Source organism: Chiloscyllium punctatum, chromosome 15 (assembly GCF_047496795.1).
Source record: "Chiloscyllium punctatum isolate Juve2018m chromosome 15, sChiPun1.3, whole genome shotgun sequence".
NCBI classification, from domain to species: Eukaryota; Metazoa; Chordata; class Chondrichthyes; order Orectolobiformes; family Hemiscylliidae; genus Chiloscyllium; species Chiloscyllium punctatum.
Genome location: NC_092753.1, coordinates 26,361,739 through 26,505,917, shown reverse-complemented (window position 1 = coordinate 26,505,917; position 144,179 = coordinate 26,361,739). Strand labels below are relative to the sequence as shown.

The 144,179-nt window shown below is 42.5% G+C and overlaps 2 protein-coding genes across 5 annotated transcripts; one reads left to right on the top strand and one right to left on the bottom strand.

Moving 5' to 3' along the window:
• Positions 1 to 44,078: 44,078 nt before the first annotated feature.
• On the top strand, positions 44,079 to 86,885 carry ap1s2 (adaptor related protein complex 1 subunit sigma 2). Of its 4 annotated transcripts, XM_072584812.1 has the most exons (6): positions 44,079 to 44,163; positions 48,892 to 49,070; positions 54,016 to 54,124; positions 56,350 to 56,487; positions 69,058 to 69,157; positions 85,347 to 86,885. In XM_072584812.1, the coding sequence occupies exons 2-5, from the start codon at positions 48,892 to 48,894 to the stop codon at positions 69,103 to 69,105; spliced, it is 474 nt and encodes a 157-aa protein (XP_072440913.1). In that variant the 5' UTR covers positions 44,079 to 44,163; the 3' UTR covers positions 69,106 to 69,157; positions 85,347 to 86,885. The 4 variants fall into 4 exon arrangements, with proteins under 4 accessions (XP_072440913.1, XP_072440912.1, XP_072440911.1 ...); XM_072584811.1 differs by lacking the exon at positions 69,058 to 69,157; XM_072584810.1 differs by lacking the exons at positions 69,058 to 69,157; positions 85,347 to 86,885 and adding an exon at positions 80,088 to 81,873.
• A 7,318-nt stretch (positions 86,886 to 94,203) lies between these two features.
• Positions 94,204 to 137,995, bottom strand: zrsr2 (zinc finger (CCCH type), RNA-binding motif and serine/arginine rich 2). Its single transcript, XM_072584809.1, has 12 exons — positions 137,931 to 137,995; positions 134,633 to 134,712; positions 123,593 to 123,665; positions 121,520 to 121,628; positions 120,457 to 120,543; positions 118,253 to 118,291; positions 111,503 to 111,618; positions 108,710 to 108,923; positions 106,871 to 106,926; positions 105,935 to 106,044; positions 98,937 to 99,834; positions 94,204 to 94,597 (listed from the first exon to the last, which is right to left on the bottom strand). Exons 1-11 carry the CDS (start codon positions 137,960 to 137,962, stop codon positions 98,939 to 98,941), a joined length of 1,812 nt encoding a protein of 603 aa, XP_072440910.1. The 5' UTR covers positions 137,963 to 137,995; the 3' UTR covers positions 94,204 to 94,597; positions 98,937 to 98,938.
• Positions 137,996 to 144,179: the final 6,184 nt, after the last annotated feature.

Below are 144,179 nucleotides of genomic sequence, written 5' to 3'. Positions count from 1 at the left end.
AGGTGGCCTTTGTGACTGTCTGGGCTGAGTTCATCACTCCCTGTAACCATCTTTGATCTTAAATGGTACAGTTGCCATACCAGGTATTTGTATCATCGATAGTCACAGGTGAGGTGCCAGAAGACTGGAGGCTGGCTAACGTGGTGACACTGTTTAAGAAGGGTGGTAAGGACAATTATAGACCAGTGAGCCTGACGTCAGTGGTGGGCAAGTTGTTGGAGGGAATCCTGAGGGACAGGATGTACATGCATTTGGAAAGGCAAGGACTGATTAGGGATAGTCAATACGGCTTTGTGCGTGGGAAATCATGTCTTGAAGAAGTAACAAAGAGAATTGATGAGGGCAGAGCGGTAGACGTGATCTATATGGACTTCGTTTAGGAGTTTAACAAGGTTCCCCATTGGAGACTGATTAGCAAGGTTAGATCTCATGGACATAAGGAGAACTAGCCATTTGGATATAGAATGTTGGTGGAGGGTTGTTTTTCAGACTGGAGGCCTGTGACCAGTGGAGTGCCGTAAAGATCGGTGCTGGGTCCATTACATTTCATCATTTATATAAATGAGTTGGATGTGAGTATAAGAGGTATTGTTAATAAGTTTGCAAATGACACTAAAATTAGAGGTGTAGTGGTCAGCGAAGAAGGTTACTTCAGATTACAACGGGATTTTGATCAGATGGCCAATGGACTGAGAAGTGGCAGATGGAGTTTAATTTAGATAAAATGTAACGTGCTACATTTTAGGGAATCAAATCTTAGCAGGACTTATACACTTAATAATAAGGTCCTAGGGAGTGTTGCTGAACAAAGAGATCTTGGAGTGCAGGTTCATGACTCCTTGAAAGTGGAGTCGCAGGTCGATAGGAGAGTGAAGAAGGTGTTTGGTATGCTTTCCTTTATTGGTCAGAGTATTGAGTACAGGAGTTGAGAGGTCATGTTGCAGCTGTACAAGATATTGGTTATGCTACTTTTGGAATATAGGAAGGATGTTGCAAAACTTGAAAGGGTTCAGAAAAGATTTACAAGGATGTTGCCAGGTTTGGAGGATTTGAGCTATAGGGAGATGCTGAACAGGCTAGGGTTGTTTTTCCTGAATGTTGGAGGCTGAGGGGTGAACCTTATAGAAATTTATAAAATCATGAGGGTCATGAATGGGATAAATAGACAAAGTCTCTTCCCTGGGGTGGGGGAATCCAGAACTAGAGAACATAGGTTAAAGGTAAGGGGGCATGATATAAAAGAGACCTAAGGGGCAACATTTTCATGCAGAGGGTGATGCCTGTATGGAATGAGCTGCGTAGGTGGTGGAGGCTGGTACAATTGCAACATTTAAAAGGCATCTGGATGGTTATATGAATAGGAAGGATTTGGAGGGATATGGGGTGGGTGCTGACTAGGTTGGGTTGGGATATCTGATCGGCATGGACAAGTTGTACCGAAAGGTCTGTTTCCGTGCTGTACATTTCTATGACTCTATGACAAGGGAAGCAGATGTATAGGGACACCACCATCCTCAAGTTCACTCATCATCTTGACTTGGAAATATACCACCATTCCTCAGGTTGTTGTAGGTTGCAGAGCTGGGCTGAGATGTGTCAGATGGAGTTCAACCTGTAAAAGTGTGAAGTCATTCACTTTGGAAGGTCAAATTTGAATGCAGATTACAGGATTAAAGGGAGGATTCTTGGCAGTGCGGAGGAATAGAGGGATCTTGGGGTCCACGTCTCTCAAAGTTGCCACCCAAGTTGATAGGGTTGTTCAGAAAGCGTATGGTGTGTTGACTTTCATTAGCCGTGAGATTATGCTGCAGCTCCAGAGAGCCCTGGTTAGACTACACTTGGAATATTGTGTGCAGTTTTAGTTGCCTTATTATAGGAAGGATGTGGAAGCTTTAGAGACAATGCAGAGGAGATTTTCCAGGATGCTACCTGGACTGAAGGGCATGTCTCATGAAGAAAGGTTGAGGGAGCAAGGGTTTTCTCATTGGAGCCAGGAAGGATGAGAGGTGAGGTTATAGAAGTGTACAAGATGATGAGAGGCATAAATAGAGTGGATAGCCAAACATTTTCCCAGGGCGGAAATGGCTATCATGAAGTGACATAATTTTAAGGTAATCGGAGGAAGGTTTGGGGGAGATGTCAGAGGTAGGTTCTTTACACAGAGAATGGTGGGTGTGTGGAATACACTGCTTGCAGCGGTAGTAGAGTCAGATAAAATAGGGATATTGAAGCGACTTTTGGATAGGCACACGGATGGTAGTAACATTTGGGGTATGTAGATTAGTTTGATCTTAGAGCAGGATAAAAGGCACAACATCGAGGGCCAAAGGGCCTGTAATGTGCTGTACTGTTCTATGTTGTATTTCTTCACAGTCGCTGGGTCAAAATCCTGGAATTCCCTCCCTCATGGCATTGTGGGTCAACACACAGCAGGTGGACTACAGCAGTTCAAGAAGACAGGTCACCACCATCCTCTCAAGGACAAATGGGGACAGGCAACAAATGCTGATCAGTCAGCAATGCACATATCCCAGAAGAAAATAATTTTCTTTTTAAATGGCTTTAAGTGTGTAAAGATCCAGCCAAAGGAAGTACAATATGGATAAATGTGAAATTGTCCATTTTGGCAGAAAGATTAAAAAAGAAACTATATTATCTAAATGGTGAGTGGTTGCAGAGCTCAGAAATGCAGAATGTGCTAGTGGATAATCACTGAAGATTAGTGTGCAGTAATCAGGAAAACTAATAGACTGTTATGTTTTATTCTGAGGAGAACTGAATTCAAGAGTGGGAGTTCTGCTTCAATTATACAAGGTATTGATGAGACTTCATCTAGAGTACAGTGAACGATACTGGTCAGATACTTACGGAAAGATGCTAACACATTGGAAACAGTTCAGAGGAAGTTTACTGGACTGATACCCAGAGTGAGTAGAATGCCTTATGAGGAAAGATTGGACACACCTAATCTGCATATCTTTATACTGTGATTATGAGTAGGCAGATGAGGTGGTAATTGGCCGGGTTGGATTTGTCCTGTTTTTTTGTGTACAGGACAGACCTGAGCAATTATCCACATTGTCGGGTAGATGCCAGTGTACTGGAATACTTTGGCTGGACAGCTGCAAGTTCAGTACTATTGCCGGAATGTTGTCAGAGCCTGTAGCCTTTGCTGTACCCAGTGTCTCCAACCATTCCTTGATAACATGTAGAGCGATTCTAATTGGCTGAAGACTGGTATGTGTAATGCTGGATACCACTGGGCAAGGCAGAGATGGATCATCCACTCGGCATTTCTGGCTGAAGATTGCTGCGAATTCTTGAGCCTTATCTTTTGCACTGATATGTTGGGCCCTTCCATTATTGAGGATGGGTATATTTGTGGAGCCTCCTCCTCTAGTGAGGTTGGTTAATCTGCCACATCAGTCCTGCCACCATTCATGATTGATGTGACAGGACTGCAGAGTTTAGATCCAATCTGTTGGTTGTGGGACCGCTTTGCTCTGTCTATCACTTGCTGCTTATGCTGGTATGTAAGTAGTCCTGTTTGACACCTTATCTTCAGGAATGTCTGGTCCTGCTCTCGGCATGCCCTCCTGCACTCTCTGCTGAACCAGGGTTGATCTCCTGGCTTAATGGTAATGGTTGAGTGTGGGATATGCCGGGCTATGAGGTTACAATTGTGCTGGAGTACAATTCCACTGCTCTTAATGACCCATAGCATCTCATAGATGCCCAGGCTTGTTTTGCTAGATATGTTTAAAGTCTGTTCCATTTAACACATTGAGAGTGCCACACAATACAATAGAGGTTATTCTCAATGCGAAGGTGGGACTTCATCTCTGCAAGGACTGTGCGGTGGTCACTCATACCAATACTGTCATGGACAGATGCATTTGTAGCTGGCAGCTTGGTAAGGATGAGGTCAAGTATGTTTTTCCCTCTTATTGGTTCCACCTCTACTTGCCTTAGATCCTGTCTAGCAGCTATATCCTTTAGGACCTGACCAACATGATCAGTAATGTTGCTGCCATGCCACTCCAAGTGGTGGACATTGAAATCCCCCACCTGGAGTACATTTTGCACCTTTGCACTCAGTGCTTCCTCCAAGTGTTCAACATGGAGGAATTGTGATTTATCAGCGAGGAACGACGGTATGTGGTATTCAGCAGAAAGTTTCCTTGCCCATCTTTGACCTGTAGCCATGAGACGTTATGGGGTCCGGAGTCAATGTTGAGGACACCCATGTCAACTCCCTCCCAATTGTATACCACTGGGCCGTTACCTATGCTGGGTCTGTCCTGCCAGTGGGACAGGACATTTCCAGGGATGATGATGGTGATAGTGATGGCTGGGCCATTGTCTGTGAGGTGTTTCTGCCAGTGTGACTATATCAGGCTGTTGCTTGACTAGTCTATGAGACAGCTCTCCCAATTTGGCAAGAGCCACTAGATGTTAGCAAGGAGGACTTTGCAAGGTCGACCTGTTTCTGTCATTGTCTGTTCTGATGCCTATGTTGATGCCAGGTGGTCCTTCCAGTTTCATTTCTTTCTTTACGATGGAAAAATTCTAGCAAGGAATATAGGTTGATTGTTTTACATCAGATATAGAAAGTTGGCAGCATGATGGGGTAGTGGCTAGCCCTGCTCTCTCATAACATCATGGAACCCGGTTCAATTCCACCCTCAGGTAACTGTCGCAGTTGAGTTTGTACATTCTCCCTGTTAATGTGTGGGTTTCCTGTGGGTGATCTGGTTTCCATCCACAGTCCAAAGATATGCACGTTGGGAGGATTTGTCATGAGTAAATGTGGGATGCCTTTCAGAGGATTGGTGTGGGCTGATTAGCTTGCTTCCACACTGTAGGGAGTCTATGATTAGTATTGCATCATCTTACAAACACCCCGTTAAAATCCTAGCGATTATGATATTATTCCTGATCAGAACCACAAAATCAGTTTTACCACCGTACTTATGATTGTTGTGCCATCATGCTCTTACAGGCAATCATTCATTTCCTGTACCTTTTCACACTGTGACTCCTTTTGAGGGTTGAAAATTGTTCCACCTATTTACTGAGAAGCAGCCGTGGGTGTGCATGGAAGTTTCAAAAGTTGGAAGGTGGAGGAGGGCAATGTTGTGTTTGGGGCCCCTGTGTTAGAGCGAGATCCACACCAGCCATGGCTGCTTGGGAGACCATGATGCCTAATTTTCAGCTTGTGACCCTCATTATAGAACTGGGGATCCCCTAGTTGTGAGAAAAGCAAATAATGGAGCAGGCATAAAAGACTGCACCAAGTGCTATATCCAGTTACATGTACATCAGTTTGTAAGTAAGGAGTGTTACAGGATTGAAGAGTGTAAGTGCCTTACTCCAGGGTAAGAACAAACTAGGAATGCTCAGGACAGTAGCAATCTTGGATAGGGCAGTCTCTATATATCTGTATGTAGTCACCTAATACCTTTTAAGTCCCAGACAGTGTAGAATCCATGAAGGAACAAACAGCCAAGGCATGGCAATCACAACATGCACATAAAGCACACTGGCAACAATGTTCTCTTAATCTAGTATCATTGGGCAAACAGCTTAAGGAAACCTAGGTGAAAGTGAGGACTGCAGGTGCTGGAGATCAGAGTCGAGAGGGTAATGCTGGAAAAGCACAGCAGGTCAGGCAGCATCCGAGGAGAATCGATGTTTCAGGCAAAAGCCCTTCACCAGGAATGAGGCTGTTAGCCAAGGGGGTGGAGAGATAAATGGGAGGGGATGGGGCTGGGGGAAAGGTGGCTGAAAGTGCGATAGGTGGATGGAAATGGTGGTAATGGTGATAGGTCAGAGTAGAGGGTGGAGCAGATAGGTGGGAAGGAAAATGAACGGGTATGACAGGTCAGGAGGGCAGAGCCGAGTTGGAAGGTGAGAAGTGGGATAAGGTGGGGGAAGGGCAAATGAGAAAACTGGTGCAGGCACTGAGGAAGGAGATGTGGCTATGGTAGCGAGTCTCTTTCAGGATGTGGCTGAAGAGATTCAGGGCAGAGGAGACAACCTGGGGGTTGCAGTGAGACAGAGACTCACTGAGATCCTTGCAGAGAGAGAAGGAGATCTTCTTCAAGGTAGGCATCCTTGGAAGAGGCTTCCCAGTGAGAGGAAACCTGTTGAGGAAATTATTTAGTCTGAGACTTAAAGTATTGTTTCAAGAAGCTTTATTTTCATGAATTCACAGAGAGGCAGCTACAGTCATCACTGTCTCATAGCACTCTCTCAAAACAATCAGTCTATATTTATACAATGATACAAACAACTTTGCTTACATTCTGCACTCAAGTAGCGTTAAATACAATAATTCAAGATAAAGATAAGCATTGTGCAGCTATTCCATTTGTTCTTTGATGTTGCTCAAGGACAGAGAAACTAATGAGCTTAAGATACACTCCCTATATTTTGTCAAACTTTAATTACACAACCTCAGTCTTTATCTCCAGCAGTAGTTTGCCACAAAAGCTGCAAACCTGAAAGTCAAGATACCTTTTACCTTGGTCAAGTATCCCATCATGCAGCAGTATGCCAAATTCTTACTACTTCCGCAAAACCAAACATGCTTACAACATCTAATAAGTATATCTTACATGGTGTGTGAAACTGGTAGATGTATTGCTGGAGAGTAGCTATGGGGAGGGGAGAAATTGAATGGAACAGTGATCAAGTGTATTATGGTTGGTAGCACAGTCATAGAGCTTGCATCACTTAATGAATAAAGCCTTGATATCTCTTGTGGGTTCAAATTTTCTGCAAGATTTTTAAGGCCTCCTTGTTTTGTCAAAAGTCATTTTCTTAAAGCCTTGTTCCTATATTACAAAATTAACTTCTGATGTTTGGTTATATCAAGAGAACTTCCTTCTTAAATCAGTGAAGCATAGATCAAGGAAACCTCTGCAGAGACTAATTTTCAATCAGTCTGTTTGAATGTTATAAAACACCTCTGGAACAGGCAGGGACTTCAACCCAGACCTTTTCTCCAAGCAGCTGGGACTCAAAACCCAGCCCCTGCCACAAAACCTGCTTTCACAAGTTGTTACAGACCAGACCAAGTCCCCTCAAAATATATTAAGAGGATAGCCTATACCCTAATTTTTTCTTATTTTAAAGGTGTTACGTTCCAAATGCAATTTGACTGGTCAAACTACTCGACTTTAAGCAAAGCACACTTTATTTATACACTAAACATACCCATAAACATACCCTTGGTAAAGGCAAATTTGGTAAAATAGATTGTTTCACATGCAATACTAGCAGCAGGAAGAGAACCCTAGCTTTTGCCTGTAACAGAGACAGGAATAAAAGCTTCCACATCCAGCTTAAAGACCGAAGCAACTACAGAAAGCTAAAATTAAAAGTCTTGGTTCTGTCGGAGCTTGACCCCACACGTTCAGGCTTCTTCTACTGTTCCAACTTTAAAAAAGTACCAAGGGCCTCACAAGTTGTTTATTTTATTGGCTTTGAGCACACCGCCCTGTACTTTTCTTCATTAAAAAATAAACAAGATGGAAATTCTAGATGGCGGCAGTCTGAACTGTCTGCTGTATTGAGCTCTGTGCCATACCCCAGGCAAAATGGGCTCATAACTCCCCCATCCCCACCCCGATATTAGACACCCCTAAGGAAAGTTTGTAATGTAAAGTCGGTAGAGTACTCGCAATGATAGACTTTGGCCAAGAGGGAAAGAGGAAAAGATGCGCGTGGACAATAATTTTTTTTATCTTCCTTTTCTTTGCTCTTTTCACTTTTGGGGTCTTGGGCCTTATAGGCTTGGTATTGCTTTGGTGTAAAATCCGGTATGTTTTATATTATATTTGTTTGGTAGCTATTAGTTATTTTATTTGTCTGTTTTGCTGGGTGAAGAGATCTTTGGTGTAAAGATGGGTGGGGTTGAGATGTGGAGGGGGAGGGGTGGGCATCCATTTTTAACTTGCAAGAGTGTAAATAATATGTTTATTTTTCCCTTTGCTTGGGTTTGGGGCTCGGCCTTAACTGGAAGGTGCTAGGATGGCTGTGAGATTGGGAGTGAATGCCCCCTATGGGAAAGGGAAAAATCTCTGGAGCTTTGTGTTTTTTGTGTTTATTTGTTTAAGTTAGGAGTAGAGGTTAGCTTTTTTAGTTTTAGTAGGGTTTGTAGGAATAGTCTTTAGATTTGATAAAGTCTGTATTTTTTCCACTCAACGCACATTGAATGGGTTTCTTCCTGTCGGGGTGGGAGGGATGTTGTGGGCTGTAGTGTGTGGTCATGGCAAGTGATCTGTTCAGGTGGTGCACCTGGAATATAAAGGGGAGCCATTCCTGCATTAAAAGGAAAAAGGTGCGCTCAAATCTTAGGAAGGAAAGGGTTGACATTGCGCTGTTGCAAGAGACTCATTTGACTGATGGGGAACACCTAAAGTTACAGCAGGTTTGATATGATAGGGTGTCCTTCACCTCATTTAACTGCAAAAGCAGATAAATGACCATACTGGTATGAAAGAACGTCGCATTTCAGGTGACAGATCAAATCAAGGATGTGTATGGATGGTCCATCATTCTCAAGGCTCTGATACACAGAGATGAGTATGGCATCCTGAACGTTTACTGTCCCCCGGCACATCCTGTCAAACGTTTAGTTGACACAGTCTCTAAATTAACGGCTCTTGGGGTGGAGGAGACTTTAATCGTCTCATGGACCCTGGGGTAGACAGAATGCCAAGAGGACCGTTGGGTACACCTCGACAATCTAAACAGTTAGTGGTCTTGTGTGAGGAGTTGGGGCGAGTGAATGCGTGAAGGTGTCTCCACCTGAATGGAAGGGACTTTACCTTTTACTCCAACCTGCACAAATACCACACAAAGAATTGATATGTTCTTTGTCTTGTCGGTTTGTTTGGACTTGGTGTTGGCCTGCAGGATTGGGAGCATAACTATTTTGGACCATGCGGCAGTGTATTTAGATGTTAAGACCAAAGGTAGTGGAGTAGGCACCTTGCACTGGCGTATGGATCCGTTTCTGTTGAAGGATGACAACTTTGTGCCGTATATTACAATGGAGTTCAGGGCTTTTTGGGGCATCAATCAGGCTTGTAATCCTGCTTGTTATCCACCAGTGCTCTGGGAGACCACCAAAGCATTCTTAAGGGGAATGATTATTTCATGGGAAGGAGATGGAAAGGGGAGCAGCAGCGGATGCTTGAGGCCCGGCTGAAGGCAGCCGAATCGGCAAATTATACCAAACTATCCGTGGTCAAATTGCAATGGTTCATGGCTCTCCAGGCTGCTTTGGACTCAGTGCTCACACAAGTAGTAAAGAGAGGGGTCTCCTACCTGGCTTACCTGGCTAGGAAGAAAAGTACTCCACAGTCTACTGTGTCTATCAGGGAGAGAACTGGCAATGTCACTCGTGAATCAATGCCAGATTCTGGGAGTTCTATGCTGAGTTATACCAGTCAGAGGGCTGTGGGGATGGAGTAGCGAGAATGGAATCCTTTTTTGAAAGCCTGGACCTCACTGGCAGATAAGGCCTCCCTTTTAAATGCACCTCTGACAGTACAGAAGGTTCAAGAGGTGGTAAGGCAGCTCCAAGGTGGTAAGGCACCCGGTCCAGACAGGTTCCCGAGTGAATTTTACAGGGAGTTCATACACAACTGAACCGCTGCTGGAGATGTATGGTCATTCATACAGCTAGGACTGCCTTCTGTCCTCTCTTAGGGAAGTTAATATCTCTCTTATTTTAAAGAAAGGCAAGGACCCTGAGGATTGCGTGTCGTATAGACCCATCTCATTGTTGAATATGGATTTTAACATCCTATAAAAGGTGTTGGCTCTGAGACTGGAGAAGGTGCTGCCCGTTATTATAAACGAGGACCAGATGGGTTTTACCAAGGGCCGTAGCTCCTCCAACAATATCAGGTGGGTATTGAATATAGTGCAAAATATGTCAACAAAGACTGATTCTGGGTTTGGTGGTCACCCTGGATGCAGAAAAGGCTTTAGATCGGGTGGAATAGTCGTATCCCTTTGCTGTTCTAGATGGTTTTGGTCTGGGAGGGGCCTTTGCCAGACGGTTGGCAGCGTTATATAAACACCCCCAGGTGGCGGTTATCACAAATGGGGTTAAATCGAGTAATTTTGGTGTGGGGAGGGGCAGCTGACAGGGATGTCCCCTGTCACCGTCGATGTTTACCTTGGTACTTGAACTACTGGCGGGAGCTCATCTCAAGGGCCCTGAAATAACTGCACCAAAGGTGGGAATTGGGGAACACCAAAACACACTGTATGCGGACCATGTCCTTCTGTTTTTGGCTAACCCCGAAAAGTCCATACCCCGGCTAATACAAAAAATTAAATTATTCAGCAGCTTTTCGGGATACAGGGTAAATTTTACAAAATCGGAAGTCATGCCCGTGAGGGAATTGGTGGAAGTACAGAATGGAGTTTCCTTTTAGATGGACCTATCTGGGAATTTTTATTACCCCTCGCATCAAGCAGCTGTACACAGCTAACTTTGTGCAGCTATTTGAGAGAATAAAGCAGGACTTGCTGTGATGGGAGGGATTACCCGTATCATGGCTCGGCCATATAGCCTTGATTAAAATGAATGTTCTTCCTCAGTTGTTATATCCAATGAGGATGCTCCCATTGTTATTACCCAATTTGGTGCTGCGGAGGTTTGCGGGATAGTTTGGATCATTTATTTGGGGCCAAAGGTGCCTCCAAATTAAATTTACCAAGTTGCAATTTCTGCAGGATATGGGGCTGGTGGACCTCCCAGATCTGAAGAGATACCAAACAGGCACCCTGCTGTCAAATGGAGGCGAATGGGTGTGGAAGGACTCGAAGTCAATATGGCTTGATGTTGAAGCCTCGCAGGCGAGATGTCCCCTCATAAACTTATTGTTTATGGATAAGATGAGCTCTGTGGCTGAGCACTGTGAGAGTCCAATTATCATAAAGACAGTGAAAACACGGAGGATAATGTGGCAGGGTGAAGGCAATTTGCTTAAGATTTTGCCATTCACCCCGTTAGTGGGACCCCCAGGATTTATAACAGGGTCAATGGACTCCAGCTTCAGAGCATGGGAGGGTAAAAGAATCTTCTGACTGGGAGATTTATTTGAGGGAGAGGTCTTGATGTCTTTCAGCCAATTAGGTCAGAAACATGGAATCCCTACTAAGGATCTTTTCCAATATTTCCAGGTTAGGGATTACATACAGAAGAAGACCACGCTCTTGACCTAGTCTTACAAGTCGGATATAGAAAGAGGAATGCTCCAATGTGGGGGCGCTCTCTCAGTTCTGCAGAGAGGAAATGCCTTGGGGGATATGGAGAGACTCCAGTAGATTTGGAATCAGGAGTTAGGGGAAGAAATCTCATCGGAAACATGGGAGGATATATGGGGGAATGTAAAGAAAATTTCAATATGCAATTAGGCACAAGCGATGCAATTGAAGATCCTTTACAGGGCCCATATGGTGCCAGAGAGGTTAGTGAAGATTAAGAAAGGATCTTCTCCAAAATGTCCCAACTGTAAAATCAGTATTGGCACCCTTACACATTCCTTTTAGTCCTGTCACAAGATCTGCAGATACTGGGGGGCCATAGTAAATTAGCTGGAGAGGATCCTGGGAATGGAAGTTCGGGAGGATCTAGTATCCCTCCTTTTGGGACTACCGAATCTTCCCTCTTTGGATGAGCACAGGAAGAGATTATTCAATGTTCTTACACACTGTGTGAGGCAGAACATCCTAATGAACTGGATATCAGAAAAACCTCCAGGTCTTGCAGGGTGGCACAGGCTTATGATGAAGTATGTCCCTCAAGTTTATCTGACAAGTATGGTGAGCCACGGAACAGAGCAATTTTATTTTTTTATTTTTTTTTCTCTTCTTTTTTTTTGCGGTAGTGCTTATTTTTTCCCCAGCACCCATGGTGTGTGTGTGCAGGTGTGAGACACAGTGAAAGACACAAAGTGCACGAATCTTTATTCAATTTCCACCACCAGGAAGATATGAAAAACACCCGAGTGGCCAGTGACAAGCACTGTCCTTCACATCAAAGGGCAATGCTGTGTGATCAAAACAGTGAAGGGGAGGGTAGGGACTAAATCAAAATAGAGTTGGAAACAGAGCAATTTTATAAGACATGGCAGCTGATTAGGTACTGATTAGGCCTTTATATAGCCATGAGGGCCGTATATGGTGGTCTGGGGGCCCCAGTGGGGGGTGAGGCCTAGTAAATACAGGCATAATAACTATTGCTTCCATGGATGGGAGCCTTGATGGAGATGTGGCAAGTGGAGTAATGTAATATATTACAATGTAGTGTAATTTAGTTCTAGCGGATCATGATCTAATTTCATGTTATTTTATTTAATTTGAGTTTATTTGGGTTAAATTAAGTAAATATGAACATAGAACATAGAACATAGAAGAATACAGCGCAGTACAGGCCCTTTGGCCCTCGATGTTGCACCGATCCAAGCCCACCTAACCTACACTAGCCCACTATCCTCCATATGCCTATCCAATGCCCGCTTAAATGCCCATAAAGAGGGAGAGCCAACACTGCTACTGGCAGGGCATTCCATGAACTCACGACTCGCTGAGTAAAGAACCTACCCCTAACATCTGTCCTATACCTACCACCCCTTAATTTAAAGCTATGCCCCCTCGTAATAGCTGACTCCATACGTGGAAAAAGGTTCTCACGGTCAACCCTATCTAAACCCCTAATCATCTTGTACACCTCTATCAAGTCACCCCTAAACCTTCTTTTCTCCAATGAAAACAACCCCAAGTGCCTCAGCCTTTCCTCATACGATCTTCCTACCATACCAGGCAACATCCTGGTAAACCTCCTCTGCACCCGTTCCAGTGCCTCCACATCCTTCCTATAGTATGGCGACCAAAACTGCACACAATACTCCAGATGCAGCCGCACCAGAGTCTTATACAACTGCAACAGGACCTCAGGACTCCGGAACTCAATTCCTCTACTAATAAAAGCCAGTACACCATATGCCTTCTTCACTGCACTATTTACCTGGGTGGCAACTTTCAAAGATCTGTGTACATGGACACCAAGATCCCTCTGCTCATCCACACTACCAAGTATCCGACCATTAGCCCAGTACCCCATCTTTTTGTTACTCTTACCAAAGTGAATCACCTCACACTTAGCTACATTGAACTCCATTTGCCACCTTTCTGCCCAGCTCTGCAGCTTCTCTATATCCCGCTGTAACCTGCCACATCCTTCCTCACTGTCAACAACTCCTCTGACTTTTGTATCATCCGCAAACTTGCTCACCCAACCTTCTAACCCCTCCTCCAGGTCATTTATAAAAATGACAAACAGCAATGGTCCCAAAACAGATCCTTGCAGAACACCGCTAGTGACGGCACTCCAAGATGAACCTATACCATCAACTACTACCCTCTGTATCTTATTGTATCTTGAAGAGTAGGCAGTTTATTGTCAACATTATTATATAATATAATATAATAATACAAGATATCTACTTTTCTGTACTTTTAAAACATTTTTGTTTTCTTGACATAAAAAAAGAATTAAGCAGGACAAAATACACCTCTTAAAGCCATAGTATCATCCCAAAGCAATCAGTGGTGTTAATTGTTAATGATTAGAAACCAGTTAGACCTAAACACAGAATATTTACTGGGATCTTTAGAATTAATACAATATATGAGGCTGACTCAGAACAAACATTAAATTCAAGATTAGAGTGGTGCTGGAACAGCACTGCAGGTCAGGCAGCAGGGAAAAAAAAATCAATATTTTGGGCAGGAGCCCTTCATCAGAAATCCTGCCCTACACATTGATTTTCCTGCTCCTTGGATGCTGCCTGACCTTCTGTGCCTTTTCAGCACCACTCTAATCTTGACTCTAATCTCCAGCATCTGCAGTCCTCACTTTCACCTACAAACATTAATTTGTTCATTGATCACAGGGAGATGAAGCAACTAACTATAACCTCTGAGGCACCACCACATGTAGCCTGAGTGGCCTAATGGATAAGGTACTGGCCTCCAGAACCAGGGCTTGTGAGCTCAAGTCCCACCTGGGGTGAATTAGGTTTTGGACCACAATTGAATCTTCACATTCCTCACCACAACATTGCCATGTGCTACTCACATTAGTGAGTTCAGAAGTTGGTAAGTAGACAGATAAATGCATGGTGCAAAACAGAGGGTTTTAGATTCTTAGATCACTGGGATTGCTTTTGGGCAAATTTGGCAGGAGGAGGGGGACACAGAATATTGATGAGACACAGACACATCATGCTAAATCAAAGGAAGCAAGTCACAGTGGATTCAGCTATGTCGAATGCCAAGAGGGTAAGGCAAGGCTGGTTGGTCTTTAATACTAGGAGTGTAATAGGTAAGTTAATGGCGTGAATTGACACATGGAAGTGTGATAGTGTTACCATGGTTGAGGGACAGGCTGGACTAGCATTCCACGTTATAGGATCTTTAGGTGAGATGGAGAATGGCGTGAAAAGGGTGGTGGCACAATTAATTAGGGTGTCAATTACTGCAATAAGAAGAGATGATATCTTGGAAGGGTCTTCAAACAAGACTTTATGGGTCGAACTTATGAATGTTAAGGGGGCAGCTATTTTGCACTTGGAGTGTATTGTATGCCCCAAAGAGTCAGCAGGAAAAAAAGGAACAAATATGTGGGTAGTTCACAGAGTTGTGTAAGTGTAATAATTGGGTGATTATACTCGGGGATTTCAACTTTCCCAACATAAATTGAAATTGTCATAATGTTAAGGGTTTAGAGGAGTCAAATTTCTTAAAATGCATCCGGGGAGTTCTTTGCATCAATACGCCAAAGGCCCAACAAGGAGCGGCACAGTGCTGGATCTGGTTCTGGGGAAAGAAGCCAGACAAGCATTCGGCGTGGCAGTGGGGGAACCTTTAGGTGATAACAGCTACATCACGGTGCATTTAAAATTTGTTCTGGACAAGGAAAATGATAGCCTGCAAAATGCAGCTTTGGATTGGGGGAAGGCAAATTTTATTAAAATAAAGCAGGATCTGGCCACAGTGGACAGGGAACAGCTCCTTACGGGTAAGCCAACAGTAGAGTAATGGAGGGGTGGGGGGGCCTTCAAAAAGGAGCTGAGGTGAGTACAGGTCCAACAGGTACACTTTAGAGGGAAATGTAGGAGCAATAAATTCAGAGAACCCTGGATATCTAGGACAGTTCAGGACTGGATGAAGAAGAAGAGTAGGGCTTTTAGCAAGTCCAAAGGCAGCAAATCACCTGCAGCCTTAGAGCACTACAGGAAGTGCAGGAGGGAACTTATGAAAGCAATTCGAAGAGCAAAAACGGGACATGAGAAAGGAGAACCAAAAGAACTGTGGATGCTGTAAATCAGAGACAAAAATTGTGGAGAGAAATCAGAATTAACATTTTGGGTCGAGTTACCCTTCCTCAGCACTCGACCCAAAACATTAATTATGATTTCTCTCCACAGATGCTGCCAGACCTGCTGAACTTTTCCAGCAAATTCTACTTTTGACAAGAAAGAGGACTTGCAAACACGACTGGGGAGAATCTGGAGATATGTTGTAAATACAGTGAAGGGAAGAGGTTAACTAGGAAAGAGTGGGTCCATTCGGGACCAAGGCGGCAACTTGTGTGTGAAGCCACAGGATATTGTGGACTGAATATATCTCTTTAGTCTTCACTTTGGAAAAGGAGAACATAGATATGGAATTCAGGAAAAGGGATTGTGAGGAACTTGCACAGTTTGACATAGAAAATGGGGAAGTATTGAAGGCTCTGTCAGTCTTAAAAACAGAAACATTCCTTGGCCTGGATGAATTGCATCCCAGGCTGCTGACACAAATTTAACACAATTTTTTTAATTCCTCTCTGGTCATGGGGGAAGAGCCAGAGCATGGCAAATATGGTTGCACTTTTTAAGTGGGGTGATAGAGATGAACCAGGAAGTTACAGATCAGTGAGTCTCACATCAGTGGTAGGGAAACTATTGGCGAAAGTTCTGAAGGAGTGAATTAATTCCCACTTGAACAGGCATTGGTTAATTCGGGATGATCGATATGGCTTTGTCCGAGAAACCTTTTGAAAAATGTGATCAAGCGTATGGGGATGAGGTAAGTTCAGCTGATGTAGTTTATATGGATTTTAGCAAAGCTTTGACAAGGTCCCATATGAGAGACTGATTGAGAAGATTAAAGATTAAAATTTGGTGAGGTAGATCAGAAACTGGCAGAGTATAAGGACACAAAGGGTCTTAATTCACACAAACAGTTTGAGTTACTGGAGGCTGATGTCTAGCAGTGTACCACAAAGATCAGTATTGGGACTTTTATTGTTTGCTATATGCATAAATGATACAGATGTAAATGTAGGGGCAATGCCACTAAGATTGGTAGAGTGGTTAATAGTGAAGATGGTTGTAGGTTACAGGAAGATATTGATGGGTTGGTCAGATGGGCAGACCAGCAGCAGATGGTATTTGACCATGGTAAGTGAAGGTGATGCTCTGTGGAAGAGAAACAAGATGAGAAAGTATTTAATGAATGGCAGTACACTGGGTTGCTTAGAGGAACAGAGGGATCTTGGAGTAATTATTCAAATTGGCAAAGCACGTGATTAAGATAGTTAAGAAGGCATTTGGGGCACTTGTTTTCAGCAGTCGTGGCGTGGAGTACATGTGTGTTGTACAGTGTTGTACAGAGTGTTGGCCAGGCCATAACTGGACTCCTATGTACAGTTCAGATCATCTCACTACAGGAAAGATGTGATAGCACTAGAGGGGGTACAGAAGAGGTTCACTAGGATGTTGCCTAGGATGGAGAAAATGAGCTGTAAGGAGAGAATAGACAGGTTTGGATTGTTTTCCTTAGACCAGAGAAGACCGACAGGGCACGTGATTGAGGTGTGTAAGATTATGAGGGCTACGGACAGGGTGAATAGAGAACAGCTGTTCGCCTTGTTTGAGGGGTCAATCACGAGAGGGCACAGTTTTAAGGTAAGAGGCAGGTGATTCAGTGGGGGATTTGGGGAAAAACTTTTTCACTCAGTGGGTGGTGGGAATTCAGAATGGGAAGGTAGTTGAAGGTACTGGAAACCTTACAACTTATTTAAAAAATTTGGATGAGCACTTCAAATATCTTAACATTCAAGGAATGTGGGACAAGTGCAGGAAATTGGGATTATCGCATGTTTAGTAGTAGTTATGTTGGTGCAGACTTGATGGGCCGAAGGACCTTTTCTGCACTGTATGAATCTGTGAAGTTGCGTTCCTTGCAACTGAGTGACTGTAAAATTTTCTGGTTTGCAAAAATTCAAAGTAATCTCACTCATTGACATGACTTCCTTGGCTTCATCATGTATATCCCTTCACAGCTGGTAGACTGATAAACGCGTACACTTCATTGATTACAATGTAGCAGCCTGTGATACATTAATTGGTTGCTTTCTCATTACAAATAGGATAACATTTCCAGCTTTATTTTAAAAATGTGCCTCTACAATCAATATAGCTGTCTCATTCACAGAGAAGTACAGCACAGGAACAAACCCTTCAACCTCCTCCCCCCCCCCAGCCTGATCTGATCAACATGCCCTAACTAAACTAAAAAACAAATTTTCTGCCCTTATTTGCTATGCATCCCTCTATTCCCTTCTTATTCATGTAACCATCCAGATGCTTCTTAGATGTCACCAATGTGCCTGCTTCCACCATCTCATCTAGCAGTGTGTTCCAGGCTGCTACTACTCTCTGTGTGAAAACTTCCCTTGTATATCTCCCATATTACGGTGAGTGAGGAAGATGTCAGACAGCCTGCCTGCCCTTAGACTTAATGAGGTCAATTCATGCTCACTATGGGGCCTTAGTTCTGCACCTGTCACTATTTTCTGTGTGGCACAGAAGATGAAGCCAAAAAGCCCAATAGCTTTCATTGCCCAGAGTTGAACTCATAAATAAAAAGGTGACGATGACCTTGATGGGCTTGTAGTATACGTCCCCCAATAGTGACTGAAGTGTTAATGGTGGACCACACTGGGACCTGTGATCATAATTCTATTAGTTTTAAAATTGTTATTGAAAAGGATAGGCTTTGTGCAAAAATTAAAGTTCTAAACTGGAGTAAGGCCAACTTTGACAGTATGAGACAGGAATTTTAAAAACATTGATTGAGTAGAGTGTTCACAGGTAAAAGAACAGCTAGAATAGCTAGGCTTTCAAAAGTGGGATAATGAGATGTTCCTATCAAATGAAGGGTAGGGGTGGTAGGAGTAGGAGTCAATGGAGGAATAAAAATTTTGAGGCTCTGTTCAAGAAGAAAAGGAGGCATATGTTAGGTATAGACAACTGGGATCAAGTAAATTGCTTCAAGTGTATAGGCATGTAAGGGCATTCTTAAGATGGAAATCAGGAGGGCAAACATGAGTGTGGGAGGTTTAGAGGCGACTTGATAGACATTTATGAAATAATGAGAGGTATGGATAGAGTTGATGGTAGTTGTCTTTTCCCTAAGATGAAGAATTTCAAGACTAGAGGCAGATTTTTAGAGTGAGAGGAGAGAGATCCAAAAAAGACATGAGGCAAATCCTCTACACAGTGGGTGATCTGCACGTGGAATGAACTCTCTCACGAAGTATTGGATGTTGGTACAATTACAATGTTTAAAAGACATTTGGATAGATATATGAATAGGAAAAGTTGGAGGCACATGGATCAGGAACACGCAGGTGGGACCAGTTTAGTTTCGGCTTATGTTCAGCATGGACTGGTTGGACCGAAGGGTCTGTTTCTGTGCTGTATGACTATATGACTGTATATTACGTAGCCTTGGCAGATAAGGATAATTTAAAGAGATTTAACACATTCTTTAGGAGCAAAAGAGCAATTAGGGAGAGAATAGGGCCCCTTAAAGATCAACGAGGCCATTTCCATGTGGAACTACAGGAAATGGAAGAGCTACTAAATGAATATTTTGCATCAGCATTTACTGTGAAGTCTAAGGAACTCAGGGGAATAAATACAGATGTTTTGAAAGCAGTCAACATAACAGAAGAGGAGTATCGGAGTGCTTAAAAAAAAATTAAATGGAGATAAATCTCAGGGACCTGAATGAAGCATATCCCAAGACATTGTAGGAAGCTAGGGAAAAAATTCTGGGGCCCCTAGCAGAGATATTTGTATCATCTATGGTCACAGGTGAGGTGCTGGAGAACTGGAGGGTGGCTAATGTTGTGCCAGAAAGGCTATAAGTAGAAACCGGGCAACTATAGAAGCCTGAGGCTGATATCAGTCTTGGGCAATCTGTTGGAGGGGATTTTGAGAAACAGGATCTACGTGCAATTGGAGAGGCAAGGATTGATTAGGGATGGTTAGCATGGCTTTGCACATAGGAAATCCTGGGGGCTGCTGCATCCACACCTCCCCCTCACCTCCTTCTAAGGCCCCAAAGGAGCCTTCCACGTCTGTCAGAGATTTACCTACACTTCCACACATGTCATTTACTGTAGCCATTAGAACATAGAACATAGAAAAATACAGCACAGTACAGGCCCTTCAGCCCTTGATGTTGCGCCGACCGAAGCCTACCTAACCTACACTAGCCCAATAACCTCCATATGCTTATCCAATGCCCGTTTGAATGACCATAAAGAGGGAGAGTCCACCACTGATACTGGTAGGGCATTCCATGAACTCACAACCCGCTGAGTAAAGAATCTACCCCTAACATCTGTCCTATACCAACCTCCCCTTAATTTAAAGCTGTGTCCCCTAGTAACAGCTGACTCCATACGTGGAAAAAGGTTCTCACTGTCAACCCTATCTAAACCCCTAATCATCTTGTACACCTCTATCAAATCTCCCCTAAACCTTCTTTTCTCCAATGAACACAGCCCCAAGTGCCTCAGCCTTTCCTCATACGATCTTCCTACCATGCCAGGCAACATCCTGGTAAACCTCCTCTGTACCTGTTCCAGTGCCTCCACATCCTTCCTATAGTATGGCGACCAGAACTGTACACAATACTCCAGATGAGGCCGCACCAGAGACTCCGGAACTCAATTCCTCTACCAATAAAGCCCAGTACACCATATGCCTTCTTCACAGCACTATTTACCTGGGTGGCAACTTTCAAAGATCTGTGTACGTGGACACCAAGATCCCTCTGGTCATCCACACGACCAAGTAGTCTACCATTAGCCCAGTAATCCATCATCTTGTTGCTCCTACCAAAGTGAATGACTTCACACTTAGCTACATTGAATTCCATTTGCCACCTTACTGCCCAGCTCTGCAACTTATCTATATCCCGCTGTAACCTGCCACATCCTTCTTCGCTGTCCACAACTCCACCGACTTTCATGTCATCCGCAAACTTGCTCACCCAGCCTTCAAGCCCCTCCTCCAGGTCATTTATAAAAATGACAAACAGCAATGGTCCCAAAACAGATCCTTGTGGAACACCGCTAGTAACTGCACTCCAAGGTGAACCTTTACCATCAACTACTACCCTCTGTCTCCTTCCAGCCAGCTAATTCCTAACCCAAACCTCTAATGCACCTTCAATGCCATACCTCCGTAATTTTTGCAGTAGCCTACCATGGGGTACCTTATCAAACGCCTTGCTAAAATCCATATACACCACATCTACTGCTTTACCCTCGTCCACTTCCTTGGTCACCTTCTCGAAGAACTCAATAAGGTTTGTGAGGCACGACCTGCCCTTCACAAAACCATGCTGACTATCCTTGATCACATTATTCCTATTCAGATGTTCATAAATCTTATCCCTTACAATTCTCTCTAAGACTTTGCCCACAACAGAAGTGAGACTCACTGACCTATAGTTACTAGGATTATCCCTACTCCCCTTCTTGAACAAGGGGACCACATTCGCTATCCTTCAGTCTCCTGGCACTATTCCTGTAGACAACGACGACATAAAAATCAAGGCCAATGGCTCCGCTATCTCCTCCCTAGCTTCCCAGAGGATCCTAGGATAAATGCCATCAGGCCCAGGGGACTTATCTATTTTCACCCTTTCCAGTATTCCCCGGACCTCTTCCCTACATACCTCAAAGCCATCCATTCTAATCACTTGTGACTCAATATTCACATCAGCAACAATGTTCTGTTCCTGAGTGAATACTGACGAAAAGTATTGATTTAGTGTCTCTCCAATCTCCTCTGCCTCCACGCACAACTTCCCACTACTATCCTTGACTGGACCGATACCTACCCTAGTCATCCTTTTCTTCCTGACATACCTATAGAAAGCCTTAGGGTTTTCCCTAATCCTACCAACCAAGGACTTTTCATGTCCCCTTCTCGCTGCTCTTAGCTCTCTCTTTAGATCCTTCCTGGCTACCTTATAACTCTCAATCGCCCCAACTGAACCTTCACGCCTCATCTTTACATAGGCCGCCCTCTTCCCTTTTACAAGGGATTCCAATTCCTTATTAAACCACGGCTCCCTCACAAGACCCTTTCCTCCCTGCCTGACTGGTACATACTTATCAAGGACACCCAATAGCTGGTCCTTGAACAAGCCCCACATATCATTTGTGTCCTTCCCTTGAAGCCTATTTTTCCAATCCACACATCCTAAGTCATGACTCACCGCATCATAATTTCCCTGCCCCCAGCTATAACTCCTGCCCTGCAGTGCACACTTATCCCTCTCCATCACTAGAGTAAAAGTCACCGAGTTGTGGTCACTATCCCCGAAGTGCTCACCTACCTCCAAGTCTAACACCTGGTCTGGTTCATTACCTAGAACCAAATCCAGTATGGCCTCACGTCTTGTTGGCCTGTCTACATATTGTGTCAGGAAACCCTCCTGCACACATTGGACAAACACCGACCCATCTAACGAACTCGAGCTATAGCTTTCCCAGTCAATATCTGGGAAGTTAAAGTCCCCCATAACAACCACCCTACTACTTTCACTCTTCTCCTGAATCATCCTTGCAATACTTTCCTTACGTCTCTCGGACTATTAGGAGGCCTGTAGAAAACTCCTAACAGGGTGACCTCACCTTTCCTATTTCTAACCTCAGCCCAAACTACCTCAGATGGCAAATCTTCCTCCATCGTCCTTTCCACCATTGTAATACTATCCTTGACAAGCAATGCCACACCTCCCCCTCTTTTACCCCCACCCCTGACCCTACTAAAACATTTAAACCCTGGAACCTGCAATAGCCATTCCTGTCCCTGTTCTACCCACGTCTCTGTAATGGCCACAACGTCGAAGTCCCAGGTACCAACCCACACTGCAAATTCACCTACCTTATTTCTTATACTTCTGGCATTGAAGTATACACACTTCAAGCCACCATCCTGATTACCGGCACCCTCCGTCGAGATCGATGCCTTGTTCCTAACCTCCCCACACTCAAGGTCCTGTACCCTATTGCTCCTGATGTGATCTCCTCTGTCACTGGGGAGACAGGGCGCCTACTTGTGAAACGCTTTGGAGAACATCTCCAAGACACACGCATGAAGCAGCCACTGCCCCGTGGCTGAATGCTTTAACTCCCCCTCCCACTCCCTCAAGGACATGCAGCTCCTGGGCCTCCTCCATCGCCAAACCCTTACTACCCGCCATCTGGAGGAAGAACACCTCATCTTCCGCATGGGGACCTTCCAACCACATGGGATCAATGTGAATTTCACCAGTTTCCTCATTTCCCCTCCCCCCACCTTATCACAGATCGAACGTTTCAACTTGACACCACCCTCTTGACCTATCCCACCTGTCCATCTTCCTTCCCACCTATGTGCTCCACCATCCTCTCTGACCTATCACCATCACACCTTCATCTACCTATTGTACTCTTAGCTACCTTCCCCACAGCCCCACACCCATCCCATTTATCTCTCAGCCCTCTTGGCCCACAAGCCTCATCCCTGATGAAAGGCTCATGCCCGCAATGTCGATTCTCCTGCTCCACGGATGTTGCCTGACCTGTTGTGCTTTTCCAGCACTATGCTCTCGATGTGGGAAATCCTGCCACACAACTTGATTGAGTTTTTTGAGAATGTAATCAAAAAGATAGTTGAGGGCAGAGTGGTAGATGTTGTGTATATGAACTTTAGTAAAGTCTTTGACAAGATTCCGCATGTTAGACAGGTTAATAAAGTTAGGTCACATGGATTCTGGGTAATCCAAGATGGGAAAAATTTCTGGCTGTAATAGCTGCTCCTTTTTTGAGGTATTTTAGGTGCTGGAGGTGATTTCCTCAAATTCCAGGAGCAGCAATTATTGTTTTATATGCTGTTGCATTGTTTTGGAACTTTGGAAAAAGAAAGTCAAAACAACAGCAGTTTTAAAAGGGAGAAGACAGACAAAGGAAGCACATGCTGAGGTTGGTGCAGAAGGGAGGAAGGGAGAAAGAAACTGACACCACAGTGTACCTGCATAGTACTGCCTTTGCTGTTTGAATTCATGTATTGCTGGACATCGGAGTGCGTCTGGGAAAATTAACAAACAGTGAAATTCACAACTGATCTTGGAGGAACTGTTTGGGCGAAGTTCACAGCACAGAATCAGATAAGTTAATTGTTTTAAGTGGCCTACAGAAAGTCTGTAGTACTGAGTAGAGTGGGTTCTTTCTTGATTATATGTTTTTTGAGATATGTCTCTTGATTAAACTTAAAATATAAGCCGATAACTAGTAATCTAACCTTGGGCAGTGTTTTGTAGAGGAATAAGATGGTGTTATTTTCTGGGTCTGTAGATTGTGAAGGAGCAAAAATGACCTTTAGTAGAGTGACATGCACTTCTTGTCAGATGTGGGAGTTTAAAGAGAGTTTAAGGGTTACTGCAAATTATATCTGCAATAAATGCTGTTTGTTGCAAATCTTATCAGATTGAATGGATCAGTAGGAGGGACAGAAGCAATGAGGAATTTGCAACAGCAACAGTATGTGATGGATGCCAGTTATAGGAAGGGGGAAAGTCTCAGATATAGTCATATAAGTGGGTTAACTCCAGGAAAGGTAAGAGAGGTAGGCACCTAGTGCAGGTGTGTTCTGTGGCTATACCCATTTCAAACAAGTAAGTTTGGAAAATGTAGGGGGTGATGGATACTCAGGGGAACGTAGCACGAACAGCCAAGTTTCGGGTATTGTGACTGGCCCTAATGCAATGAGGGGTACGTCGGATTCCAAGAGATCAATTGTATTAGGGGATTCTCTAGTCTGAGTTACAGACAGATGATTCTGTGGCCAGCAGCAAAAAATCAGAATGGTGTGTTGCTTCCCTGCTGCCAGGATCAAGAGAGGGTGCAGAACGTTCTCAAGGGGGAGAAGGGCCAGCAAGAGGTCATTGTCCACTTTGGAACCAACGACACAGGAAGGGAAAAGGTTGAGATTCTGAAGGGTGATTACAGAGAGTTAGGCAGGAATTTAAAAAGGAGATCGTCGTGAGTAGTAATATCTGGAATGCTCCCGGTGCTTCAAGCTAGTGAGGGCAGAAATAGGAAGATAGAGCAGATGAATGCATGGCTGAGGAGCTGGTATATGGGAGAAGGATTCACATTTTTGGATTATTGGAATCTCTTTTGGGGTAGAAGTGACCTGAACAAGAGGGACGGATTGCACCTAAATTGGAAGGGGATTTAAACTTGTAAGGTTGAGATGGTACACAATGGCATGTAGCTAGCTGGCATTTAGGAATGGGATGGTTTTCTGTCTTGTCAAGTAAGAGTAGTGATTGCAGGATTTTTGTTTTAAAATTGTAATTTGATTCTCTTCCATAGAATGCTGATATAATATTGCATGGGAGTTTTGTTGGAGAGGATATTCCTCAGGTGTTTGGGCAACCCAGTGTCATAGAGTCATAAAGTTATACAGCACAGAAACAGACCCTTCGGTTTAACTAGATATCCTAAACTGATCTTGTCCCATCCTTTCTATTCATGTAGCAGATGCCTTTTAAATATTGTAATTGTACTCACCTCCACCACCTCCTCAGGTAGCCCATTCCACACAAGCACCACCTTCTGCCCCTTAGATCCCCCTAAATCTCTCCCCACTCATCACAAACATCTGCCCTGTAGTTTAGGACTCCCCTACCCTGGGAAAAGGATCTTGGCTATTCACCCAATACATGCCTCTCATGATTTTTCAACCCCGACAAGGTCACCTCCTCCCCTTCCCCAGCCTCTGACACCCAAGCCCACCCACCCCTTGCCCACGGTCCAAACCCTCCAATCCCAGTAATGTCCCCACAAATCCTCTCTAAACATCAAGTCTAACATCCTTCCCACAGCAGGGAGACCAGAACTGAACACAACACCCCAAAAGCAGCCTCACCAATGCTTTGCACAGCTGCAACACAATGTCCCAACTCTCACATAACGCACTGACCCCCAATGAAGGGAGCACCGGTCTGCTCCACTAATAGGACAGATTACATCACATGCATGCTCAATGCCACATGCGGCCACCTCCTCCATGAAAACCAAAGAACAAACCTCTCGCTCAATAGGAACCCCTACATCCCAGGACACTCCAACCTGAAGTACAGTCACTGTTACAATGCAGAAAACACAAAAGCAACCCTGCTCAAAGCAACAAGACAATCCGTCTCCCTACCGGTGTTGGCCAAGGGATAAATATTTGCTTGGGTGTTTCACATATTGATTAACCAATACTGGGGAGTGAGGTACAGACTGGAATCTAATTGAGGAGTTTGGGATGTTTATAAATAAAATCACAGGGCACAGCTTTAGAGTAAAAGGAAACTTTTTAGAATGGAGATAAGGAGAAACTTTTCCAGCCAGAGTAGTGAATCTATGGCATTCATTGCCACAGAAGGCTGTGGAGTATATTGAAGATAGAGATAGGTAGATTCTTGAGTATCAAGGGGGTCAAGGGTTATGGGGAGAAAGCAGGAGAATGGGGTTGAGAAACTTATTAGGCATGGTTGAATGGCGGAGCAGACTCTTTGGGATGAATGGTTTAATTTCTGTTCCTATATCTTGTGGCCCAATTCAAAAATGAGCCTAACCACATGGGATTCAACTGCTGTGCATGGAGATTTACATTTGTTCTGAAAGATGGGTGAAACAGGGAGGCACTCACATAGTGACCAACACTCAGGAAAGGACAGAAGGATTTGTGGAGTTCCAAATGGCACCAGATCAAGGCAGTCTTAGATTTAAACAGAGACTCAGCAGGGATAGCTTGGAAAATAAAATGGAAAGAGGATAAATCACAGGAAGTTAACCTGCTCATTCAGGCAGCATTTAGGAGGACAAATGCTGAATTCCAGATTTTACCAAATTAAAAATCACTCAACGCCAGGTTATAGTCCAACTGGTTTATTTGGAAGTACTAGTTTTCAGAGTACTCCTGTTGGACTATAACTTGGTGTTGTGTGATTTTTAACTTTGTCCACCCCAGTCCAACACTGGTACCTCCACATCACAGATTTTACCAAGTATTAATGTGGGATAGTGAGGAAAAGCTGTCAGATTACCGAAAGTCTGCACTGACAAGTTAAAACTGACCTGCAATTAATTTCTGTTTGCTCAAAGCAATGCCAAACTTGTATAGTCCTTTATGATGAATTGAAGCGTGGGTTGGTACCTGGGACTTCGATGTTGTGGCTATTACGGAGACGTGGCTAGATCAGGGACAGGATTGGCTGTTGCAGGTTCCAGGGTTTAAATGTTTTAGTAGGGTCAGAGGTGGGGGCAAAAGAGGGGGGGGTGTGGCTTTGCTTGTCAAAGATAGTATTACAGCGGTGGAAAGGAAGATGGACGAAGATTTGCCATCTGAGGTAGTTTGGGTTGAGGTTAGGAATAGGAGAGGTGAGGTCACCCAGTTAGGAGTCTTTTACAGGCCTCCTAATAGTCCTAGAATCGTTGAAGAAAGGATTGCGAAGATGATTCAGGAGAAGAGTGACAGTAATAGGGTGATTGTTATGGGAGACTTTAACTTTCCTGATATTGATTGGGAAAGCTATAGCTCAAGTTCGTTAGATGGGTCAGTGTTTGTGCAATGTGTGCAGGAGAGTTTCCTGACACAATATGTAGATAAGCCAACAAGAGGTGAGGCCATACTGGATTTGGTTCTGGGTAACGAACCAGGCCAGGTATTAGAACTAGGGGTAGGTGAGCACTTTGGGGACAGTGACCACAATTCGGTGATTTTTACTCTAGTGATGGAGAGGGATAAGTGTGTACTACAGGGCAAGAGTTATAGCTGGGGGCAGGGAAATTATGATGCGTTGAGGCATGACTTAGGATGTGTGGATTGGAAAAGTAGATTCCAAGGCAAGAGCGTTATTGATATGTGGAACTTGTTCAAGGAGCAACTATTGAGTGTCGTTGATAAGTACGTACCTATCAGGCAGGGAGGAAAGGGTCGTGTGAGGGAGCCGTGGTTTAATAAGGAGTTGGAATCCCTTGTTAAATGGAAGAGGGCGGCCTTTGTAAAGATGAGGCGTGAAGGTTCAATAGGGGCAATTGAGAGTTATAAGGTAGCCCGGAAGGACCTGAAGAGAGAGCTAAGAGCAGCAAGGAGGGGACATGAAAGGTGCTTAGTTGGTAGGATTAGGGAAAACCCTAAGGCTTTCTATAGGTATGTTAGGAATAAAAGAATGACTAGGGAAGGAATAGGTCCAATCAAGGATAGTAATGGGAAGTTGCGTGTGGAGGCTGAAGAGATTGGGGAGGCGCTGAATGAATACTTTTCGTCAGTATTCACTCAGGAACAGGACATTGTTGTCGATATGAATACTGAGGCACGAATAAGTAGAATGGATGGCTTTGAGATATGTAGAGAAGAGGTGTTGGAAATTCTGGCAAGGGTGAAAATAGATAAGTCCCCTGGGCCTGATGGCATTTATCCCAGGATTCTCTGGGAAGCAAGGGAGGAGATTGCAGAGCCATTGGCCTTGATTTTTGTGTCCTCTTTGTCGACAGGAGTAGTGCCAGAGGACTGGAGGCTAGCAAACGTGGTTCCCTTGTTCAAGAAGGGGAGTAGGGATAATCCTAGTAACTATAGGCCAGTGAGTCTCACTTCTGTTGTGGGCAAAGTCTTAGAGAGAATTGTAAGGGATAGGATTTATGCACATCTGGATAAGAATGATGTGATCAAGGATAGTCAGCATGGTTTTGTGAAGGGCAGGTCGTGCCTCACAAACCTTATTGAATTCTTTGAGAAGGTGACTAAGGAGGTAGATGAGGGGAAAGCGGTAGATGTGGTATATATGGATTTTAGTAAGGCGTTTGATAAGGTCCCCCATGGTAGGCTACTGCAGAAAATACAGAGATATGGCATTGAGGGTGAGTTGGAGGTTTGGATTAGGAATTGGCTCTCTGGAAGAAGACAGAGGGTAGTAGTTGATGGCAAAGGTTCATCTTGGAGTGCCGTCACTAGCGGTGTTCCGCAAGGATCTGTTTTGGGACCATTGCTGTTTGTCATTTTTATAAATGACCTGGAGGAAGGGTTAGAAGGTTGGGTGAGCAAGTTTGCGGATGATACGAAAGTCGGAGGAGTTGTAGACAGTGAGGAAGGATATGGCAGGTTACAGCGGGATATAGAGAAGCTGCAGAGCTGGGCAGAAAGGTGGCAAATGGAGTTCAATGTAGCTAAGTGTGAAGTGATTCACTTTGGTAAGAGTAATAAAAAGATGGATTACTGTGCTAATGGTAGACTACTTGGTAGTGTGGAAGAGCAGAGGGATCTTGGTGTCCATGTACACAGATCTCTGAAAGTTGCCACCCAGGTAAATAGTGCAGTGAAGAAGGCATATGGCGTACTGGCTTTTATTGGTAGAGGAATTGAGTTCCGGAGTCCTGAGGTCATGCTGCAGTTGTATAAGACTCTGGTGCGGCCGCATCTGGAATATTGTGTGCAGTTTTGGTCGCCATACTATAGGAAGGATGTGGAGGCACTGGAACGGGTGCAGAGGAAGTTTACCAGGATGTTGCCTGGTATGGTAGGAAAATCCTATGAGGAAAGGCTGAGGCACTTGGGGTTGTTTTCATTGGAGAAAAGAAGGTTTAGGGGTGATTTGATAGAGGTGTACAAGATGATTAGGGGGTTAGATAGGGTTGACAGTGAGAACCTTTTTCCACGTATGGAGTCAGCTATTACAAGGGGGCATAGCTTTAAATTAAGGGGGGGTAGATATAGGACTGATGTTAGGGGTAGGTTCTTCACTCAGCGAGTCGTAAGTTCATGGAATGCCCTGCCAGTAGCAGTAGTGGACTCTCCCTCTTTATGGGTATTTAAGCGGGCATTGGATAGGTATATGGAGGATAGTGGGTTAGTGTAGGTTAGGTGGGCTTTGATCGGCGCAACATCGAGGGCTGAAGGGCCTGTACTGCGCTGTATTCTTCTATGTTCTATGTTCTATGTACCTGCAGACTTTGAACATTGTCCCCCTCTTGTTGTCCCCTTTCACTGAATATATTAATTTGAATAATTTGAACCCACAGTAGATCAGTGTGGAATTCGATAAACATCAAATTTTAGCATGAGGCCTAGCCACACACATTCACATTGTGCAACAGATTTTGATTTTGAACAAAGCGTTGTGTTTACATTATTCAAATCTTTCAGATGTTTGAAGCTTGCAAAGGTAAGTCATGATTTGGAGACACCGGTGTTGGACTGGGGTGTACAAAGTTAAAAATCACACAACACCAGGTTATAGTCTAAGGTTTATTTGGAAGCACTAGCTTTCGGTGCATTGCTCCTTCATCAGGTGATTGTGGAGTATAAGATTGTTTGACACAGAATTTATAGCAAAGGTTTACAGTGTGATGTAACTGAAATTATATATTGAAGAAGACCCAGATTGTTTGTTAAGTCTTTCATCTTTTAGAATGGCCATGTTGGTTTCAGTTCTTACATGTGTAAATCACAAAACCTTTTTTAAAAGTTACATTCTCAAGTGCACTTTAACAATTAGATATTGAAGATAGTAGCTCCCTGTGAGGTTGTCTGTGTCACAATGGTCAGACTGATTCTAATCTAAAAAATGGATTTACAGAATTTTACATGGATTCATGCAGTTTTTGGGCAAAGTAAAATGTAATTCTGTAAGTACAAATTCACCCCACAAACTTATGTGTATGTCTGCATGTGGGTGTGTGTGTGTGTGTGGGGGGGGGGGGGTGGGGTGGGTATGAGTGTCTGTGAGACGGTGTGTGTGGAAGTGTATGTGTGAGTGTACAAGAAAGGGTGTGTGTGTGTGTGTAGTGCAATGGGGTCACCTGTAGTGTGAGATGAACCCAAGGTCCACGTTGAGACCATCCCTATGGGTACCGAACTTGGCTATCAGCCTCTGCTTGGCCACTTTTCATTGTGGTAAAAACAATGACTGCAGATGCTGGAAACCAGATTCTGGATTAGTGGTGCTGGAAGAGCACAACAGTTCAGGCAGCATCCAAGTAGCTTTGAAATCGACGTTTCGGGCAAAAGCTCTTCCTGTCATGAAGTCTGCCTTGGAGGTCAGTCACCTGAAGGTCTGAGGCTGAAATCCTGGACCGCTAAAGTGTGCTCCGTCTGGGAGGGAACACTCCTGTCTGTTGATTGTTCTGCAGTGTCCATTCATCCGTTGCTGTAGCCTCTGTTTGGTCTCGCCAATGTACCATGCCTCAGGGCAACCTTGCCTGCAGCATATGAGATGGATTACGTTGGTTGAGTTGTATGAGTACCTACCACATTGGAGGAAGCAAATGACCTACTCCTGTTTATATTCTTATGGTTTTTATGATCTTCTCTTTTGTGTTATGCAACTACACAAAACCTTCTTTTGACATGTTTGATCCTCTGTCTATCCCCTTTTCAGAGTCATTGTCATCTTCCACATTACGAATGTTTTGGTTTCTTTTCCTTCTTATTCGCCCTATTGATTGGTCTCTATGGCTTAGTCTTCAAATTTTGATCAGCACATTTTTACCCAATGATTTGGCTTTTCACAAGATATTTAGTTTGATCCAACTTCGAGGCACTTACCTCTGTCTGTGAACTCATATCCACACCTCTTGCACATCTTCCTCTCGAGCCGGTCTCCATTCTTTGGTTGCTGCTTCACTGCATCAATTCTGTGACTTTTCTCTTCACTTCAATGAAGGCGAGACACTTGGGTAGTTGGTGTCTTCATCTGTTGATAATGTGGCTTTGTATGCTATGTGATAGAACATAGACATAGAACATAGAACATAGAACAATACAGCACAGAACAGGCCCTTCGGCCCACGATGTTGTGCCGAACATTTGTCCTGGCTTAAGCACCCATCCATGTACCTATCCAATTGCCGCTTTAAGGTCACCAATGACTCTGACTCTGCCACTCCCACAGGCAGCGCATTCCATGCCCCCACCACTCTCTGGGTAAAGAACCCACCCCTGACATCCCCCCTATACCTTCCACCCTTCACCTTAAATTTATGTCCCCTTGTACCCGGGGAAAAAGTTTCTGACTGTCTACTCTATCTATTCCTCTGATCATCTTATAAACCTCTATCAAGTCACCCCTCATCTTTCGCCATTCCAATGAGAAAAGGCCTAGCACTCTCAACCTATCCTCGTACGACCTATTCTCCATTCCAGGCAACATCCTGGTAAATCTCCTCTGCACACTCTCCAAAGCTTCCACATCTTTCCTAAAGTGAGGCGACTAGAACTGCACACAGTACTCCAAATGTGGCCTAACCAAGGTTCTGTACAGCTGCAACATCACTTCACGACTCTTGAATTCAATCCCTCTGCTCATGAACGGTAATACACCATAGGCCTTCTTACAAGCTCTATCCACCTGAGTGGCAACTTTCAAAGATCTATGAACATAGACCCCAAGATCCCTCTGCTCCTCCACCTTACTAAGAACCCTACCATTAACTCTGTATTCCGCATTCGTATTTGTCCTTCCAAAATGGACAACCTCACACTTGACAGGGTTGAACTCCATCTGCCACTCCTCAGCCCAGCTCTGCATCATATCTAAGTCCCTTTCCAGCCGACGACAGCCCTCCTCACTATCCACAACTCCACCAATCTTCGTATCATCTGCAAATTTACTGACCCACCCTTCAACTCCCTCTTCCAAGTCATTAATAAAAATTACAAACAGCAGAGGACCCAGAACTGATTCTTGCAGAACTCCACTTGTAACTGGGCTCCAGGCTGAATATTTACCATCTACCACCACTCTCTGACTTCGACCGGTGAGCCAGTTTTCTATCCAACTGGCCAAATTTCCCTCTATCCCATGCCTCCTGACTTTCCGCATAAGCCTACCATGGGGAACCTTATCAAATGCCTTACTAAAATCCATGTACACTACATCCACTGCTCTACCCTCATCCACATGCTTGGTCACCTCCTCAAAGAATTCGATAAGACTTGTAAGGCAAGACCTACCCTTCACAAATCCATGCTGGCTGTCCCTAATCAAGCAGTGTCTTTCCAGATACTCATAAATCCTATCCCTCAGTACCCTTTCCATTACTTTGCCTACCACCGAAGTAAGACTAACTGGCCTGTAATTCCTGGGGTTATCCCTTTTTTGAACAGGGGCACAACATTTGCCACTCTCCAGTCCCCTGGTACCACCCCCATTGACAGTGAAGACGAAAATATCATTGCCAACGGCTCTGCAATTTCCTCTCTTGCTTCCCACATAATCCTAGGATATATCCCGTCAGGCCCGGGGGACTTGTCTATCCTCAAGTTGTTCAAAATGCCCAACACATCTTGCTTCTTAACAAGTATCTCTTCTAGCTTACCAGTCCGTTTCACACTCTCCTCTTCAACAATACGGTCCCTCTCGTTTGTAAATACTGAAGAAAAGTACTCATTCAAGACCTCTCTTATCTCTTCCGACTCAATACACAGTCTCCCACTACTGTCCTTGATCGGACCTATCCTCGTTCTCGTCATTCTCATGTTTCTCACATACGCAAAAATGCCTTGGGGTTATCCTTGATCCTATCCGCCAAAGATTTTTCATGCCCTCTCTTAGCTCTCCTAATCCCTTTCTTCAGTTCCCTTCTGGCTATCCTGTATCCCTCCAACGCTCTGTCTGAACCTTGTTTCCTCAACCTTATGTAAGCCTCCTTCTTCCTCTTTACAAGACATTCAACCTCCCTCAAGGTAAAAACAATGACTGCAGATGCTGAAAACCAAATACTGGATTAGTGGTGCTGGAAGAGCACAGCAGTTCAGGCAGCATCCAACGAGCAGCGAAATCGACGTTTCAGGCAACCTCCCTCGTCAACCAAGGTTCCCTCACACGACCATCTCTTTCCTGGCTGACAGATACATACATATCAAGGACATGTCGTATCTGTTCCTTGAAAAAGTTCCACATTTCCACAACATCCTTCCCTGACAGCCTATGCTCCCAACTTATGCTCCTCAGATCCTGTCCTACAGCATCGTATTTACCCTTCCCCCAATTTTAAAACCTACCCTGTTGCATGCACCTATCTCTCTCCATAACCAAGGTGAAAGTCACAGAATTGTGGTCACCATCACCAAAATGTTCACCCACTAACAAGCTCATCACTTGTCCCGGTTCGTTACCAAGTACCAAATCTGATATGGCCTCCCCTCTGGTCGGACAATCTACATACTGAGTTAGTAAAGCTTCCTGGACACACTGCACAAACACTGCCCTATCCAATCTACTTGATCTAAAGAATTTCCAATCAATATTTGGGAAGTTGAAATCACCCATGACTGAAGGTGGCTTCTGCATCTTTCCAAAATCTGTTTCCCAATCTGTTTCTCCACATCTCTGCTGCTATTGGGGGGGCCTATAGTAAACACCCAACAAGGTGACTGCTCCTTTCCTATTTCTGACTTCAGCCCATACTACCTCCAAAGGCAGATCCCCCTCAAACTGCCTTTCTTCAGCCGTTATACCATTTCTAATTAGCAACGCCACCCCCCCTCCTTTTTTACCACCCTCCCTAATCTTACTGAAACATCTGTAACCATGAACCTCCAACAACCATTCCTGTCCCTCTTCTATCCACGTTTCCGTGATGGCCACAACATCGTAGTCCCAAGTACCGATCCACGCCTTAAGTTCACCCACCTTATTTCTGATACTCCTTGTGTAGAAGTATACACACTTGTGATCTTGTCAGCTTGTCCTTCTCAGTCAAATCCTTTATTCTTCAGAGCATGCCCTGACTCAGATGAGCAAATCTATTATCCATTCATCTGTTTCTGTAATTTATATTTTCTGGCTGTCTTTTCTGATCAGTACACATGACATGGGTGAAGTAACTGAGCCAGAACTGCCAAATTAATGATCCAGTTCAGCCTTCTCCTGGGTCCCCAGAATCTAGCAGGACTTATACACTTAATGGTAAGATCCGAGGGTGTGTTGTTGAACAAAGAGATCTTGGAATGCAGGTTCGTAGCTCCTTGAAAGTAGAGTCACAGGTAGATAGGATAGTGAAGAAGGCATTTGGTATGCTTTCCTTTATTGGTCAGACTATTGAGTACAGGAGTTGGGAGGTCATGTTGTGGCTATACAGGACATTGGTTAGGCTACTGTTGGAATATTGAGTGCAATTCTGGTCTCCTTCCTATTGGTAAGATGTTGTGAAACTTGAAAGGGTTCAGAAAAGATTTACAAGGATGTTGCCAGGGTTGGAGGATTTGAGCTAGAGGGAGAGGTTGAATAGGTTAGGGCTGTTTTCCCTGGAGCGTCAGAGGCTGAGGGGTGGACCTTATAGAGGTTTACAAAATCATGAGGGGCATGGATAGGATAAATAGACAAAGTATTTTCCCTGGGGTGGGAGAGTCCAGAACTAGAGGGCATTGGTTTAGGGTGAGAGGGGAAATAAATAAAAGAGACTGAAGAGGAAACTTTTTCACGCAGAGGGTGGTCCGTGTATGGAATGAGCTGCCAGAGGAAATGGTGGAGGCTGGTACAATTACAGCATTTAAAAAGCATCTGGATGGGTATATGAATAGGAAGGGTTTGGAGGGATATGGGCCAGGTGCCCATATCTGGTCAGCATGGACAGGTTGGACCAAAGGGTCTGTTTCCGTGCTGTACATCTCTATGACTCTATGACTAAATTCAAACAAATCCCGTTGATAACAAAACAAGTGAAGGCACTGAAAAATTCAAAGAACCAATGTGTCCTAGAAGAAGTAGACCATTTAGCCTATTGGGCATGCCCTGCCTCACACCATCTCCATAATCCTGTACGCCATTGGTAGTCAGAAATCTAACCATCTCTTCCTTAAACATGCTCAAAGATTGAGCTTCCACAGCCAACTGTGGCAGAGAATTCTGATGAAATGAATTCCTCATCTCAGTTCTAAGGATCTTTGGTGAACATTTTTTGCACTCCCTCTATGGTAATAATATCTTTCCTGACATAAGGAGACCAAGTGTGCACACAGTATTCCAGGTACAGTCTGACCAAACTCCTATACAATTGAAGCAAGACTTCATTATTCCTGCACTCCAACTCTCTTCCAATAAAGGCTAATATTCCATTCGGCTTCCTAATAGCTTGTTGCACCTGTATGTTAGCCTTCACTGATGTATCAGCAAGGATACCCAGACTCTTTTGTACATTGACACTTTCCAACCTCTTACTACTCATACTTCTGTTTCTCTGACTAAATTGGATAACTTCACATTTTTCAACATTCTTGTCTGTTTACTAAGCCTGTCGAAATCTGAAACTGCTTTACATCTTCCTCACAACACACTCCCATTTAGCTTTGTACCACCTACAAATTTGGAAATACCGAATTTGGTCCAAATCGTTGATATATATTGTGAACATCTGGGACCCCAATACCTGATCTGTGCAATACCCCACTAATCACAGTCTACTGATGCTAGAATAACTCATTTATTCGTACTCTGTTTTCTGTCTGTTAGATGACCATTAACCCAAGCTAGTACATTACCTCCTACCACATGTGGTTTAACTGTTCTAACCTGCATCCTGTGGGCTAGTTCTGAGGAAAGGTCACCGGACCCGAAACGTTAACTTTGATTTCTCTCCACAGATGCTGCCTGACCCACTGAGCTTTTCCAGCAATTTTGTTTTTGTTTCTGATTTACAGTATTCATATTTCTTGGGATGAATGTTCTGGAGACCTAGGTTCAAATCACACCATGGTAGATGGTTGAATTTGAATTCAACAAAGAATCTGGAATAAAAGGTCTAGTGATGCCCATAAAGTCATTATTGACTGTCATCGGGAAAAACCCATCTGGTTCACTAATGTCCTTTTAGACCTTTGATAAGGACTTGGTCTGACCTACATGTGACTCCAGACCCACAGCAAGCGGTGACCTTATAGAGGTTTATAAAATTATGAGGAGAATGGATAGGATAAATTGACAAAGTATTTTCCCTGGGGTGGGGAAGTCCAGAACTACAGGGCATAGGTTTAGAGTGAGAGGGGAAAGATATAAAAGAGACCTAAGGGACACAGAGGGTGGTATGTGTATGTAATGAGCTGCCAGAAGAAGTGGTGGAGTCTAGTACAATTGCAACATTTAAAAGACATCTGGTTGGGTATATGAATAGGAAGGGTTTGGAGGGATATGGGCCAGGTGCTGGCAGGTGGGACTAGATTAGGTTGGGATATCTGGTTGGCATGGACAAGTTGGACGGAAGGGTCTGTTTCCATGCTGTACATCTCTATGACGCTATGACTCTATGCTCTCTGAGCAATTAAGGACTGACAATAAATGCTAGCCTGGTCAGAGACGCCCACATTCCATGACTGAATTAAAAACAAAATCAGGTAGGTAAAAACAATGACTGCAGATGCTGGAAAACAGATTTTGGATTAGTGGTGCTGGAAGAGCACAGCAGTTCAGGCAGCATCCAAGGAGCAGCAAAATCGACGTTTCGGGCAAAAGCCCTTCATCAGGAATAAAGGCAGTGAGCCTGAAGCGTGGAGAGATAAGCTAGAGGAGGGTGGGGGTGGGGAGAAAGTAGCATAGAGTACAATGGGTGAGTGGGGGAGGGGATGAAGGTGATAGGTCAGGGAGGAGAGGGTGGAGTGGATAGGTGGAAAAGGAGATAGGCAGGTAGGACAAGTCCGGACAAGTTATGGGGACAGTGCTGAGCTGGAAGTTTGGAACTAGGGTGAGGTGGGGGAAGGGGAAATGATGCCCTGGGGTTGAAGTGTTCCCAGGCGGAAGATGAGGCGTTCTTCCTCCAGGCGTCTGGTGGTGAGGGAGCGGCGGTGAAAGAGGCCCAGGACCTCCATGTCCTCGGCAGAGTGGGGGCGGGGGGGGGGCGGGGGGGAGTTGAAATGTTGGGCCACGGGGCGTGTGGTTGATTGGTGTGGGTGTCCCGGAGATGTTCCCTAATGCGCTCTGCTAGAAGGCGCCCAGTCTCCCCAATGTAGAGGAGACCGCATCGGGAGCGACGTATGCAATAAATGATATTAGTGGATGTGCAGGTAAAACTTTGATGGATGTGGAAGGCTCCTTTAGGGTCTTGGATAGAGGTGAGGGAGGAGGTGTGGGCGCAGGTTTTACAGTTCCTGCGGTGGCAGGGGAAGGTGCCAGAATGGGAGGGTGGGTTGTAGAGGGGCGTGGACCTGACCAGGTAGTCACGGAGGAACGGTCTTTGTGGAAGGCGGAAAGGGGTGGGGAGGGAAATTTATCCCTGGTGGTGGGGTCTTTTTGGAGGTGGCAGAAATGTCGGCAGATGATTTGGTTTATGCGAAGGTTGGTAGGGTGGAAGGTGAGCACCAGGGGCGTTCTGACCTTGTTATGGTTGGAGGGGTGGGGTCTGAAGGCGGAGGTACGGGATGTGGACGAGATGTGTTGGAGGGCATCTTTAACCACGTGGGAAGGGAAATTGCAGTCTCTCAAGAAGGAGGCCATCTGGTGTGTTCTGTGGTGGAACTCCTCTGTCTAAGGCCCTAAAGGAGCCTTCCACATCCATCAAAGTTTTACCTGCACATCCACTAATATCATTTATTGTATCCGTTGCTCCCGATGCGGTCTCCTTTACATTGGGGAGACTGGGCGCCTCCTAGCAGAGCGCTTTAGGGAACATCTCCAGGAAACCCGCACCAATCAACTATTTTGGTGTCATCTGCAAACTTACTAGGAATTCTAATTCTAATTCCTACTACATTCATAGAACATAGAACATAGAAGAATACAGCGCAGTACAGGCCCTTCGGCCCTCGATGTTGCGCCGATCAAAGCCCACCTAACCTACACTAACCCACTATCCTCCATATACCTATCCAATGCCCGCTTAAATACCCATAAAGAGGGAGAGTCCACCACTGCTACTGGCGGGGCATTCACATCCAAATCATTTATAAAAATGCTAAAAATGCTAAAAATCAATGAACCCAGCACTGATCCTTGTGGCACACAGCTAGTCACAGGTCTCCAGTCCATAAAACAACCCTGCACCAACAACCTCTGTCTCCTACCTTCAAACCAATTCAAGTCACCCATTTCCTCTCTGCCTACATGCTTCTAATCTGCAATATGACCATCTCCCTTTATAGGGTGTCCACATAGTCATCTGTCTTGTGAATGCACAACAGTGAGTGTTCAAGGTTGCGTAGCTGGCAACACTCCTGAAGATGTGTTTGTTTGGGACAGATGGCATGTCCATGACTCAAACGTACAGCAGGACATACACACCTTTTAGTCCTTCAAATCTTCTATTGCATAATTCGAAAACTATTTGTTACCCTTAGAATAAAAATGAACTTTCTGTGAAAACTTAATAAGTTATTTCTTAGAAAAATAGAGAAAAAAGACTGAGACTTAAAACAAGTTAAAAATCAACATTGAAAATACTGACCAAACGTACTCAGCAATCAACTCCTTTTACTGCTCTTGTGACATCAGGAACAGGGTTCGTGGGGTCTTAATCTAGTCTGCCAAAGCTAACTAATCGATAAATGGAAGTATGCGTTCAATGATATCAGCTGCAATACGAAAGAAGTAGAAAACCTTTATTTGTAACCAAATCAGGGAGAAAATGCCCCAGCATGATAGATGTGTGTTGTCCCCACATATGCTTGAATAAACCAGTGCAATAATTCAGGGATCGGATCTTGAATTTCTTCTCTTCACTACATGTTATGCTCACGGTTTCCTGGATGATCTTTCATTTTGACATCATTTATTAAACCTGTCTCATTACACATCACTAGGTCCAAACAGATTGATCCCTAACTGGATCCACAATATATTGTTCCAGGAAACTATCCCAAATACACTATGAATTCTTCCTCATGCCAATCTGACTATTCCAACCAACATGAAGATTAAAGTTGGCCGTGATAATGAGTGCCCTCATTATCTACTGAAGAATTCTCCATCCCACTTAATAACTACTATTAGAAGGTCTATGGATCACCCCTTCCTGTATCCTCCCCTCTTTTATTTCTCACTTCCAACCAGATGGATTCTATATTTTCTGATCCAAGTTCATTTCTTGCGATCGTACTTATTCCTTCCTGCTTTTCCTTTTGGCTGGCAAACAGAAGACAGCAAGTGGTAGTAGAAAGAAAATATTCTGCCTGGAAGTCTGTGGTGAGTGGTGTTCCACAGGTCTCTGTCCTTGGGCCTCTATTGTTTGTAATTTTTATTAATGGCTTGGATGAGGGGATTGAAGGATGGGTCAGCAAGTTTGCAGATGACACAAAGATTGGAGGTGTCGTTGACCGTATAGAGGGCTGTTGTAGGCTGCAGCGGGACATTGACAGGATGCACAGATGGGCTGAGAGGTGGCAGATGGAGTTCAACCTGGATAAATGCGAGGTGATGCATTTTGGAAGGTCAAATTTGAAAGCTGAGTACAGGATTAAGGATAGGATTCTTGGCAGTGTGGAGGAACAGAGGGATCTTGGGATGCAGGTACATAGATCCCTTAAAATGGCCACCCAAGTGGACAGGGTTGTTAAGAAAGCATATGGTGTTTTGGCTTTCATTAACAGGGGGACTGAGTTTAAGAGTCGTGAGATCTTGTTGCAGCTCTATAAAACTTTGGTTAGACCACACTTGGAATACTGCATCCAGTTCTGGTCGCCCTATTATAGGAAAGATGTGGATGCTTTGGAGAGGGTTCAGAGGAGGTTTACCAGGATGCTGCCTGGACTGGAGGGCTTATCTTATGAGGAGAGGTTGACTGAGCTCGGACTTTTTTCATTGGAGAAAAGGAGGAGAAGAGGGGACCTAATTGAGGTATACAAGATAATGAGAGGCATAGATAGAGTCGATAGCCAGAGACTATTTCCCAGGGCAGAAATGACTAACACGAGGGGTCATAGTTTTAAGCTGGTTGGAGGAAAGTATAGAAGGGATGTCAGAGGCAGGTTCTTTACACAGAGAGTTGTGAGAGCATGGAATGCATTGCCAGCAGCAGTTGTGGAGGCAGGGTCATTGGGGACATTTAAGAGACTCCTGGACATGCATATGGTCACAGAAATTTGAGGGTTCATACATGAGGATCAATGGTTGGCACAACATCATGGGCTGAAGGGCCTGTTCTGTGCTGTACTGTTCTATGTTCTATGTTCTAAAAGTCACATCCCCGTTCATATTTAGTTCTCAGCTTTGATCTCATTGTAACCGTATCTCTGTAATGCCTATAACATCACACCCAATAACCTCTACCTGTGCCACCAATTCATTTATTTTATTTGGAATACTATGTGCATTCAAATATAGAGCGTAAGGGCTGTGTTTTTATCAGTTTTGCCCCATTTGACCCTATTTATTGTTGTTCTTCTATGTTTACACAATCTATCCCCTTGTGTCCCAGTCTGGGTATCATAATCCAGAAAGCTGCCTCTAATACCATTTTCCTTTATAAGCCTATATTCCCCCTCTTCTGAACCCTTCCCTCTCAAGTAAATTTAAATGCTGCCTTAGCCATGCCACCACATGCTATGAATGAATTAAAAAAAAAGTTTTGGGGGAGGTATGCTCAATCAGGTCAGATACATTTAAGAGTGTGTTGATCAGTTAGCTTAGGTTAGGTGGACGCTCCTATGGAATGGCTGGGCTGAATAGATTGTGTCTTTGTAGCAGATTTTATATTTGTTATTTAACCACTGTTGCCACTGAATCTATTTCTCTGAGGGCTTAGACAGTTAACAGCCATAATCACATATTTTCATTTTTGTTTGTATCACTTTGCTGTACTGAAAATGGTTATAATTGTTTATTATTAATGATGCCTTGGGGCACATGTTTTTGTCACTCAAGTCCCTAATTGGAAACACTGGGGAATCTAATACTGTACTCTTGAGGTACAGGAACATGTATTTAAACAGCAATTTTAATACAGTATAGTGAAATATCCTTAAGGCATTGTTGTCATTACACCTCATAAACAATCAATGAGACTCACAAGCAAAACCTTGAAGAAAAAGTTAGATTTTAAATGATGTTTTAAAGGAGGAAGAACAGATGGAGAAACAGTGAGGTTTAGTGAGGGAATATTCCAAAGCTTATGGATGAGGCAGCTGATGGCATGATTGTCAATGTCAGGTATTCAAACCAAGGAATCAACATCAAATGCTCCAGAGGACAACATTAGTTAAACATTAAGACACAGACAGAGAGTTTTGGATGACTTCAAGTTTATGAACAATTGAAAGTGGCAGGCCAGACAGAATATTGTGGGAATAGGCAGGTATAGAGATGACAAAGCAATAGATGAGTCGAGGGTGTGGTGCTGGAAAAGCACAGCAAGACAGGCAGCATCCGAGGAGCAGAGGAATCAACAATTCGGGCAAAAGTCCTTCATCAGGAATGAGGCTGGGAGCCTTGGGGTGGAGAGATAAATGGCAGGGAGGTGGGGTTGAGGGCAATGTAGCTGAGAGTGCAATAGGTGGATGGAGGTGGGGGTAACGGTGATAGGTCGGAGGGAAGGGTGGACTGGACAGGTAGGAAGGAAGATGGACAGGTAGAACAGGTCATGAGGGTGGTGCTTAGCTGGAAGGTGGGAACTGGAATAAGGTGGGATGGAGGAAACTGGTGAAATCCACATTGATGCCATGAGGTTGGAGGGGTTTTCAGCAGGGTCAGGGGTGAGTCTGTGAGAGCTGCTCTTCAAAGCACTGATGGGCTGAATGGCCTGCTTCCACACCGTAGCAATCTTGGAGATGATGTAAATATGTAGACACATATATTACATTTAGCATATCTTAATTCTAGGTGTTAGAAATACATTGTATATACTGTAGATTGTATTACTATTTAAACATCCTACAGTTTATTGTTTATTGTTTGTTCAAACCTGTGGAACCTTGTCTCTTTATTCTCTTAATAACTCACTTGGATCTCACCTTTTGTTTACTTTAAAAATTAAGATTACTTAATCAGACTATTACATTCTTGGTCTGGATTCATAATAAGATAGAAATTATATGGGGAAGTGGAGAATTTCAGTGAGGGAACGGAGTTGATGGTGAGGGAGTGGAGTTTTTGATGACAAACTGGATGTTTTTGGTGAGGATGAGGAAATTGTGATGAGGGCCAGAGGTTTTTGTGGTAGATTGGCTAGGCCACTTTTGGAATATCATGTGCAATTGGGTTTCCCTCCTATTGGAAGGATATTCTGAAACTTGAAAGGGTTCAGAAAAGACTTACAAGGATGTTGCCAGGGTTTGAGCTATAGGGAGAGGCTGAATAGTCTGGGGCTGTTTTCCCTGGAGAGTCAGAGGCTGAGGGGGAACCTTATAAAGGTTTATAAAAGCATGAGGGGCATGGACAAGGTCTTTTCCCTGGGGTAGGGGAGTCCAGAAGTTTAGGGTGAGAGGGGCAAAAATTTAAAAGGGACCCAAGGGCAATTTTCTCACGCAGAGGGTGCTACGTATATGGAATGCAAAATACATGGATATGGAATGAGCTGCCAGAGGAAGTGGTGGAGGTTGGTACGATTACAGCATTTAATAGCACCTGAATGGGTATATGAATAGGAAGCTTTTGGAGGGATATGGGCCAAGTGCTGTCAAATGGGACTAGATTAGGTTACAATATATGGTCAGCATGGGCGAATTGGACCGAAGGGTCTGTTTCCGTGCTGTAATCTCTATGCCTCTAAGAGATTTTGGTAAGGGAATGGATGCTCTGGTGAGAGAGTGGGGTTGATTGCGAGGGAGAGAGTGTTTTGACAAAGGGGTGAAGGGGTGAGATTTGATGAGGGATGTAATTTTTGATGACGATATGGACATTTTTGATTATAGGGTGGACATTTAGAACATAGAACATAGAACATAGAAGAATACAGTGCAGTACAGGCCCTTCGGCCCTCGATGTTGCGCCGATCAAAGCCCACCTAACCTACACTAACCCACTATCCTCCATATACCTATCCAATGCCCGCTTAAATACCCATAAAGAGGGAGAGTCCACCACTGCTACTGGCAGGGCATTCCATGAACTTACGACTCGCTGAGTGAAGAACCTACCCCTAACATCAGTCCTATATCTACACCCCCTTAATTTAAAGCTATGCCCCCTTGTAATAGCTGAAAATTTCTGATGTGGGGATGGAGAATTTGCACAGTGAGCAAGGGATTTGCTGAGTGAGTTGAGGTTTTGCTGAGTTAAGTGGAGTTTTTGTTGAGGGAGTGTGCGTTTTAGACTCTGGTTTCCAGTATTTGCAGTCCTTGTTTTTACCTGGAGTGTGCGTTTTGTCGAATGATGGATAGTTTTACAGAACAAGAATGAAGGGTTTTCTTGGGGAGTGGAGCGTTTGCTGAGGGATTGGAGAAGTGACTGAGAAAGCTGAGGGTTTTGCTCGTGGTTTCTACAGCCCACACGACGTGAACTCACCACTCCCTCCTGCTAGGGCAGAACCAGCGGCTGATGGACACCCGCTTAGCCAATCACTGCTCGTGATCGCAGCCAATCGATGTGTTAGGAACCAGGGACGGTAGGAGATGGACGTGGAAGGCGTCCAATAATAACGAACATCAGTGTCACGTGCGCTGATTGACGTACAGCGCAGCCAGTCACAACGCAGGGTTTTGCGCAACCCTCCGCCCCGTTCCAATGACGAGCGAGGAGGCGGTGCTTGAGGCGGGTCTCATGCAGTGGGCGGAGCGCGAGCGGAGAGCGGGTGCCGGGCGGTAACGGCCGGAGAGAGGAAAGGTAAGGGGCGGAGGTGAAGCCGGGAAACCGGCAAGGGAGGAAGTGGGGGGGATTGGGGAGCCGGGAAACCGGGAAACCGGCATGGCGAGGGTAGTGTTGTTTCCCGGTCTCTGTGGGCATGCTGCGGTCTCGGGGCCCAGGCTGTTGTTGGACGGTGGGTGCGAAACATCTGGAGCCCGGGGAGCCGAGGCCTGACCGAGAGAGAGCGAGCATCATTGCCCAGCACCCCCCCCCCTCCCTCCCTCCCGTCACAGCCTCCAAACCCCACATCATGCCCACCGAGTCACTCCGCCTCATCCCTGTTCCCCTGATTCCCCCCTCATCCTTGTCTTCCACCCCCCGCTGTATTCCCACTCATTCCTATCACTCCTGCTACTCCTACATCCCCCCCCACAGCAAACCCCCTCCAACATCCCAGTCGAAAGATGTGCGGGTTAGGTGGATTGGCCCTTCTATATTGCCTTGCAGTGTCCAGGGATGTGCATGCAGATGTACGGGGGTTTAGAATGAGGGTCTAGGCCTGGTTGGGATGCCCTTTACAGGGTTGGGAGCACACTCGATGGGCCAAATGGGGATTCTGAGATTCCCTGCCCAATCCCCCTCTCTCCTCCTCTCTCCCTGCATTCGGTCTTGAAAATTTTAAAACTGACATTATAACGCTTGGCAGGTGCTTTGAATTCAGAAAGTCGATAAATTTAAATTGATTCATCATCCTCAGCAGTTTGTTTTCCAACTTTTCTGTTTTGCTCGAAGCTTGTGACCAGTTCGTACGACTGCCAGACTTGCAAAAGTTTTGTTGGCCAATTGTAATAATTGTTTTGCCACTAAATGGGTAGAAATCTATGACCTGATTGAGCCAGAGGTCATTCAAAACAGCAATACGGAGGATTTTTTAAAAAATTGAGCATGTCACCAGATCTAGGTTAAATTAAATATTGGCACTTGCTTACAGTACTGTTTCTTTGATTTATTTAAAGTTTGGGTTGATTTATTTAAAAAGTTTGGTTTTATGGATGAATCATTCAGCGTTTAATTCCAGAACTAAAGCTTACTGTTTTAGGAAGTGAATTCCTTTTCAGTTAGGCAAGATTAAGAAATAATCTTGAATTTGCAAAATAGTTCATGTTGACAGTGTGCATTAATGGCTTTGGACATCATTAAGGTGAGATGCTGGAAAAGGGACATTTGCCATATTCTGGGAACCTCTTTGTGGAAGGGATTCGGTGATGAAATGTGTCATCATCTCCTGTGTGCCTGCTCAATTGACTGGAACCAGGATCTCAAACCTAGGAATAAGATCTCATCTAGCCATTAAGTGGTTCTTGGTATTTCACGTAAGAAAATGCAGTTATAAAGTCCAAAAGATGTACAGCACGGAAACAGACCCTTCAGTCCAACCCATCCATGCCGACCAGATATCTTAACCCAATCTAGTCCCACCTTCTGGCACTTGGTCAATATCCTTCTAAACCCTTCCTGTTCATATACCCTCCACCACTTCCTCTGGCAGCTCATTTCATACTGCGTGAAAAAGTTTCCTCTTCAGTCTTTTTTAATATCTTTCCTCTCTCACCCTAAACCAATGCCCTCTAGTTCTGGACTCCCCCACACTATGGAAAAAACTTTATCTATTTATCCTATCCAAGCCCCTCATGATTTTGTAAACCTCTATAAGGTCACCCCTCAGCCTCTGACGCTCCAGGGAAAACAGCCTATTCAACCTCCAAATCCTCCAACCCTGGCAACATCCTTGTAAATTTTTTCTGAACCCTTTCAACTTTCACATCTTTCTGATAGGAAGGAGACCACAATTGCACGCAATATTTCAACAGTGGTCTAACCAATGTCCTGTACAGCCGCATCATGACCTCCCAACTCCTGTACTCAGTGCTCTGACTGATAAATGAAAGCATACCAAATGCCTTTTTCATGATCCAATCTACCTGTGACTCCACTTTCAAGGAGCTATGAACCTGCACTCCAAGGTCTCTTTATTCAGCAACACTCCCTAGGACCTTACCATGAAGTGAATAAGTCCTGCTAAGATTTGCTTTCTAAAAATGCAGGACCTCGCATTTATCTGAATTAAACTCCATCTGCCACTTCTCAGCCCATTGGCCCATCTGATCAAGATCCTGTTGTAATCTGAGGTAACCTTCTTCGCTGTCCACTACACCTCCAATTTTGGTGTCATCTGCAAACTTACTAACTATACTGCTTATGCTCTCATACAAATCATTTATGTAATTGACGAAAAGTAGTGGACCCAGCACCGATCCTTGTGGCACTCCACTGGTCACAGGCCTCCAGTCTGAAAAACAACCCTCCACCACCACCCTCTGTCTTCTACCTTTGAGCCAGTTCTGTATTCAAATGGTGAGTTCTCCCTGTATTCTGTGAGATCTAACCTTGCTAACCAGTCTCCCATGGCGAACCTCATCGAACACCTTACTGAAGTCCATATAGATCACATCTACCGCTTTGCCCTCATCAATCCTCTTTGTTACTTCTTCAAAAAACTCAATCAAGTTCGTGAGGCATGATTTCCCATGCACAAAGCCATGTTGACTATCCCTAATCAGTTCTTGCCTTTCTGAATATATGTACATCCGGCTGCTCAGGATTCCCTCCAACAACTTGCCCACCACTGACGTCAGGCTCACTGGTCTGTAGTTCCCTGGCTTTTCCTAACCACTTTTCTTGAACAGTGGCACCACGTTAGCCATCCTCCAGTCTTCCGGCACCTCACCTGTGACTATTGATGATACAAATGTCTCAGCAAGAGGCCCAGCAATCAATTCTCTTGCTTCCCAAAGAGTTCTAGGATACACCTGATCAGGTCCTGGGGATTTATCCACCTCTACGCATTTCAAGACATCCAGCACTTCCTCCTCTGTAATATGATTCGGAGATGCTGGTGTTGGACTGGGGTGTACAAAGTTAAAAATCACACAACACCAGGTTATAGTCCAACAGGTTTAATTGGAAGCACACTAGCTTTCAGACGACGCTCCTTCATCAGGTGATTGTGGAGGGCTCGATCGTAACACAGAATTTATAACATCCTCTGTAATATGGACATTTTTCAAGATGTCACCATCTATTTCCCTACATTCTATATCTTCCATGTCTTTTCCCACAGTAAATACTGATGCAAAATACTCATTTAGTATCTCCCCCATTTTCTGCGGCTCCACACAAAGGCCACCTTGCTGATTTTTGAGGGGCCCTATTCTCTCCCTAGTTACCCTTTTGTCCTTAATTATTTGTAAAAACCCTTTGAATTCTCCTTCATTCTATTTGCCAAAGCTATCTCAGGTCCCCTTTTTGCCCTCCTGATTTCCCTCTTAAGTATACTCCTACTGCCTTTATACTCTTCTAAGGATTCACGCGATCTATCCTGTCCATACCTTACATATGGTTCCTTCTTTTTCTTAACCAAATCCTCAATTTCTTTAGTCATCTAACATTCCCTATACCTACTAGCCTTTCCTTTCACCCTGACAGGAATATACTTTCGCTGGATTCTCGTTATCTCATTTCTGAAGGCTTCCCATTTTCCAGCCGTCCCTTTACCTACAAACATCTGCCCCTAATCAGCTTTTGAAAGTTCCTGCCTAATACCGTCAAAATTGGCCTTCAATTTAGAACCTCAACTTTTAGATCTGGTCTATCCTTTTCCATCACTATTTTAAATCTAATAGAATTATGGTTGCTGGCCCCAAAGTGCTCCCCCACTGACACCTCAGTCACCTGCCCTGCCTTATTTCCCAAGAGTAGGTCAAGTTCTGTACCTTCTCCAGTAGGTACATTCTAAAATTAGTTTTAAGTAACCTTCTCAGACCTCCATGACAGGCGGAACATGAACCGGAACGTCTTGCCTGTGGATAGGGACACTGTGTCGCAAGAAAATCTTAGTCATTAGTCTGACGTGCAGCAGGCCAGATAGTTGCAAATGGTTAATTTTTTTTGTAGCAGCAAGTGCATAAACTGGAGCATTGCACAAAAATTTAGATTTGTTAAGCTCCAGTGTCAGCCAGAGCTGAGTGACAATCCGCTGGTTCTGAATCAGAAGGCCACAAGTTCAAATGTCCCATTTGACCTCTTGGGTATGCATTAGAGATCCCGTGCCACTATTTTGAAGATCAGGTGAGTACTGGCTAGTATTTACCCCACCACACCAAAAGGTACGAGTTGCCATCATGTTGCTTAGACGCATGGCATTCTAACTAGAACTCCATCAGTAAGTACATCGATTTAGACCCTATCTATCTTCCCTTGAAAAAAATGAACCAGAAATGACATTACCCACCTTAAGAAACCAAGATCTAGAGAGGTGGACATACCACCAGCACTTCACCAGAGACTCTCGCTGATGATGTTACTTCGTATGGTGATGAAATATCTGAAAACAAATCTTCCAGCTCAGCTAACTTACATACTTAGCATCAACCTGAGCTACAAATAGCCAAATCTTCTCAAAAATCGCTAAATATAAAAATGTAGACTGCTGTAGCAAATGGGATAGATGCCTTGTAAGAGTAAGCCATGTAAACCTAAGAGAGCAAGGAATCTAAGGATGTAAAGTAGAAAGTGGTTCACATGGGTCAAAACATGAGACTTGGCCTACTGATTTGTTTCCCTTCTGTGCACTCAATATTACTAATGATAGAGTGGAAAAAAATCAAAGCAATGCTATCTGCTAACGCTTCACCTTTCTTCTAACAGATGCAGTTTATGCTGCTTTTTAGTCGTCAGGGGAAACTTCGATTGCAAAAATGGTATGTCCCCCTCTCAGACAAAGAGAAGAAAAAAATTACAAGAGAGCTTGTCCAGACTGTCCTGGCTCGCAAACCTAAGATGTGCAGCTTTCTGGAGTGGAGAGACCTGAAGATTGTATATAAAAGGTTGGCATTCAGGCATTAACTTTTATCCCTGGATTGCATAGTCCATTATCAAATTAATGAGTTGCTGGGGGTTGGTTTGCAATACAGAGAGACACCAACAGTGTGGATCTTGGACTGACAGAAGTTTGTGTGAAGGATTCTTCTTCTGAGCCTCTCCCCTCACGGGACATGGAAGAGGTTCGAGTGGATTGGAAAAATGCTAATGTAACCCCACTTAATCAAAAAGGGAGCGAGACAATATGTAGGAAATTACAGACCAGTTTGATTAACATCTGTTGTTGGGAAAGTATTAGATTCAATTATCAAGGAAGCAACATCAGGACAGTTGGAAAGTCAGAACGATATCTGTCAGAGTCAGCAAGGTTTTATGAAGGGCAAATCATATTTGACTAATTTGCGAGAGTTCTTCGAAGATGTAACAAACAAAGTGGATAATAGGGTTTCCGTCAATGTAATATATCTGGACTTCTGGAAGGCATATAATAAGATGCTGCAGAAAAGGTTAATTCACAAGGTTGGGTAATTTATTAGCTTGGATGGGTGGTGGACAGAAGACAGAGAATCCAGATAAATGTTTTATTTTCTGAATGGCACAACATAACCAGTGGGATGCCACAGGGTTAGGTCGTTGGACCCCAGCTATTTACATTCTGCATTAACAACTTGGATCCAAGGATAGAAGGCTTGACAGCCAAATTTGTAGAGGACACAAAAATAGGCGGGTTGGTAAATTGCAATAAGGAAATAAGAACCTGATAAGATTAGGTTAGGAGAGTGGGCCAAAATGTGGCAGATGGAGTTTAATGTGGATAAGCATGAAGGCATGCATTTTGTCTGAAAAATGTGAGGGTGACCTATAGCCTAAATAGGGAGAGACTTTGAGGTGCTCTGGTGCAGAGGGATCTGTTTGTCCTTGTTCATGACTTGCAGAAAACTAGCTCACAGATAATAAAGAAAGTGAATGGAATATTGGCTTTTATAGCTAAAGGAATAGATTATAAAGGTAAGGAAATATTGTTGCAACTATACAAGGCATTGGTGAGACTGCACCTGGAGTCTTGTGCACAGTTTTTGGTCCCCTTATTTGAGGAATGATGTAGTTGCATTGGAGGCGGTTCAGGGGAGCTTCACGAGATTGATCTCAGAGTTGAGGGGTTTACTGTATGAAAAGAGATTGAACAATTAAGGCTTATACACTCTGGAATTTAGGAGAATGATAGGAGATCAAATTGAGGTATTCAAGATGATAAAAGGTATGGATAAAATAAATGTGGAGCGGATGCTTCCTCTTGTGGGGCATTCTAGGACGAGAGGTCATAGTCTTAGGATAAGGGGGAGCACATTTAAAACAGAGTTGAGGGGAAACTCATTTCTCCCAAAGGATTGTGAATCTGTAGAATTTGCTCCCCTCAAGTGCTGGGACAATGAGAATATTTAAGGAGGAATCAGACAGATTTTTATTGGTACGGGGTTGAAGAGTTATGGGGAGAGAGCAGGAAAATGGGGGTAAGGTGCATATCAGCCATGATCAAATGGTAGAACAGACTTGATGGGCTGAATGGCCTAATTCTGCTCCTATATCTTATGAACCTATGAACATACGAACTCACCTGAGGCATGATGACCCTCTGGTTTTTTAATAAATATTTTTATTTAAAAAATTTTCAAATCTTTTACAAAGCAACTATATATAAAAAAAGTACCAAAATACAGAAAGATAGAGGTAGTACAACGATATCATATCATAATACTATTAATAATAAACTACCTACTATTCTACCAGAACAAATGTATCTACTTAAACTAAACTGCAATCAAATAAAAATTAAATTAAACTGAATTCAAATTAACTTAAATAGAATTATATCACATTACTTTATTATATTTCAATCACCACACCTCCACTTAAGCTTCCACACCGGGAACACCAGTCATTGTACCCGTATTTGTTTCTCCCCCCAACTTTCCCCTCCCCAGGCCCCCCAGGCAGCCAAACTGATTCACACGGCTCTATCATGGCCCTAATTAATATTGCTGATATGTCTACATCAATATAATTTAGAATGGGTCACCACGTCTTATAAAACTGCTCCGTTTTGTGGTGCACCATACTTGTAAGGTGATCTTGTAAGGAGATGCTCTATCACTAGCCTGTGCCACCCCATAAGGCCTGGAGTTTTTCCAACGTTCAGTTCATTAAAATGTTCTTCCTCGCACAGTGGGTTAGAATGTTACAGTCTCTTCTCATGTTCCCCCAGAGAGGGCAAATTTGGCAACCCCAGAAGAAGAAATACTGGGTCCACTTCAACTTCAATTCCCAGGATTTCCTTTGGCTACCTTACTGTAGCACTCCAGTATCTCCGGATCTTGCAACATGACTAAAAGAAGCGTTTAAGAGTGCCTATACTTATTTTACATTTGGGACAATCTGGAGACGCTCCTCTGGTGCCATATGAGCCCTGTGTAAAATCTTCAACTGCATAGCCTGCACCTTGCTATATATTGAGATTTTCTTTACATTTTCTCACATATCTTGTCATGTTTCTTATAAATATCCCAATTCCAAGTCCTACAGAGTCTCTCCACATCTCCTAAGGTACACCCTTTCTGTAAATGATGCAACTACTAATTGAAAGAGTGTCTGTGTACCGGAGCACTCTTCTTCACATCTGACTTGTAAGGCTGGGCCAGGAGCGTGGTCTTTCTCTGTATATAATCCCTTATCTGAAAGTACTGGAATAGGTCCATAACTCTCTGGTTTAATCACCACCAATTGTCTTTCTAATAAAAGAGCAATCCTATGGTCTGATACAGTGATTTTACCATACTTTTAATGAGATACTGCATCACTTCCTCAGTGCAAAGTATTCCTTTGTTGAACTTGCTTAATTTCACTTATATTCTTATATGTCAGCATAATGGTGTGGGGGATGGAGGGGAGTGTTGCTGGGTAGGGAGAGGGTTGTCAGCAGAAGGGAGTGAATTGATGGTTTTCTTTCCTTGATGCTTTCCCCCTCTTGTCAATTTCAAAACCAGAAGTTTGCAGATGGTTTAATACAGTTCATGAGAATCATGAAGATTTTTAATAGATTAGACAATGGATTTTCACTTGTGGGTGAGACTCAATCTATATGTCACATATATAAGATAATAAAACAATGGAACAAGATACAGAGAAGAATCTTTGTCCAAGAATGTGCATATTACTACCAAAGAAATGTTTTTGAAATTAATAGTATTTGGGGCAGTGCGGTGGCTCGGTGGTTAGCACTGCTGCCTCAGTGCCAGCGAGCTGTGTTTGATTCCCACCTCGGGTGACTGTCTGAGTGGAGTTTGCACATTCTCCCTGTGTCTGCATGGGTTTCCTCCAGGTGCTCCGGTTTCCTCCCAAAATCCAAAAGATGTGCAGGTCAAGTGAATTGGCCATGCAAAATTGCCCATAGTGTTAGGTGCATTAGTCAGGGGTAAATATAGGGAAATAAGTCCAAGTGGGTTACTCTTCAGAGGGTCGGTGTGAACTTGTTGGGCAGAAGGGCCTGTTTTCACACTGTATGGAATCTCCAATCAATGTATTTAATGAGTGTTTGTGTATGTCTGAGAGAGAGAGAGAGAGAGAGAGAGAGAGAGGTTTTTTGCTAGTAAAGTTAGATATGGTAGTTTGAGAGGGGACATAAGTGGAGAATAAACAATGATGTGGACCGGCTAGACCAAATATCTTGAATGTGTGTTGCTTATTCTATCGTGTCTCCATTTGTTCATGTGGAGAGTGTATAGCAGCTATATTGTTTGCAGGAAGTGAGATTTACTTGCATTTTGATGTCCCTTTGATCACTGTCAATGATCTAATAAAATCAAAAGAATATTTTAGCCACTTGTGAACTGAGTCATTGTGTGTGTCAGTACTTTTTTAATCTGCAGTCGTAACCATGAAGATGTGTTCATTTAGTCTTTTTTTAATAAATTGTTGCAGGACCCCTGATGTTCATTCTGCTCCTTGTTACCTTACCCTGAAGCAGTGATGGCCCATTTCTTAAGATATAGTGTACAAAATTAAATGAATAAAATGTACAAAAGATGAAGGATGGCTTGGAGATTGTATTGACAAATCTTTATTAGTTTTAAGCTTGTATTTTTCATTCTGTGCTGCTTTATTCATCCAGCTTTTAGCAAGAATATAATGTGCCTTCATAAGATCACTTTTATTTTGCCGTTACAGCAGGTTTCATTGTATATTCTTTCAGCCCTGACATTGCTCTGTAATTTCTGGGTAATTTGTAGCTCTATATTTTGGATGGTGTTATAGTACACCTAAACCAAAGCTGCTTGATAGAGGAGTTGTCTTTACTTGCAGCAAAACAATACATGGGCACCTGTTACACAAAAAATGCTGCTTTTATAAAGCTATTGAGATATTCCAAAAATGCTTAGTAAATGTGTTATGTAACTGATTTTGTTTTTACGTAGTTGGTGAATCAGCAACAATAGTTATGAGTTGAAATGCGTGGCGCTGGAAAAGCACAGCAAGGCCGGGCAGCCTCCGAGAAGTAGAGGAGTCAAAGTTTCGGGCATAAGCCCTTCATCAGCTTATGCCCGAAACATTGACTCCTCAGATGCTGCCTGACCTGCTATGCTTTTCCAGTATCACACATTTTGACTCTGACTGTCCAGCATCTGCAGTCCTCACTTTCACCTACCAATAGTTATGAGTTTAGTGTTAATTTGTTCATTAGTGTGATTTAATTTCAGTATCTAAAAATCCATATTAATATCTGATGCATGCATTACTTCAATTCAGCAACACTCAACATTTATCTTGAGGTTATCGTTTAGGAGTGTAAATTTGTATTTTTTTCTTTAAAGCTGTTTTAGTCCTCTGAACAATATATTTTAGGTAGATTTCCATGGTTTTAATAACTTATGTCACTGAAACATTATGTTTGTGCAGGTATGCAAGTCTTTATTTCTGCTGTGCTATTGAAGACCAGGACAATGAACTCATAACCCTTGAGATTATTCATCGTTATGTTGAACTCCTAGACAAGTATTTTGGAAGTGTGAGTTTAATAAGAAACTTTAATTCATTGCTCAGATAATACCAATTCTTGCATTTGGCAAAAGGGCTGACCTTAAAATTGGAAGTGTGATTGAAAGCTACATTATTGAGTTCATGTATTTTGCATTTCATACTTAATTGAATGATTATTCCCTTGCAAGTAAGTTTTTTAAAATGCAGTTTATATTTGTATTATCTGCAAATATGCAAAAAGGTATATTATTTAGAGAAAATTTTAGAGCCAAAACCAAACTTAATCCAAATTGGGATGGACTAATGATCAGCCCATTTTAATTATGTGAATTTATTTCTTGCAGGTTGAATCGTGTTGTTGTTTTGTTTAACTTGGCGAGTTTTTTTTTCTTTTAGTTTGCTGATTTATGAACTCCCAAAACAAAATCCTTCTGAGTAAATACAGGCAGAAAACTATCTTCTGTTATATTCTCAATGAAAGCTGTTCCTTGTCATTTGGTCATTCTTGCTCTTTGCTAATGTTATCTCACATTGGGGCCTGAGTCCACAATGCTGACAGTCCAGTCAATCTCCATTAATGTGTGATCTAATGATTGCACGTGCACATTCTATGAGCAGTCGGCAATGGCAGCTAGGAGATGAAAACCTGACTGGTTTAATTTTCACATCTCTTTTGGTAACATTCAGAACTTATAACTGGATGATTTCAAGCATTTATTGTGTTTTGACCTGACCACCTGAATTATGTACATTCATTAATCTATCTCTGGAATAGTAAACTTAACTTCTTTAAGCAAAGATGGGATATATGTTTATTAGAAGCAGGTCACAGAAGGTTCACTCATCCGATTCCTGAGATGAAGAGGTTTGTCTTATGAGCAGGTTGGGCCGATACTCCAAGTTTAGACGAATGAAAGGTGAACTTACTCAATTCTGAGGGAGCTTTGCAGGATAGTATTGAGAGATTGTGTTCTCCTTTTGGGGAAATTTAGAACTCTGGGGAGCAGTTTTCAAACTAAATGGTTTTCCATTTGACAATGTCCTCTGTTAGCCATTGGTCTCTCCAATTCTCTTCCATGTGGAGCAGTCATGCTCAGGGGGACAATGGTCTAGTGATGGTATCACTGGACAATTAATCTACTAAAATTTGTTAACTCGGGTAATGTTCTGGGGACCTGGGTTCAACTACTGATGGTGAAATTTAAATTCAGTTAAAAGAAAATCTGGAATTAAGAGCCAAATGCTGCCCATGAATCTATTGTCGATTATCAGAAAAGCACATCTGATTCACTAATGTCCTTTAGAGAGGGAAACTGCCATCCTTACCTGGTCTGGCCTGCACGTGACTTCAGACTCTCAGTAATGTGGTTGATTCTTAACGGCTTTGTTGGGCAGCGCCAGCGACATCCTTATCCGATAAGTGTATTTTTTTAAAAGTCACAGCTGGGTCATTGAACTATATTCAAGTCATCCTTTTGATATAGGAGGGAGTTGAAGATTTTGGGCAGGTAGGTAGAGTTAAGGCTGATCTTATTTTAGCCCTGATCTTGTTGAGTTGTAGATCAGGATGAAATCATCTGATGGGCTACTTGTGCATCTGATCCTTATGTCCCTTTGTGTGATGTTGAGCACATGATACAACTATTTGGGGGGAAAAAAGTCATAAACCAAAATTCTGTAAAATTGACTTTCATGACTTTAAACCCTTTTACTTTTTACAAGATGACATGAAAAACTACAATTATTCTTGCCGTATAACAACTCAACTTTTAATTTGGAACAGATGCAAATTATTGCAGTAATTGAATCTGAAGTTGCATGGTATTGGGAATGGTAAAAGGGAGATGGATCAAATAGCAACCTATAACACCTGTGGTCTCTTGTTCTTGTATCTAATGTTGACCGGAACCTATCAGTGTAGCATCTTGTACAATTACTTAATGCTACACACATTTCTAAACTTGTGAAATTCCTTGACATGGTATATTTTATTGCACCAGCTGTATGGTGATCCATTGTACATACAAGTTCCGCTTGCTAAACTTAGCATCTGTTTGTGAAGTCAAATGACATGAAACTGCTCACTTCTGTTGGTTGAAATTGTACATATCTTGTGCCAAATAAAATTCTAATCTGTAGATACATGTCTGAGAAGCTTGTAGTTATTCAAGTTATAAAGTATTGCCCCGTGGATATTTTTTAAGATCTAAACCAAGTGTGATGACCATGTTTTTCTTAACCCCTCTCTTGAAGGTGTGCGAACTTGACATTATCTTCAATTTTGAGAAGGCTTATTTTATCCTGGATGAGTTCTTGTTAGGAGGGGAGGTGCAGGAGACTTCAAAGAAGAATGTGCTGAAAGCAATTGAACAAGCTGATCTGCTGCAGGAGGTATGAATTAAGAAGCGTACTTGCATGAGCATGTTATGTTGTGCCAGAAGGAACTACTTTCCTTGTACCAATCTTAACTGGGAAGTACGGCTTAGATTGCAAAATTTGGACTCTTAGAATTTCCTTCAGTTTGTGTTTGTCATACATCATGTGTACTTTGCAATTGCATGTCTCTTGCCAAAACTGAAATGTATTAACACTGCTTGCATTGATGTAAATATGTGTGTGTGTGTGTGTGTGTGTCTCTTAAATAGTTTTTCTGGATTAAAGCCACAATATGGTTTTTTCCTTGACACTTGCCTAGATGTGATCATTAAGGCAGCCATGATCTCTCAAATATATCCTTTCTTTTATAAGCACATTCTCCAGTTTATCCTTTGTTCGACATCGTACTACTGTCTCCCTCTTCTGTCATAAGTTATCCTTTGTTTTAAGAGCTTGGTTTCTCGTTTAGGTTTGACAGAAGTTTTAAATGACTTCCATCCCCTTTTACACATTTGTGCTTCTCTACTGCTCTATTTCTGAATCCCAGAAGCATAACTAATATCTGCGATGTTTTTCAGGTATATTACATAAAGGCACATGTACAATATGGTGCAAAACTTAATAGAGTTTTCTGCAGCAGAGAGAACCTGGTGGTTGACTATTATTGTGTATTTTTTTCAGAAAAGTGCATTACAGACTCTTCAGAACTGCTGTATCTCACTAAACCATAATTGTTAACTGGAGGTCTTTGCATGGAAATGTTAGATGAATCGATTAAAATCTCTTGTCGTTCCTCACTGTCTGCTTTCTTGGCTTGAATTTGATCTCTCTAAACCCCTCCCTGTCCTGTTTCAGCCTCGCCTGAGTTTTATACTCCATCTGTCATTACTTGTTCTATCTCTGCAACAATTTGTCTACCTTAGTACCATTGAAGCCTTAATAAATTATTTTGGATTTGATCATTTTTCTCTCCAATCTGTTTAATTTTTTCCTTGGTTCTGTCCTATGTAAAGTCCAACTTGTTCAAAGCTTCACAGATGTTATTATAGAGTCAGAGAGATGGACAGCATGGAAACAGACCCTTCGGTCCAACCTGTCCATACTGACCAGATAGCCCAACCCAATCTAGTCCCACCTGCCAGCACCTGGCCTATATCCCTCCAAACCCTTCCTATTCATATACCCATCCAAATGCCTCTTAAATGTTGCAATTGTACCAGCCTCCACCACTTCCTCTGGCAGCTCATTCCATACACGTATCACCCTCTGCATGAAAAAGTTGCCCCTTAGGTCTCTTTTATATCTTTCCCCTCTCACCCTAAACCTATGCCCTCTAGTTCTCCCCCCACCTCAGGGAAAAGACTTTGTCTATTTAACCTATCCATGCCCTTCATAATTTTGTAAACCTCTATAAGGTCCACCCCTCAGCCTCCGACGCTCCAGGGAAAACAGCCCCAGCCTGTTCAGCCTCTCCCTATAGCTCAAATCCTCCAACCCTGGCAACATCCTTGTAAATCATTTCTGAACCCTTTCAAGTTTCACAACATCTTACCGATAGGAAGGAGACCAGAATTACGCGCAATATTTCACTGTGGCCTAACCAATGTCCTGTACAGCCGCAACATGATCTCCCAGCTCCTGTACTCAATACTCTGACCAATAAAGGAAAGCATACCAGGCGCCTCCTTCACTATCCTATCTACCTGTGACTCTACTTTCAAGGAGCTACGAACCTGCACTCCAAGGTCTCTGTTCAGCAACACTTCCTTACAACCTTACCTTTAATTGTATAAGTCTGAATTAAACTCCATCTGCCACTTCTCAGCCCAATGGCCCATCTGGTCCAGATCCTGTTGTAATCTGAGGTAACCCTGTTCACTGTCCATCTGCCCTTTGTCCCTCATCCTTACTGATCCTGTCCTGTGACACTGTGCAAAATAACAACTGAGGAGTCATGACATGCTTGCCACATTTTAGCCCTAAACTCCTATTCCTTTTACAATTTAAAAAAAAAATCCATTGGTGTCACATGGTGCTGTTTGTGGGATCCTGTTGTGCTTAAAGACTGTTTGTTTTGTTTGGCCACATCACATCAGTGGCTACACATCAAATGAATTAGCTGGCACATGATTTAGGGTCCGAGAGTGTCCCGAGGATGTAAAAGGTGATAGAGAAATTCTTTTATTTGCATTATCTGAAGAGCGTAGTTTGTAAAATTTTATCAAAGGAATGAGCTGCTTAGGAGGTGGTTAATCAAATAAGATAATTAATTACATGCCACTATCCCACCAGAGAAAACATGGCAAAGGTTTCAGGAAACAACCATGATTGAGTACTGTTCCAGTACATTACACAAACTGTTATCCATTTGTTGATTTGGCTTCAAAGCATGTAACATTCTTGTAACATTCTCAATCTCTTGAAGTCATAAATGGGAAATTTTGCTACTAGCTGCCATCAAGATATTTCAAGCTATTATCAAGGTAATGAAATTGCTAAGAAGCTTGTTAAGCTGAACTCCTGTTGGCAAGTGTTGACATGGATTCACAACTTTCTCTGAGCACACATGCTATCATGATAAGTTGATGTTCCTTATAACTGCAGCACCTTCTTGCTGGTGCCTGAGACAACTGCTAACTTGGCTTTATTAACTTTACACGTAACAATAACGATGTTGTTATCTCTGCCTGTGATGCACTTTCTAAACCTTATTCTCACAGGGGGGACTTGAGCAACAAATCTTGGCTTATATTTCTGATGTGATACCGATGCTGTACTGTTGGAAGTGCTACTTTTTTCAGATCGGTATTAAACCAAGACCTTAACGATCCATAAAGCACCCCATAGCACAACTTAGAAGAAGAGCAGAGGAATTATCCAAGGTGTCAACCTCTTGACCAATGTAGCTAGAAGGATTAGCTGGTCATCATCACACTGGGAGCTTTCCATGCATAAGATTGACTCTGATCTTTCCGGCGTTGATTTCGGATGATACTTAATTGGATTTAATGCTTTGGGTTGTTCTGAGATCATGCAAGACATGATATCAATATATGTCAATGATATGAGATAGCTTTGGCAAACAGGGTTAAGGAGAATCCAAAGGGTTTTTATAAATACACTGAGGACAAAAGGGTAACAAGGAAGATAATGGGGCCCCTCAGAGATCAGAAAGGCAGCTTATGTGTGGAACCGCAGAAAATGGGGGAGATACTAAACGAGTACTTTGCATCAGTATTTACTGTGGAAAAGGATATGGAAGATATAACTGGGAATTAGCTGGTGCCACCTTGCAAAATGTCAGTATTACAGAGGAGGAAGCTGGATGTCTTGAAACGAATAAAGGTGGCTGAATCCCCAGGACCTAATCAAGTTTACCTTAGAACTCTGTGTGGGAAGCTAGGGAAGTGATTACTAGGCCCCATGCTGAGATGTTTGTATCATCGATAATCACAGGTGAGGTACCGGAATACTGGAGGTTGGGTAACGTGGTGCCACTGTTTAAGAATGGTGGTAAGAAAAAGCCAGGGAGCAATAGACGAGTGAGCCTGACATCAGTTGTGGGTAGTTTGTTAGAGGGAATCCTGAGGGACAGGATGTAAATGTATTTGGAAAGGCAAGGACTGATTAGGAATAGTCAACATGGCTTTGTGAGTGGGAAATCATGCTTCACAAACTTGATTGGGTTTTTTGAAGAAGTAACAAAGAGGCTTGATGAGGGCAGAATGACGGATGTGACCTATATGACCTTCAGTAAGGCGTTTGACAGGGTTCCCCATGGGAGACTAGTTAGCAAGGTTAGATCTCACGGAATACAGGGAGAACTAGCCATTTGGATGTAGAACTGGCTCGAATGTAGAAGATGAAGGGTTGCTCTTCAGACTGGAGGCCTGTGACCAGTGGAGTGCCGTAAGGATTGGTGCTGGATCCACTACTTTTCATCATTTATATAAATGATTTGGATGAGAACATAGGAGGTATACTTACTAAGTTCACAGATGGCACACAATTGGAGGTGTAGTGGACAGCAAAGGTTACCTCAGAGTACAATGGGATCTTGATCAGATGGGCCAATGGGCTGAGGAGTGGCAGATGGAGTTTAATTTAAATAAATGTGAGGAGCTGCATTTTGGAAAAGCAAATCTTAGCAGGACTTGTATACTTAATGGGAAGGTCCTAGGGAGAGACCTTGGAGTGCAGCTTCATAGTTCCTTGAAAGTAGTCACAGGTAGATAGGATAGTGAAGAAGGTGTTTGGTATGCTTGCCTTTATTGGTCAGTACATTGAGTTTAGGAGTTGGAAAGTCATGTTGCAGTTGTACTGCTTATTTCGTTGGTTAGGCCACTTTTGGAATACTGCATTCATTCCTGGTCCCTCTGCTCTGGGGAGGATGCTGTGAAACCTGACAGGGTTCAGAAAAGATTTACAAGGATGTTGCCAGGGTTGGACGATTTGAGATACAGGGAGAGGCTGAATAGGTTGGGGCTGTTTTCCCTGGAGTATCAGAGGCTGAGGGGTGATCTTATCAAGGTTTATAAAATCATGGACATGGGTAGGATAAATAAACAAAGTATTTTTCCCTGAAGTGTTGGAGTCCAGAACTAGAGAGAAAACGTTAGGGTGAGAGGAGAAGGATGTAAAAGGGACCTAAGAGACAGTTTTTTCATACAGAGGATGGGTATATGAATACGAAGTGTTTGGAGGGATATGGGCCAAGTGCTGGCCAATGGGGCTATATTAGGTTAGGATATCTGGTCGGCATGGAGAAGTTGTACCGAAGGGTCTGTTTCCATGCTGTACTTCTGTGTGACTCTGACAAAACTGTGTTGTTTGGTCTGCATTGAGGTAACTGGTGACCATTATTTAAGAAAGGCTGTAAGGAAACGCTAAGGAACTATAGACTGGTTAGCCTTATATCAGTGATGGGTAAGATGTTGGAAGGGATTCTGAGGATCAGGATTTACATGCATTTGGAATGCAAGAACTGATTAGCGATAGTCAGTGTGGTTTTGTGCATGGAACATCATGTCTCACTAACTTAAGTATTTTTGAAGAGGTGAGAAAGAAAATTGATGAAGGTAAAGCGATAGACATTGTCTATATGGACGTCAGCAAAGCATTTGACAAGGTTCCGCATCATAGACTGGTTAAAAATCTTAGATCACATAAGATCCAGAGGGAATAGCCAATTGGATGCAAAATTGGCTTGAAGGTAGGAGAAGGTAGGGTGGTGGTGGAAGGTTGTTTTTGGACTGGAGGCCTGTGACTGGAGGCCTGTGACCAGTGGTGTGTCACAAAAATCACTGCTGGGTCCACTGCTTTTCATCTTCTGTATAATGATTTGGATGTGTATGGAGGAGGAATGGTTAGTAAGTTTGCAGCTGACACCAAAATAGGTGGTTTAGTGGACAGTGAAGAAGATTATCTCCGTAGAAAGCAACCTTGATCAGATGGGCCAATGGGCTGCGATATGGCAGATGGAGTTTAATTTAGATAAATGTGAGGTGCTGCATTTTTGGTAAGGCAAACCGGGGCATGACTTATACACTTAATGATAAGGTCCTGGGGAGTGTTGCCGAACAAAGAGACCTAGTGGTGCAGGTGCATTGTTCTCTGAAAGTGGAGCCGCAGGTAGACAGGATGGTGAAGAAGGTGTTTGGCACATTTGCTTTCATTGGTCAGAGTATAGGCGTTCGGATGTCATGTTGCGGCTGTACAGGACATTGGTGAGGCAACTTTTGGAATACTGTGTACAATTCTGGTGACCCTTCTATATGAGAAATATTGCTAAACTTGAAAGGGTGCAGAAAAGACTTGCAGGGATGTGGCCAGGATTGGAAAGTTTGAGCTGTAGGGATAGGTTGAATAGGCTGGGACTATTTTCCCTGGAGTATCACAGGCTGACGAGTTACCTTATGGAGGCTTATGAAATGATGAGGTTATTCAATGTGAGTAGCTAACGTATTTTTGCTAGGGTAGGGGAGTCCAAAACTAGAGAGTATAGGTTTAAGGTGGAGGGGAAAGATTTAAAAGGGATCTAAGGGGCAACATTTTCACACAGGGTGGTGTCTGTATTGAATGAGCTGCCAGAGAGAGTGGTAGAGGTTGCTACAATTATAGCATTTAAAATGCTTCTGGATGGGTATATGAACAGGAAAGATTTCTAGTGATTTGGCAAATGGGACGAGGTTAGTTTGGGACGGCAGATGAGTTGGATTGAAGGATCTGTTTCGGTGCTCTGCCTTTATGACTCTATAAAGTGGCTTGGAAATCTGACTGGCATCTGAATGGCAATCCTTGTATAAGGTGCTGAACCAGACGGCATGAGGAATCGCACGATTAAAACAGATGTGATAAATTTCTTGTCTCAGAGGGTGGTGACTCTGTGGAATTCTTTACTTCAGAGGGTTATCAAGGCTGGGTCATTAAGTATGTTCAAGGCTGAGATACAGATTTTTAATCAGTAAGGGAATGAAGGGAAAAGATAGAAAAAGTGGTGTTGAAGATCACATTGAATGGTGGAGCAGACCTAATGGGCTGAATGGACTGTTTCTGTTCCTGCATCTTTATGGTCTCATATGCAGTAAAGAATATTGGAATCTACTCCTGGATTTGTGCATCCATTCATCCATTGTCTTTGTAGAGCTAGTCTTGAGGGCAGTCCAGAGGCCAAATTGTGACACAATTGAAAGCATTTGGTAAAGCAATCGTTTGTCAACAGGACCCCATGTTGTTATGTTTGATTTAAACAACGTAAAAGTAACAGAATACTGAACAAAAGCAAAAAAGGATATCAAGCAAGAGTAGAAGCTGATGGCTAAAAGAACAATGATTCTAGATTATCTGCGCAAAGTAGCTTCAGTGGTCACTCATGCAACAAGTTGTCCCTAATAACAGAAACAAGATGAAGATAAGACAAGTTGGATCGAAGGGTCTGTTTCTATGCTGTATGAGTTTGGATGCTGGAAATCAAAAACAGCAACAAAAATTGCTGGGAAAACTCAGCAGGTCTGGCAGCATCTGTGGAGAGAAAGCTGAGTTAACATTTTGCGTCCACTGACTGTCCTGAAGAGAGGTTAAGTTGGTTTCTAGATCAAAATTATTGGTCACTTTAGAGGTTGAGGTGTTTAAGATAATTTAAAAATCCAGAGTAAGCAGAGATGAATTATTTCTTCTTGTGGGGAAAGTTCAGAACAAAGGGCTGCACCATTAAAGTTACAACTATGCCATGCAAGCATTGTGTTAGGTTTGCCATCCTAAAAAGCTCCCCCATTATCCTAACTCTGTCTTCTATTAGGTAGCCAATCCTCTATCCATGCTGATACACTATCTGCAACACATGAGTTCTTGTCTTATTATGTGGCCTAATGTGTGGCTCTATACAGATGCCAGTCAGATTTCCAAGCCACCTTATGGAGTAATAATGTCAGAGCATGGAAACAGATCCTTCAATCCAACTCATCTTAGAAAGCACTTCTTTTTATAAATGTTCAAGGAAATCTGCCTCTTATTCTCCTGAAATGCTGTTGAGGTAGTGGATCACTTGAAAGCTTTAAAACTTACAATGGAGACATTTTGGGAAGACTATTAAGGGACAGATAAGTGGTGTTCTAATTGAATAGTGAAACAAGATAGAGAGGGTGGGTAAGCCTCCTTTTGTAAAGATCATTGAGAAGAAAGTGAAATAACCCTCTGATGAATTTCAATGCCAGACTGCCACAGTTCAAGATGGTCCATCTGCGCCTTCTCAACAGCAATTAGAGATGGACAAGATATATTAGCTTTGCCAGGAATGCCCACATCCCCTGCATTTTTTAATATTAAGTCACTTTTATGGGTTTCTGTTGGAGCCTCAGCGATATCTATTACAGTACAGCTGCCTCTTGGCTTTCTTGACACATTCACACACTCTAGTTTGTTTCTGCAAAACTATTCTCGTGTATCTGGACTGCTTGGAACAGTCTATTTATCAGAAGTTCATTTATTTTGTTTCTACTCAAATATTAATCTGAGTCTTCCATTTTGGTAACTTTTCTTGAGTGCTTTAAATGGAATTTATCCTGAATAGGAATTTGAGATTTCTAATGTTACATGTTATCTCTACTGTTACATGTCTTCTGTAATAGAATATTTTAATGTAAGTTTGGTGATTGCTCACTTCTGGAGAGTCTGATCTATGTGGAAAACCATGAGTGTCTCTGCTGTCTATTTCTGTATGTTTGGCTAATGTGCAGTAAAAACAATCAAAAGTTATTTTTTGTGTCTTTGGATCAATGTTATAGTACTCGGGGATCCCAATTTCTGCACCTGTCCTCCCCTATGCCATTACTGTTCAAGAAGTGAGGCAGGTGACCTGCATTGTGCCTCCAATCAGTGTGCTGGTGTGATAAAACTGGGTGTTGTCCAAGAATGACCTTGGCCTGTGTAGGGTTGCTTTCTTTGGCTTCCTGAAGAAGGGCTTATGCCCGAAACATCGATTCTCCTGTTCCTTGGATGCTGCCTGACCTGCTGCGCTTGTCCAGCAACACATTTTCAGCTCTGATCTCCAGCATCTGCAGTCCTCACTTTCTCCTTGGGCTATGTAAATGAGTTTATCTGACTTTTCATATTGTGTACTGTGTGTATCTGTACAGTAGTGTGCTGCCCCTGCTTTACTTTCACTGTCACTTTCACTTTGTATATTTTGACAATACTCTGGGCATTCTAATATTCATGTCTATTGCAAAGTACTTCATCCATACAGCCATTTATTTTCAGATTTCTGTTACAAGTTACATTTATGCAGATTAGCAATGATTTATAAATTTGTGAGCTGCTTTAATTCAAGGCAGTTTTCAATAATGAATGAGGCACTATATATGTATGAGCTTTCAATCTGATGTTAGTATGTATACAGATGGGTAAGAAAGTGCATGAGCACTCTGAATCTGATAATGCCATTAATGCTGTAGTATGTAAAAATTAAGATGTTTAGGCGATGGAGGTAAGTGTGAACTTATGGGCATTTTGCACTTCAGATGTCCAACAGTCGGCAATTTTAATATGTCTTTGTAGGATTTTTGATATAAAAAGTTGAGAGAATTCCTGTTTCAGGGAAGAGTTTGGGCAGTGAGATGAATATTGAAATTTACCTTTTGAGGTATCTTATCCTGTCGTCATTTGCTGATTTCATATTACTGGGCAAGGTCAGTGCATCTTGTGTAATCAATTTCTGAGTTTTAGCATCAATTATCTAACTAAGTATTACTTTAACATTTCAAAATGTTGGTCCCCTCTTCTAACAATTATCAAATTTAGTATGAAGTTTTGAATCTCTCACTCTCTGAAAATCATCATTCGCTTTCCCTAGAATAGATGAATAATTATGCTTTTAATACAGATCTAACTGAATGTACTGTTCACTATAAATTTTAGGGCTCGAAAAAATGTAATCAGGGACCAATTTCAATGAATTAAAAATTTGTGCTGTGCACGTGACAAATGGTTTACTGCCATCTTGCAGTCTACCCTTGCATTGATAAAATTTGATGATGGTTGGCTATCAATCAAAAGGATGAATTGTATCAGTTGAATAGCACCCACTGTCGATAATTCCAAGGACAGCTCAGAGGTGAAAGAAAATGAATGCTTAAAAAAACTCAATGTGTACTTTAAGAACAGCACAGTGGATTAACACATTTTCTGGTTTGCAGTGAGTGATCCACTCCGAAGGTCGTGGGTTATGTTGCTGATTTCTCTCAAATTCTTGCTTGAGCTCTTTGAAATGATAGTTCTGTGTCTTGGATGGTCATGCAATTTGATGGTCAGCACCTTTTCTAACTGTCTGGTTTCTGAACCAAATGTATTTCTCTGTTCACTTGAACTGGTTCAGTCAATAACCTTATGAAAGTCATTCTCCAAGCTATACTCTATTCAGATTGGTTCCTGATTATTTGTTTTTGAGATGAATAAATTGAGATGGGCTTTGTCAGTTTTTATAATACCACACTTCTGTTAACTCAACCATGAGCATTTGAACAGTGCATGAATAGTTTCTAGGCTGTGGTTGAGAGGAGGTGAGAAAGGAAAGCAAGGGAATGCTTTAGTCTTGAATATGCTTAACGATAGAGCTTCCACAGCTTTCTAGGGTAGAAACTTGCCAAGATTCAGTCCAGTGTCTTTGTTTCCTCCTTCAGAGTGTGAAGTTATCCACTTATTCACATTCTATCAGCCCTGTTCCTCCTCTCTCACTCAGCCTGTCCAAATCTCTGAAAATCCTTTGCATCCTCCTTGCAACTTGCATTCTTCTCCAGTTTTGTCATCTGCATATTTGGGAATTATATTTGGTCCCCACACCTGGATCACTTCTACAGATATTGAACAGCTATGGCCCTAGCACTGATCCTTGCAGTACCTCACTAATTATAATCGGCCCTTTGATGCCTATTCTTTTTTTTCCATCTGAAAGCAAGTTCTCAATCCATATGAGTATATTGCCCCAGATATCAAGTGCTTTGATTGCTAACCTGTGTGAGAAATTAACTCCTGCAAGGATTTTCAGAAGGCTTTTGTTGTGGGCTCTGTCAGCTTTGACCATAATTGCCTTGCTTCCTGTGAGCTGCATGGTGACACTGGGAACTTCTGTGCTTGGAACTCTTGGCTCTTTAATCTTCACAGGCTACCTATGCAGCACAGGCTGCTTTGTGGTTGGTTCAGTTACTTCGGTGAAACAATGGCATTACTAGTGTGGAAACAGGCCCTTCGGCCCAACAAGTCCACACCAACCCAACGAAGTGCAACCCACCCAGAACCATTACCCTACATTTACCCCTTCACCTAACACTACGGACAATTTAGCGTGGCCAATTCACCTAACCTGCACATTTTTGGATTGTGGAAGGAAGCCGGAGCACCCAGAGGAAACCCACGCATACGCGGAGAGAATGTGCAAACTCCACACAGTCGCCTGAGGAGGGAATTGAACCCAGGTCTCTGGCCCTGTGAGGCAGCAGTGCTAACCACTGTGCCACCATGCCGCATTCTTGATTCAATTAAGAAATAGCCCAAAAATATCAAAGTTCTAGAAATGGAAATCTGCAGAAGGGCCTCACTGTTGCTCACAACAGCTCCATTAGCTATATTGGAGGAAGATAACGTATGTAGCAATTGACAGGTGATGTGCCAGGCCAGCCTGCCAAGACTATCACGATAGGAAAGCTAAAGTTGTATTCACAGTAATTGAGTCTTGGACAAATGTGAAGTAATTCCATTTTACCTTGGGTATAGATTTTTAACTTGAGGCTAGTTACAGTTTTTAATCTGATTTGAATCCTGTTGCTGCTCCAAAAAGATAAACTTTGCTATTTGCATAGTTGGCTAAATACAGAATGAAAATCTGAAGCTCTGTTTCAATGCAGAGCATTACTCCTGTTACTGAGTAAATTTTCCTACCTCCCACATTCACCTTGTGCCATCTCTAATTGAACCACCTATTTCATCACTCTGAGGTCTCTTTTGTTCTTAAAATTTGCAGTATTTTGTTATGGCTGTTGTTTCTCTACTCAGTTTCTCAAAGAGTTAGAGGATGTTATCATGGCGTGAGCTGGCTGAAACTGTTTCACATGTTCTAGCTTGAAATATTAGTTGCAAAAACTAGAACCAATACAGTTTGAAAACTGATGTTGTCTGGATGGCATTCTTCTCAATTCAAAACGGAGTGCCATTTTCCTTTTTTGTTAGATGTTCAAGATGATTAAACTGATATTTCTAACTATGTTTGATAGGTGCATGTAGTTCTTATGGGCATCTATTTGCATATTTTTCTTTTTCCCAACAGAATGAAATGTTCAAAACCAATAACATTAAGTTTCTGGTGCTCGGCAAGATAATGCCATGTCCTGTTTAGGTGAAGTATTTAGTAGCATGTATTATGCCAGTTTCAGACATGGGTCTGTATACTAATGGCAGAACTTTTTAGTTATAACTTGTACTTTCTGATTATGTGGTGACGACTACATAGGATCGAATTGATGAAACAGACAATTTTAATCCTTTTATCTTTCTTTTCCTTACTTACTTTTCCAGCTTGCAGACTGTAAATAAATATGTGACTGTGGATCCTGTCCCAGTCATGCCTTGATCATTTGTGCACTTCCTGTTGTCCACAAATAATTAATTGGAGTGTTTGCACTCAGAGCTGCCATGCGTTTTTTTCGAGCCCAGACTTTAATTCAGACTTTTGCTATAACATATGCAGGTCATGAACTAAGAATCTGTCTTCTACAAACTAACAGTTTTGAAGTACTTTGCACCAATTCAGAAAAAAGTGCACTTTCAGCAATAGTTTACAATTGTGGGCCAATATTTTCATTTGAATAAAGCAATTGCTTAATAGTTTTATATCGTAGAACTTCAGCTGTTATTGTTGCATTCTTCAACTTACTTCATGTCCTGCTCTTACTTCCTTGCACTAATGTGAAATAATGTGTCTGCATGATGTATAATTGTATGAGTTTGTTCTGTCATGTTGATAACTTTGCTTCTGTTCCGAAGGAATACTAGAAGAAAATCATTAATTCTCACATGCTGCTTAATTTTGTGTTTTAGAACCAAAATGAAGACTGGGGAAGTTTGTCAGCAGACGATATCTTATGATTGAGAGAAATCTTAGGCTATTGGCCTGTTTTGGCCCCCATCCAGATCATTGGTAACTATTTTCCCATTTGAGTGGCATGGGTATATAATTGGGAGCATAATGAATGATGCACGTTTGCAAAATTTCCGTGGCATTAATTGCTCAATTGCCTGATGTGGTAGGAACAGATTCAAAACAAAACCACACATACTTTGAAACAAAGTAGGTTGGTGATGGTGTTGGTCCTAACTGGAATCTGCATGATGGCAATGACTTGGTGCCTTGTCGCTGCTCTTGTTATTTACAGCTAACGTTGTGAAAAGGCAGTGCTTAATTTGCAGCAGGCTATTTTTTTAACAAGACTCTTCTGTTTAAGTTCTGATAAAGTAACATTGCATTAATATTGAGGATCTGAAACAGCTACACGCTACTCTAGATGGTTTTTGATCTCTTTGAATCTTGGTACTTCAAGGTGAAACTCCAGTTGTGATTTTAAAATATGATTATAAACTTAATTGGTGTTTTGTCCAAGTTTTGAGGGGAGAAAATGCAACATTACATGAAGGGTTGGAGAGTGAGCTCCAACCCTGTGGATTTATGATATTGCAATGCTGATGATACAAGGCAAGTATTTTCTCAGATAATTGTTTATTTTGTCAATTTCCTGTTTTACTTAAAAGTAATACTGCTGAGAAACATGTTGTTTTCCCTTTTTTAATTAGTGTACATAGGCTGAAAATATGAAACCAGTTACAACTATATTCCATAGTTAGCCTGCTATTTATATTGAAAAGGTGCATTTCTATTTAATGATTACGTTAAAGAGGATATACTGCAATTGATTTTGTTAATGAACTGGTCTACAGTTCCTCACCTTTATCTGAGCAAATAATCCATTTAATTTGCATTCAGCTGTAACATGATGGAACATTGACTGCATAAATCATAAAATAAACCCTATAAGGGCAAAGTCCAGTAGTCTGAGCAGTAGAGCAGTTTCTGTCGTAGAACCCTCCTAGATCTTTGTTTTCTATCTTCTCCAGTTGTTCTATTTCCATTTTGTAATATTGAGATTAGAGCAGCCTGTGGTTATTCAAGCTTTACCCAAGATTATCTATTTGTTTAACTTAACTGCTCTGCTTCTCAATTCAGTTCCTCCAGATGTTTACTATTCTTTCATAACTGCCTGCCCTTCCTAAATGGCACATACTCAATATTTAGATTCCAGTCTAGGTCATTCTGCACCCACGTCTCAGTAATGGCCACTAGAACATCAAACATTACAGCGCAACACAGGCCCTTCAGGCCTCTATGTTGCACCAACCTGTGGAACCAATCTGAAGCCCATCTAACGTACACTATTCCATTATCATCCATATGCCTATCCTATAACCATTTAAATGCCCTTAAACTTGGCGAGTCTACTACTGTTGCAGGCAGTGCATTCCATGCCCCTACTACTCTGAGTAAAGAAACTACCTCTGACATCTGTCCTATCACCCATCAATTTAAAGCTGTCTCCCCTCATGCTAGCCATTGCTATCCAAGGAAAAAGGCTCTCACTATCCAAGCTATCTAACCCTCTGATTATCTTATATGTCTCAATTAAGTCACCTCTCAACTTCTCTCTCACAAATACAGTCTCAAATCCCTCAGTCTTTCCTCATAAGACCTTCCCTCCATACCAGGCAACATCCTAGTAAATCTCATCCGAACCTTTTCCAAAGCTTCCACATCCTTCCTATAATGCGGTGACCAGAACTGTATACAATATTCCAAGTGCGGCTGCACCAGAGCTTTGTACAGCTGCAGCATGATCTCGTGGTTCCGAAACTCAATCCCTCTACCAATAAACGCTAAAACATGGTATGCCTTCTTAACAGCCCTATCAACCTGGATGGCAACTTTCAGGGATCTGTGTATCTGGACACCAAGATCTCTCTGCTCATCTACACTACCAAGAATCTTACCATTAGCTCCATACTCTGCATTCCTGTTACCCCTTCCAAAGTGAACCACCTCATACTTTCCTGCATTAAACTCCATTTGCCACCTCTCAGCCCAGTTCTGCAGTTTATCTATGTCCCTCTGTAACCTACAGCATCTATCATCACTATCCACAACTTTACCGACCTTTGTGTCATCCACAAATTTACTAACCCATCCTTCTATACCCTCATCCAGATCATTTATATAAGTGACAAACAACATTGGAACAAAAACAGATCCTTGCAGTACTCCACTAGTAACTGAGCTCCAGAATGAATATTTCCCATCAACCACCACCATTCTTTCAGCTAGCCAATTTCTGATCCAAACCGCTAAATCACACTCAATCCCTTGCCCCCGTATTTTGTGCAATAGCCTACCATGGAGAACCTTATCAAACACCTTACTGAAATCCATATACACCACATGCACCTGTTTGGTCACCATCTCAAAAGAGCTTAATAAAGTTTGTGAGGCACAACCTACCCTTTGTAAAACTGTTTTGACTATCCCGAACCAAATAGATTGCACCCATTTATCTCAATTTATGCAACTAGATGATCTGTTTTGTTTCAAATGCTATGTACATTCAAATATAATGCCTTCGGTTTTGTCCTTGTATTGGAACATGGAACATTACAGTGCAGTACAGGCCCTTCGGCCCTTAATGTTGCGCCGACCTGTGAAACCAATCTGAAGCCCATCTAACCTACACTATTCCATTTTCATCCATACATTTATCCAGTGACTATTTAAATGCCTTTAAAGTTGGCGATGCTACTATTGATATTATTCTTATAACCTCCTAGTCTTATCTGCTGGTTTGCTCTTAAGTCTGAGTTCTCTGTCCATTCTTATCATTGTTTGTTTATTATTTCCCACATTAATTCCCCTCTGTTTAATTTACCGCATTCTGCCAAATTTGGGTCCTTGTCCCAGTATTTAGTTTACATCTCATTGAACGCCCCTAGTTATGTAGTTCACAATGACATTACTTCCTGTATAGTTCAGGTGTAGACATGTCAGAATGGTTCAGATCCCACCAGCTGAAACAAAGATGGTGCCGGCACAGTGTTTGGGCTCACCAGAGCGCATTTGCTCCCGGCTGATGGCATCGTTTTCTCCATGTTCTTTTCATCTTGTTTTCTTCTCTTTCTTTCTTTCTTTCTTCCTTCCTTCATCTTCAAGGCTGGAATAGTGTCGGTGGGGTAGTGGCTGCAGCTTCGATGATGTGGACCAGGACTCCTAGCAGCAGTTGTGGTGCCTGGAGTCTGGACTCTTGGTGGTGGCAGTGAGGCACCGACTGCAGCAGAGTCCAGGTCTGCTGGGGTACCAGTTTCGTTGTTGTCTTTGAAGCCAGACTTCTTGAGGATTGGAACACCTTGCAGAAGCCCTAAACCCGTGTTTGAGACCCCAAATTGCACAGAAGATGAATTCTTATTTTAGTGATCGCTTTTTATACTTATTGTAGCTTAAAATGGCACCAGATTGTGGCGACAGAACACTTTTCATTGCATCTTGAAGATATATGTGACAAATCTTTCTTTCACTTGCTCCAGTATCAGTGCTGGTATCCCATGAGCCAGAACCCACTTCGCTCCTACCTGTTTTTCAGCCACATTTATCTCTCAACCTTGTCTACCCTATATCAATAGGTTCAGGTAATAGTCAGAGATTATTACCTTTGAAGTTTCTGCTTATTTTGGTGCAGTGTTCCTCATACTAGCTATGCAGGACTCTTTGCTGGTTGTGCCTATTTCATCGGTGCCCTCAAGGACCATGACAACTGGATCCTCCACCACCTACTGCAAGTTTTTCTCCAAGCCAGAGCAGGAATCCTGAACCTTGGCATCGAGTGTACTCTGGACTTGGACTCTTTGCAGAGTTCAGTGTCAATCCCCCTCACTATGGGAGGCACGGTGGCACAGTGATTAGCACTGCTGCCTCACAGCGCCCGAGACCCGCTTCTGGCAACTGTCTGTGTGGAGTTTGCACATTCTCCCTGTGTCTACGTGAGTTTCCTCTGGGTGCTCCGGTTTCCTCCCACAGTCCAAAGATGTGCAGGTTAGGTGAATTGGCCATGCTAAATTGCCCGTAGTGTTAGGTGTAGGGGAATGGGTCTGGGTGGGTTGCTCTTCGGAGGGTCGGTGTGGACTTGTTGGGCCGAAAGACCTGTTTCCACACTAAGTAATCTAATCTCATCCATAATGTCCCCTACCACCATTACATTCCTTTTGACTCCCCCTTTGAGTGACTCCTGTATAGGCATACCATGGTTATTTTGCTCATCAATCCCACAGACCCTGCTGTCATCCTAACAATCTGAGAGAACTTCAGACCTGTTGGACAATTGTAGATGCTAACACTCCTGTCTTCTTAATCCCTTGCCTGGCTCACTTGCGATCACACCCTGCTGTGTGTGACACTAACACCCTATCGTCCTACAAGAGCACTCTATCTTAAGAGGTGTGACAGCCTCTTGATACAAAGAATCCAGGTAGCTTGCTCCATCGCTAATGTTTTGCAACGTCTGGAGTTCAGCCTTCAGCTCAAGATCCGAACTGAGGCTGCTACAACTTTAAAGAGTTACCGCAGATGTTTTTGCCTTGGATCACATTGATGTCCATGAGCTCCCATGTACTGCAGCTTTGAAACATCACCCATTCTTAATGTGTTTTTGACTCATTAATTGTATTCACTTGCATTTTATGGTATTACGTTAACACGAATGTGTATACTCTGCCCAGACTTGAGACTAGAACGTACTGTAACCAATTAACAGATAACCAAACATCTGGCTTCTTTGCCTGCAGTGGAGCAAGAACCAGTTCCTATCAATCAGTTCTTTGCTTTGTGCTGACGTCACTTTTGTTGGTGTTTTTGAATTTTGGGGTAGTCGATGACTCTATTTGTGACATGCGAGTGTGGTTGTCTTCACTCTTGGAAGGCCTTGTTATTCACAGAGGCATGCAATGGAGAAAAGAAGCCAGAGCTCACATTTGTCATTCCGGTATGATTTGGAGCAGTTTTAGCAGCACTTGATAATGTGCGTTGATAACGTGAGATGGGAGGGGACATGTATTGCTTATAATCAGGAACAGAGCACCGAAAGTGGAGCAGATCAGGAGCTGCAGAAGTTTAGAGAATGAGTGCCAAGGGCCCATGTACGTTTGGGACATTTGTGGTATTTTGTGGAGAGATTTTGCTAAGTGAATGGACAGAAGTGGATGGTATCATGAATAGGAAGGTCAGGAATAGATGGACAGCAAGCAAGAAAATTATCCAGATTATTTATAATTGGCACACCAGGAGTACTGCGGTTAAATGCCATGGCAAAAATCCAAACCTGAAATATCCCTCAAGCCACTCACTATCCTGATTTGGAATCTCAAAGCTTCCTTTCCTTCACTATCTCTGGGTCAAATTCCTGGAGATGTTTTCCCGACAGTGTTGTGGGTAGACCTGACATCTCATGGACCTCAGCGTTTCGAGAGGTTGGCTGACCACTACCTTCTCCTGTGAGTGAATTAAAAAGAATACTTGGGAGGCATGTACAGAGAGAGATTACTTTTGAGAATTGAGAGGGTTCAGACAAGGTGAGGTGTGCAAAGGAGAAGAAAGTGCAGGAGGACTAAGCATCAGATCAGGGATAAGTATCTAGGTAGACGAAAGTGAGGACTGCAGATGCTGGAGATCAGAGTAGAGAGTGTGGTGCTAGAAAAGTTCAGCAGGTCAGGCAGCATCTGAGGAGCAGGAGAATTGATGTTTTGGGCATAAGACTCATTCCTGATGAAGGGCTTATGTCCAAAACATCAATTCTCCTGCTCCTCTGATGCTGCCTGACCACCTGTGCTGTTCCAGCACCACCCCAGGTAGGAGGCTTCTTCGAGTAGGAAGGTGTTATCAGTCCTGAGTTAGACGCTCATTAAAGCCCATAAATGTTGGTCTAGTCATCCAGAGTAAACTCACAATAGCAATCATCTTGCTCACAGTGCACAGATATTCTGGAGGGTGATGGGGAGAAGGGCAGTGAGAGCTGATCTGTTGACAGCTCTGTTGATCTGTTTAAATGAGGAAGAAGGTTGGTAAGACTTGGTGCTCAGCAGGTGCACTAGACGGGAAGGTCAATGAGACAGTGAAATTGGGCACTTGAAGTCCCTGACCATATGGCGACAGAGCCAAGTGCCTCAATGAGTCAGTTAGAAGGAAGCTGTGGACTTACCTAAAAGCAAACCATGTATGACGTAGCTGGAAGAGAAATATGAAGGGATGGAATGTGGAGAGTAAAGAAGAGGGGGCTTTGGTGACAGTCAACAGTGAAGTTGTAGCTTTCCATTTAAATTCTTTTTTTAAAAGAATTTCTGGCTTCTCTCTTACTTCTGTGAAAACTCGCCACTCCTCTTACATTTTCGTGAAATTAATTTTCCATTTGCGCAACAATCTGAGAGGTTAATATGTTCTTTTATTTTGTCAAAAGTCTATAGTATTTGTGTACTGCTTGATGCAGTGATGATGTTTTGAAGGCATGCCAACCAAAGCTACAAAGCAGTATACCATATGTTACCTTATCAGAGAGCTGTCTGGAATTAAACAAAAGTGGTGACTGCAGTTATTGGCCTGGCTTGAATCTTGATGTCTTAATCAAATTTGTTCGCAATATTTTCAAACTGACTCAAAGTCTTCTGTGAACACCTTCTAAACCCTGTTTCAGCAATAGCTTTGGCTTAAAGAATTCCAGGTTCACATCAAACTGGCAGCTCTGAAGAAGGGTCACTCGACCCAAAATGTTAACTCTGATTTCTCTCCAGAAATGCTGCTGGACCTGCTGAGACTTTCAAGCAATTTCTGTTTTTGTTTCTGATTTCCAGCATCCGCAGTTCTTTCGCAGTTTTTTTTTAATTGAAACACAAAATTGGCGCAGACATAAGTGTATGACACGGAAAACAGTGAAACAAATTTCTATACATTTTGATACAAAGAGGAATATTGTATGTTTGTAAAATAATTGTCTTTTTAATAAGATTGCATCAATAATATTTTTAACCAAGCAATACGTACACATTGGAACCTTCTTAAGCCTATGTTTTTTTTCTCCAGTGGTTTATTTCAAATCACAAACTTGTGGAACACTACTCCTTCATTGGGTTAAGCCTGATGAAGGAAACTTCACCTGACAAAGGAGCGGCACTCTGAAAGCTTGAGAGTTGGAATAAATCTGTCAGACTGTAAACTGTTTGTGTGATTTTGTCCACCCCAATCCAACATGGGTATGTCCACATTGTATAGCTTTTTCATTCCCACAAGTGTCTCTGCAACATTCACCCTCTGCTCTCCCAGCGCCAAACCTAATCACCCTCTGCTCTCCCGGCGCCAAACCTAATCACCCTCTGCTCTCCCGGCGCCAAACCTATCAACCCAGCTGCTTGCTTACCACTGTCTTTGCTCCACCTTCATCTGCTCCTGCCTTTTTGAGCACCATCCCCTCTTTTGGACCACATCCTTCTGTTTCTGAGGGAGTGGTTTCCCTCCCACTCTCTCAGGGGACTGGGACGTACATTTTTATTTATGAAACCCAAATTTTCACATGCTTCGCTAGCTGTTCTGCCACCTTCCAAAATTGATTCATAGGTGCTCCCCAGCCTTTCTGTCCCTGCAGTCTTTAAAACTGTGCCACTAAGTCTTTATTGCCTGCTCCATCATTTCTCATGGCAAGTGCACCATCTCACATTTCTGTTGCTTGTCTGTCTATTCAGCTAGCCTGTCTATGTCCAGTTGCAATTGATTTGTTTTGTTCTCACTGTTTACAGCTTTTTCAAGCTTGTTACAATGAACAAATTTTAAAATATTGCTGATATTCAATATTCAAGCCATTTTTTATATATATTCCATATCCAAAATATGTAAAAAACTGATGATCCTAATGTTGATCTTTGGGGAACATCGCTGCCTAACATCTTCCACTCAACAGCCATGTGCCATGATGTTTTCAATCCTTGAGTATTTTTAGCTAAGCTCAGACTGCCTCTCTCTTATTCCATGACACTCCGTTAACCAGCTTATTTCTTGAGCCTTTGTCAGACACTTCCTTAAAATTCATATAAATAGCATCAATAGAAAAGAGTATATTGAGGGATGAAAATCTTGTTGGGAATTTTCATGTAAAGATTTTGTAGAATGTAATCATTAAATTTTGAAACAGATGAAAAGAAACTCCTCAGGATGAGTTGACAAAAGTGGGGTAGTGGGAGACTGCGCCATGGAGTAAAGAATGAGAAATATACAGACTTCAGAAAGTTCTATATATATATTACTGATGCAGTGTGGGAAATGTATATTTCAAAAATCTGTCCTGAATGCTAGAACTGACTTCTCAATTTTTAGCTGTAATTAAAGCTTCTTTATTTGAAGTTGGGTTTCATACCTATTTATCTGTTAGTTGCAATAGGTCCAAAGTGTAAAAACAAGATTTGTATACACCTGCATTTTGTAGAGAGGTAAGATGGGGCTAGTGTTTTTATTCATTGTACATTTCTCTTTGGATAATGATGTCTGTACGTTTTGTGTTTTCAGAGTGTTCCCTTTTATGTGTCGGGAGAATAGATGGGGTAATGTGTTGACTTTAGAGAGATTCTGAGATCAGTACCTAATTTGTGTCTCCAGACACTCAATTGGAACAGCTTTCTGTCTGCTGTTTTATTAAGTTGATTTTTCTTTTCTCTGGGAAGTTAGCATTTAGTTTCTCCTTATCCTGCATTGACAAGTGGGTGGTAACTCAAATTGAGATGAAACTATTTACTGCTGCCTTGCCATGGTGAAGGACATTAAGATATCGTTTCTCCTTCCTCCCCAGTCTTCCTTTTGCCATTCAAATACATTGTACGTTTTCATCAATGTTTTTGATATGTGAGTGTAGCCATTAACTGCTTAAACAATCCTATCTGCTGGTAATTTGCAACTCATTAACAAATGTAATCTGTGTCTGCAGAATATATTTTTAAGAAGTGTCTTAATTAAGCAGGGCCCTTGTTTTAGCATGCTGTTATTTGTTGCCTCCTTTAACCTGCTTTCTGATTTTAAATTATGGTGACAGGCTTTAGCATTTTGCATGGGCGGACCTGGAGTTTAACATCTGTTTTTTTTATACAGACTCTGACTTTCACCCCACGGTTGTCAAAGTGTCAATATGATCTGCATGCTCTTTACACAAGATGATGTTGGCATTTTATTTCTTTTGTTCCCCTGTAGCCGCGCCACGAATATTTTAATGTTCCCGTGTACTAATGCCTTGGCTCATCTTGCGTGGTGGTGAATCAGAGGAGGTGACGATGGCTGCTTTGCTGTTGCTGGAATGCTGTCCTGGCCTGTGTGAAGCTGTTCATTTGAACGTAACCCAAATAACTAAATGTAACAAGAACATCAGTGCTTTGCTCTTTGTTGTGTCCTAGCAGTCTAGTATATGTAGGTTTATAAGGGTGCCATGTAAATGGCAGTTTGTTTTCACATACAAGCAACTTATGTCTGTGCTGTGTTCATTTCAATCTTGTTCTTTGTAATCCTTGTTCTAATCATAAACCTACAGCATTAACTATGTTGAATTTACCACCACGGGACCTTTTTCATCTGGATTCACTGCATTTTAATATACATCAATCAGGGTTGCTACTCCTGGTTTTGGCCCCTTTTGGAGATCTTCTGAACTTTGGTAGATGTGATATCTATGGTTTTGTTACTCTGCATTTCTCAAGAAAAGGTGGTCATTAAAATGATTATCGATGATTATTTCTGGGGAGAATATTTGCAGTGACCTCTATTGAAGTTTGCAGAAATTGGGCATCAAAAAAATCCAAATCCAGAATCTGATTCCATCCTAGGATATGTAACAAATGGGTCAGACAAGATTAGAATTGATTGATCTGGAGCACACAAAGCTAGTTGCTGCTGTTTCTCTGTTAATAGAGGCCACATTGTTCAATTGATTATCCTGTGCCGTTTGAGGTTTTACTTAATTTACTAGTTGGACAAAATTAACTCTAATAGTATACTTTTAAATCCATATACTGACTAGTTACAGTAGGTGGAAACATTCAGGTTAATTGCAAATTACTGACTGACCTTCTTTCATGGCCATAAATAGTTTCTGGCCTCTATAATTATAGGGTAATATGTTGAAAGAAAGCCTGCTGTCTCTCAATATGTACCTGGAGTGATTGCAGTCGCTATGTCTTTCATATTGCATTGTGCCATGGCTCTTTTTTTCTCCCCCCGTGGATGTCAAGTAACGTGTTCAGCAACTTTGAGAGGGTTAGTGCATGTCACACTGAGCTACTTCTTCTGGGTGGGGGGGTGGGTACAGGGAGAGGAATAACTCTTGCCACCCAAAGACACTCTCCAGTTTTTATTCTGTGTTGCTGGAACCACTTTGTTTTCTGGTTCGGGCTCTTAGTGTTACCAAGGAGCGATTTGTATTTACCTGAGATTCTTTCCTCTGCTGCCCAACATGTGCAGGTTAGCTTCAGATGTTCTGTACCAATGCCACTTCTTTGAGTATTCCCGTATTGGTTATGATCCCAAATTGTGGTGTTATCAATTCTGGCAGTCTGATACTTTGCTTCCCTCAGACTCTTGAATGCCATTATGTGTGTATATGTGTTAACCTTGATAGATAGATAGTTCTTCAGAATTAAAGAAAACTGGAATTATGCATTTGCCCTGCTATAGCGAGCAGAGTTAGTGGTATAAGTATGCTGGCCTTGGGCCCTGAAATGACATCAGTTGTGAAGGCTTTTTCAAGCCATGATGGACCCTATTATTCCAATAAGGTTACAACATAAGTCACATAACCTGATGCTGTGAATTTACTTTTTATAATTACGGCCAATGTTATACCGTAACATGTAGTTAGGTGGGAAGTTTTATTTGAATAGAATGTTTCATTCGTGTTACTTGGCCTTCATTCATGTTTGTCTCTTCCTGGTCTAGTTGATAAATAATTTCTCCCCTTTACCTTCTCCAGTGTATCATTACAATTAGCACTACAACTGAAGACTTCCCTGTGTGCAATCAAAATGGTACAGCATGCAGTCAGTGAGTGGCTGTGAGGAGATTTGGTCATCAGGTGGTGTGAATGAAACATTAGTGGCGCAGAGAGATGAGCAAGCATAAAATACTGACATCTGATGTAGACCAGCCTGTTCGAAGCACAAAGGGGAGTGAGATCAGTGCCAAAGCTGCAATTAATAATGGGGACTGCTGCTAACATATTGATGTGGTTGTGATGGTCTCTTATTGTAAAGCCAGGGTCACACTGCAGCTAGCCCAGTCTCAACAAAATTTGTTGTCGACATTTACCATTTCTCCTTGTGAAACAAGTTTGGATCTTGTTTGAAGCTATGCGTTAGAATGTACTTTCTTCCTCCTTCTAAAAGTTTATGCAAAATCCCATTAAATTAGACTTGATCAGGAAAAATAGTATTTGTTGCAAAGTTTGCAGAAACAGGGTTCACTGTGTCCGAGCAATAGATAACGTTACCATGACTTAATATAGACATCTGTTCCTATTTTAGAGCTTTATTAACTAATATCCTTGGTATTCAACAGTATTTATTACAGCATTTATTTTTCTATTAACAATTTGCATTTGTATTGCTTTTGGAAGCTTTGTAGTAAAGTCATCTCAGTCTCATGCTAAGTACACTTAACCCAAACTGCCTTACAAAAAGTTAGTGATATTAGAACAAGTCAAATCCATTTGTATTTGTATTAATGAATAGGAAAATTTCTGGTAACAATGTGCCTCAAGTTAATGAAGTCTGTTGCTAATTCGCGAGGTGTAGCTTTTTGTTTTGCCCTCCCAGTCCCCGTGTCCTGCAGAAGACTGCTTCTGCTTTTAGTAAATAATTAATCTACAATCCTGTTATCCTCTGGCATGTGCAGCAATTGTCTGTATGTCTTTCTCAGGCATTAGATCAGTGCCTGAAAGCTGTGAAGTCAAAAGCTAGTCCACTTTATAACCCCTTCAGATACGCTCAGTTCTGTCAGTTTCTTTGACCATCCAGATGATTGCAGTTGAGCATACCACAGAGTTACCCAAAATACTCCTCCCAGTTCCATTTCAGTCAGTTTGCCCTTAACCTGAAGTTTAGATTTGTGAAGCAACCTCTTGACTCGTCTCCACTTTAGTGATTTGAAATCTGAGCAATGAAATGAATGTAGGAATTGTGGATCGTATCTCTTCAGTATACACTGATGGAAGATATAAGCCATGCTCCATAATGAGTTGATGTAGTTGCAAGCAAGTCTTTTAATCCTCATAGACTAGCCAAAGGCTCTTTCAGAGTCATTTACTATGAGTATTATTATCATATATTTGTTTTTATTTCTAGTGGTACAGAAATTAATATTTAACATCTTGTTTTGGTATAATCGGATTATTGACAAATTGAAAGCTTTACTTAGGACTGCAGTAAAGTTCTGCAGTTATGTGGAAGAGGATAAGAAGAGGAAGTGCCATCCTAGACAAGGTGGTGTTACAGTCCCATGAATGAAAGTTGTATTTCAGGGATAATTTCTGATTTCACAGTTCAAACTTGCAACTTTATTAAACGTATATATTTTACACTAACTGATGTTAGCTCTGAGATCTGCTGTGACTGAATTTTAGCATTTATTGCTGTGCGTTGAGCTGATGGAAACTGTTAATGGTTTTAGTGTTTGTAAGTAACAGCTTGCTTTAGCTTATGTTTTTATAAAGTGCACGCTTCTGGCATGTTATAAATAAAAACCTTGCTGCATGCATCAAATGCTGTTTTCTGTGGCTATGATTTCTATGCACTTTTGCTTCTAATTGCTGATCTGTTGTGTATTTAAGGTGTTTTAATTAGAAATGGTGACAATGCTGAATGACCATGGTCATGATGAACAGCAGCAGCACCTGCCTTCAAAGGTCTATGAATATAAAACCTTGTTACCTTGTTCTAACATGTCACTTATCGGTTTCCATAGTTTCTGCTCTCATCCTGCAAGTTCATGGCCATCCAAGGTTCGGCTTTAACGTTGGAGATTATTGTACATCACCACTCTGGTTGAACTAATCATTTGTATTAAGCTTCACTGGCCCGGGGAGGAGGGGGGTAGGTGGGGGGGGAAGCTTAAGAAATTCTGTTTAGTTTCTGCAAGCCACGTGGTCCTTAAGGTACTTTCTCCCTGAAACAAATGAAGGATTGTAAACTAAGAAGCAATTGCCGGATGTTTGCAAATAATGTTGGCTTTAAAGGCTGGTACCCAAATTAAAATAGTTATTAAGATGAATGAATAAAAACATAAAATTGCTGGAAAAACTCAGCAGGTCTGGCAGCATCTGTGGAGAGAAAACAGATGTCCAGTGACTCTTCATTTAAAATGAATGATCTTATCTTCTATACCCTTTTGTCAGAAGGTGAATTGGCCTGAATCTTGTTTTATTAGCGATAAGACCCTCCGAGAGCTGTCCCTGGCTTTTACCCAGATTATTTTTAGAAGCTAGGGCAATCGGTGATCATCTGTTCCCAATCTATTTATTAATAAAATATTAAGCTCAGCTTGTTTTTATCAGCTGTCAGCTTAAAATTATACCAAAGCCTTTTCATGGTAAGAATTATTCCTCTTGAGTGAGTTCCTATCGTCTGCCTTTCCTGAAGTTCAACTTCATGTATAGCTCCATGCAGGAAAGTGGAAAGTCTCTTGTTCGGTGTACCTGCTTTTCTTCATTTGGTTGAGGGATGTGGACATTGTTGGCTAGGCTAACATTTATTGTCTATCCCTAATTGAGATGGTGGCGATGAGCTGCCTTAAAATGCAGTATCTGTGTGGTGTGGGGAGACTGTGTTTTTCGAAAGAGGGTTACAGGATTTTGACCCACCAACAATGAAGGAACAGTGCTAAGTTCCAAGCCCAGCTGGTGAGTTTGACTTGATGGGGAGAGTGCAGGTGCTGGCACCCTCTTGTCTATGCTGCTGAATTCCCTCTTAAGTGGTTGAGGCTACAGGTTTGGAAGGTGCTGTCAAAGACAGTAAATTTATGGCTTGTGCAGGCGTTCTACATGCTTATTTCTTCAGCCTACTTTACAAAAGACAATTCTTGTAAATTCAATCAGAGTAGCTCCGAAGTTGTCTGGTCAAATGCAGAGATGGCAGGCCTACTTTTCGCTCACCAGTTGAAAGCATTTGATAATTTGGCACTAATCATCAATTTTATTTTGGAAAGATTCTGCTTCCCAAGTTGAATCCAAAATTATTGAACTATATCTTTGAGATTGTAATAGAAAATTGTGTGCAAGCTTTCTGATTCATTACACTGTTTTGACTCTTGTTGAGCTAAGCAAGGCAGTACATAAATAAATTCAGACCCTGACACAAAATGGTTCCAGTTGCATGGCCACGTTAAGAGGAGAGTACTGTGACATAACTGACATTTCCTCATCATTTTTTTGGAACTGATTAGTAACACTTGGAAGATGAACTAATTTGGACTAATTTGTACCCACGCAATGTGCTTTGCCTGCTTTACACTGGCAGGGGCTCAAATGGAATTAAGCAGGAGTTAGGCACTAGACATAGAGATGAAAAAAAACTCATGCCAGTGTAAATTCTGCATCAGATTAAAGCCCTAGCAACTGCTGGCTGGGTTTGTATCTCAGAATTACTTGATTTAATTAACTGCTCAAAATAAACAAAAGGACATTTAAATGAGTTGCAAAACAGATTTCTGTGATAAACTATTGCTGCTATTGAATTAATTTGTTCACTTTAAACTCAAGAATCCTTGAAAATGTTAAGGAGGTTTATATGCGATTTGATCATCCTTGTGCATTTGGTCAAGCTTTAAATATTTGTGGTGACTTTCATTTAGAGTAGTGCCCAGCATTGGATGTCCCTTGAACTACTTAGCACTTCAGATTTTATTTGCAGTTCCATCACTCCCATCTTTCAATTTAACTTTGTTTTCATATTCGTGCCCATCTGTGTCACCGCAGCAAAGAATGAGCCAACTTAAAGGTAAAGGAAGTGACCATTGAAGTAAAATGTTCTCAGTTCAACTGCAGCTAGGTAAATCATTGGTTTAATACAAGGCAAAGCTTTCAACTTGGAGACTTGAGAGCAACCAATGGTGACTCTCACAAGACTCTCACAGATACTTAGTAGCTGCTTGATGCTTCACCACAGGCAACCCAGTTGCAATTGGCACTCTTAATGGACCACCATCTGTAACCATGTGCTCTACCCCCCGCATTATGACGACACACTTGACGTGACTATCCTGCCTGCCTCAGACTGCTGATGTTTTCAGTACATGCAGAAACACTTGCATTGTTTTGTTGGAAAATTTTTAATTAGACATTTTGCTAAACATAAAATAGAAGGTATTTATATTTGTTATTCACTCTCATTTAGCATTACTTCTGAAAGATTCCTTCAGGTTATTTAAAAAAGGATTACTGTAGAAGTTCTCCATAATTATAATTTTCTAAAGTAATTTAAATTTCTGCATCTTTTTAAAATTTATTAGAGGAGTGCAGGATTTCTTTGTTATCAAAACTATAATACCATGTGAAGTGCAGAATTACTTTTGTGACGCAACACTGTCCACACCTGACCCTTCCTTTATCTTCCTGCCTTCAAATTACGGGCATGAAGTGCTATAGATAACTGAATAAAAATGCTTTCCATCTAACTTCAGCATGCTTATATATTTTCTTTCTTGTCCTTTTGCCATGCCCCTAATTAGGATGCAAAAGTAAGTTGTAATTGTGCATTGCCTGTGAATTCCAAGCGTGTTAACCCCTTCTCAATAAAACCCCTTCATTCTCTTTGTAAAGTATGTACTGCTTTTGGAAACCGATGGTTTCTTCTCCCTTCATTGGCACTGGTGTCCTGTTATCTGGGTTAGAACTCTCAGTTCTCTAGGCAGGATTGCTCTTGGGTTAGTTTATCAATGGGGCGAATGCGAAGCAACGACCTGATTTTGTCTCAGTGGAGGGAAGTATAAGCAAAACCTGTTACCAATTCCAGCATTGCACTAAAGATGGGCTGGAAGAAAGTAACTTTGAAACTGAAACAGAAAAGCATTTTGTTAATTTTAGATATGGCATTCTCAAACATACCATCTTGTTCTAGTGATTTTTCTTTGTTTTCACATTTTTACATTTTTCCCCTTTTTGTCCTCTCAAAATTTGACTCCGACACTTGTTCTTTGTGTTTAAATTTGATTACCAAGATATTTAATTTTGCCTCCACAGGAAGCTGAAACTCCTCGTAGCGTGCTGGAAGAAATTGGACTCACTTAAATGTCTCGTTAAACTGAATGTTCCCACAAAATTCTGATCTAGATTCCACTGCTTTAATTGTGATGTATGGCTACTATTGCAGAAAACTGTCTCTTGTTTTGTGTGTTTTGGTTAGCAGAAGTTGAACTTGCAAGCATTTTTCATTATGTTAAGGTAAAAAGGGAAACAATATATTTTTGAAATCAGTATTTGAGGTTTGAGTATTTGGAGGCTTGGCTCAAATTCAATGGTTTGACAAATGAAGACTTTTAATTAAATGACTATTTAAGCAATGCGGCCACTGGCAATATGTGCCCTGAGCTGCACATTAGTGGGTCTATTTAAAACTTCAACATTGTTCCTGTTTCATTGGCTCGAGGAATTGGACATAGCTGATTTTTATCAGTTTCTGTAAAATGCCAAGTTTACCCTCCTTTTTTGCTAAAGTCAATATTCATCTTTGGATTTGTGAGTGCCATGTGATTTTGTTCCTCACATATTCAATCTCGTATATGCTCAAAATCAAAACGTTCAGAATATACCAAAGCAACCAGTGTTGACAACTGTTTTTTGTTTTGTTAAGCAATTTATTTTTTAAATACAATTGTCCTGCCTCCATCTGTGGGCTTGATCTAGTTTGCATTTTTAATAATTTCAATCTGATTTGCCTTTAAGGGTCACTTATTATCAGTTTAGCATGAGACAATGTAAGGGAGAGGAGGAAAGGGATTATAGTATACCACTGAACCAAATCATGTGAAATGGAAATTCAGTTTTCATTGTGCTGGGATAACTTTTGATATAGGTCTGTTAGCTGCAGCTATTAGTTCTGATAGCCTCACTTCTATTATCTGGCATTACTGCCTCTCATCAGAAGTATAAGGTTTCAGCTGTACTGATGTTTACGTTTTTTTAAAAACTATATACTGTGTTCAGTACAGATGCATAATTTTGCTATTCTGAATATGTAAAAAAAGGAAGTATTTCCAGTTTACAAAACTAGTAACAAGTAGTTTTCAATGGTGGTGAATAATTTAGACTTTTTTTTCAAATCATGTTTGCATTTTTTTTAACTGAATTTGGTCTTGTGATGATTTATTTGTTGTTTTTCATTTTCAAACAAACTTGTCCTTCAAGCCAAATCAAGCTGTTCAACTGGTGTTAAAACAGGTGTCTCAATTTTTAATTTTGGTTGACTACTCAATAGCTTAACTGATTTTGTGTTCTGCAAAAAAAAAGTAGCAGTTTTAGCTGTTTAAATGCTGCTGACTAGCCAGTGCTGGTGTAAAGCTAGGTGGTTGTCCAGTGGTATAATGCCATCATTTTCCATGAGTACAGGAGTGAAAGTATTCCATCATCAATGTACAAGACTGAAAAATAAATGTCCGCACTAACATGAAAAGAAATCTGGTGTACATTTAAACTTGGGGACATCCGCTGAATTGTGGTTGAAATATACTTCACAGTACATACAGAAATCACATTTTACATTAAACTGGCTCAGTGATTTTACAGTTGGCCTGTGATGTACAGTTATTGATGCTAGTTGCATAGTTTGTAAATTTTCAGCTAATTACTAATCTTTGGAGGAATGGGTTCAAAGACAAATCTTGGCCACTTGCTCAGTTACTTTTAACCCGGGTGAGCACAGACAAGAGTTTTATTTTAACATAAAGAAAATAAATTGAGTTTATCAGCAGAAGCTGGGCACCCAAAGTGATGGTTCTGTATCTGTAGGCCCCTTACTTTTACAAGGTGATTGTGTCTCAAACTATTATTGGAAGAATATCACTTTTCATTAAAATGTGCAGTATGGAATTACTGGATATTGTGTAGCTATAGCTCATTAGTTATAATAGCAGTTGATGCATTCCCAGCATAGAACTGGCTGTAAAAATGTCTACACTCAAAATGACAAATTAAAGAAGAAGCACCGTACTTTTTGTTTTCGAAGCATTTCTAATCAACCTATTCGGGCATGCCCTAATATGCCTTAGAAAAACATAGACATAGAAAAATACAGCGCAGTACAGGCCCTTCAGCCCTTGATGTTGCGCTGACCGAAGCCTGCCTACCTAACCTATACTCGCCCAATAACCTCCATATGCTTGTCCAATGCCCGCTTAAATGACCATAAAGAGGGAGTGTCCACCACTGCTACTGGCAAGACATTCCATGAACTCACAACCCGCTGAGTAAAATATCTACCCCTAACATCTGTCCTATACCTACCTCCCCTTAATTTAAAGCTGTGTCCCCTAGTAACAGCTGACTTCATTAGCGGAAAAAGGTTCTCACTGTCAACCCTATCTAAACCCCTAATCATCTTGTACACCTCTATCAAATCTCCCCTAAACCTTCTTTTCTCCAATGAACACAGCCCCAAGTGCCTCAGCCTTTCCTCATACGATCTTCCTACCATGCCAGGCAACATCCTGGTAAACCTCCTCTGCACTCGTTCCAATGCCTCCACATCCTTCCTATAGTATGGCGACCAAAACTGCACACAATACTCCAGATGCAGCCGCACCAGAGTCTTATACAACTGCAACATGACCTCAGGACTCCGGAACTCCATTCCTCTACCAATAAAGCCCAGTACACCATATGCCTTCTTCACAGCACTATTTACCTGGGTGGCAACTTTCAAAGATCTGTGTACGTGGACACCAAGATCCCTCTGCTCATCCACACTACCAAGTAGTCTACCATTAGCCCAGTATCCATCTTCTTGTTGCTCCTACCAAAGTGAATGACTTCACACTTGGCTACATTGAATTCCATTTGCCACCTTACTGCCCAGCTCTGCAACTTATCTATATCCCGCTGTAACCTGCCACATCCTCCTTCGCTGTCCACAACTCCACCGACTTTCGTGTCATCCGCAAACTTGCTCACCCAGTCTTCAAGCCCCTCCTCCAGATCATTTATAAAAATGACAAACAGCAATGGTCCCAAAACAGATCCTTGTGGAACACCGCTAGTAACTGCACTCCAAGATGAACCTTTAGCATCAACTACTATCCTCTGTCTCCTTCCAGCCAGCCAATTCCTAACCCAAACCTCTAATGCACCCTCAATGCCATACCTCTGTAATTTTTGCAGTAGCCTACCATGGGGTACCTTATCAAACACCTTGCTAAAATCCATATACACCACATCTACTGCTTTACCCTTGTCCACTTCCTTGGTCACCTTCTCAAAGAACTCAATAAGGTTTGTGAGGCACGACCTGCCCTTCACAAAACCATGCTGACTGTCCTTGATCACATTATTCTTATCAAGATGTTCATAAATCCTATCCCTTACAATTCTCTCTAAGACTTTGCCCACAACAGAAGTGAGACTCACTGGCCTATAGTTACTAGGGTTGTCCCTACTCCCCTTCTTGAACAAGGGGACCACATTCGCTATCCTCCAGTCTTCTGGCACTATTCCCATATACAACGACGACATAAAAATCAAGGCCAATGGCTCCGCTATCTCCTCCCTAGCTTCCCAGAGGATCCTAGGATAAATGCCATCAGGCCCAGGGGACTTATCTATTTTCACCCTTTCCAGTATTCCCCGGACCTCTTCCCTACATACCTCAAAGCCATCCATTCTAATCACTTGTGACTCAATATTCACATCGGCAACAGTGTCCTGTTCCTGAGTGAATACTGACGAAAAGTATTGATTTAGTGTCTCACCAATCTCCTCCGCCTCCACACACAACTTCCCACTACTATCCTTGACTGGACCGATACCTACCCTAGTCATCCTTTTTGACAAGCGGTGTGTGAAGATGGAGTCATAGAGCATGGAAACAGACCCTTCGGTCCGAACCAGTCCATGTCGAACATAATTCCAAACTAAACGAGTCCCAACTGCCTGCTCCTGGTCCATATGTCTCCAACAAAATCACATGTGCTTCTCCAAATGTCTTTCAAATATTGTAATTGTACGCACAATCACCACTTCCTCAGGAAGTTCATTCCACATACGAACCACTTTTAAAAATAAGTGCTCCTCATGTCTTTTATAAATCTCTCTCCTCTTTAAAAACATGCCCCCAGTCTTGAAATCCTTCATCCTAGGGAAAAGATAACTACCATTAACTGTATCAATACTCATTATTTTATAAATTCTATAAAGTCATACCTCAATCGCCTAAGCTCCAATGAAAGAAGTCCCAGCCTATCCAACCTTTCTGTACAACTCTAACCTTCCATTATGGCAATGTCCTGGTAAATCTCTTCTGAACCCTCTCCAGCTTAATAATAGCCTTCCTATAACAGGTTGACCAGAATGGGACAATATTCCAGAAGAGGCCTCACCAATATTCAGTACAACCTCAACACGATGCCCCAATTCCTATACTGAAAGGACAGAGCAATAAAGACAAGCATGCAAAGTGCATTTTTAATCACCTTGTCTCTATATGTGACACAGCCTTCAAAGAATTATGTACCTGAACCCCTCGGCCCATCTGTTCTATAACAGTATCATTAATTGTGCAAGCCTACTCTATTGTATGAAAATGCAAGAGCTCTCATTTATCTAGATTAAGCTCCCATCTGCCATTTTTCAGCCCATCTGAGAAAACCTTTACTGTCCACTATGCCACCAATTTTGGTGTCATCTACAAACTTACTAACCATGCCTTCTGTACTCTCATCCAAATCCTTTATGTAAATGACAAACAGAAGAGGACCATCCCTGTGACAGGCCTCTAGGCCAGAATTCAAAGCTCTGTAACCTACGTGCAACCACAAGAAAAACCCTGCACAAAGTCCATCATCCTCTGCTTATGACATCTGCTTAGGTTTAAATGTACTGCTGCTACTACTCAACATCTGCCCTTGCACAGCAAAAATTTGAGGGAACATTAGTGGAGACACTATACTCACCACAAAAGCTACCCATTTGCTTTGTGTTGCTAGAGTGATCTGTTCACTTCCTGGATAACTTACACCATTCATAGAGAGCTTCTGTGCATCAGTTGGGTTTGCTGGAGACCTTTGAGCACCTTAGCAAAGACAGGAGGTGTAGGATTTTCCAATGGTGTCTGGGCTCTGAGCTGGTGATTGTCCAGTCTCTGGGGCAGCCATTTTCCAAACCACAATGTACAAGTGGTAAAGGGTTTTTTTTTCCACTGGAGGGTTATGTAGCTCACTGCTTTCAAAGGTAAGGGGATAAACTAAGGGCTTATAGATAGGTTACAACATGTCATCTGCTCAATTATAGACTCCAGTAACTTGCTTAAGGTTACTGAACATAATTGGAATGTTCGTTGATCAGGTCAGTGTGGATTTGTAATAGGCATATGTAATAGAAACATTTAAAAGAACTGATGAAAGTAGACAATGGAGGAATATGTGGGGCCAGAAGCTAAGAACATAGAACAGTACAGGCCCTTTGGCCATTGATGATGTACCAACTTTTTATCCTATTCTAAGATCAAACTAACCTACGTACCCTATATTTTACTATCATCCATGTGCCTATACAAGAGTCTCTTAAATGTCCCTAATGTGTCTGACTCTACTGTCACGACTGGCAGTGCATTCCACACACCCACCTATTTCTGACATCTCCCCTAAACCTTCCTCCAATCATCTTAAATTATGTCCCCTCATGATAGCCATTTCTGCCTTGGGAAAAATGTCTCTGGCTATCCACACTATTGCCTCTCATCATCTTGTACACCTCTATCAAGTCATCTCTCATCCTCATTCGCTCCAATGAGAAAACCCCTAGTTCCCTCAACCTTCATAAGACATGCCCTCCTGTCCAGGCAGCATCCTGGTAAATCTCCTCTGTACCTCTCCTCTCTAAAGCTTCCACGACCTTCCTACAATGAAGTGACCAATATTCCAATTGTGGTCTAACCAGGGCTTCATAGAGCTGTATCATAACCTCACAGCTCTTAAAATCAACCCCCTGCTAATGAAAGCCAACACACAATATGCCTTCTTCACATTTAACAACCCTATCAACTTGGGGGGGAGTTTTGAGGGACGTGTTCCTCCACACTGCCAAGAATTCTGCCTTTAACTCTGTAATCTGCATTCAAATCAACCGTACAAAATGAATCACTTCAGTTTTCCAGGTTGAACTCCACCTGCCACCTCACAGCCCAGCTCTGCATCCTGTCAATGTCCCATTGCAACTGACAACAACCCTCCACACTATCCAGGGCTGTTGGCAAACTTAGTAACCCACCCTTCCACTTACTCATCCAAGTAATTTGCCCACCACCAATGTAAAACTGACTGGAATTTCAAGGGTTATCCCCTATTCCCTTTCTTGAACAAGAGATTGCCACCCTCTAATCCGCTGATACTAGTGGACAGTGAGGATGCAAAGATCTTCACCAAAGGCGCAGCAATCTCTTCCCATATGGCCATCAGGACTTTTCTGTCTTAATGTTTTTCAAAATTCACCAATCTTCACAAACAATAGGTCCTCTCATTAGTGAATACTGAAGCATAGTATTCATTAATGAATTCTCACATCTCCTCTGACTTCAGGCACAAGTTCTCTCCACTATCCCTGATTGGCTGTACTCTCACTCCGGTGCATGGTGGCCCAGTGGTTAGTACTGCTCCCTCATAGCACAAGTGACCCAGGTTCAATTCCACCCTCAGGCAGTAGTGTGGAGTTTGCATATTGTCCCCATGTCTGTGCAGGTTTCGTCCCACAGTCCAAAAACGTGTATATTAGGTATGTTGGCTATGCTAAATCACGCATTGTGTCCAGTCATGTGCAGAGTCTGGGTGGGATACTGTTTGGATGGTCGGTGCGGACTTGATGGGCTGAATGTCCTGCTTCCACAAGGTAGGAATTCTCTTTTAAAAAAAATGTAATAGAATGTAATTTCACTTTCCCATGAGTTCAACTCTGATGTTCAAGAAGTTCAGCCTTGCTTAGCACAGGGCCATCAGTCTTGAAGATTCACACCATCTCATGAAATGTGCCATCAACAAAATACAGTCTCACTGACTGATTATGAAAAACGAGGAGTGCAGAGGCTGGGCTTCAAGCAGCACCAGATGTATCTGAAAATATCATTGTGGTAAAAGTACAAGATACTGCATCTACTGTTTGACACACAAGTCATCAAAGATATCTATTACTGCCAATGGATCAGATTGAAACTCTGTAATATTGTCACATTGAGCCATGAATGGTCTGGTTGCACACCAAAGCTTGTTCAACAGCACTTTCCAAACCTTTGTCTATCAGCTAAATGGATGGCAGCAGATACATGAGACCACCACCACCTATTGATCTGACTTGCTCTTGTAGCTACTATAAGTAGTCCAGATTCAATGCAATGGTAACCCCCAGGATGTTGGCAATGGGGGAATTCAGCAATGTTAATGTAATTAAATGGGATGATGGTTAGGTTCGGTTTTACTGGAGACAGTCATCGACTGGCATATGTGTGGCACAAATATTACTTCCCACACTTCATGAAGGTAAACCATATATACTCAAATTTTTTTGAGTACTTTTTAAGGTTAAATTTATGGGGTCAACTATTACATGGCTTCTACTTTGAGAGACTGAAATTCATGTCTGTCAAAATTCATACCATATCATTTGCAGAAGCCCAACTGATCTTAAAATGAATAAAGAAAATAAGTTTGGTAATTCTTAAGACTACATCAGCCAGTGGACTGGAAGACCTGGAACAGAGCAAGACCATCAGCAGACTGACTCATAAATGTAGATCTGTTATCTGTGAACTAGGGTTGACCTTTACATGAGACAGATGGAAATTTCCCAACTTTTTGGCCATAATTAGTGGGTCAACTTTTACATAAGATTGACTATTACTCGAGTATAACAGGACAACACTTCCTCTGTCAGTTCATTCCATATAAGAACCAGTGTCTGAGGAAGAAGTTGCCTCTCAGGTCCCTTTTAAATCTTTCCCCACACTTAAAGCTATGCCCTCTAGGACTCCCCTACCCTTCGGAAAAGACCTTGGCTATTCACTTTATCTGTGCCTTTAGCTTTACAAACCCCTCAGTCTCATAAGCTGCAGGGAAAAAAGGCCCAGTCTATCTAGCCTCTCATTATAACTGAAACCTTCCAGACTCAGTAACACCCTTGTAAATCTTTTTTGCACTCTTTCCAGTTTAATAACATTCTTCCTAGAAAAAGGCAACCAGAATTGTATTCAATACTCCAAATGTGGCTTTACCAACATCTTGTACAGTAGTAACATGGCATCCCAACTCCTATATTTAATGCTCTAATGAATGACTTCACCACCCTGTCTACATGTGACACCATTTTCAAGAAACTATATACCTGCACCCCTAGGTCTTCCTATTTGACTCCCTAGGGCCATTCCATTAACTGTGTAAGTTCTGCCCAATTTGTCTTACCAAAATGCAACACTTCACATTTACCTTCATTAAACATCATCTAATGATGGAGGGAAGGTCATTGATGAAGCAACTGAAGATGGCTTGGGCTAGGACCAGACCTAACAGGTTAAATGTGGAGAGGTTTTCCCCCCTAGGAGAGGCTAGGATCTGATCTCAGAGTCACCCTTTTAAAATAGCAACGAGGGTGGACTTTCTTCTCCCAAAGAGTAGTGAATCTGTAGAATTTCTTTCCACAGAGGGCTGTCAATGCTGAGATAAGGTTTTTAATCGACAAGGGAATCAAACATTATGGGCTAAAGTGGACGTGAGGATCATCAGATCAAACTCAATGGGTTGAATAGCCTGTTAGTCGACATGAACAGTAACTTCTCTGTGTTCCTCAGCTCTTTCCTCCCAGGATGGCCTTGCAGGAATTTGAAAACTTCACAAAATACTTCCAAAAGAAAAATTCTCAAATCCTGTATTCTGCTTTTACAAAATATCACAATATATATGTACACAATAAAGGTCTCATGTTGGACAGAATGTTTAACACAGATACTGTAATCTGTTGTTGGCCTGATTATTTTGCAGTCAACATGAAAAATAACAATTTGACTGCATCAGACATAGATCACTACCATGCCACAATTAACTTTAAACCAGCACTTTAAGTGCATAGACTGGTGACAGTTTAATAGTTATCAAAATAAATACAAAACAAAACATGTAAACAGATGAGCAAGAACTATTATAATGGAGTTCGTGTGTTGTCCCTTGTGTAGTCTTCCTCAATTTTGTAGATGATCAATGCAGTTTCACATTTCACAAGCTTCTCGGTCGGGTCCAGTCTCAATTCTGAAATAGATAAATTCAAAAGTGATCTTTCAACCACACTTTCCTTCACCGTGGAGGATACAATGAATGTCCCAGAAATAAGTGAATCAGGAACTAAAAGGAAACAAGAACTTTAAAACAATTACAATCACCAGGCAAGAGATTACTGAGAAAACATTCGAACTAATAGCAGGCAAGTCCCCTTGGCTCTGATGGACACCATCCTAGGGTGTTTAAAGAAGTGGCAGCTGACATTGTACATGCATTGGGTTTAATTTTCCTGACACCGTGGAAGGATCCCATCAAATTGGAAAATAGCAAATTTGACTATGTTCAAGAAAGGAACATAGAACATAGAACAATACAGCACAGAACAGGCCCTTCGGCCCACGATGTTGTGCCGAACTTCTATCCTAGATTAAACACCCATCCATGTACCTATCCAAATGCCGCTTAAAGGTCGCCAATGAATCTGACTCTACCACTCCCTCGGGCAGCGCATTCCATGCCCCCACCACTCTCTGGGTAAAGAACCCACCCCTGACATCTCCCCTATACCTTCCACCCTTCACCTTAAATTTATGTCCCCTTGTAACACACTGTTGTACCCGGGGAAAAAGTTTCTGACTGTCTACTCTATCTATTCCCCTGATCATCTTATAAACCTCTATCAAGTCACCCCTCATCCTTCGCCGTTCCAACGAGAAAAGGCCGAGAACTCTCAACCTATCCTCGTACGACCTACTCTCCATTCCAGGCAACATCCTGGTAAATCTTCTCTGCACCCTCTCCAAAGCTTCCACATCTTTCCTAAAGTGAGGCGACCAGAACTGCACACAGTACTCCAAATGTGGCCTAACCAAAGTCCTGTACAGCTGCAACATCACCTCACGACTCTTGAATTCAATCCCTCTGCTAATGAACGATAATACTCCATAGGCCTTCTTACAAACTCTATCCACCTGAGTGGCAACCTTCAAAGATCTATGTACATAGACCCCAAGATCCCTCTGTTCCTCCACCTGACCAAGAACCCTACCATTAACCCTGTATTCCGCATTCTTATTTGTTCTTCCAAAATGGACAACCTCACACTTGGCAGGGTTGAACTCCATCTGCCACTCCTCAGCCCAGCTCTGCATCATATCTAAGTCCCTCTGCAGCCGACAACAGCCCTCCTCACTGTCCACAACTCCACCTATCTTTGTATCATCTGCAAATTTACTGACCCACCCTTCGACTCCCTCCTCTAAGTCATTAATATTAATTATTAATTATTAATTTATTATTATTAAAGGAAGGAGACGGAAAACAGGAAACTACAGGTCATTTAAGGTAACATCTGTCTTGGGACAAATGATGGAATCTACCACATATACTTGAGTAACAGTTGATCCCATGTAAAAGTCTACCCCCTATTTTTGGCCAGAAAATCTGGAATTTTCCAAATATCTCATGTAAAAGATGACCCTAGTTCTTCACAGATATCAACATTTATGAGTCAGTCTGCCGGTCATCCTGCTCTGCCCCAGGACTTCAGAATTACCGTAATTTGTTTAGAGATCAATTGGGCTTCTGCTAATGATAGAGTATGAATTTTTAGATTACATTACAGTGTGGAAACAGGCCCTTCGGCCCAACAAGTCCACACCGACCCGCCGAAGCGCAACCCACCCATACCCCTACATTTACCCCTTCACCTAACACTACGGGCAATTTAGCATGGCCAATTTACCTGACCTGCACATCTTTCGACTGTGGGAGGAAACCGGAGCACCCGGAGGAAACCCACGCAGACACGGGGAGAATGTGCAAACTCCACACAGTCAGTCGCCTGAGGCGGGAATTGAACCCGGGTCTCAGGCGCTGTGAGGCAGCAGTGCTAACCACTGTGCCACCGTGCCGCCCACAAATTCTGACGGGCACGAATTTCAGCCTCCCCATATTAGTATTTATGTGATAATTGACCCCATAAATCTAACCTTAAAAAGGAGTCAGAAGAATTCAATTATTACTCCAAAATATATGGCATTAATGAGCTAATTGCAGGATACCTAGAAAGTCTTAACGCAATCGGTTGGGTGAACATGCTTTTGAGAAGGAATAATAATGAGAAAGAATAATAATGTTTGTCTGATATTTTTAAATAATTCTTTGAAGTAGTAAAAACAGCATAATGAGGAACCTATAGATGTAGCTAGAGTTCATGAAAGTGTTTGACAAAGTGCCTCAAAAGGTTACTATACAAAACATGGTGGGGTCTACCAACAGATAACAGAGGGAAAGGATCATTGGCAAATGGGAAGCAGAGAGTGGCACAGATGGATCATTTTGGGTTTGGCAGGATGTGATGGGGTGCATGCCAAAGTGATCAAGATCAAGGCATTAATTATTTACAATTAAATAAACAAGGGGGAGTTATGGATAGTGTAGAATTTTGACAAAGGATATAGATCAGTTGCAGACATGAGTGCAAAAATGGCAGATGGAGTATAATTTGGGTAAATATGAAGTGTTGCACTTTGGGAGATTGTATGTTAAGGAAAGTATACGGTTAATGGCAGGACCCTTAACAGCGTTGAGGTGCGGAGGGATCTTGGGTCCGAGTCCATAGCACACTGGAAGTCATAGGATAGGATGATAAAGGAGGTGTATGGCATACTTGCTTTTATTGAACTTCTATCAAGTCTCCTCTCAGCCTGTGCTGCTCCAGAGAAAACTGGAGATCAGAGTCGAGAGTATGGTGCTGGAAAAACACAGCAGGTCAGGCAGCGTCCGAGGAACAGGAGAATCTATGTTCCTGATTGGATTCCTGATGAAGGGCTTATACTGGAATCATTTCAGCTCTGGAGAAAAGAGATTCTAACTGTCAACCCTATCTATGCCTCCCATAATTTTATAAACTTCTATCAAGTCTCCTCTCAGCCTGTGCTGCTCCAGAGAAAACAACCTGAGTTTGTCCAGCCTTTCGTTATAACTTAACATCGATTCTCCTGCTCCTCGGACGCTGCCTGACCTGCTGTGCTTTTTCAGCACCATACTCTCGATGACTAATTGCTTTGTGATACCAAGTTTAACATTGCTTCCTTCGGAAAGTTTTGTTGCATTTCAGACTTAATGTGTGCAAATTTGTAAGTGCTTCTGAATCACAGAGCAGCTCTGATCAGAGAAAGCGATCATGTCAAATCTTGGTACCTTTGGGGGAAATGAAATTGAGCTTGTACGTATCAATTAGGAACAGGATGAGACCCTTCAGCCCCTGAATCTTACTCTGCCTTAGTGTTAAGTGTATTAGTCAGAGGGAGATGGGTCTGGGTGGGTTACTCTTCAGAGGGATGGTGTGGACTCATTGGACCAAATGGCCTGTTTCCACACTGTTAGGAAATCTAATCATTTCAACTCTGGGGTAAAAAGATTCTGTCAACCCTATTTATGCCTCCCATAATTTTATAAGCTTCTATCAAGTCTCCTCTCAGCCTGTGCTGCTCCAGAGAAAACAACCTGAGTTTGTCCAGCCTTTTGTTATAACTCCCACCCTCTAATCGAGGCAGCATCCTGGTTAACCTCCTCCATACCCTCTCCAAAGCTTCCACATTCTTCTTGTAATGTAGCGACCAGAATTGAATACAATACTCTTAAATGCGACCTAACCAAATCTTTATTAAGCTGCAATATCTCTTCCTGACTCTTGTACCAATGTTCTCTGATCAGAGCTGCTCTGTGATTCAGAAGCACTTACAAATTTGCACACATTAAGTCTGAAATGCAACAAAACTTTCCGAAGGAAGCAATGTTAAACTTGGTATCACAAAGCAATTAGTCATCGAGAGTATGGTGCTGAAAAAGCACAGCAGGTCAGGCAGCGTCCGAGGAGCAGGAGAATCAATGTTAAGTTATAACGAAAGGCTGGACAAACTCAGGTTGTTTTCTCTGGAGCAGCACAGGCTGAGAGGAGACTTGATAGAAGTTTATAAAATTATGGGAGGCATAGATAGGGTTGACAGTTAGAATCTCTTTTCTCCAGAGCTGAAACCCCTACAACCATTTCTTCAGTGATGTTCAAATCCCATCGATATTATCACCCGATCTCCATATCGGTGTAAACCCCATGTTTCCTGAACTTCCTTGCACCCTCTGCCAGATCCCAATTGTCTCAATATGAACAGCAACAGAGCATTTTACCCAACACCTGTAAGGAGAGACATGAAAGCCTTTTCTGTTCCACTCAATAGGACAGAGCAAAAATATCAAAATATCTGGCCTGCTGACAAGACAAAAAAGCTTCAGCCATATTCTCTTCTCACAGATGCTAGAGGTCTTTATTACTAAGCAACTACATATCTGTTTTAAAAAAAGTTACCTTCACTGATTTACAGATTCTGTTTCCGCAGTCTCTTCTACTTTGGCAGGCACTGTGAAATCACTTGCTGAGCTCTTCACACTTGGAGAAGTGGAGAGGCCTCGTGCTTCAGGACTGTGTGCTGGGACTTGTGCATCCTTCTCTACTGGACTAACTGGAGAGTTCCTGTGCTCGTCATCCTGCCTCTTTGCTTTAGAGCCTTTCGATTTACCATCAGCCTTGCTCTTGGCTTTCTTTTCTTTCTTTGCTCTCTTTTTGCTTTTTTTGTCCTTGTTTTCAGACTCCCTCTTCTTTTTCCTATTCCATCCAAGAGGGCTTCTACTCCTGGATCGTGAGCGCTCTGTCCCCAGTCCCCTGCTGCCAGACCGGTCTCTGCTTCTCCTTTTACTTCGACTTCTGGATCTAGATTTACTCCTGCTCAGTGATCGTTCTTCACTTCTGCTCCTTGACCTGCACCTACTTCCATCTCTGCTTCTTGATCTCCTCTTCTCTTCACTCCTGCTGCGAGACCTCTGTGATTTACGTCTTTCTTTACTCTGGCTTCTGCGGTACCTCTCTCTGCTTCGTGACCTTTTTCTGTCCTGACTCTTACTCCTGGACCTCTGCAAGCGTCGCCTCTCTCTGCTCCTGCTTCGCTTTCGTTTCCTTTCTGACTCTCCAGACCTTCTATGTGTCTTGTCTGGACTACAGCTGTACCGCCTCCTGGATCGACCGTGGTAATCGTGACGATAGCTCATTCTTTCACGCCTCTCAAAGTATTTACTAGAATAGGATTTAGTTCTATCTGGTGATACGTAAAGGTCTCTGTCAGCCTCCCAAAACTCGTTGTTAGGATTCCTGAACACGTGAAGAAAATTGCAGTGTTTTCCTCTGGGACATTTGCGTCTTTCGTAGAGTCCTGTTAACATAGTTAATAAAACCTTTACAAAAGGTTACTGGCTCCCAATGCCATTCAGCTAGCTGATTCCACATTGTGAAATTGAAATCTCTTACAAACAGACTAGAGACTTATGTCCATTAACTCAAGTGGGCCAGAGAGATAAGCAGATTCAATGAAGCTAATTTGGATTATAGATTTATAAAACGAAGCAAATTTTGGATTATAGCCATTCAAGCTGTCTAGTCTATGCCAACTCTCTGAGAACAATTCACTTTCAGACCTTTTTCCTGGGCCCTGCCAACATCACATCCTCAAGTAATGCATCCCAGATCCTATCCACTCATTCTATTAAAAACACTTTTCCTCATATCTCCTTTGATGAAAGAACCAACCACCTTTAGTCTGTATCCTCTAGTTCTCTATTCTTTCACTGATAGGAACAGTTTCTCACCATCTGTTCTATCCTAAACCTTCCTGAATTTTGAACAATAGACAATAGGTGGAGTAGGCCATTCTGCCCTTCGAGTCTGCACAACCATTCATTAAGATCATGGCTGATCACCCTCATTCAGTACCCTGTTCCCGCCTTATCTCCATAACCCTTGATTCCACTATCCTTGAGAGCTCTATAATAATAGACAATAGAATACTTGAATCAACAGCTTGGGAAGGACAGGAACAAAGGAAAGGGTATTAGTACACGATGGAATAAGAATGATAGCAAGAAATAATCTTGGATCAGAAGATGTAGAATCTTCTGCATGGAGGTTATAAAGAAAAAAGGGAAGATGGCACTGGTAAAAGTACAGAAGCCCCCTAACATTAGCTATCCAGTGGGACAGAACAAATCAGGAGACAGGTCATGTCAAAATTATCATGGTCATGTACATTATCATGGGAGACTTTAATCTTCATGTAGGATGGGATAGTCAGATTGGCGAATGCATAGAATTCGTAGTGTATTTGCAACAACTTCCGAGAACAAGATGTTGCGGATCCGAGCAGGGATCTGGCGATGCATAATGAAACAGGTTTAAGAAATTATGTCAAAGTAAAAGATCCCATAGGAAACAGTGAGCATATGCAAGGATGTTGACTGGCAAGGCAGATGAACTTCAAGCACTGGTCAGAATATGCTGATAATAATATATTGCTGTAATCACTGACACATAGTTGAAGGAAAGGCAAGTCTAGCAGCTCACCTTTCCAGGCTAAAGAAGTTTCAGGCACAATGGATGAAAGAAACATGGGGGCATTGCATTTTTGATAAAAGGAAACCATCACGGCAGTAATGAGGGATGATGTTCTAGAAGGATCCTCAAATGAGGCCATGTGGGTTGAGCTTGGAAATAAAAGAGGGATGATTACTTGGCCAGTATTCTACTACAGGCTTCCCAACAGTCAGAGAGAGGTAGAACAGCAGGTATGTGGGCAAATCACAGAAAAATGTGAGACAATAGGACTGGGTGGAATTTTTAAAGAGCATCCCAGAGAGCTTTTTGTACCAGTTTGTAGGTAGTCCTACTGGAGTTGGAGCAGTGTTAGTCCTAACCCTAGGGAATGAAGCTGTTCAAATGTTGACATTTCTGTGGACGAGCATTTTGTGGGTAGTGACCACAACTAAGTAAGTTTCAAATTCATTATGCAAAGGGATAAGATAGTGTGGAAACCGAGGGAAAGCTAATTTTAATATCTTTGACAAATGGGATCAAGGAAAACGCCAAGGCTTTTTAAAAGTATATTATGAATAAGAGGATTACCAGGTAAAGTATGCGACTATTACAGACAAAAGAGGCAACCTGTGCATAGAGCCAGAGGATGTGGCTAGGGTCATAAATGAATATTTCTTATCTGTGTTCACATTGTAGAGTAGAGGGGTGATTTCAGTTGGCATGGTGACGTTCTAGAACATGTTAAGATTAATAAGGAAGGAGGTGTTAGATGTTTTAGTGTGCATAAAGGTGCGTAACTTCCCAGGATCTGATGAGATGTATTCCAGTCTGCTATGGGAGGCAAGGGAGAAGATTGCTGAGGCTTGGCAAAGATATTTAATACTTCGCTTGCCACAGGTGAAGTGCCAGATGACTGGAGGACAGCAAATGTAATTCCTTTGTTCAAGAAGGGCAGTAGGGATAAGCCAGTAATTACACAGCAGATAGTCTGACAGCAGTGGGAGGCAAAGTATTGGGGAAAAAAATAATATCTAAAGATTGATGATGTTTAAATGGACTTCAGTAAGGCATTTGACATGGAAGAATGGTCCAAACAGTAAAAGCCCATGGAATCCAAGGCAAGTTGACAAATGGGACCTCAAATTGACTTGCAAACAGAAGGCAAAGGGTGATGGAGGAGAGTTGTTTTTGTGTTTGGAAACCTGTGGCCAGAGGTGTACCACAGGGATCTGTATGGGGACCGTTGCTATCTGCTATTTACATGATCAACTTGCAAATGACACAAAAATTGGTGGGTGTTGTTGATTCTGAGGAGTATGGTCTCCGGCTACAATCTGATATTGGTCAACTGGTAATTTGGATACAGCAATGGCTGATGGAATTTGACCCTTACAAGTGCAATGTGATGCACTGTGGGAGGTATGTTAAGGGAAGGATATACACATTAAGGGCACCTCGGTGTACAAGTCCATGGATCCCTGATGGTGTCAGCACAGGTAGTGAAGAAGGCATATGGGATGTTTACCTTCATTAGCTGAGGTGTAGAATAAATGAGTAGGAAAGCCTTTTCACAACTTTATAAAACACTGGTTGGGCCACAGGTGGAATACTATGAGCGGTTCTGGTCACTGCACTATTGGAAGGACTTGGTTGCACCGGAGAGGCTGCAGGGGAGATTCACCAGGATGTTGTCTGGATGTTTAAGGAGAGACGTAAGTGATTTTGATGAGATTTGAGTGTGGTAGAAATATGGAACATGTTGCTTGAGGGTGGAATTGAACCTGGGTCCCTGGCATTGTGAGGTGGCAGTGCTAACCACTTTTCCACCCAGAGGGTGGTAGAAATATGGAACATGCTGTCTAAGGCAGTGGTGGAGACAGGTACTCTCGCAACATTTAAGAAACATCTGGATAAATATTTAAAATGCCAGGTCAGAGTAGGCTATGGCCTGAATGCAGGCAAATTGGATTAGTGTTGTTTGGTGTTTGTTGGCTGGCACAGACATGGTGGGCCGAAGGGCCAGTTTCTGTGCTGTATGACTCTTAATGTGGTAGAGCTTGAGTGGGAAGAAATTTGGTCAGAAGAACTGTGTTAAGCTTAAATAAGGACAGAATAAGGGCAGACTTAGATGGACTGGACTCAGTCGTAAAAACAATTGAAGAACAATTACAGACATTTAAGAAATTTGCTCATGGCTTTCCAAGAAAGATATACCCCAGCAAGAAAGAAGGATTCTAAGAAGCCAACCTTGGTTAACCCAGAGAAGTTAAAGACAGCATTAAGTTGAAAGAGAAACATGGAGAAGATAAATTGTGAAGGTATACTTGTAAGCTGTCAAGACAGACAGCAAAAGCTTCTTTCAAATATACAAATAGGAAGAGACAGGCCAAAGTTAACACAGGAAATGAGGTGGGGGAGTTGGTAATGGTGAACTAGGTAATGGCAGAGTATTTATTGCAGTTGAAAATTAACCACATTGCTATGGGTGTGGAATCACGTGTAGGCCTGGAAAATATTAGTGAACCAGATTGGCTTGTACAACACCATTTAATTCCAGATTTGTACTGAATTTAATTAGCACCATCTGCCATGGTGGCATGAGCCCTTTGTCCAGAGCATTAGCCTGGGGTTCTGGATTTACTCACCCAGTGATATTACCATTACACTACTGCCTCCTTTGTAACAGAGAAGGGAAATGGTACAGACTATGAAAATAGGAAGGTCTTGGTAAAACAGTACAATCCATTAGTCAGACCACAGCTAAAATACTGTGAACAGTTTAGTTCCCTTGTTCTAAGGGAGAATGGTTACACCCGAAATGTCAACTTCTGCACCTCATGATGCTGCCTGGCTTACTGTGTACTTCCAGCCTCCTGCTTGTCTATATTGGCATTGGAGACAGTCCAGAGAAGGTTCACTTGGCTAATCCCAGGTATGGAGGGATTGGCTTATGAACAGAGGTTGAGTAGGTTGGGTCTGTACTCACTGAGTTTACAAAATGAGAGGCAACCTTATTGAAATGTACAAGATTCTTAGGGACTGGACACGGAAGGTGTGGAAAGATTTTCCCCTTGTAAGAAAATCTAGGACCAGAGGGCATAATTTCAGAACAAAGGGTCGGTCGCCCATTTAAGACAGAGATATGGAATTACTTGTCTCAGAGGGGAGTGAATCCATGGATTTTTTTACTGCAGGGAATGTAGAGTCTTGGTCATTAGGTATGTCAAGGCTGACAGAGACATTTTTAATCAGTAAGAGAATCAGGGATTATGGGGAAAAGGTAGGAAAGTGGAGGTGAGGAATATCAGATCAGCCAGGATCATACAGAATGGCTGCGCAGACTCCATTGTATAAATGGCTCATTTCTGCTCCTACATTTTACTGCCCTAAATCACCTCACAACCTTCTCTAATCTTCCAATCTAACAGACAATGCACATCCTTCCAAAACTGTGGTGCTTAGAATTGGTTGCAATGCTACGACTGAGGCTCAACCATGGAATTGTATAGGCTTAACATTACTTTATTGCTTTGATCACTATGAAACTATTTATGAGGCCAAGGACCTTGCGTGCTGACTTAAACATTCACTCAACCTTGAATGGTTTGTGCATATATACCCACAATCTCTTCAGAATTGGACTTTTATTTGGTGTTGTCCCTCTTATCAGGATGACCAAACACCCCGGACTTCCCATGACCATCCTGCAATGTGACCTTTGATCCTGCGTCCCAGGATTGGGCTACCTCAGAAGCATGTTCTGGATTTCTTTGGTTGGTGCAGGCTTCATTCTTGCACTTGCAAGTTTGCAGTGTATTTCTAGGGCAAGATGCACTGACAGGGACCAGCCAGTGACCGTCCCTTGACCCTCTTCTCTCCCTCCAACATACTAATTATTTTCTTAATCAATATTGCTACCCTATACCCTTTATTTCATGGATAACTTCAAACAGCAGTAGACTCGATGGGCTTCAGATTGGTTCCACAGGTCGGTGCAACATTGAGGGCCGAAGGGCCTGTACTGCTCTGTAATAGAACATAGAACATAGAAGAATACAGCGCAGTACAGGCCCTTCAGCCCTCGATGTTGCGCCGATCAAAGCCCACCTAACCTACACTAACCCACTATCCTCCATATGCCTATCCAATGCCCGCTTAAATACCCATAAAGAGGGAGAGTCCACCACTGCTACTGGCAGGGCATTCCATGAACAAATGTTATAAACTTGGGAATTGCTTTAAACCTGGGACATTTAGTACTCAGTTCTGTTCCTTTCTGAACCAAATCCCCATTACTGTGCAACATCATAATACCATTACTGCTCATAAATACAGCACATCCATCTTACTTCTCACAGTGCATTTATGTCCATACTCTGAACCTGAATTAGACCTTACTGTATTTCCTTATCTGAAACCACCGAATATTTCATAATGTCTTACTGCAGTGACATCTTGTTTACATCCTCATATAGTCATATTGCATAGAAACAGACCTTTAGATCAAACCAATCCATGCCAATATCCAAACCTTCCTCTTCATGTACTTATCTAAGTATCTTTTAAGCATTGTAACTGTACTCCATTCCACCAGTTCCTCAGGAACCACACTGTGTGAAAGAATTGCCTCTCATGTCTTTTTTAAATCTCTGTCGTCTCACCTTAAAAATACGCCCCCTAGTCTTGAAATTCTCATCCTGATTCCTATCTTACTTTCAAGTTATTTTAAACCTTATTCAAGACCTCTAGCAAGCTGCTCTCCGAGGACAGTGCAGTATATTAGTACAAGGCAAAGTTAAAGGAAAGCCAGATAGCAAAAAGCATAATATTTTTCATTAATCTTTTACTAACCATTACAAATGTGCAATTATCAAATATACAAATGAGCTACACCAAGAAACATGTCGATATTAAATGACCAAATTTAAAATATATTGAGAACCAACCACATATTGCTGTTTTCCATCGACTGACAGGTGAAAATTCACACTGCAACTGTTTCCCTGCATACCAACGCCCGTTGAAAAGTACGAAAGCCTGCTGGCATTCCTCCTCTCTGCAATAAACCACAAGCAATTGGCTGTTAGCAACAAAGCAGCAGCAAAGAATGAGCAGTTTTCTTAGAGATCTACACATAGTTCACAGTAATTCAATCAATAGAATACACAGCAGAGGCACAGAATATAAAGCTTCATCTCCCACTGCCAACCTGCTGTCTTATGGTGGGATGGAAATGTGGGGGGGGGGGGGGGGGGGGAGGAGTGGGCCAGGTTGGTGCAAACTCTCAATGTAGGGAGGGAACAGTGAGACTCGCAGTGGTGGATACAGCTCTATCACTGAGAAGTACTGAAAAGGATTGGGGTTGGAATGAGTGAAACAGAGAAGTGTGACATGACCACAAGAAAGGAATAACATGTAGACAATTCAAAGAATTTAAAAACATTTTGAGAAAAGCCTTTCTGAGCTATAGTTTCTCAACCTGGCTCCCACCACATATCAGAAACTCAAGGGTTTAAAGCCCCAAATCAGATATCATTGGGCCAAACCTGATTGGACTCCTAGTATTGTAATAAGCAACAGCTGCATGATCTGAGGTGAGATGGTTTGGACAAGCAAGGTCCCATCTGCTTGTATACATAGATGTAAAAACTCCTACAGCACTATTTGTAAAATCTTCCAGCACCCATCCCTCAACCAATCGATGACTTCTCAGTTTTGTTGATGGGCCTTTGCTAGAAGGAATTTGCTTACCTGCTATTGACTACACTGCAAAATAAGATTACGGGTTGTGAAATGCCTTGGGATGTTTTTGATGATATAAAAGACACTAAATAAATCCCAAAGTCTAATCTTAATGTGAAACAACATAGAAATTGACTTACTTTTGGTACTGGACATATACATTTCCTCTCAGGTGTGGCTCATAGTTGCAACTAACCTGGAAAATCAATAAGATTGATAGTTAATATTAAAACCTGGCATTATTTGATCCAGGTATATAACTCCAAATGGCGAAAGAAGTCTGTGTTATGAAGCTGGACTTTCTGAGAGGGTTGTGTTTTAAAATATCAAGTGAAACTGAGAACTCTGGAAACACCCCAGCTCACAAACATCTCTGAGAGATCTGGTTGGGAGAGAAAATCTAATCAAAACCTCTTGAAATATCAAGCATCAGTTTTCATAATTTTACACAGTAATTCATGAAAAGTGCTATTTTTTGAGATGAGGATGAGACAAAGCAGCCAGTGTTATGTAGAAGAAAGGACTGTTTGAGTTAACAGAGTCAAAAAGTGTGGCACTGGAAAAACACAGCTGGTCAGTCAGCATCCGAGGAACAGGAGAGTCGACATTTCAAGCAGAGGCTCTTCATTACCTTATGCTCGAAACGTCGACTCTCCTGCTCCTCGGGTGCTGCCTGACCGGCTGTGCTTTTCCAGCACCACACTTTTTGACTCTGACCTCCAGCATCTGCAATCCTCACTTTCTCCCTGTTAGAGTTAACAACCAAACAGGATGCTTGGGCAAATTCGGTTGGGACAGAGTGACCCTACTGGTAAAAACTGGGGCTGAAGACTTTGGGAGGTGCTGAGTGGAATGACTTTCAAAAGGTTCTGGTTGTTTTGACCTGAGGTGATAAGGAGAAATGAGAGGTGAGAATCCTGGAGGATCTGCTCCTGTATTGCTTCTTATTTGTCAGGAGTGACATACCTTGAAAAGAGTGGTAATCTGCATATTGATTGTATTAGTTAATGTAGCTTTCCTTTAGTTTGGTGTATTAGTTGCCTGTTAAGTAAAATGTGGACCTTTGGTTACTACCATTAGTTACTGGCAAATACATTTCATTTTGAAAGTTATTAGACTCCAAGGGGATTGTGACAGTAGTTTACATAGAGTCACAGAGTCATAGAGATGTACAGCATGGAAACAGACCCTTCGGTCCAACCCGTCCACGCCAACCAGATATCCCAACCCAATCTAATCCCACCTGCCAGCACCTGGCCCATATCCCTCCAAACCCTTCCTATTCATATACCCATCCAAATGCCTCTTAAATGTTGCAATTGTACCAGCCTCCACCACATCCTCTGGCAGCTCATTCCATACCCATACCACCCTCTGTGTGAAAAAGTTGCCCCTTAGGTCTCTTTTATATCTTTCCCCTCTCACCCTAAACCTATGCCCTCTAGTTCTGGACTCTTACATATGGGTAGAATACTTACAAACTTATAGCTTGTTACAGCAAATAAGAGTTGCCGAAACACACTATAATTTAATGTGAAAGACAATTGCATTGCACTGGGATTACACATTCATTACACTGGGATTGCACATTCAATTTGTGTTGAATCCATCACAGGTTAGCCTGGTAACTGTGTCTCTTCAGTTGTATAAAAAGTTGAATTTGAGCAGGTTAGGCATGGACTGATGTTTCCAAAAGGGTGGGGATCTGAAATTAGGGGCCATAAAAGTAAGATGGTGACTAATAAAACCAATAAAATTCTGGGAGAATATTTTTGATTCAGAATGGTTTGAGTGTTAAACTAACTGAAGGAAGTAGCAACAATATACTTGAAGGGGAAGGGAAATAAATGTTTAGGGGAGAAGAAACTGGAAGATATGCTGATATGGCAAAATAAAAGGGCTTATTCTAAGCAGAAACATCCGATATTTCCAACTGTAAATTCTTTATAATATGTATCATAAATGAATTTATAAAGTACCTTAAATTGTATCACTTTCCCAATGCTCTTAAATTCAGGTAGTACATCCTCATAGAATTCCACAAACTGCTGGTAAATGTCCTCCTCACTGTGCTCCAGCCCAGAATCTGTGTCATAGTCATCACGCCTACTTTCCTCCATACCGAAGGTAATGAACATGGCTCGGATAAGAAGGGTCTGACTTGATGCTGGGTAGACATGTTTACGGGAACATCTGTAGGAAATAAATCCACAGTTGTTCTATTATACAAAGATAGTCAAAGATAATAGCGAGAATTACCAAAGAATTTCCAGTTCCAAACTAGTGGTGTCTGACCAGCTATCTGCTACTTGAAAATGACAGTTAGCACTACATGATGAATTGGTCTGTATCATCATTAGACAAGTGAACCCCAGTAGGCATGTTATTTTTATGGTCGGTACGGCAATTTAGATTACAGAATACATGCAAATATAGCTAGCAACAGGTGGAGTTCATTCAGGCCCTCAAGACTGTCACAATGATCTGTATTTGACCCCATTTGTACTTGAGCCCTTGTTCTATCTCCCTCATTTTCCTTACCTAATAATCTGTTGATTTTACTCCTGAAAGCTTTGAATGATCCCAGAGTCCACATTCCATTAGGAAAGAGTTCTAGATTTCCACTCTCCTCCATGAGAGAGAGAATGGTGATTTTATTCCTCAATGGATTGGCTAGCCTTTGAAGTTTGTGCCCCAATGATCTGGATTCCCTGTTCCAGAAAAAAAGTCTCACTGGATTCACAGTCTCAATCTTTTATTTTGTTTCCCCTTTGAAGCAAAGGTGACCATATTCATCACCTGGGGTGCTGGGTATGGCTCCAGTGGGTAGATAAGTGACTGAAATGTTCCCAAAAAAATCCAGATTCTGCTGCAAGTAAGACCGGAAGTTGCAGACAATTCAGTTTTGGAAGGATAGTCGGCTCGGGATTTCCTCAACTGGTTTTCTCTCTGCCTCCGATAAGCACTTATTTTTAAAGAAGGCTGCATCATTTTTGTAATTGCTTAGCTTTTTCCAAGACTCAAAATTGATATCAAAACTTCCAAGATTGTAGTTCAAAGAGATACCGGACACTTGGCTGAATCAGAACGTACTTAGATTCTGTGATGCTCTACAACCAGTTCATTATCAATCCTTGGTGCAGCCAGGTCATCACTACTTATAGAAAAAGCCCCAGTTCTAGAATGAGAGACGAGCACTTTAACCAACTCCTCAATCAGCCTTGACCCATTCGTGAAGAAGTAACTTACAGGCTGCCACAGCTCACTGTCAACAGCCTTCTGGTATTCCATATAGAAGATGTGTCCAGCTTGTTAGTGAGTTAAGCTAGACATGTATGACAAATTACAACATCTTTTCAGGCAACATACACTGTGGATAAAGGGAAACCAGTAATATATTGTACGTAGGTGGTACAGTGGCTCAGTGGGTGACTGTCTGTATGGAGTTTGCAAATTCCCCCCCGGGGTCTGTGCAGGTTGGGTGGACTGGCCATGCTACATTGCCCCATACTGCATACTTGGGAAATGTGGAATTATGGGGATATGGTTGTTGGGGGGGGGGAAGGTGGTGGTGGTGCTGTGTCTGGGTGGAATGCTCTTCGGGGGTTGGCGAAGACTAGATGGATCAAACAGCCTCTATCTGCACCGTAAGGATTCTATGATTCTATTCTGGCATGGATAGAAGACTAGTTGGCTAACAAGGAACAGGTATCAAGCATAAATGGATCTTTTCTAGCTTGCCAATATGTAATTAGTGGCATGCCTCAATGCTGCTACCTCAATTTTATATAGAATCACAGAATCCCTACAGTGTGCAATCAGGACAGTCAGCCCATTGAGTCAACACCGACTCTCCAAAGAGCATCCCACCCAATTTTCCTGCCTACCCTATAACCCTGCATTCCCATGGCTAATGCACATTCCTGGACACTATGGCAATTTAACATGGCCAGTTCACCTAACTTGCACATCTTTGGACTGTGGGAGGAAACCGGAGCATCCAGAGGAAACCCTTGCAAACTCCATACAGACAGTTGTCCAAAGGTGGGAATTGAACTCAAGTCCCTGGCGCTGTGAGGCAACAGTGCTAACCACTGAGCCACCATACTGCCATAAACATAAATGACTTGGAAGAGGAGATGGAAGCTAAATTTGCTGCTGATACAAATTGACGGGTTGGACCGAAGGGTCTGTTCAGGAATGTCATTTCAGGAATCGTGCCTTTCAGGTCCATAGGGCGCAGGACTCAGGACCAGGAATATGGCATTTGACCAGTCAACAAGACTATTGCAGACCTGGTTGTGGTCTCAACTCACTTTCCCCTCTGCCCCTTATGACCCTAGACTTCCTTGTCAATCAAAAACCTGACTCAGCCTTGAGACATCTCAACTGCTTCTGGGAGGAGAATTCTACAGTCTAACCTCTCAAAAATATTTTCCTTCCATAAAATCTGTTTTAATCTGAAGCTGTCTCTCCTAGATCTGGCCTTCCCCACAAAAAGAATCATCTTCATGATGTCAGGTCCCTTCAGAATCTTTTGTAATGATCACCGCCCAATTGTTAAACCTTGAGAAAAGGTTAAGCCATTCATCCTAGGAATGCTTCAAGAGAACCTTTTCTAATCTACAGACATCACTGGAATGGCCGTGAAAGGAAAGCAAATCTTCATCTGGGTGGCAAATTGTATATTTAACAGGCAGTAAGCGTGCTTTGAACAAAGAGGTAGATACTCTGGAAGCCCAGATACATTCAGATTTCAATACTTCTCTCACCTATCACCAAATCTGCAGGATCCAGTCTTCAGAAAGAATGGGCAATATGATTTATCCTTTTCAGTCCCATAATCCTCTGGTGCTTCTGGATTATGCCAAGTGCCACCATTCTCGAACTGTTGACAACATGAGTCACAATTATAACAGCGTTACAGATTTAGAATACAACAAAAGTCGGATTGAAATGTAATATGACCAGATGAACAGGAAAACTTATAAAGGATAGAAATCAATGTATGATAAAGGAAATTTCTCAGAATTAAGAGGCACGGTGTGAGAGTGAGTACTTACTCATGAGAAGTTGAACTGCTGGAATACCCTGAACTACTCATATACACAAGTGAAGCCCCCCCCCCACGTTTAATATACTTCTGTTTCACATTTCACACATATTTGTGACTGAGAGATACACAACATCATTTCAGAACCTATAGGTGATAACAAATTTGAAAGTATAGCAAAAACCAAGAAATACCGTAATAGACTGTGAAAAAATGTTGGCTGACTGATGAGAAGGGTGGATACATGACAGACAAAATTCAGTGTGAAGATGTGAGATGGATACATTTTGGCAGGAAGTATCAGACAAAATGTACTAACTGGAAAGTTTTAGAATGAATACAACACAAAGAGAGACAGCATATAAAGTTTTGAAAGGTTAATAAATCAGTCAGTTGAATGGAGTACATCAGTTCCCAGGCTTTATAAATAACAGACAGAATACAAAGGTCAGGAATAAGTTAACCCAGTATAAACACACGAGCTCCACTTAAGGAGTGACCAATTATGATCACCAGACGAATGGATAGCCTTTGGTAAAGCTTCAAAGAAGACTTAAAAACATAGCTCCACAGTTAATGTGGAGAGACTAGAGAAGCTCGGGTTGCCCTGCTTAGAAAGGAAGTCAAGAGGAGGTTTAATACAATAAGGGTTTTAGACAATATATAGGCTGTTCTGCTGTAACATGACAGTTGCCTCCCTCAGCAACCTCGTGCTACGGAAAATCACCCTGCAGAAGAATGCAACAGAATATCGCAATGCCCGTTCAGTTGAAAGTTTGTGTTATCCAAACAACATCCATTATTCGTCAATCGTGTTATAGACAAATAGTGTTAACAAAACACACGTTATACCAGAATGACCTGTAGAAATTATTTCAAATGCTTAAATCAGTAAAACAAAAGGGACAGATTTAAAGTGATGGGGAAAAAAGGCAAGAAGCGACATAAGTGAATTTGTAATGCACAGTCTGGGTGCCCAGTGGAAACAGATTCAAACAGCAATGATATGGGAAAAGAACAATGGAGGGGGTCTCTTCAAAAAAGTGGTCCAGAATTAATGGGCTGAATGGTCTCCTGTGCTTTAATATTTCATGGTTTCAAGATCCAGGCTTGTGGGAAATAATTGCAAAATTTGCTAATACTGTAACAAATTTGAATGTCAAGTGGTGGCATAACTGTGAAACTCTGACGAGGACATAAGTTGGCAGGTAGGTGGCTGATCCACATACTGTGAAGTAATTATTTTGGAAGCACAGGGAAACAATACATTTTTTTAGATGAATAGAAAGCAAATGAGTTTTGTATTTCTAAACTGTACATAAATCTTCAAGGGCTTGTAGAATCAGAGAGACTGGAAGGTGTATTTGCACAAATCACTGCACTTGATAGGCAAGTTGAGAAAGCAGTTAATGAAATAGAGCAGATCTTCAGCTTTATAAATAGTCCTTACAGTATAAAAGCAACAAGTTACCATAAACCAGTTATAAATTACCAGTTTAAGGGGAGACAGTGGTATAGTGGCAGTAGTAACCCAGAAGCCCAGGCTAATGTTCCAGGGTTCAAATCCAGTCAAGGCAGCTGGTAAAATGTAAATTTTGAAAAATGTTTTTGAAAGCATGTCTCTGTAAGTGATGACCATGATAATCATCATCAATTTTCATTTAAAAAAACATTGGAAAATGTCCTTTAGGGACGGTGTTCTTACTCTGTCTGACCTATATGTGACTCCAGATTCATAGTCTCTTAAGTTTTCTCTGAATTCGCATAGCAAAGCACTCAGTTCAGTGGCAATGAGAAATTGCCTCCCATGGTACTGTAAACAATCACCCTTTCTGTAGATGAGACAATAAAAAAACCCTAATCTGGAGGCAGAGAGTATAAAAGCATAGAGTACAGGCTGAACTTGCACAAGACCTTAATTGGACTGTAGTTGGTAAGACCGTGTGCATCTTCACGTACCCAATAATAACGAGATCATAGAAGTATTTTACCAAATGCTGCATAAACATCAAGTCTACATCATCGTAATCTTCATTCCTAATTATATCTTTACAAAGTTTGGGCTTCGCTCACTAAAACTGAGATGGTTAGACGGGTGACCCAAGGTGAAGATATGGAGGGCAAATAGCAATTGTCTGTTTACAGAAGCTCACAAGTGAATTAGAGAGCTCAATTTATTACAAAAGGAACTGAAGTAAATTTAAATGCTGGAGAGCTAGAATCTTGCTTGCAGCAGAGAAATCCATCACTGAAGCAGAGATTACTATTCTATTGAAAGGGAAATAGATCAAGAAGTATAAATAATTGAAGATTTGTATACATATCATCTTTCAAAGTATACCAAAGCACTTTCCAACCAATTAATAAGCATCATAAGCATCACAAATATGAAAGCCAAATTGCACCTAGCATGATCCCACAAATCATGAAGGCTTTTATAACGATATTAATTGTGGATGTGGATAACAGGACAAAAGAGCATGTTCCTGATCTTTAAAAATATACAATGGAATCTTTTACGACACTTGTTGGGAAAGACATTTCCTTCATTAAATGTCTCATGCAAAAAGCAGCACCTTCAACAGTGCAGTGCTCCCTCAGTTCTTCACAGCAGTTGTTGCCCAAGTTTTGGTCTACAGACTCTGGAGTGGAAATTGAGCCCATGATGATCTATCTCAGCTATAAAGTTCTACCGCTGAGTTAGGCAACTAAGAAGTGACTTGAACAGCGTTTTGAAATTATAAACAGCTTTGATAACAAACGTAGAGAAGATGGTTTTACTTTCAAAGAAGACCAGAATCTGGGGTCACAAACACAAAACAGTCACTAAATAAATTCATTAAAATTTATTTAGTGAAAGGCAGGTTGTGAAAGGGATACAAACAATTTACAGTGAGATATTGATAGGTTAAGTGGGCAAATAGAGTATAATGTGGGAAAATATGAAGTTATTCATTGTAGAACGGAATACTATTTAAAGGGAGAAAAACTGCAGAAAGCTGCAACACAAGGGACTTGAGGGTACTAATGCATAAAACACAGAAAGTTAGCACAGAGGCTCAGCCAGAAGACTAATGGATTATTGGTCTTTATTTCAAGGGTAAAAACTGCAGATGCTGGAAACCAGATTCTAGATTAGAGTGGTGCTGGAAAAGTACAGCAGTTCAGGCAGCATCCGAGGAGCAAGAAAATCGAAATTTCGGGCAAAAGCCCTTCATTCCTGATGAAGGCCTTTTGCCCGAAACGTCGACTTTCCTGCTCCTCGGATGCTGCCTGAACTGCTATGCTTCTCCAGGACCACTTTAATCTAGAACCTTACTTCAAGGGGCTTTGAATATAAGAATAGGAAGTCTTACTGCAATTGTACAACATGCTGGTAGACAATCTGGAGCACTGTAACCAGTTTTTGACTCCTTATTTAAGGAAAGATATTATTTCATTGGAAACAGTTGAGAGAAGGTTGACTAGAATGATACCTGGTATGGAGGGATTGTCTCATAGGCAAGTGCTAAACAGGTTGGACTTTACTCACTGGAGTAAAGAATGAGAGGTTATCTCATTGAACTGCAAAGGATTCTAAAGGGGCTTGAAAGGTTAAATGCTGAGAGAGTATATCCCCTCGTAGGAGAGTCTCAGAATAATATATGACTGAGATGAGGAGAAATGTCGTCTCTCAGTGGATTGGAACACCATGCCACAGAGAACCGTGGGAGCAGAGTCCTTGTGTATATTTAAGCCTGAGATAGATAGATTCTTGATCAGTTGGGGAATCAAGGAAGGGGGTAGGAGAGTGGACATGAGGAATGTCAGATTGGCCATGATACCATTGAATGACGAAGCAGGGTCGAAAAGCTGAATGGTCTACTCCTGTCCCTATTTCCTATGGTTTTATCATGTGAAGGTGCCGGTGGACAAGGTCAGAAGTAACACGACACCTGATTATAGTCCAACAGGTTTATTTGAAATCACAAGCTTTTGGAGCGCTGTTCCTTCATCAGGTGAAGTCACTTTGATGAAGTGACCAGGAAGCTTGATGAGGGCATGTCGCCTGTATGGATTTAAGTAAGGGTTTTGACAAACTTCCACGTGGTAGGCTGCTCTGGAAGGTTAGATCGCAAGGCATCCAGGGAGAGCTAGCACATTGGATACACAATTGGCTTGATGATAGGAAGCAGAAGGTAATAGGTTTTTTTTGAGATGCCCTACAGTGTGGAAACAGTCCCTTCAGCCCAACAAGTCCACATCGACCCTCTGAAGAGTAACCCACCTAGACCCATTTCCCTCTGACTAATACACCTAACACTGGGGGCAACTTAGCATGGCCAATTCACCTGACCTGCACATCTTTAGACTGTGGGAGGAAACCGGAGCAGCCAGAGGAAACCCATGCAGACACGGGGAGAATGTGCAAACTCCACACAGTCACCAGAGGCTGGAATTGAACCTGGGACCCTGGTGCTGTGAGGCAGCAGTGCTAACCACTGAAGCACTGTGCTGCCCCTAATGGAAGGATACTTGTCAGACTGGAGGCCTTGACTTAATGGAGTGCTTCAGGGGTCGGTGCTGGGCCCATTACTGTTTGTTATCTATCTCAGTGATTTGGATGAGAATGTACAAGGCATGATTAGTAAATTTGCAGATGACACTAAAATAGGTGGTCATGTGGACAGTGAGGAAGGTGATCAGAAATTGCAGCAAAACCTTGATCAGCTGGGGAAGTGGGTCGAGAAACGGCAAATGGAGTTTAAAACAGATAAGTGTGAGGGCGTGCATTTTGTAAAGTCAAATCAAGATAGGGGTTTCATGGTGAATAGTAGGGTCTTAAGGAGTGCAGTGGAACAGAGCGATCTTGGAGTTCAAGTTCACAGTCCTCTGAAAGTGGAGTCATAGGTAGACAGGGCTGTGAAGAAGGCTTTTGGCACACTGGCCTTCATCAGTCAAGGCACTGAGCATAGAAGTTGGGAAGTTGTGTTGTAGTTGTACAGGATTTTGCTGAAGCCGCACTTGGAGTACTGTGTTCAGTTTTGGTCACCTTGCTATGGGAAGGATGTTATTAAACTGGAAATAGTGCTGAAGAAATTTACAAGGATGTTGCCTGGACTCAATGGTCAATGGCTGGACAAGCCTCGACTTTTTTCTTTAGAGCGTGGGAGATTCCCCTACAGTGTGAAAACAGGCCCTTTGGCCCAACAAGTCCACACTGACTCTCTGAAGAGTAACCCACCCAGACCCACTTCCCTCTGACTAATGCACCTAACACCGTGGGCAATTTAGCATGGCCAATTCACCTGACCTGCACATCTTTGGACTGTGGGAGGGAACTGGAGCACCCAGAGGAAACCCACGCAGACACGGGGAGAATGTGCAAACTCCACACAGACAGTCGCCCAAGTCTGGAGTCGAACCTGGGTCTCTGGTGCTGTGAGGCAGCAGTGCTAACCACTAAGCCACCGTGCCGCCCTAAACAACAATAATTTATAATTATACAGTACTTCAGGTTTGTTTGGTCAAAAAAACAGAATCTAAGCCAAAAAGGCAGAAACCTCATGAGAAAGTTTTAGGACTGCAGGTCAAAGATAAGCAGGAGCCAGGGCCATGAAAAAACGGTGACAGCACTAGAAGTTGAAGTAGACCAGGGAGGACAGAGATGATGGCAAGTAGGAGTTAGTATAAATTAGGAAGTGGGCACTGGATTTCTCTACCAAATTCTCATCTTTCCCATTAAGGACATGCATGGAGATCACAGTCATAGGTGTACCTCAATTAGTGAAATAAATTAAGTTTGTTTGGATTCTGAGCTGCTTAAAATTACATTATTCGTCGTTATGGAAGAATTATTATTGAAGAATTAAACACAATTAATAAAATCAACATTCTTCTAAACAAACATTTGTGGATACCTGTAAATTTCTCTGAAGTAACCCCTAGCTCTCACTTGTACTTTTTTTCCAATTGACAAGCAACTCAAAGTGTATCAGTGGAAGATAGGAAAGTGCAGTTGAGGCCAGAATCAGATTAGTCATGATTTTACAAAATGGTAAACAGAATCGAGTAGGCCTAATCTAATCCTAATTCATAAATTGATATGGATATCAGACAATATTCTTCAGGGGAGAGAGGACAGATCAAATGGCCAAATGGTATGTTGGGTTTTCCTCCCTCCTTATTGCACAATAGTTAGAGTCGACTAGAATTAGAGTCTTGATGAAGGGCTTTTGCCAGAACCGTCAATTCTCCTGATCCTCGGATGCTGCCTTACCAGCTGTGCTTTTCCAGCACCACACTCTCAACCCTGATCTCCAGTATCTGCAGTCCTCACTTTTGCTAAAATTATAGCATGTCTTGGTATTTTGTTGAGCTGACAGCTTTATGTTTATTCAACTGAGAACAAAGTTTTGCAAATATTCTCCATTAAAGCCTAACACAATTTAACTTATATAATTCAAAAAATTCAAAGAACATACAATACCTGATTTTCCGCCTGATCCAGCATTTTCTGAACAGCTTCCTACAAATGGTGTAAACATAGGACTGGTAAAAAACAACGTGTAGTATATATCTGGTACACATCTGATTCTACTTGTTAAGAATGAGTGTCTTATAAAGTGGATTCATCACAGGAATTAAAATTTTTTAATACATTATTTAAAGGCAATTAAATTCAAAACCAAATGTCTAAGCCACAACATCAATTCTATCATGAAAAATATGAAATAGACAAATTATTTAGACAAATTTTGATTATTTATCAGAAAAAAATTATAATTCAGCCTTCATAGTGGCAAGTATTTTATGACTGCTGCAAATTGAAATAATGTTGATTCATTTGGGTTCAAGATAGAATTCACTCTTCCCTGTGCTCTTACAAACTTTCCGAACATTCAGCAACATATTAACTGTCAGTCAACCCAAGGCAATAATTATTAACTTTTTAAATGATAAATTCTGTATAGCCACAATAGAACATGACTAGCTCAGTCCCTAAATGCTGGATATCCAAGGTGCAAATACATTTACAAGGTAGCAGAATACATAGAACAGGCAGGAGCTTGCTGAAAAGGCACCAGGTCAGTTTACACAGCGGCTTCTAAAACTGCTTGCGAGACTGGCGTGACAGGACCTGAATAACTGTTCACAATTAAACGTTTTAGGAGGTTTAATAGACAAAACTGAATTTTCTAGTAAATCTTTATATCTTACACAGGATGAAGGGATATCAAGCTACAAGACTCATAATTCAAATCACATTTGTTAAGTATCATGAAAAAGATACATCTTGATGTATTAGTCAGTAAGGACGAGCGGTGGGAACTCTTTAGTGCAGGGCTGTTAAGGAATATCACTTGTGTAGGTTCAGATAATTTTCATGAACACATTAAATATTGTTACAGTACAAGGCATCATAAAGGTCAGAAAGAATGTATCAAAATGAGTCCTTTATAATTCCTCAAGTTTGTAAGGTTAATTGCTGGCTGAATTCTCTTTGTCTAAGTTTAAACTAACTTAATCTGGATAATCTCACTTAATATATTATTGGCTTGTTTGTAACCTTCAACATATACTCAAATAATCTACAGGGCTGTACCCAAGCAAAACATTCATCAAATAGACTTTCTTCCCACAATCAAGCACATAACTTGAGCAAAGCTTCAACGTAAGGCAATTCAACTGATCATACTTCGGTTTTAAAGAACAAGTTTTACCTGATTAAGAGTTTAAACTTGCTCTCAGAATATTATCAATCACCCACTTGAGAAAAAATAATGAGCTATTCAGTGAGGAAACACCAATTCAACAGATTTTATTATACTCCATTCTGAATAAACCATTTGATTTGAAATTTGAACATTATGAACCAATAATAGACAAAAGTCTTTTGCAACAATCTATATATTGCCGTAGTACATCTGAGGCTGATGCCCAAATCAAGACATAAAATTAAATCAAATAAAAAAAAACTATCACTCCATGGGCTTTACCCCTATATGCAAGTGGCCGGGTCACTACGATCAATAACCATTGCTGATTTAAATCATATTTTTGCCATTGCTGCCCCATGACGTGATCAAGTTCAACGTCTTGGCTAGCTGCAAGTTCCTTTAGTATGTTTTAACAATGAATGTGCTTAACAGTTAACTACACCAAAAGGCCTTTATGAAAGCACTATATGGTAACATTCCAAAAATCAGGACATGTCTTTTAGTAAAGGGAACATTTAATTGAAATGCTTCTCAAAGGAAGATACTTCTCTTAGCTCCATCCAAATTAACCTTAGATGGATGGCAAGTTGCCGTAAGTCTGCAAACTCATGATACAAAACTACTCCTCGTCTGGCAATCTAAATCAGATAAGGGTCAAGATGAGATATGGAAAACTGACACCATGCTGCATGCTTTTACAGATTCACTTTGCTTGTATATGTGCTAAAACTGACCGGCAAGTACTTGATGCTGACTTTCGATGCCTGCAGTAGACAGCATTCCATCCCCAGGACTCAACTTGATAAATGAACAGAAAAGCATTACCAAATCTTTTGCATTTAATACCATTATTCTTTCAGGCTAAGTTCTCCAAACAACCGTCCTACTTCAAGCAAAAATGCTGAATTAAGATAGGAAATGCTTTTTAAAGAGGATATATGCTGTGAATTTATCCTCCTAGAGCTGGAATCACCTCTCGTTCTCTCCGCTCCTGCTGTTTGTGTTCCACTTCCTCTTTTTCCTTCATCTGCTGCTGCTCCCATTCTTCACGGATTCTTCTCTGGGAACACCAAAGAAACAGGATCACAAAACAGTCAACGCTCATTTCACAGATCTATTTTAACGTCAGAATATCTCTTATTTAAAGGATGATCTCACTGTTTAGATTTTAGTTCTGAAGTTAAAATCCAGGAATTTTCAGCATAACTGGAGGCTGTCCCAAACAACATTCTGGTCCACAATGAAGTAAACGATTTCTAAAATATTGGCATCATTTGTGCTCAATTCAAACCATTCCAAAAGACTCTCACCTTCAAAGTGAGCAATCTCTTGGAATGACATTCCATAGGGAACAAAGGGCGGAGTCAGACCCAACAGAATTTAAATGATTTACGTCCAAGAAGGAAAACTCTTCTCCTGCTTTAATGCATGCTGCATTTCCTTGCTACACAGCTTAACATTGCAACATCATGTACATTTCATAAGATTTTATCTCCTCCCACAGAAATATGTTGCCTTGTGAGCATCAGAACCTCCAAGTGAAAGTCATTGTTTTGTGAAGCACTAAATCAGACTTGAGGTGCCAAGTTTATTTAAAGCCATTACAATGGTGCAGCTTTTCACTGTTTTAGAACAGCTGATACAAACTGAGATAATTTTTTTGCAACATCTTTCACACTATCAGTTTCTTACAATCTAAGACCTTTGAATAAAAATATCCCACTTACAAGCAATACTGCTAAGTGTTTATTATAGCTTGGTTAGCACAACTGCAAACCACAGATCAAAATGTCTTTCCCAGAACCATCATCTAATGAAAGATACAATTTGGTCATCTTAGCTTCATTATAATTCTCACGACACAATGCAAAATTATAAAGCAAATTATATTTCAGTTGTCGAGTATACCTCTTAATTTATAGTCTCAGCAGCTCCTCAGATCAGCTGGAGAGAACACAGGCTAAATGGGTCACTATTCTCTATCTCATTGCTCTGTGTGACTGAAGGAATAGAAGGATTAGAGAACGAGTGATTACCTCCTCCTCTTCCTGTTTTTTCCGTGCTGTTTCTTCCTTTTCCTTTTTCAGCCGGAATTCCTCTTGTGCTTGCTGCTCTTTTGCCAGCCATTCGACATGTAAGCGCTGCCTAACACGTGAAAGAGGGACAATGGTGGAGAGAATTACTGCAACCCTTTCTTATAGAGTTATACAGCATGGAAACAGATCTTTCAGTCCAACGAGACATCCCAATCTGATCTAGCCCCATCAACCAGCATTTGACCCATATCCCTCTAAACCTTTCCAATTCATTTATCTGTCCAGATACCATTTAAATGTTATAATTGTACCCATCTCTACCACTGCCTCTGGCAGCTCGTTCCCGACTTGCACTATCCTCTGCGTGAAAACGTTACCCCCATGAACATTCAAATCTTTTGACTCTCACTTTAAACCAATGTTCTCTAGTTTTGGACTCCTCTACCCTTGGAAAAAGACCTTAGCTGGTCAGCCTATCCATGCCTTTTATGATTTTATGAACCTCTGTAAGATCACTCCCCTGTCTCTGACACTCCAGGTAAAAAAGCCCCAGGCTATTTAGCCTCTCCCTTTAGCTCAAACCCTCTAGTCCTGGGAACATCCTTGTAAACCTTTTTTTGCACCCTCTCAAGTTTAACAACAATCTTGCTTTGGAAGGGCGACGAGAATTATAGGTAGTATTGGCAAAAATGGCTCCACCAATGTCCTGTATAGCCATAACATGAAATCCCAACTCCTACACTCAATGTTATAACCAATGAAGACAACTTCACTACCCTGTCCAGAGGACACTATTTACCACTTCCGCCTCAAAGCACAGTGACCCAGGTTCAAATCTACCTTTGGGCAACTGTCTGTGTGGAGATTGCACATTCTCCCTGTGCCTGTGTGGGTTTCCTCCAGATGCTCCGGTTTCCTCCCACACTCCAAAGATGTGCAGGTTAGGTGAATTAGCCATGCTGAATTACCTATGGATGCACAGGCTAGATGGCTTAGCCATGGTTAATACAGGGTTACAGGGATAGGGTTGGGGGCTGGGTCTGCGTGGGATGCTCTTCGGAGGGTCATTGTGGACTCAAAGGGCTGTTGTGGACTTGAAGAGTCAAATGGCCTGCTTCCATTCTGTAGGGATTCTATGACACCTGCGACTCCACTTTCAAGGAACCATATACCTCCACATCTAGGTCTCTTTGTTCAGCCACACTCCCTACGGCCCTACTATTAACTGCATAAGTCCTGCCCTGGTTTGCCTTGTCAAACCTCATACTTATCTAAATTAATCTCCATCTTCCACTGGCCCATCTAATCAAGATCCCCTTGTACTGTGAGATAGTCTTCTTTGCTGTCCACTACACCACCTATTTTGGTGTTTTCTGCAAACCTACTAACTATTTCTCCTACATTCACATCCAAATCATTTATATAAATGACGAAAAGCAGTGGACCCAGCACTGATCCTTGTGGCACACTACTAGTCACAGGCCTCAACCCCAAAAAACAATCCTCCATTCCCATCCTCTTCTCTATCTTTGAGCCAATTTTGTATCCGATTGGCTAACTCCCTTGGATCCCATGTGATCTAACCTTACTAGCCAGTCTACTATGCAGAACCTTGTCGAATGTTTTGAAATCCATATAGATGTGTTCATTAATTTCTTTGTCACCTTTTCAAAAAAAACCCAGTCAGCAATATAAATCAGGAGTGCTAACAGCTGAAGATTAATAGATGAGAAATGTATCCAGGTTTGGTCGGTATATCAAAAATGTCACATGCGCATTGGAAAAGGGACACAGAAATTAACATTACAATTTATTCAAAGCCGAATCAACCAACTAAATTTACTGACTCATCAATCATAGAAACTACAGCAATCCACATCATTGACAGTTCAATCATTTTGATTTGATTTGATTTGATTTAAGAGACAGAACCGACCACTTTAAAATAACACAGGTTTCGACAAACACTTTAAATCAGTTGTTGCTGACAATCTCCACTTAAATACAGGATTTGTGACCTTTTTCTTTTTTTATTGTAAAAGGAAAGGCTCATAGATCTCAAAGGTCACTGACCTTTCAGCTTCCAACACACTCTCTTCTTCCTCAAGGTTTTCTACCTCTTCTACATCCTCTTCATTAGCCAATTCTGAAAGAGAATTAAAATAATACTTCATTGTAGCTGGCACAAAAAGAAAGTGCACAAAATCTGAGTATGAGAATTCATCACCTTTAGTGTGTTATATATTAAAGAACTGCAAATACATTTTTCAAATGAACTATTATCTTTCCCCTAACCTTCACCTCAAGACCAGTCTCAGCATGGTTACTGAAAAACCTACAATTTCAGCTAAGAGGAGGGAGGAGGGAGGAGGGAAAAAGAGAGGACGAGAACACGGGCAGCACGGTGGCTGAGTGGTTAGCACTGCTGCCTCACAGCGCCAGGGATCCGGGTTCGATTTCAGCCTTGGGCAATTGTCTGTGTGGAGTCTGCACATTCTCCCCGTGTCTGCATGGGTTTCCTCCGGGTGCTCCAGTTTCTTCCCACAGTCCAAAGATGTGCAGGTTAGGTGAATTGGCCATGCTAAAGTTGTCTATTGTGTTCAGGGATGTGTAGGTTAGGTGCATTAACCAAGGGTAAATGGAGATTGGGTTTGGGTGGGATACTCTTCGGAGGGTCGGTGTGGACTTGTTGGGCCAAAGGGTTTATTCCCACACTGTAGGGATTCTAAGAACATAAATAGGAACTATATAGTCCAATAGTTATAGGGAAAGTATTGGAATCTCTTACAAAATTAGTCTTAATAATGCATGTTAGATATTTTTCTTAGATTTACTATCTCCTTTTGGAAAGCATTAAAATTTTTGCCTCATCTGCTTTCTGTGGCAGAAAATTCCACAGACGTCTCCAAGTGAAGACATTTCTCATCCCCTCCGGCCTAAATGGCCCACCCCACATCCTTAGATTGTGACCTCTAGTTCTGGATTCCTCAGCCATCAGGAACATTTTTCCTGCATTTACGCTGTCTAGTCCTGTAAGAACTTTATCTGTCCCTATGGGATGCCACCCCCCTCATTATTCTAAACACCACTGAATAAAGTCCAAGCCAATCCAGTCTCTCTTCATAAGTCAGTCTTGTCATCTCAAGAATCCAGCAAGAGGTTGGGAGAACACAGCATGCCAGGCAGCATCAGGTGTTGAAAAAGTCAACACTTCTTCAGGACTAGGGGTGGGGGTAGGGGGAGTTACAAATAAAGGGCGGGGGGGGTGGAGGGTTATGGGTGGGGACAGGGGCAAAGTGGTGAGGTGGTGATAGGTGAATACAGGTGGTAGGTATGACCTGGTTGGTCGGTAGGAGGAATAAATCCAGTTGGTAGCTGGAAGGAGAGGTCGGTTGGAGGGATAGAAGGGAGGAGGCGGGGCTGAAAAGGGAATTGGGGGATGTGTGGGAAGGTTATTTGAAATTGGAGAATTCAATGTTGAGTCCTCCGGGCTGTAGGCTGCCAGACGGAAGGTGAGGTGCTGGCCAGGACTTACACTGTTAATGGCAGGGCCCTGGGGAGTGTTGTTGAATAGAGATCCCTTGGGGTTCACACACACAGTTCCTTGAAAGTGGCAGCACAGGTGGACATGGTTGTGATGGTGATGTTTGGCACACTTGCCTTTATTGATCAGTGTACTGAGTATAGGAGTAGAGATATCATATCGCAGCTATACAAGATATTGGTGAGGCCATTTTTGGAACACTGCATATATTTCTGGTCACCATTCTATGGGAAGAATATTATTAAATTCAAAAGGGTATGGAAAAGATTTACAAGGATGTTACCAGGATTGGTGGTTTGAGTTATAAGGAGAGACTGGAAAGACTGGGATTTTTTTCCCTGTGTAGGAAGCTGAAGAGTGACCATATAGATTTTTATAAAATTATGAGGGGCATAGATAAGGTGAATACCAAAGGTCTTTCCCATGGGGTAGAGGATTTCAAAACTAGAGAGCATAGGTTGAAGGTGAGAAGTGAAAGATTTAAAAAGAACCCGAGGGGCAACCTTTTCAAAGAGCATGGTTCTTATATGGAATGAACTGCCAGAGGAGTGGTAGATGCAGGAACAGCTATGGCATTTACAAGATATCTGGACAGGTACATGAATAAAAAACATTTAGAAGGATGTGGGGCAAATGTAACAATAATTCATAAAAGGGATAACAGAAGTTCAGATTTGACTTGTGATCCATTCAATGACTAGAGTGAGGGCTGTGGGGTGGAGAGGTAAAAGAAGGATCAACATACTACAAATTAGCCCACAAATACTAAGAGAATACACATGAGGCTTCATATTTGAATAAGCACAAATAATACATTAATAGCACAAGTTTAATCCTGAACAAAGCCAGATAAACTGGAAGGCCCCCAATAGGTTACCTAAACGGGTACTGTCTATGTTATACATCTTGGGGGAGCTTGATCTGGTGGTTATCTGATATCTGTGGGTGTACTTAATCATTTTCTGGAAGTATATCACTTTCTAGTGATACCTTGGCTGATTACTTTCCCTCTCATATCTATGTCTGTAACAGCCATCTTTATTTTATTTATGACATTGTTCACTGATTTTCTCCTCTCTCATCCCTTTCTTTTGAATGCACTAATTCATTCCTCAATTAACTTCACAAGCTAGCTTCCATGTATGATGTTGGACAGTTCCTGTTGTCACACTATTGCACAAACGACAAAACAAATGGCGATTGGGTGACGTTTCTATCGACTGGATTGACTTTCTACTCTGTGCAGCTTCATGATGCACTTAGACTCTATATTTTAACAGGAAAGATGCTGTGAAACTTGAAAAAGTTCAGAAAAGAATTACAAGGATGTTATCAGGGTTGGAGGATTTGAGCTACAGGGAGAGGCTGAATAGGCTGGGGCTGTTTTTGCTGGAGTGTCGGAGGCTGAGGGGTGACCTTACTGAGGTTTATAAATCATGAGGGGCATGGATAGGGTAAATAGACAAGGTATTTTACCTGGGGTGGGGAAGACCAGAACTACAGGGCATAAGTTTGAGAGGGGAAGTGTTTACAAGGGACCTAAGGGGTAAAGTTTTCACACAGAGGGTGATGCGGGCATGGAATGCGCTGCCAGAGGAAGTGGTGGAGGCTGGGACAATTGCAACATTTAAAAGGCTTCTGGATGGGTACATGAATAGGAAGGGTTTGGAGGGATATGAGCCAAGTGCTGACAAATGTGACTAGATTAATTTCAGATACTTGGTCAACATGGACAAGTTGGACCAAAGGTCTGTTTCTGTGCTGTACTTTTCTATGACTCTAAGACCAGAGGGTGTGAGTTAAAAGGAGAGGCTAAATAGGCTGGGATCCTTTTTCCCCTGGAGTGCAGCATGTTGAGGGGTGGCCTTATGGAGGTTTATAAAATCATGAGGGGCTCAGATGAGGTGGATTTTTACTCCAGGGTAGGGGAGTCCAAAACTAGGGCATTAGGTTTAAAGTGAGAGGGGAAAGATTTAAAAGGGACTTGACAGGTAACTTTTTCACACGGGGGGGTGGTTCATATGTGGAATGCCAGAAGAAATGATAGATGCAGGTACAGTTACAACAGTTAAAAGACATTCAGACAGGTACATGAATAGAAAAGGTTTCGAGGGATATGTGCCAAATGCAGGCAAATGGGACTAGTTCAGTTGGGGAAACCTGGTCGGAAAGGACAAGTTGGACCGAAGGGTCTATTTCTGTGTTGTATGACTCTATCTCTGCACCCACCTCACTGTCCACCCTTGTACAGAGCTTTGAATTGCCTGCAATTTAGTTATCTAAATTATGAATATATATTGTGAACAACGGGAATCAAGCTCTGATCCCTGCGGTACCCCACTAGCCACTGCCTGTCACTGAGAAAATGACCTGTATATTCCTACTCTTTGTTGCCTGTCTGCCAGTTAGTTCACTATCCATCTCAGTACACCACCCTAATCCCATGTGCTTTAATTGGACATGTTAATCTCTTATATGGGTGGGCAGCACGGTGGCACAGTGGTTAGCACTGTTGCCTCACAGCGCAAGAGACCCGGGTTCAATTCCCGCCTCAGGCGACTGTCTGTGTGGAGTTTGCACGTTCTCCCCGTGTCTGCGTGGGTTTCCTCCGGGTGCTCCGGTTTCCTCCCACAATCCAAAAATGTGCAGGTTAGGTAAATTGGCCATGCTAAATTGTCCATAGTGTTACGTGAAGGGGTAAATCTAGGGGAATGGGTCTGGGTGGGTTGCGCTTTGGCGTGGACTTGTTGGGCTGAAGGGCTATTTCCACGCTGTAAGTAATCTAATCTAAAAAAATGGGACCTTATAAAACCCTTCTGAAAGTCCAAGTAAACCTCATCCACTGGGTTTCTCATTAGCTCTACTAGTTACATCCTAGAAAATGACAGTAGATATGTCAAGCATGGTTTCCCATTTCATCAATCTAGCTGACTCTATCCAATCCAAGTTTTCCAAGTGCACGCTATTAAATCCTTTAGAAAAGATCCTAGCATTTTCCCTACTAATTGGTTAACAGGTAAATCACATCTGTCATTCTATTTGCGTCATTTTTTTTAGGGATGTAACTAGGTTGGGTAGAGGGAGAACTAGCATATGCAGTTATTAGATTACATTAGATTCCCTATGGTATGGAAACAGACCCTTCAGCCCAACACCAACCTTCTGAAGAGTAACCCACCCAGACCCATTCCCCTACCCTACATTTACCCCAACTAATGCACCTAAATACTATGGTCAGTGTACTTGGATTTCCAAAAACCACCAAAAAAAAAGGTGCCATACAAAAAAATGAATACACAAGATAAAAGGTCCTAGATGTTGGGGATCATTATCATATTTAATCAACCAGTTCAGACACGTTATAGATACACTGACACATCAGCAAGGTAGGTGCAACTTGGGCTTAGAATTTCTAGCCCAGAGCTAAGGATACTACCATTGAGAGACAAGGCTGCTTTGAGCTGGGGTAACATATGAAAGACACTGAAGCAGGAAGTATGGATAAATAGGATATTTTTAATTTGAAAGTTTACCTAGGGACTTCCACAAAGATCAAATCTGAGGTGTCAGCTATTCACAATCTATATTAATTATTCAAAGATGCAGAGATTAATGTAGTTACATCAAGTTTGCTAATGATATAACATTCAATGGGAATGTAAGCTATAAGGCAGATGCAAAGAACAAGGAAACTTTACAGCCCAGGAACAGGCCCTTGGGCCCTCCAAGCCTGTGCCGATCCAAATCCACTGTCTAAACCTTATCGCTCAATTCCTTAGGATCTGTATCTCTCTGCTCCCCACCTACTCATGCATCTGTCCAGATGAACCTTAAATGAATCTACTGTGTCTACCTCTACTAGCAACACGTTCCAAGCACCTACCATCCTTTGTGTAAAGTATTTTCCACGTGTATCCCCCTTAAACCTTTCTCCTCTCACCTTGAATGCATGACCACTCGTTATTGAATCCCTCACCCTGGGTAAAAGCTTATTAGATTAGATTACAGTGTGGAAACAGGCCCTTCGGCCCAACAAGTCCACACCAACCCGCCGAGGCACAATCCACCCATACCCCTACATTTACCCCTTACCTAACACTACGGGCAATTTAGCATGGCCAATTCACCTAACCTGCACATCTTTGGACTGTGGGAGGAAACCGGAGCACCCGGAGGAAACCCATGCAGACACGGGGAGAACGTGCAAACTCCACACAGTCAGTCGCCTGAGACAGGAATTGGACCCGGGTCTCTGGCGCTGTGAGGCAGCAGTGCTAACCACTGTGCCACCGTGCCGTATCTCTATCCACCCTGTCTATACCCTTCACGATTTTGCAGACCTCAATCAGATCCCCATTCAATCTCCTTTTTTCTAATGAAAACAATCCTAACTTCTTCAACCTCTCTTCATAGCTAGTACTTTCCATACCAGGCAACATCCTCAAAACGTTCTCTGCACCCTCTCTAAGCGTCCACATCCTTCTGGTAATGTGGCGACCAGAACGGTACACAGTATTCTAAATGTGGCTGAACCAAAGTCCTGTACAATTTTAACATGACCTGCCAGCTCTTATACTCAATACCCCATCCAATGAAGGCAAGCATACCATATGCCTTCTTGACCACTCTATCCATCAGTGCAGCAACCGTCAGGGTACAATGGACCTAAATTCCCAGTTCTCTGATAATCAACTTTTCCCAAAGCTTTTCTGTTTACTGTATAATTCGTTCTAGAATTAGACCATATAAAATGCATCACCTCACATTTGGCCAGACTGAACTCCTCTGCCACTTCTCCACCCAACTCTCCAGTCTATCTATATTATCCTGTATTCTTTGACAGTTCCCTGAGCTTTCTGCTCCTCCACCAATCTTTGTAACATCTGCAAATTTACCGATCAGACCACCAATGCCCTTTTCCAGATCATGTATGCATATACAAACAATAGTGGCCCCAGCACTGATCCCTGTAGAATATGACTGGTCACCTTTCTCCATTTCGAGAAATTCTCTTCAACTACTACTCTGCCTCCTGTTGCTCAACCAGTTCTTTATCCGCCTGGCTAGAACACCATGCAACTTTACTTTCTCCATTAGTCTACAATGGGGAACCTTATCAAACACCTTACTGAAGTCCATATAGATGACATCTACAGCCCTTCCTTCATTTATCAACTTGGTCACTTGCTCAAAGAACTCCATTAAGTTGGCAAGGCACAATCTCTCCCGCACAAAACCATGTTGCCTATCATTGATAAGCCCATTCTCTTCCAAATATAAATAGAGCCGATCCCTCAGTACCTTCTCCTGCAACTTTCCCACCACTGACATGGCTCACTGGTCTGTAGTTACCTGGAAAGTCCCTACTACCCTTCTTGAACAGGCGGTAACATTAGCAACTCTCCAGTCCTTTGGCACTTCACCTGTGTTTAAGGATGTGACGAAGATATCTGTCAAGGTCCCAACTATTTCCTCTCTCGGCTCCCTCAGCACCCGGGATAGATACCATCCGGTCCTGGGGATTTGTCCACCTTAATATCCTTTGGCCTACCCAACACATCCTCCCTCCTTAGATCAACGTGACCCAGAGTCAACAAACCTCTGTCTCTAATCTCACCACATCACGTCCCTCCCCTCAGTGAACACTGATGCAAAATAATCATTCAGAATCTCACCCTTTCTCAGGTTCGACACACAACCTTCCTTCCTTATCCTGTAGTGGGCCAACCCTTACTCTAGTTATCCTTTTTCCTCTTATATATGAATCTTTGGGATTCTCCTTAATTCTGCTCGCTAAAGTTATTTCATGACCCCTTTTAGCCCGCTTGAATCCTTGTTTAAGATTGGTCCTACTCTTCAGACATTCCTACAAAGCCTGTTCTGTTCTTAGCTGCTTATGTATGCTTCCTTTTTCCTCTTGGCTAGTCGCACAATTTCTCCTGTAATTCACAGTTCACGAATTTTGACTCTCCCACCCCTTGTTTTCAAAGAGACTTGCCTTTCCTGCACTATCTTCAACCTATCTTTGAAAGCCTCCCACATATCAAATGTGGAATTGCCTTCAAATAGCTGCCCCCAATTCATTTCCCAGTTCTTGCCAAATTTTGACATAATTGGCCTTGGCCCAGTATAGTACTCTTCCCTTAGGACCACTCTCATCTTTGTCTAAGAGTATTCTAAAACTTACAGAATTGTGCTCACTATTCCCAAACAAATCCCACACTGCAACTTCTACCATCTGGCCTGGCTCATTCCCCAACACCAGGTCTAATTTGGCTCCTTCCCTATTTGGACTAATGACATACTGCTCTAGAAAACTTTCCTTACAAATTCTGCCCAATCCAGACCTCTGACACTAAGTGTATCCCACTCAATTTTGGGAAAATTAAAATCTCCCATCACCACCACACTGTTGCCTCTACATCTTTCCATAATCTGTTTACCTATTTGTTGTTCTGCTTCACACTCACTGCTGGGAGGCTGCAATGATTTATAAACTAATTAAAACAACTAAGCAAAGCAGCAAATGGAATGTAACGTGTGATTATCCACTAAGGATGGAAATGCAGGGGAGACAAATGGCACCTTGGCCTTTATTTCAAGAAGGGATTCAAGAATAAGAAATTTGTCTTTAATGTTTAGGGCTTTGGTGACAGCATGACTGCAATCCAATGCACAGTTCTGGTCTCCATATTTAAGGAAACATAGACTTGCAATTGAGATAGTACATCAAATATTCACTGGATTGGCTCCTATCCAAACAACTAAACAGGCTACTGTGGCCTTAACGCTATTGAGCTTATGGAGTATCACTGGAGCTACCTTCATCCAGTTAACTGCAGAATACTCCATTACATTCCATGCAAATTCCTGTCCTAGCCTGACCTACTTTTGTAGCCACAACATTCGTAAAGGCTAGTGCAGTTCACTAGCATGGTTAATGGCCCCTCCCTCACCCAAGATATTAATCATAGCAGGTTCAGCAAATTCAATTATGTAAAGCAATTGAATGTCCTGGGACACTGGTTAGATTCTCTCACTAAAGACGATCATTGCTTGCTGCTTGTATCTGCAGATTCACTTGCCGTTTTTCAGTGCATAGAGCATAGCGTCGTAGAGATGTACAGTCCAAGCAGATATCCTAAACCAATCTAGTCGCACTTGGCGACAAGTCTATTGTCATCAACTTAGTAGCCTGTTCAGTGTGTCCCTACAGCTCAAACCTTCCAACCTTTCAACACATACTGTTGTGTGCATTAGTCAGGGGTAAATAGTCAGTGTGGACTTGTTGAGCCAAAGGGCCTGTTTCCAGACTGTAGGAAATCTAGTAGCATTACTTACAGTGTGTCAAAAATAAATTAGAGATAAGATAGTTGTAAGGGATCTAAGGGCCAACGTTTTCATACAGAGTTTGGTGCATGGATGGACTGAGCTGCCAGTTGGAGGTGGCTACATTTACAACATTTAAAAGGTGTGGTATATGAATAGGAAAGGTTTTAAAGGAATTAGGGCCAATTGCTGGCAAACGGCACTGGATTAATTTAAGATATCTGGTCGGCATGGTGAAGTTGGATCGAAGGATCTGTTTCCGTGCTGTACATCACTATGATTCTACGACAGAGGAAAGATCACTGATGAAATAGGTGAGACTGGCTGGGCCTGAGAAACTACCCTGAGGGACTGGGCTCTATGGCGCAGTAGAAGGGTCCCTACCTCTAAGAGCTGGGTTTAAATCCCACCTGCTCCAAAAGGTGTGAAACAATACCTCTGAATCAATTGATCAGAAAATATCTCCTGACCCAGAGTAACTCCTGCAGTGATATCTTGGGGGGGGGCTGGGATGAGTGGTCTCCAAAAGCCACAATCGTCTTCCTTTGTGCAAAGTATGAGTCTGACCAGCAGAGTTTATCCAAATTCCCATTGACTACAGTTTTTCTGGAACTGCTTAATGCCACACTGGGTCAAATGCTGCCTTAACATCAAGCACAGTCATCCTCACTATCCCAATTTCAGGTTTGTTATGTAAATTTGGACTTAGGGCACCCACCTGAGGAACTCTGACAGTGATGAGCCTGAGGCTGAGCTTATTTTAAATTCAACAACCACAACCATCTTCCTTCAAACTAGGTCTGACTGGAACTGGGTGATAACCACTTCACGCCTTCACACCCGCAATCCCCCCCTCCCCTTCAATCGCTGAATCCCCAATCAAAATGTGGGGCTACCATTGATCAGAAAGTGTACCAGATCAGCCATATAAATACTGTAATGTACATGCAGTCAGGGACTAGGATTCTGTAACCAAAAGAGAAAATGCTGGAAAATCTCAGCAGGTCTGGCAGCATCTGTAAGGAGAGAAAAGAGTTGACGTTTCGAGTCTAACTGACCCTTTGTCAAAGCTTTTATTTTAGCTAGGATTCTGTAGTGATTAACACATGTTCTGACTCGCTAATATCTGTCACCTCTCTACATGAATGAGATGGAATACTGACCACTTGCATTGATGGGTGCAGCTTCAGTAACATTCAAGAAGCTCAACACTATCAGGACAACTGGCAGCATCCCACCCACCACCTTCAATGTACAATTCCTTTCCCCATCAATGGCCAGTAGCAGAATTGTGTGCAATCTACCAGATGCAATGCACTGATACACCAAGGCTCCTTAGCACCTGCATGCTCCCCTCCAAGCCACTTATCGTCTTGAGTCTGAAATATAGCGTCATTCCTTCAGTGTCACTAGGTCACTTGGAATTCTCTCCCTAATAACACTTTGGGTGTGCCAACATCCTATGGTCTGCAGCAGTTCAAGGCAGCAGCTCAACAGCACCCTCTCCAGGGCAATTCGGAATGTGCACTAAATGTTGGCCTAGCCTTGATGTCCACATTCCATTAACAAATAACAACAAATTCACTCACAGCACTCAGCCTTAAAGAAAAAGCTGATATATATATATATATTCCACCATCCAGTCCCCCTAGCATTCTCACTCAATGTCCCAGAACAAATGGTCCATACTCACCACATTCTGGTCTCTTCGACCCCCTCCAAGAGCCCAGCAACCTCTCCCAGTCCCACTAAGTCGCCTCTCAGATACCTCTTCTTGACACCCACTGCACCTTTCCAGACTATCTAACCCCTGTTGGACCCCTGCCAAGGTCCACAGTCACCTCCAGGACTCCAACACACTGTCCCTGCTCTGGTTCCAGGAATCATCCAACCCCACCCCCCTCGACGTCGCCCTCCATTCCCTTTCTTCCTTTCTGGTCCCAGGTCACCCTCTCTCACTTTGTCCTTGGTCACTCACAGGTCCCACTCTCCCAGGTTTCACCATAGCACACCCAACCCCCAGGACAGCCAGGCACCCCACCCCAAACTCCACCTCTGTGTGCCAGCCCTACACCCTGGTTACCCCGTTCCCCACCAACACCCTCGACTCCTTGTTTCATCCAAACCCAATCCATGCCCACCCCTCCTGTCCTCACAGCCTCTGATCTTTCCTGGGTCTCCGTTCTCCACCTCGACTGCCACAGATTCTCACTGGCTGTTCCCTCCGGCCAGGCTCCTACCTGCCTGACGCTGTTTGGCCTCCTCCTGCCTCCTCCGCCTCCGCTTCTCCTTCTTCAGTAACGCCCGTGCCTTCCTGTGACTGCAGAGAGAAAGATCGACAGTGAGACAGAACGCGAGAGAGAGAGCATGAGTGAAAAAGTGAGATGAAGTGAGAGCTTGAGAACAAGTCAATGAGCTGCAGAGTGAGTGAGAATGAAAGAGCAAATCAGAAAGTGAAAGACAGTGAGTGAGAGCAAGCGAGAGAGAGAGGATGAGTGTGGAAGAGCGCGAGAGTCAGAGCGCGAGCGAGACAGTGCAAGAGAGCGAGTGCGACAGTAAGAGCGAGCGGGAGAACGCAAGAGTGAGAGTGAGCAGGTGACAGCGAGCAGGAGAACGCGAGAGTGAGAGCGAGCAGGAGTGAGAGAGAGTGAGAGCGAGAGAGTGAGAGCGAGCGGGAGCGAGAGAGTGAGAGCGAGCGGGAGTGAGAGTGAGCAGGAGCGCGCAAGAGTGAGAGAGAGCGGGAGAGCGCGAGAGTGAGAGAGAGCAGGAGAGCACGAGCGAGCGGGAGAGCACGGGAGTGAGAGAGAGCGGGAGTGTGAGACCGAGTATGAAAGCGAGTGGGAGTGAGAGCGAGCGCAAGAGAGAGCGGGCGTGAGACAGTGAGAGCGAGCAAGAGAGCGCGAGAGTGAGAGCAAGCGGGAGAGCGCGAGACAGAGCGGGAGAGTGAGAGTGAGTGGGAGAGAGTGAGCGCGAGCAGGAGAGCGCGAGAGTGAGAGCGAGCGGGAGCGAGAGAGGGGGAGAACGTGCGTGAGCGGGAGTGAGAGTGAGCAGGAGTGCGCAAGAGTGACAGAGAGCGGGAGAGCACGGGAGTGAGAGAGAGAGCGGAAGTGAGAGAGAGTGGGAGTGTGAGAGCGAGCAGGAGTGAGAGACAGCAGGAGCGCGCGAGAGTGAGAGCGAGCGGGAGTGAGAGTGCGCGGGAGAGAGTGAGACCGAGTGAGAGTGACAGCGAGCAGGAGCGTGCGAGTGTGAGAGCGAGCGCGGAAGTGAGACAGTGAGAGCGAGCAAGAGAGCGCAGGAGCGCACAAGAGTGAGAGAGAGCGGGAGACCGCGAGAGTAAGAGCAAGTGCGAGCAGGAGAACGCGAGAGTGAGAGAGCTAGAACACACGAAAATGAGAGCAAGTAAGAGTGAGAGCGAGTGAGAACGAGCCACAGACAGAGAGCACGCAGGACAGCGTACCCATATCCAGTGTTTCTTTCTCAGTCTCTCTCCCTCACACAGAGTGTGTATTTATCACTCACAAGCAGAACATGTTTGTCTGTCTCACAAGCAGTGTATGCATTTCTCTCTCTCATATGCAGCTTGTATGTTTCTCTCACAGGCGCATACATGTTTCTCTCAAACACATGCACAGTGTGTACGGTTTCTCTCGCTCGCGCACACAGCGCGCGCACGTTTCTCTCAGTGTAATTTTTTTCACTGTGTGCATTTCTCATATACAGACTGTATACATTTCTCACAGGCTATGTAACATTTCTCACACAAAGCGTGTAACATTTCTCTCACATATATGTTTCTCACTCAGTGTGGGTATATTTCTCTCATACAGTACATTTCTCACTGTGCACATTTCTCTCACACAGAGCGTGCACGTTTCTCACTGTGTACATTTTTCAGTGTGTACGTTTCTCAGTGCGTGCACATTTCTCACAGCATGCACGTTTCTCACACAGAATGCGTGCACATTTCTCACACAGTGCATGTACGTTTCTCTCACACAGCGTGTATGTTTCTCACTGTATGCACGTTTGTCTCACAGCGTGCACGTTTCTCTCGCAGTGCACGCACATTTCTTTCACAGCGTGCACGTTTCTCTCTGAGCATGCATGTTTCTCTCACAGAGTGCACGTTTCTCACACAGAGCATGCATATTTCTCACACACAGAGCGTGAACGTTTCTGTGTGTATGTTTCTCTCACACAGCGCGCGCACATTTCTCTCTGTGTAATTTTTTCGCTGGGTGCATTTCTCATATACAGACTGTATACGTTTCTCACAGGCTGTGTAACATTTCTCACACAAAGCGTGTAACATTTCTCTCACAACGTGTATGTTTCTCACTCAGTGTGGGTATATTTCTCTCATACAGTACATTTCTCACTGTGCACATTTCTCTTGCACAGAGCTTGCATGTTTCTCACACACAGTGCGTGCACGTTTCTCACAGTGTGTACGTTTTTCAGAGTGTACGTTTCTCACAGTGCGTGCACGTTTCTCAGTGTGTTCGTTTCTCACAGTGCGTGCACATTTCTCACACACAGTGCATGTACATTTCTCTCAGTGCGTGCACGTTTCTCTCACACAAAGCGTCTACATCTCTCACAGGGCGTGTATCTTTCTCACTGTACGCATGTTTGTCTCAGAGCGTGCAAGTTTCTCTCGCAGAGCATGCACATTTCTTTCAGAGCGTGCACGTTTCTCAGTGTGTACGTTTCTCTCACACAGAGCGTGCACGTTTCTCACACAGAGCATGCATGTTTCTGTGTGTGTTTCTCACACGCAGAGCATGCATGTTTCTCACAGAGCATGCATGTTTCTCTCACACAGAGCGTGCACATTTCTCATTGTACGTTTCTCACAGACCGTATACGTCTCTCTCACAGGGCGTGTATGTTTCGCACTGTACGCACGTTTCTCTCGCAGAGCATGCACGTCTCAGTGTATGCACATTTCTTGCAGAGCGTGCATGTTTCTCTCACAGAGAGTGCAAGATCCTCACACAGGGCATGGACATTTCTCTCAGTGTGTGTACGTTTCTCACACAGAGTGTGCACGTTTCTCTCAGAGCGTGCACGTTTCTCACAGAGAGTGTGCACATTTCTCACAGAGAGTGTGCATGTTTCCCATAGTCTGCGCACGTCTCTCTCACCCACAGTGTGTACAATTCTCTCACACCCACATCCACAGCATTTTAGACATTTCTCTGATCGACACTGAGCTGATCCTGGGGGGGGGGGGGGCTCCCACCTGATTGTGGGGGACAGGGACACACACCCCACCCTTCCTCCCGCCTCACTGACACTCTCTCTCACTCTCTCACACACACACACAGTATATACCCGTTTCTTTCGCTGACATAGTGTTTTATATATACTTATATAAAACAGTTTAATCTCTCATCAGGCTTGATGCTTGGGCCCCTGGCCCGGGGGATACACCGTCAGTCTCTCCCCCTCCCCCTCTGGCGGTGTGTGTGTGTGTATATATATATATATATATATATATTTATTGATTGATTGATTTCTCTCTCAGACACTGACCTGATCCTCGAACGCTCCGCCAACATCGCCATCTTGCCATGGAGGAGGAGGAGGAGGGGGGTCACGTGGGCGCTCTGCGCCTGCGCTCTGTCACGGCTGGCAGGGATGCGGAGCTGCATTTGGATAGTGCCTTTCACAACCTGGGGCTGCCCCGCTGCCTGATCCCAGTCTGGTCACCCCAGCAATAAGCAGCAAGCTCGCCTCCCTTCCTGTATAGGAGCAGGTTATATTTGCTCCTTTCCAGTCTGGTGGAAAGTTTGCAGAATCCAGTGAACTTGTGGAAAATGCACTATTCCGTTAATAGCCAGTTCTTTTACGGCCACAGGATGAAGTCCAACAGGACCCTGAGACTCATCAACCACAGTTCAAATCAGTTTGTTCAGTACTGCATCCCTCAAGATAATAATTTCATCACTCTTTCTTCAACTTCCTGATTGACAGATATGACTGGGATGCTTTTTTGTATCCCTAAACTGCAGACGAAGCAAATTATTTATTCATTATTTCTGTCATTTCTATATGATCAACTATTAACACTCCACTTTGCACCCTTTAGAAAACCACCTTCACTTGTTTACTTTTTAGATACCTATAGAATATCATATGTTTTACATTTCTAGCTAGCTTCTTCTTATGCTGCAATTTAATAGTTCAAATTAAACTTGCAGTCATTATTTCTTGCTCTTTGTATTCTAAGTCACCTGACCTTCCAGTCACCTTTAACAATTGAATGTCTGTTCCTTAAGATTAATGCTTTTCTTAACCTCTTTACTTAATCACAGATGGTGGGTCCTCCCTTTGGAGTGTATTTGCTTTGAGTATTCTGAAGTACCTTGTTAAATGTTTGTCACTGCTTTTCTGTTGATCTATCTCCGAGTCTAATATCCCTGTTCACCTCAGCTAGCGCTCAGATTTTATGCCTAAGTAGTTGCTGTTTATTTAAGTTTAAAATACTCATCTCACTTATTACTGAATGTAACGTTCAATCATGTTGCAACTGCTGGTTACTGAGTTATAGAGATCTACATTGCCTTTGTCCCATCTGGTCTGTGCTGATCAAAACCATCTAACTATTCTAATCCCATTTTCCTGCACTTGACCCATAGCATTGTACACCTTGGCATTGCAAGTAAATCTAAATATTTCTTCAGTGTTATCAGGGTTTCTGCCTCTTACCACCCTTACGGGCAGTGAGTTCCAGATTCCCACTACCCTTTGGGTGAAATAATTTTTCCTCACATCTTCTCTAAACCTTCCACACTTAACAAATCTATGGCACCTTGTCCATCAAGGGAAAACGTGTCTTCCAGTCTACTCGTCCATGTCCTTCATAATTTTACATATATCATTCATGTTCACTCTCAATCTCCTCTGCTCTGATGAAAATAATCCCAGTCTGTTCAATCTCACTTCATAATTGAAACTCTTCAGCTCAGGCAACATTGTGGTCAATCCTCTCTATTCCCTCTCCTGTTCTATCACAGGTTTACTGGTGCTTGGGTTTAGGCACAATATCCTGCAGAGTTCGCCAGGTTTGCAATATGTGTTAGTCAATACATCTTCCAGCTCAGGGAAAGTCATAGAATCATATAATCCATAGAATCCCTATAGTGCGGAAAGAGGCCCTTCGGCCCAACAACTCCACACTGACCCTCCAAAAAGTAATCCACCCAGACCCATTCCCATTACCCTATATTTACCCCTAATGCACCTAACCTACATTTCCCTGAACGCTATGGAGAATTTAGCGTGGTCAATTCATCTAATGTTTGGAGTGTGGGAGGAAACCGGAGCACCTGAAGGAAACCCATGCAGATATGGGGAGAATGTGCAAAGTCTGAAAGTCTGAAGCTATGTGGCACAGTAGATGTGGGTGACACGGTAGCTCACTGCTGCCTCACAGCACCAGGGACCTCGGTTTGATTTCACCCCCAGGTGACTGTCTGTATGCAGTTTGCACGTTCTCCCTGTGTCTGCGTGGACTGGCCATACTAAATAGCCCATAGTATCCAGGAGTGTGCAGGTTAGGTGGATTAGTCATGGGAAATGCAGTTTTACAGGATAGGGTAGAGGTGCAGATCTGAGATGGATGCTCATCAGAGACGTGGTGTGGACTTGATGAGCTGAATGGCCTACTTCCATGCTGTAGGGATTTTATGATTAATTTTATGTCATCTGCATAAAGAAACCTCCAGGGCACGTTTGCAAGTACAAGTGTACAAGTTAAATGGAGTGGTTGTCTATTTGTCTTTTTCCTCCAGGCACCAGTCTTGTCATCAATATGTACACTGAACCAACTGTCCCATACTAACAGTCTCATGGTGTCAGTAGTCCAGGGAGGGAGAACTTTTGATATTTTGTCAAATTCACCAATATCTCTTGGAAGGGGCAAGTTGAGAAAAACATCATGAGTTGAGCACAAGGCTTCATGAGCATAGTGTTATTAAGTTTGCACAGGAATGCTAGATTAAGGAAGCGACGTTGCGGTTTTATAAAACTTTGGCTAGGCCAGACGTAGAGTATTGTGTTCAGTTCTGTTTGCCACATTACAGGGAGGATGTGGAGGCTTTGAAGAGAATAGAAAAGATGGTTTACCAGGATGTTGCCTGGATTAGAGCGTATGAGGTAGAAGGAGACGCTGGACAAACCAGGATTATTTTCTCTGCAGTAGTGGAGGCTGAATGGAGACCTGATAGAAGTTTATAAAATTACGAGAAGCATCCAAATAGCGAAATTCCAAATTCCAATAGCAAATATTCAAATTACGAAAATCCAAATAGCTCAGTAATGTACTTCAGGAAAAGGGACTAACCTGCTGTACTTAATCTGGCCCATTGTTGACTATGTGTTTGGCCATTAGCATCGGGGAAGCATACCTGATCATCCTGGGCCACGATAAATTTTTTAAAAAGTGGGTGGCACAGTGGCACAGTGGTTAGCACTGCTACCTCACAGTGCCAGAGACCCGGGTTCAATTCCTGGCCTCAGGCGACTGACTGTGTGGAGTTTGCACATTCTCCCTGTGTCTGCGTGGGTTTCCTCCCACAGTCCAAAAATGTGCGGGTTAGGTGAATTGGCCACGCTAAATTGCCTGTAGTGTTAGGTGCAGGGGTAAATGTAGGGGAATGGGTCTGGGTGGGTGCATTTCGGCGGGTCGGTGTGGACTTGTTGGCCGAAGGGCCTGTTTCCACACTGTAAGTAATCTAATCATAGATAGGGTTGACATTCAGAGTCTTTTTTTCCCAGACTTGAAATGTCTAATGTTAGAGAGCATATGTTTAAGATGAAAGGGAGAAAATTCAAAGGAGATGTGAAGGGCAAGTTTTTTTCATAGAATGGTAGATGACTGAAACATGGTGTTGTGGAGGCGGGTATAAAAGGGGCATTTAAGGGACTAAATAGACACGCACATTAATATACAAGGAATATGGACCATGATTGGACACAAAGGATTAGTTTAATTTGGCATCATGTTCAACACAACATTGTAGGTCAAAGGGCCAGTTCTTATGCTGTACTTCTCTATGTTCTGTTTTCTAGGAATTGCTTCTTACTGGTTCATTCAATGGGTACTGCTCCTGTTCATTGTGATTACATATTGGAAATATCCCAGTCAGTCTCTTCCCATCTCAATCCATGCATGCCCTTCTTAATCTCAGTTTCAAGTTTCCTGGCCCTGCCTTCTGCAATGTGGACATCAAATCACTGTTCCCCCATCAGGATGGTGTGACATGTTGTCTATCGTTTTCCTTTTTAACAAAGTTTCAACTTGCCCCAGTTCATCATGGTAAATTGCTCCTGCCTATTTGGACTTGCTCTCCATACACTCGGAATAGTGATTAGATTCCCTACAGTATGGAAACAGGCCCTTTGGCCCAACAAGTCCATACCGACCCTCCAAAGTGTAACTCACCCAGACCCTTTCTCCTACCCCTGACTAATGCACCTAAAACTATGGGCAATTTAGCATGGCCAATTGTGGGAGGAAACTGGAGCACCCAGAGGAAACCCACACAGACAGCCACCCGAGGTTGGAATTGAACCCAAGTCCCTGATGCTGTGAGCCACCGTGCTGCCCTAAAGACTGAAAATAAAGATATTGTCAATGAAAATGGGGAAATGGCAGTCATGTTGATTAATTACATTACCTCAGTATTTACAACAGAAAAGGGAGATAGCTTGCCTAAAGTACCGAGCAAATTAATAATGGATTGGGATCAAGGACTGAATAAAATGAAGGTAAGTAAAACATTGGTAATGAGGAAGTTAGTGGAATTGACTAGTGACAAATCCCTCAGTCCTGACAGTTTCCATCAAGGGTATTAAAAGAAGTAGGGGAGCACATTGTCGATACCCTAACTATAATCTTTCAGAGTTTCCCAAATATAGGAGCTGTTGTTCTGGATTGGAATATTGCACATTGAGAAGTACACCTCTCCCCCTCTAAGTCCTGGGATGTAGGCCCATTCTTTTTTCTGTAGCCTCTCTTGGGGCATTTTCTCACCAGGTCAGTTACTCCGACTCTGCCTCGGATTGTAGCCTGCCTCTTGCACTCGGCGTGTCTTGGCCGAAATTCATCATCTTCTTCAGGCAGTTACGGCATCGAGACTGTGACACCTGCCACGTCCATCTCATCTGCAGAGGTTTCTTCAACGCTAGGTCCAAGGAGGAGAACCCACAGGTGTTCCGAGGGTCTGGATATGTTTTGCTCCTGCCCCGTTTGGGAGATTGCAGCTTTTATGTGATCCATGCACTCGTTCAGGACCACCTTCCCTACCCGAACTTTGTAAGTCATGGGATCTGATCTTGAGCCAACCGTGCCTCTTACCCATGCAGGGCCACTCCTGTGGTTTGGGCACCAAATTTCATCCCTGAAGTAAACTGCTTCTCTCGGTTGGAGGAGTCTTGTGTCCGGCATTGACGTACCTGATGCTGTTCCACCCTTCCCCGCCCCAGGTCTGGGAAGATCAGATTTAACCAGGTATGGAGTCTTCTCCTAGGAGAAAGTGAGGACTGCAGATGCTGGAGATCAGAGCTGAAAATGTGTTGCTGGAAAAGCACAGCAGGTCAGGCAGCATCCAAGGAGCAGGAGAATCGACGTTTCGGGCACAAGCCTTTCTTCAGGAATTCCTGAATTGTGGGAGGAAGCCGGAGCACCCGGAGGAGGCCCATGCAGACAGGGGTGGGGGGGGGGGGGGCGGGTGTCAGTGCACAGGCTCCGCATGGAAGGTCGCCTGGGACTGGGATCAAACCCGGGTCCCTGGCACTGGGAGGCAACAATGCTAACCACTGAGCCATGCATCTCTCTCCTGCTCTTCCCTCAGGGCCCTATGTGCCACCTTATTGATACTTAATGGAGTCATAGAGCAAGGAAACAAACCCTTTGGTCCAACCTGTCTGTGCATGACATCCCAATCTGACCAGGTTCCATTTGCCAGCCTTTGTCCCATATCCTGCCTAACAATTCCTATTGGAAGAAAGTGAGGACTGCAGATGCTGGAGATCAGAGCTGAAGGGTGTGTTGCTGGAGAGGCACAGTGGGTCGGGCAGCCTCCAAGGAGCGGGAGAGTCGACGTTTCGGGCATAAGCCCTTCTTCAGGAATTCCTGAAGAAGGGCTTGTGCCCAAAACATCGATTCTCCTGCTCCTTGGATGCTGCCTGACCTGCTGTGCTTTTCCAGCAACACATTTTCAGCTATGGAGTCTTCTCCCCTTTAGTAACTCTGCTGAAGCTGTCCCTGTAATTGCGTGAGGAGTGATCCTATAATCAAACAGGAACCGGGACACTTTGTTATCGAGTGAATCTGCAGGCTATTGCTTTAGCCTGCTGTCAAAGTTTAGACTGCTCTTTCCACCAGACCATTAAATGATGGATGGTGTGGAGTTGCCCTTATATGCCAAATGCTATTCGACTTTAGGAAATATTTAAATTCCTGGCTGGTAAATGATGGCCTGTTGTCTGTGACCAACATATCAGGAAATCCGTGTATTGCAAAAGATGCTTGCAACTTTTCAATTGTCGCCCTCATGTTTGACAAATGAACTCCAAGCATGTGTCCAGCCACTTTGAGTGGGCATCCACAATGACTAAAAACATTGAGCCTGTGAAAGGATAAGCATAGTCGACACGTAACTGAGTCCAGGGTTTGCCTGACCATTCCCACGAATGTGGAGAGATGCTGATGGTAATTTCTGTCCTTGTTGGCACTCTGGGCACTGCCCAACAACACAACTATGTGGCATCAAATCC

Excerpts from the sequence above, each read along its gene's own strand:
- ap1s2 (XM_072584810.1), top strand. The coding sequence starts at position 48,892 with ATGCAGTTTATGCTGCTTTTTAGTCGTCAGGGGAAACTTCGATTGCAA. Across the intron at positions 54,125-56,349 it reads TAGACAAGTATTTTGGAAGT|GTGTGCGAACTTGACATTAT; the intron begins GTGAGTTTAATA and ends CCTCTCTTGAAG. Across the intron at positions 56,488-80,087 it reads AAGCTGATCTGCTGCAGGAG|TGTATCATTACAATTAGCAC; the intron begins GTATGAATTAAG and ends TACCTTCTCCAG.
- zrsr2 (XM_072584809.1), bottom strand. The coding sequence starts at position 137,962 with ATGGCGATGTTGGCGGAGCGTTCGAGGATCAG. Across the intron at positions 108,924-111,502 it reads TCCTGCAGATTTGGTGATAG|ATGTTCCCGTAAACATGTCT; the intron begins GTGAGAGAAGTA and ends TATTTCCTACAG. Across the intron at positions 99,835-105,934 it reads ATGGAAAACAGCAATATGTG|GACTCTACGAAAGACGCAAA; the intron begins GTTGGTTCTCAA and ends CTATGTTAACAG.